At 39.3% G+C, this 125,232-nt stretch overlaps 1 long non-coding RNA gene and 2 pseudogenes across 3 annotated transcripts; 2 read left to right on the top strand and 1 right to left on the bottom strand.

Moving 5' to 3' along the window:
• The first annotated feature begins 5,828 nt into the window (after positions 1–5,828).
• Positions 5,829–97,714, top strand: LOC141582867 (uncharacterized). 3 transcript variants are annotated; one of them, XR_012515775.1, is made up of 4 exons: positions 5,829–6,023; positions 19,144–19,290; positions 21,112–66,273; positions 93,978–97,714. It is a non-coding gene; the product is annotated as an uncharacterized LOC141582867 (long non-coding RNA). The 3 variants fall into 3 exon arrangements; XR_012515776.1 differs by lacking the exon at positions 93,978–97,714 and adding an exon at positions 80,735–91,204; XR_012515774.1 differs by lacking the exon at positions 93,978–97,714 and adding an exon at positions 80,722–91,204.
• Positions 97,715–101,804: 4,090 nt separating this feature from the next.
• On the bottom strand, positions 101,805–103,061 carry LOC101039738 (putative BMP-2-inducible kinase-like protein; annotated as a pseudogene).
• A 2,629-nt stretch (positions 103,062–105,690) lies between these two features.
• LOC141582866 (E3 ubiquitin-protein ligase makorin-1 pseudogene) lies at positions 105,691–113,054 on the top strand (annotated as a pseudogene).
• Positions 113,055–125,232: the final 12,178 nt, after the last annotated feature.

The following is a 125,232-nucleotide window of genomic DNA, read 5'->3' as shown; positions in this document are numbered from 1 at the left end:
CACCCCTCACAGAAACATCTAGAATTGTTTGACAAAATATCTGGGTATTGTGGTCCAGCCAAGTTGACAGGTAAAATTAATCATCACATCCTCTAGAAGAAGCCCAGTCTCCTAAGAAATATATAGGATAAAGGAAAAGAGAAAAACAAAGTCTCAGATGTTAGTTTAAAATGGGTGGATACAATAGAGGTTCCCAAATTTCTCCCTTACCACTCCTTAGGAACCGCTTGTGAACTGGGAAGTTCAGACAAATAGGCAAGTCTAGGACTCTAAGTATTTTATAGGGTTCAAGATTTACAAGCTGTGCCTCTGTCTTTAATTTTTTTTGAGATGGAGTCTTGCTGTGTCACCCAGGCTGGAGTGCAGTGGTGTGATCTCAACTCACTGCAACCTCTACCTCCCGGGTTCAAGCAATTCTCTTGCCTCAGCCTCCCGAGTAGCTGGGATTACAGGCGCCTGCCACCATATCCAGCTAATTTTTGTATTTTTAGTAAAACTGGGGTTTCGACATGTTGGCCAGGCTGATCTTGAACTCCTGACTGCATGATCCACCTGCCTCAGCCTCCCAAAGTGCTGAGATGACAGGCGTGAGCTACTGCGGCCAGCCTGTGCCTCTTTCTTGAATTTCTCTTCTTAAGGGTCCATGGTGCATTACGGAAGTTTTTCAAAATAAAGATACGTGGAAAGAATAAGTAACCCAATCTGTAAGAATTATGTGCTGCATGACCCAAAGCTTTTCCAGAGAAGGAAAAACCAAATCATAATGACCAATAGGAGGAAATGTCCAGAGATTGTGAATTGTGGGGTAAATATCAGATGAACTTCCATCTCATTATCACTGAAAATACAAGTGCAATCTCTAAATCCTACTTAGAGGAGATGGGATTTTTCTATCCAGAACATGGACCTTAATGTTAATGACAGATTTATTTGTTTTATATTATTTATAAAACAATATTTTTATATTATTTATATTATTTATTTAATATAAATAAATATTTATTTATACAGAGATAGGGTCTCACTTTTTTGCCCTGACTAGTTTGGAACTCCTGATTTCAAGTGATCCGCTTACCTCGGCCTCCCAAAGTGCTGAGATTACAGGCGTGAGCCACCATGGTCGGCCTGTTGATTTATTTTTGAATGGCTCCCATGTACCAGGAACTTTGCCAGACACAAGGAATACAAAGGCAGATAACAGCCTTAAACAGAAGGCAGGGTAGGGTATGGCTTAGAAGGACACTGAAATAAAAGGTTACCTTTGTACCTTTGCACAAAAAAAAAAAGAAAAAAAGAATTATGTGCTGATTTCAATTTTATAATACTTTCAAAAATGCAATGCTGTCCATTTATTAAAAAGAGTGAAAATAATCATTAACTAGGAGTATGGAAAAGTAGTGAAAACAGCACAATATTATATCTATAAAATGTTGATGTTGGTCTGTGCCATTGGTAAATGGCATTGGTGGGGGGAAAGTTGAGTCTCTTACGCATTGCGCCTTTGGGGTGATGTGTAGTAATTTTCATAGGGCTGAGTCTAGGACCAAGCTCCTTGCCTGAATTGAAGGTAGAAGTTCCTTGAAAGAAACAGAACTGCCGGGCGCGGTGGCTCAAGCCTGTAATCCCAGCACTTTGGGAGGCCGAGGCGGGTGGATCACGAGGTCAAGAGATCGAGACCATCCCGGTCAACACAGTGAAACCCCGTCTCTACTAAAAATACAAAAAATTAGCTGGGCATGGTGGCACGTGCCTATAATCCCAGCTACTCAGGAGGCTGAGGCAGGAGAATTGCCTGAACCCAGGAGGCGGAGGTTGCGATGAGCCGAGATCGCGCCATTGCACTCCAGCCTGGGTAACAAGAGCAAAACTCTGTCTCAAAAAAAAAAAAAAAAAAAAAAAAAGAAACAGAACCAATCTGTTTGCTGATGAAGATTTGCCTGTGCATGGTAAAAACACAACCTCAAATACAAATATAGTGTAGTAAAAAATGTTAATGTTGGCCGGGGGCGGTGGCTCATGCCTGCGGTCCTAGCACTTTGGGAGGCTGAGGTGGGTGGATCACGAGGTCAGGGGTTCGAGACCAGCCTGGCCAGCATGGTGAAACCCTGTGTCTACTAAAAATGCAAAAAATTAGCTGGGCATGGTGGCACGCACCTGTAGTCCCTGCTACTTGGGAGACTGAGGCAGGAGAGTTGCTTGAACCTGGCAGGTGGAGGTTGCAGTGAACCAAGGTTGTGCCACTGCACTCCAGCCTGGGCGACAGAGGGAGACTCCATCCCCCCACAAAAAAGCTGTTAAAACATTATATATACATTTTTCGTCTTTCTTTCCTTCTTTCTTTGTTTTCTCTCTCTCTCTTTCTCTCTCTTTCTTCCCTTCCTTCCTTCCTTCCTTCCTTCCTTCCTTCCTTCCTTCCCTTTCCTTTTTCGTTCCTCCCCCCTTTCCCCTTTCCCCTTTTTCCCCTTTTCCCCCTTTCCCCTTTCCTTTTTGACGGAGTTTCACTCTGTCACCCAGGCCAGAGTGCAGGGGCGTGATCTCAGCTCACTATAACCTCTGCCTCGCAGGTTCAAGCGATTCTGCTGCTTCAGCTTCCTGAGTAGCTGGGATACAGGTGCCTGCCACCATGCTCAGATAATTTTTGTATTTTTTTAGTAGAGGCGGGGATTCACCATGTTCGTCAGGCTGGTCTCGAACTCCTGACCTTAAGTGATCCGTCAACCTTGGCTTCCCAAAGTACTCAGATTATGAGTGTGAGCCACTACACCTGGCCCCCACTTTATTTATTTATTTTTAAAATAGAGGCAAGATCTTGCTATGTTGCCGCCCCAGCTGGTTTTGAACTTGTGGGCTCAGGCAATCTTCCTGCACTGGCCTCGCATAGTGCTGGAATTACAGGCATGAGCCATCACGACCAGCCAAAACATTATATATTTGAACAAAAATCAGAAGAGAACACAAAGATGCTTGCTATGGTTTGAATATGTCTCTCAAATTTCTTATGTCGGAAATGCGATCCTCCATGTCGTGGTGTTGGGAGGTGAGGCTTAAAGGAATGTGTTTGGGTCAAGAGGGCACCACTTTATGAATAGGTTAATGCTATTATTGAGGGAGTGGGTTTGTTCTTTCGGTAGTGAGTTCCTTAAAAAAGGATGAGTTCTAGCCTCCTCTTTCTCTCTCTTGCTCTCTCTCTCTCTGCCCTTCCACCATGGGATGATGCAGCAGGAAGGCCGTTGTCAGATGCCAGTGCCTCGATCTTGGACTTAACCGTTCTCCAGAATTGTAAGGAAATAAATTTTGTTCTTTACAAATTACTGAGTCTGTGGTATTTTGTTATAGTGGCATAAAATGGACTAAGACAATACTATGGGTATGAAGTTTCTTTTGGGGGTGATGAAAATATTCTAAAATTGACTGTAGTGGTGGCTGCACAATTCTGTGAATATACTAAAAGCCATTGCATTGGGCCGGGCGCGGTGGCTCAAGCCTGTAATCCCAGCACTTTGGGAGGCCGAGGCGGGTGGATCACGAGGTCAAGAGATCGAGACCATCCTGGTCAACATGGTGAAACTCTGTCTCTACTAAAAATACAAAAAAATTAGCTGGGCATGGTGGCGCATGCCTGTAATCCCAGCTACTCAGGAGGCTGAGGCAGGAGAATTGCCTGAACCCAGGAGGCGGAGGTTGTGGTGAGCCGAGGATCGCGCCATTGCACTCCAGCCTGGGTAACAAGAGTGAAACTCTGTCTCAAAAAAAAAAAAAAAAAAAAGCCATTGCATTGTATACTTTAAGTTGGTTAATTGTATGATATGTAAATTATATCTCAATAAAACCATTATAACAGAAAAAGAGAACAGAAATGAAAGCATTTGTTAAAAGTGTTGTAAAATTTAAGGTAAAATTTATTATATTTTAACTTTTGTGTAATGATAAATGATTATTTTAATTTAGGAGAGGTTCTTTGTACCACCGAAATTTCAGCATTTCTTTTTTATTTAGTACATTCCTATTTCTCTTTTTTCTTCTTCATATGCACATTGTTGTATAATCTTTTTGTGTGCATTATATGAAAAATACAAACCCATTTTTTCTCTGAATAATATTGATATAACATTCTTCCCAAGTTAATTAGAGAGGATGATGATGTACAAGTTTATGGGTTTTAGGATTTATGAATTTGTGGGTCTCAGTTTTTGATATTTCCAAACTGGCCTTTTTAGAAAGCAAGAAGACTCAGGCACCAAAGTAAAATACAATAAAGTGAAACAAAATGTTATTTTGTATTCTTTCTAGTTCACACCCAAAGAGGGATCTATTTCAGAGCCTCTTGAATAAATAATGCCGTTTCTCTCAAAATCAATATTAGAGTTCTCACAAAAGACAGGAACAGGCCTTGTAGTAAGCAGTGAAGGACACTGAATCTCATTTTTAATGTCCAGACAATTACCAGGGTTGTGAACAGAAAGAAAAGGCCTTTCCATGTTGATGGCCTACTGCCTCTTACCCCCAAAATTGATTGAACACCCTTGCAGTTTTTGTTCTGGTTCCCCGTCTCTGGATCTTCTCTGTGGGTCATCATCAATAAGGCGTTCTGTCTGCCCGAGACGGGCTGGTTGGGAGAGGGCGACAGCTACTTTGGAGAGGGTGTGTGGAAATATGTTTTTTCTTTTTTTTTGAGACGAGGGTCTCACTCTATTGCCCAGGCTGGCGTGCAGTGGAACAATCATGGCTCACTGTCGCGTCGACTTCCTGGGCTGGAGTGATTCCCCCACCTCAGCCTTCTGTTTGTTTGTTTCGTTTTGTTTTGAGACGGAGTCTGGCTCTGTCGCCTAGGCTGGAGTGCAGTGGCATTACCTCGGCTCACTGCAACCTCTGCCTGCCAGGTTCAAGCGATTCTCCTGCCTCAGCCTCCCAACACCTCAGCCTTCTGAAAAGCTGGGAGTACAGGCACGCATCCCCATGCCTAGCTAATTTTTTTTTTTTTTTAGATGGAGTTTCGATCTTATTACCCAGGCTGGAGTGCAATGGCGCGATCTCGGCTCACCGCAACCTCCGCCTCCTGGGTTCAGGCAATTCTCCTGCCTCAGCCTCCTGAGTAGCTGGGATTACAGGCACGTGCCACCATGCCCAGCTAATTTTTTGTATTTTTTTAGTAGAGACGGGGTTTCACCATGTTGACCAGGATGGTCTCGATCTGTCGACCTTGTGATCCACCCGCCTCGGCCTCCCAAAGTGCTGGGATTACAAGCTTGAGCCACCGCGCCCGGCCTTAATTTTTGTATTTTTTTTTTGTATAGACGGGGTTTCTCCATGTGGCCCAAGCTGGTCTCGAACTCCTGGACTCAAGGGTTCTGCCCACCTTGGTCTCCCAAAGTGCTGGGATTACAGGTGTGAGCCACCGTGCCCGGCCTACAATTGTTTTTTAATTTTTGTTTTGTTTTGTTTTGAGGTAATTTTTACAATTTTCAACCTCAGACATAGGAGGACAGGAGTAAGAGGCCGAAGAGGGCTGCAGACTGGCAGGGAAGGTGAAGAATTGGAGGGTGGCGCACTAACAATAACGGAGGGAATAAAGGTAGATGGTGGGCTAAGAATAATGGGAGGGGTATTGACGAAGGAAGGATGGGCTGAGCGAGGGATGATGGTGGAGACCCCTGTGACCGACGGAAGGGGAAAGGTGGAAGAAGCAGAGTGGGATAGGGGGCCCTGGGAAAGGAGTGAAGGAGGTCCGTAGCTTGCTGAGGGTTAGACTCCGAGAGGCGGGAGGGGGAGGGGGAGGAGGGTTAAAGGGCGTGCGCAGCGCATGCGCTGGAAGCACACTGCGGCGAATCTGTAGAGGTCCTTTTCTGGCATCAGCGTTGCGGCTCGAGGCACAGCTGGTGCCGTGCCTGCTGTCCATTGCCGCTAAGGCCTGCTGCTGCCATTCAAGGATGTCTTTCTCCCTCTGTTTCATGCCGCTCTCTCCACCCCATCTTGGGACGGCCGGCTCTAAGAATTCCTGCTACAACACTGAATTCAACCAGGAGGTAAAGGAACGATGTAGGGGAAGAACAGAACATGGAGGGCGGCGGAGGGAACTTGGGCCCGGAAGAGCCTTAATTTGTGCATTTTTCCAGTTCACGGGAGGAAAAAATGGAATCCGTTACAGGCCCCAGTTCTCCAAGGATGTTGAGCATTTGCTTCCCATTGTGAAAGGAATGCAGACTCCTTTCCTCTAAAGTCAAGGCACCTGAGCATCGGTGTTTTCCATGTTCCCTGTTTAAAACATTTGGGGTTCGTCATTTGTAGCAGATGTATTTAAAGGGCAAGGCCTTAGGATTAGGTTCATCCGATTATTTAGGAGAGTTTTCCTTGGCTTTGTTCAGGTTGGCGGGTCTTATGTGAATCCTAGGGTATTCTAGCCCCCTCCCTTGGAGTTGGGACCGATTCCATCTAGATCTGGGTTTCACTCTGATCACCTGCAACGCCTTCTTTCCTGGATTCAACTTCCCTAGTTTACCGCATCTACCCGCATTAGAGAAGGCTGGTAGTGGCTCTCCTTGGGCAATGGGGCAGAACTGTGTCGAGAAATACGTCCAGATAGCATCAGGCATGCATACTGCATGTAAATGGGAGCAAGAAAGAAGAGGACTAGCGCTGTGCGCAGGGTATTTGAGAGGCTGGATGAGGAGGCGCGGCACCGAGGGGCGGCGCTCAAGCTTACGATATTTGAGAAGACCTGAGTTAAGGGGAGGTGCTTCAGTGGGTGGCGAGGAGAGGGAGGCACGCATGCGCAAGGCTTGAATGGAGTGGGGGTTGGAGGGTCGGGAAGAGAAGGACTCGCATACATATTTACGAACGCAGAGTTGCTAGAAGTTGGCACCAGAGGTTGGGAGGGAGAGATGGCGATCATGCGTATTTGAGACATCTTGATGGTTGGGGAGAATGGTAAGGAGGAAGCGGCGCGCATGCGTATTTCAAACGGAATGCCGGGGAGGGGAGGTTCTCAGTGTTCGCGTAATTAAGGTTGCAAAATGGCGAGGGGGGAGGTAAGCTGTCTTTGCTTGGCCATCTTGGGCTATCAGGCCCTGCAGAGAACTACCCCTTTAGCTGAGTGAAGGGATCAACCTGAGTTGGAGTTTTCCTATGCTGTGGCCAGATATACTAGAAATTAACCCAGAATCTTAGCCTATCACTGGCCTATCGGTAAGTGGGTTCAAAAATGAGGAGGGGATAATGACTCTGCAAAAGGTTGCGGCAGCTGGCGGTGCGTAGGAAATGCGTAAAAAGGGAGCACTTGGAGACAGGCCACATTTGAGCAGTATGCTTTCGGAGGCCTCTCTCTGGCTTTCCGATCCTGGGCCGCTGTACTTGCCTTTGAATACAGTCATTCCATCCGAGTAGCAAAGCACAGTGGTTGTAGTGTGAGAATCTAATGTTGATGCCCTTGATTGCCGAAAGCCCTTGATTTTCTCCCCTGAGAACATAGGCATGAGGATTTGGATATGTTTCCAAATGCTTGTTACTCTTTGCTGTAAACCTGGAATTTGGACCTATGGCTGCCTGGGACTCACTGTTGTGGAGAAAGATTGAAAAGTAGTTAATGGCCGTGGTGGTATGAAGGTAGCCTGGGCTTTCACCCTTTCCTTTATTTTTTCTTCTGTAGAACTTTCAGCACGGTTTTGTCGAGGGGGAACATTAGAATTTCTTTTCTTTTTTAAAGGCAGACGTATTGTCATGACTCCAAGGGCGAAAGATTAAAAAGTAAAGAAACAGACCTTTTTCCAATAATCCTAGCTATGATTTCATGGTCCTTTTCGTTCTCTGGGTCTATTTCTCTCTCTCTCTCTCTCTCTCTCTCTCTCTCTCTCTCTCTCTCTTATTTATTTACTTTCAGACAGAGTCTTGCTCCGTTGCCCAGGCTGGAGTGCAGTGGTGCAATCTCAGCTCACTACAACCTCTGCCTCCCGGGTTCAAGCGATTCCCGTGCCTCACTCAGCCTCCCGAGTAGTAGCTGGGGTTACAGGTGGGCGCCACCATGCCTGGCTAATTTTTTAATTTTTAGTAGAGGCAGGGATTTGCCATGTTGGCCAGGGTGGTCTCGAACTCCTGGCCTCAAGTGATTCACCGTCCTCGACCTCACAAAGTGCTGGGATTACAAGCGTGAGTTGCCGCGCCCAGCCACTGGACCTATTTCTGCATCTGTAATAATAATTAAATGTCTATAGCACTTACTACTTGTGACGTTCTGGTCTGCGTGCTTTTACATAGGCCGTAACTCATTTGGTACTCTCAACAATCTTATGAAACAGCAATAGTGTTATTAAGCTTTTACAAATGAGATATTTGAGGGACACAATTTTAATTTGTTCAAGGCTTTACAGCCAGTTGAATGGCTGATACTGGATTTTTATCCAGGTGGGATGGCTCCAGAAGCCTGTGCTCTTAAGCGTTATGCTTTATCTCCTAAAAAGAGGAGGCGAATTTAAGGAAACCTTCTTTTATGGTTTCAAAATTTGTTTGTAACTAACCAAAGCCGTTTGAGAAGGGAGACTTGTCTTCTGTTTTGACTGCGGAGTATAGGGTTACATACCTAGGAGACAAAAAGTAAAGAATTGTTGATTTGGTGCCTAGTGGGGTGACTATCCTTAACTACCCTTGTCTTCTGTGCTTTTTGTTCTGCAGAAGGTCTAAAATGGCCGACTGCGGCAGGCTGGACACACCCTTCTTGTTTTGCCTGATTTTCTGTCTGATTCTAATGCTTTGAGACATCTAACCAGTCATTTGCTGCAGTAGGTTTTTTTTTTAACCTATTATTAATATTTCGCCATGTTGATCCAAATATACAACAGTGATGGAAAAGTTATTGTCTTTTTTCTTGTTATAAAAGACTGAAAATATGTGTGTTTTATTTTTATTATTTGCTTAGATACATTCGTGGAAGTGGAGTTAGTACATCAAAGTACGGACATTTTAAACTCTCAGTATGTATTGCCAAATTTCTTCCCAAAAAGGTTGTATCAATTTTTACTCATACAGACGCTGAATGTTGTTTTTTAATTTTTAATGGATAAAAACCAGTATTAATTTTTCATTTGCTTATTAGTTTGGATTCTTTCTTCCTCCATATATTTGTCAGCAGTTTTCTTTTATGTAATGATAGTTCATATCTTATGTTGATTTAAGTGTTGAAGCTTTAGTTTAGTGTTTATTATTATCTGTTGGAGTGTGTTCTGTAAATAATTACTTTTGTAATGTTATAAATACCTACTCCATGTTATTGTTTGCCTCTTAATTTTTGTTTTTAAATTTTTGGTTAGTACAGATATGAAATTATTTGGCAAATATATCTTCTATTTTGTGATTTTTCTTCTATTGTTTAAATTTGAATAGCTTCCTCAGTCTAGAGATTTGGTAAATATTATAACTTTGCCTGAGGATAACTATCAAGCATGGGAGAAAAAAGATCCATAATTTGACCACCCAGAGATAACTATTGTTAATACATTTATTCACTTCATTCTCTGCATTTTTTATGCAGTTGATGATATATATGTGTACTATTTTATATTGTGTTTTGTTTTAAACATTATATCACATAAATGTCCATGTTAAACGTTCTTTGTAATTGTCATTAATTGTTTCATGACGTTCTGTTGTATGGAAGTATTTTACAGATTTTCATTATTTTAAATTATGAAATGAATGTCTTTTCCTTTGTTTTTTATTATTTATCTATTTTGGGTTGTTTATCTAAGAGGCTTCTAGAACTAGTTATTTGCCAAAAGGTTTGAACATTACAAAGAATTGGCATAGTTGCTTTTTTAAAAAAATTAATGTCAATTTTTGTACCCAGTCATTTAGGTACTTATAAAAAATACTTTTGCTTTTGTTTTAGGTACCTATAAAATATGTGTGTGTGTGTGTATTTTTTTTTTTTACGTTCCATATGTAAATGAATGAATGATATCTTTGTGGGTTCTTTGTTTTTTGTTTTGTTTTGTTTTGTTTTTGACAGGCTCTCCCTCTTTCACCCAGGCTGGAGTACAGTGGCATGATCATGGGTCACTGAAGCCTCAACCTCCAGGGCTCCAGAGATTCTCCCACCTCAGCCTCCTGAGTAGCGGGACTACAGGTGTGTGCCACCAGGTCCAGCTAATTTTTAAATTTTTTTGTAGAGATGGAGTTTTGCCATGTTGCTCAGGCTTGTCTTGAACTCCTGGGCTCAAGTGATTCTCCTGCCTCAGCTTCCCAAAATGATGGGGTGAGCCACCATACCTGGCCGATATCTTTGTTTTGTGATACAGTTCTCTGATTATTGGTAAGGCTGGACTTTCAGATCTCATTTACTAGCTCTTACTTCCTTTTGTGAATTATTCAATTTGTGCCTGAATGTTATTTGTAAATTGCAAATGTTATTTGTCGAAGATATGCTCCCAGTAATATTTGTTGCCATTGAGTCTGAAGAAATGTTTGCAATTCCAAATATAACTGTTGTGTGGATACATGTCTGGTTCTTGGTAGCCATTTTGAGATAACATTTGTCTGACCTCTATCTTATTTTTGTTTTTATTTTTAGTGTGGCGGTCTTGCCCAGGTTGGTCTGGAACTCCTGGGCTCAAGCGATCCTCCCACTTTGGACTCGCAAAGTGCTGGAATTACAGGCATGAGCCACTTTGCTTAGCCTTGTCTGATTTTTTTTTTTTTTTTTTTTTTTGAGATGGAGTTTTGCTCTTGCTACCCAGGCTGGAGTGCAATGGCGCGATCTCGGCTCACCGCAACCTCCGCCTCCTGGGTTCAGGCAATTCTGCCTCAGCCTCCTGAGTAGCTGGGATTACAGGCATGCACCACCATGCCCAGCTAATTTTTTGTATTTTTTAGTAGAGACGGGGTTTCACCATGTTGACCAGAATGGTCTTGACCTCTTGACTGACCTCATGATCCACCCGCCTCGGCCTCCCAAAGTGCTGGGATTACAGGCATGAGCCACAGCGCCCGGCCGCCTTGTCTGATTTTTAATTAGAAATCCATTTATTTAGGCCGGGCGCGGTGGCTCAAGCCTGTAATCCCAGCACTTTGGGAGGCCGAGGTGGGTGGATCACGAGGTCGAGAGATCGAGACCATCCTGGTCAACATGGTGAAACCCCGTCTCTACTAAAAATACAAAAAAATTAGCTGGGCATGGTGGCACGTGCCTGTAATCCCAGCTACTCAGGAGGCTGAGGCAGGAGAATTGCCTGAACCCGGGAGGCGGAGGTTGCAGTGAGCCGAGATCACGCCATTGCACTCCAGCCTGGGTAACAAGAGCGAAACTCCGTCTCAAAAAAAAAAAAAAAAAAGAAATCCATTTATTTATCTAAAAGGAAAGCACTTTTGAGTACTGCACAACGTTGGTGCTCCCTGGCTTTGGGTGTGGGGAGAAGACAGGGCAACGTTTTGTACCTAATGAGAAACTAATTTAGACAAGAAACAAAACAGTGGTCCCTTCTCCCCGATCCATTCAGGGACTGGTCTTATTTTAAATATATCTGAGTGGACTGAGGGAGAATATGGGCAATTGTGAAATGTCCATATTTATACATACTGTTAAGTGCTTTGAGGATGTGAAACGCTAATAGGAACACACTAGCATCTGAGAAGGCATCAGGAAAGAGCTAACTGGCAGAAAGGAACAGTATATAGGCAAGAGCAGTTTAGTAACTTTAGGGGAAAATAGTATGTTAAACTTACTAAATAACAGCCTCCTAAAGACGTTGGGTCTCAAAACAATGGTCTCAGTATAACTGTCAACAGCTTACTGATGTTATCTGCCCAATTTGCTGGTACAGAGCAAAAGAGCCATTAAAAACCTAGGCATTATTAAGAAAAGTATGAGGCACAGAAAAATACCATCCTATCTTTGTATAAAACCATCTGGACCAAATAACTATTACAGTGGTAATTTTGTCTCAAGGAGTCTGTTACTAACACACAATTTTGAAAAGGGAATGGGCAGAATGTGTTACCTCTTAGTTTCATTTTCTTTGTTTATAATACATAGGTAAATTAGATAGTCTCAAAGGTTTTGGAGGGGTCTAATTCTGGTTTACTGAAGCTGAGTGTTATTTCTAGTTCAGAAAATCTGTCCAATTATGTTTATTAAGTAAATGTTCTAACTTATTCCTACTCTATGATCTGTATATTATCTATTTCATATTTAATAACATTCTAACTTATTTTTTTCAGTGAAGGATGAGGATTATTGAATTTAGAAGTGCCAAATGAGCTGTAACTTACTGCTTTTTGCTATCCAGTTACACTGGGTTAATCCAGTTAGTTGTAAGCTCCCATTTTTCAGCATTTTGCTAGCTGTAGATATTAAACCAGGCTCATGTGTGTAGTAGAGTGGGGAGGTTAAGAGGAGTATAAGCAAAAAAAAAAAAAAAAAAAACAAAAGGTCATGTTTTAGAAAAGAGGGTTAGAAGGTCCTTTATTGGAAGTCTGTGCATGGAAGTCCCATTCTACATCGTGCCAGCTTCTAGTTCCCAAATCCATCTTTGGCCAGGGATTAGGGAAAGCCTGAATATTTGAAATAACTGAAAAGCATTTAACCTTTGATTTCTATAATTTATTCCTCCCCTCTCTTGATGTTATAGCCAGCAACAGCCTGGAGCAGCACCCCCTGGAAAGAAATTTTACATCGGCCATTATAATACAACCTGATAAGTGTTACAGCACTTATCAGATTGTATTGTAATTGTCTGTGTATATGCCTGTCTCTCTTCCTGTTATCAGTTAGACTGTGAGCTCCTTGAGGGCAAGGAAGGTGTCTTCATCTCCAGAGCCCAGCCTGGCACATTAGTAGGCCTCAGTAAATGTTTATTGGATGAATAAATGAATGAGTCATCAACAAACATTTATTGTGTGCCTGCTAAAGTGATCTCCACAGGCTCTGTCTGGATTGTCAACTGTTTCTTCAAAAAGCATGTGTTTAGAAACTTGATATTTCTTTCTAGTTATTTGTATATCTTCTTAAGAGTTTCTCATGAGACAATGCCATTTTGTGTTTGGATTTCAGTCCTTGGTATTTACAGATGTTGCAACTGTTGCTACTGCTGACACTTGCTTTCTTGGTGGGACTTGAGTGATACCTGTTAGATGAGGACCTTATCCTCAGGGCCCAGGTCATCATCCAAATAGTATTCCTAGGTAGGACTTTGCATTTTTCTTTCTTTCTTTCTTTCTTTTTTTTTTTAAAGAGACAAGTTCTCATTCTGTTGCCCAGGCTGGAGTGCAATGGTGTGATGATGGATCACTGTAGCCTCGAACTCCTAGGCTTAGGTGATCCTTCTACCTCAGCATTCTGAGTTAGGACAATAGGTGTGTGCCACCAGTCCTGGCTAATTTTTGTATTTTTTGTAGAGACAGGGTCTTGTTATGTTACCCAGGCTGTTCTCAAACTCCTAAACTCAAGTGATCTGCCTCCCTCGGCCTCCTAGAGTCCTGGGATTACAGGAGTGAGCCACTACACCCAACCAGACTCCGTATTCTAAATCAGGGGTGGGCAAACTTTATTGTCCATGGGCTACCTGTTTTTGCAAATACAGTTCTATACTGGAACACAGCCATGTTCATTCATCAATGTTTTATGTGGGGCCGTTTTGGCATCCCAGTGGCAGAGTTAAGTAGCTACTAGTTTGGTGCAAAAGTAGTTGCTGTTTTTGCCATTAAATATATTGGAGGCATTGTGGCCTGCAAAGCCCTTACAGGAAAAAATTGCTGTGCCTGCTCTGGATCATCACTCAAAAGTGATGGTTTCCTTCCTCATTCCGTTCACCAGACCAGAAATTCATATTTATTTATAATTCATATTCACTTTATTTGTAATTGCTTGTGACAAGTCTTTTTCCTTTTTTACAGATAAGCCAGCTAAGACATGTTTTAAAATAGGAGATTATAAGACCTCCCCCAGGGTCCTGCACTCAAGTCAGTTATACCCTATCCTTCAACATCAAGCTTTGAACCTGTATTCTAGAAATAACTTTTATTATATTCAGACTTGAAGCATGTGAACATAGCATGCTCTGGTGCCTTCACCTTTGCTCCCCTCAGTTCTTGCAATGAGAATATGGGAAATAAGGATTTAATGTGGGCTAAGGCAGAAAGGTAAGCTGAGGCAAATGTTTAAAGGATCCTAATGGTAATTTTTTTTTTTTTGAGACAGAGTTTCACTCGTTACCCAGGCTGGAGTGCAATGGTGCGATCTCGGCTCACCGCAACCTCCGCCTCCTGGGTTCAGGCAATTCTCCTGCCTCAGCCTCCTGAGTAGCTGGGATTACTGGCACGTGCCACCATGCCCAGCTAATTTTTTATATTTTTAGTAGAGACGGGGTTTTACCATGTTGACCAAGATGGTCTCGATCTCTTGACCTCGTGATCCACCCACCTCGGCCTCCCAAAGTGCTGGGATTACAGGCTTGAGCCACCGCACCCGGCCCCTAATGGTAATTTTTAAATGAAGAAGTGAGGTATCCAAAATATTATTTTATTTAGATGTATGCAGGTAGTGAGCCAGAGCCCCTCCCCTTATGCCTCTCCAACTTTACATGTACTATCTTGGTAATCTACCTATGAATACATTTTGATTCATTTCACTTCATTAAAAAGTCGGAGAGCTCAAAGTCATGTTTGAGAAAGCTAAATCTAAAAAGCAAAATGGAGGAAACATTGAATAGGTTCATCTTTTTGGATAGGATCATCCTAGGAATAAAATATAATAGAAGGAAAGGACTTATAGCCATATTTTTAAAGCTGCTTGCTGGATTTTCCCCAACATTTTGTTGTGAAAATTGTCAAACATGCATACAGAAAAGTTGAAAGAACTGTACAGTGAAAAACCATATACCCAACACTTAGATTTTATAATTAACATTTAATTATACAGTCGTGTGTTGCTTAAAGACAGGATGTGTTCTGAGTAATGTGTAATTCAGTGATTTTATTGTGTGAGCATCACAGAGGACTGTACTTACACTAACCTAGATGGTATAGCTTACTATACACCTAGGCTATATGATATAGCCTATTCCTCCTAGGTAACAAACCTGTACAGCATGTTGCTGTATTGAATATTGTAGGCATTTGAAACACAATGGTAAGTATTTGTATACGTAAACATAGAAAAGGTACAGTAAAAATGTGGTGTTATTTTCTTATGGGACCACCATTTTATATGCGCCTATGACTGAAATGTTACTAAAAGTTTCAGGACTGTTTGCCTTATCACATTAACTCGTCTTTGTTGAGTTGGTTTTAAAAATCCGTCTGTCATCCATGTTAATGTCATCTATATCTGACCTATATCATGGTGCTGAAAAAGTTTCTTTTTATTCTTATTTGTATCTTCTAAGTCGGCATGAATACCAGCACATCTCAACTATGTGTAAGCAGATCTGTGCAGGCATGAGAGTCCTGGGGAGAGAATCCATGTTGTTTCTGAAAGGAAATAGCCATTGCTCACTTTTTTTTTTTTTTTTTTTTGAGACAGAGTCTTGCTCTGTCATCCAGGCTGGAGTGCAGTGGCAGGATCTTGGCTCACTGCAACCTCTGTCTGCTGTCTTCAAGCAATTCTCTGTCTCAGTCTTCTAAGTAGCTGGGATTACAGGCCCCTGCCACCACGCCCAGCTAATTTTTGCATTTTTAGTAGAGATGGGGTTTTACCATCTTGACCAGGCTGGTTTTGAATTCCTGACCTCAACATCCACTTGACTTGGCCTCCCAAAGTGCCGGGATTACAGGCGTGAGCCACTGTGTCTGGCCAGCTCACTGTTGTTTACTGGAAATAGTAGAGGGAAGGAAAGATGGAAGTCCATGTCAAGGGTCATACTGCCCTGTACCTTACTCAGTTCTCTGCCTTTGTGGTAGGTGGTTTTCTGAGCAGCTTCTGCTTGTTTCTTTCCTTTAAGGCTTGCTAAAGGAGAAAAAGCAAAGTCATATTGAAATGCCAATGAGGCAATATTTAGCGTTAGCATAATTCTTTGGAATTCTAGCAAATGGATTTTTAATTTGGACTACTAATAGTATTCTTTCAGCCTTTTCTGTTAGCAACAGCTGCAGTTTCAATTAGGAATCACCATGAAATTTTGTTTATTTTTGTCCATGGACATGATAATGTTAAATGTTACCTGTTTGTGTCTGTCTCCTTTGATTTAAACTCAAGGGTACAGACCATGTTTTACTGATCTTGGTAATTCTCTTACACTGTAAGGTTTGTATTCATTTGTAGGGATATACCCCAAAATATGTGTTTAACATTATTACAGAAGATTCAGATATGAGCACATTTTCATGGTGTTCATAACAGTTAAATAATGGAAAAACTTACCTAGTCAAGAATAGGAATTTGGTTAAATACGTTTTGTTGTATTTATGTAATGGCACAGCATAGCCATTAAAAATAAAACTAGTCTTGTAGGTAAACATTTGACTTGGAAAGATGTATATAGTATGTTAATTGAAAACAGGCTAAAGAGCAATAGTATGATTTCATCTAATCATTGTAAAATAAGAATTCATGTTTGTGCATGTACATGAAAGTTGTTGGAAGAACATACCCCAAGTGTTAAACTTTCCTGGGATTCTGGCTGGTTTTTGCATTCCTTGCCTGATATAGTTCTGGAATTTTTTTTTTTTTTTTTTTTTTTTTTTTTTTTTTTTTTTCAGTGTTCATCTATTACTTTCAAAGTTAGAAACACATTGAAACTATTTCCATTTTAAAATTGTTGACTCAAACAAAAGTGGAATAAATGGGGATGGTGAGGGGGCCTGGAAACTGGAGGAATTTAGTTCAGAAAAGAGCTGGGTGGGGTGGGGGAAGGGAATGGTAGAAATAAGATCACTGTCTTCAGAGGAAGGCACTAATTACCACCTACCCCTCTATTCCTGGCTCCGTAGTGCAAGCATTTTCTGCATCAGTGTTTACACTTACCATTTATTTCCCAGTTAGGCCCTCTATGCGTTCTTTTTCTACCCTTGTCCCTCCGGGCTTTAAAGCTACAGTAATTGCTAGTGGCAGCAGCTGCTTATGAATATGCAAGTCTTGCTCTAGTAAATGGTGGCCTTAGTTGCACCAATAAAGAGATGGCTCAAGCCTATCAAGGCTCCTGCTTCCCCTCTCCTCTCAGCTAGGCAGCACTAATCTTCCATAACTACTGTGGGAGAACTTTCTACCTGGGTCTCATGGTCACTAGTAGATGAGAGGACAGATACTTTCTTGCTGGTGGGTAAGTCCTGGGTAACCGCTCCTTGGGTCTTCCAGGGGTTTCAGTTGAGGGTTGCCTGCATTTCACTGAAAAAGTAACAGAAAACTTAGCAGTATATGCTAGTGCTGCCAACATATAATGATAATAGTAACCTGGGCTTTGGGCTATTGCTAAATTGCCAGATTTCTGGGTTACTTTTCATGTTAAGCAGCTAGGGACTGAGAAACTTACAGGCAGTAGGCTGCTTCCTTAGAAAGAAATGATCCTGGCCAGGCGTGGTAGCTCAAGTCTGTAATCCAGAGTTTTGGGAGGCTGAGGCGGGTGGCTCATGGGGTCAAGGGATTAAGACCATCCTGGCCAACATGGTGAAACTCCGTCTCTCCCAAAAATACAAAAATTAGCTGGGCATGGTGGTGTGCGCCTGTAGTCCCAGCTACTTGGGAGGCTGAGGCAGGAGAATCATTTGAACCTGGGAGGCAGAGGTTGCAGTGAGTAGAGATTGTGCCACTGCACTCCAGCCTGGTGACAGAGCGAGACCCCATCTCAAAAAATAAAAAAGAAAGAAAGGACCCCTTGGCTGGGTACAGTGGCTCAGGCCTATAATCCCAGCATTTTGGGAGGCCAAGGCAAGTGGATCACGAGGTCAGGAGTTCGAGACCAGCCTAGCCAAGATGGTGAAACCCCATCTCTACTAAAAATACTAAAATTAGCCTGGCGCCCTTGGGGTAGCCTGTAATCCCAGCTACTTGGGAGGCTGAAGCAGGAGAATCGCTTGAAGCTGGGAGGTGGAGATCAAGCCACTGCACTCTGGCCTGGGCGGCAGAGCAAGACTCCATCTTAAAAAAAAAAAAAGGGGGCCGGGCGCGGTGGCTCAAGCCTGTAGTCCCAGCACTTTGGGAGGCCGAGGCGGGTGGATCACAAGGTCAAGAGATCGAGACCATCTTGGTCAACAAGGTGAAACCCTGTCTCTACTAAAAATACAAAAAAAAAAATTAGCTGGGCATGGTGGCACGTGCCTGTAATCCCAGCTACTCAGGAGGCTGAGGCAGGAGAATTGCCTGAACCCAGGAGGCGGAGGTTGCGGTGAGCCGTGATTGTGCCATTGCACTCCAGCCTGGGTAACAAGAGCAAAACTCCGTCTCAAAAAAAAAAAAAAAAAAAAAGGGAAAGGATCCCTTGATAGTCTTTGGTTTGTGTCTCATGACTCAGAGCCTGTTATTCCAGTGGTTGATTCTTGAAGGTAGGGGCCTAGCCACTGGTCTGCCTAGCTTTTTTTGGTCCTTTTAATAACCCAGGCATCTGGGTGAGGGAGCAGGTAATGTTCAGTTCCTTTTCACGTAAGGTAAGCTGAGTCCTGGTGGGTGTTGAGATTGTAAGTGATAGGGGCTTGGTCCAACAGGTCAGAGTTTTGTAACCTTTTCCTATCAGTGTGAAAACCAGATGCCATCTGATGACTAGATGAAGGTTTCGTTCACCTTTTTCAGGCTGTTTTGGTCAGGACTAAAGAATGTAGGTTCATTAACTGCCAGACACAGAAAGGCCACTAAGGGATCAAGTTTACCTCCATTCATAGATAGTGATATTGAAGTCTAAAGAGGCAAAGAATTTGAAGGAATCTATGCAGATAAGCATGAGAGTTCTCATCTGAGTACTAATGCTTTGGTATCATCATTGATACCTCTGTACCCAGGTTATCTCATTTAAAATAAGGGCAAGAATCCCTACTAAAAATTGTAGAACTTGCAACTGCCTTTGCCAGATAATATAATTGTGATGCTAGTGTGAATGCTTAGCAAGAGTAAAATCTGAGATCCATGGTGTGGCTGGCTGGATAATTTGACTAAGGTGTTAAAAATAAAATTAAGGCTGGATCTCAAACCTTGACTGTTCCATCTTACATTTGTTTTTTCTTCTCCCTGTGCTATAGGTGATGTCACACGCAATCAGAAACTACGCCACTGGTGAAGAGGTATATTGAGCCCTGCCTGGTTAACCTCCAGTGAGGTTATTAGAGAATTGAGAGAGGCTCAAATCAGCATCCTGCACATAGTCATCAAACCATTGTGAAGTCTTGGTAAGTGGTTAGTGGCTTTGGTGGGCTTGTCCAGTTAGTGGGATGGGGGAGGGTAAGGGTTCTTTTTTTTTTTTTTTTTTTCTGAGACAGAGTCCTGCTTTGTCGCCCAGGCTGGAGTGCAATGGTGCGATCTTGGCTCACTGCAACCTCTGTCTCGCGGGTTCCAGCAATTCTCCTGCCTCAGCCTCCCTAGTAGCTGGGATTACAGGCACCCGCCACCACACTTGGCTAATTTTTGTATATTTAGTAGAGACAGGGTTTCACCATGTTGGCCAGGCTAGTCTTGAACTCTGACCTCATGATATGCCTGCCTCGGCCTCACAAAGTGCTGGGACTACAGGTGTGAGCTACTGTGCCCAGCCTGGTAAGGGTTCTTAATAGGCACTAGGCAATTACTGGATATTTTCACATTATGATATGAAAAAAGTCTTAAAATATTCAGGCCTTACTATAGAATAAATAATCTAACCTCTTTTTTCCTTATTCTCCCATTTTTACAGATGGGGGAATTAGAAATTGCCCAAGATTATATGAGGTCACAAAGTAGATGGCACAAATTGCCCAAGATTATAGCTAGTTGGCATAGAAAATGGATTTGAATCCAAGCCAGTACTGTGTCTTCTACTCAGTGCTTCATCTAGGTTCTATCAAATCCAAAGAAGCCATGTGAGACAGAAATGTTTTTTTTTTATTTCACAGTAAAATATTTCTTTTCTTTTTTTTAAACAGAGATGGGGTTCTCATTGTGTTGCCCAGGGTGGTCTTGAACTCCCAGGCTCAAGTGACCCACCCACCTTGGTCTCATTTCACACTAAAAGATTTCCACAATAGCTCCTGAGATTTTACTCCTCTGATATTGGAAATTTCCATGGTATAAAGTTTTAGTATAGCCGGGCGCGGTGGCTCAAGCCTGTAATCCCAGCACTTTGGGAGGCCGAGGCGGGTGAATCACGAAGTCAAGAGATCGAGGCCATCCTGGTCAACATGGTGAAACCCCGTCTCTACTAAAAATACAAAAAATTAGCTGGGCATGGTGGCGCGTGCCTGTAATCCCAGCTACTCAGGAGGCTGAGGCAGGAGAATTGCCTGAACCCAGGAGGCGGAGGTTGCGGTGAGCCGAGATCGCGCCATTGCACTCCAGCCTGGGCAACAAGAGCGAAACTCTGTCTCAAAAAAAAAAAAAAAAAAAAGTTTTAGTATGCAAAAAATCATCTGGGGTGCTTGTTAAACATGCAGATTCCTGGATGGTCAGAAAACTTGTCCTTGGTCAAGAGCAACATTAAGATCTGCCTGTTACTCATACCGATGCTTTCTGCCCAGCAAGTTTCATCAGAGGGTGAGGATGAATTATGGTTGCCACGGATGTCCTTGTGAGGCAGTTGGGAAGCCTTGATAAGTTGTCAGTGGCTTTGGTGGGCTTCCTCAGTTGGTGATAGAAAAGAGAAGGGAAACTGGTCATGATCTGGCCCTTCTAGCCTTCTTTCAACAGTTATTAAGTACTTAACTACGTGCCAGAGAATGTTGCAGACATTAACAAAGTCTTGCCACAGAACTTTCGTTCTTGTGAAGTTAGACAAAGGGATAAGTAACCAGTAAATGTATAATGTATCATAAGTGTTATATCAATTCTTTTTTTCCCATTATGATGTGGAGAATGATTAGGTTAAACTAAGCAACATCTTGTGGTTTTCTCCCTTCTTCCCATTCTCCTTTTTAATACCTGCCACAGTTGTTCAATGCAATGGAGGCTGACCAAACTGAGTGTTGGGAAGGTCATAGATAACGCAAACGGTCTTTTCCCTTTTTGTAACTTCTCACTAGGCTGGATTGTGAAGGATATTTGAAAAGTATTTTAAAGTCTACCATATCCTCCATGTGAGTGACCATGCAGCAAAAGAGCGAGTGTCCTCTCAGTGATTAAGGTAACATGGTGATTAAGGTAAGTAGGGGAAGAGAGGCTGACTTTGCCCTGATTCTTGTCAGGGAGGCTGTTAGAAATGCCATTTCCAGAGTATAAGTGACAGGCCAGCACTTTCAAAGCCTGCAACTTACTCTATATTATATCCTTCTTAAAACGATTCATGTAGATTATATGCTTATCCAGTCTGTGATCACTCCTGCAGAAGATCAGAATAACTGAAATATGAGTAATATAAGCTCCTGCTTTTGTAAATGTTTTGTTGAAACACAGTTGTGTTCATTCATTATTATCGATAGCAGCTTTCATTCTACAGCAGAGTTGAGTAGTTGGAATAGAAACCATATGGACCATAGAGCTTGAAATATTACTGTCTGGCCCTTCACAGAAAGTTTGCCAATTCTTGGCATAGGTTAAATAAATGTACTGTGTCCACAAATCCTCCTCTTCCCATTTTCCTTTCAATGGGACTTGCATTTACAGTTGATCCTAGAATTTATGGAATCTCATAGTAATCACCTTGCTTCTGAATTTCTTCCCATTCAAATTAATCTCACCAAGAAAGCATATTCACAAATTGGGCTACATATACAGAAGGAACTATGTTTTATATGCCTCACTGTAGTTAACTCACTTATTCTATATGTATGATTCCCCCATTTTTTCCTTCTATTCAGGGATAACTTTTAAAATTGAGCCATTCATGAGTATCCAAAAAGTTACAACTTATGTTTTCTAATTAAGACTTTATCCTTATTTTAGTACACTTCCCCTCTCTGGCTTTTTTTGCATATTTCTGCAGATATCTAAGGGGGAATAAGCCCCCTTAGAAGATTAATTTTCTGCAGTTCTCTATTGAGGAAATACATGACATTTAGCTTTTTAATAATTTGATGCCATTCATTGAGCACCTACTGTGTGCTTTATGTACCCTGTCTCATTGAATCCTTATAGAAAACTGAAACAGTTAGTTTTGTGTTGAGTTATTACTACCACCATCTCAACAATGAGTGTTAGAACGCTTAAGTAACTTTACCTAGGTCACATTGTAATCAGTGGCAGAACTGGGACTTAAGAGCATTTTCTTTTTTTTCTTTCTTTCTCTCTCTCTCTCTTCTCTTTTTTTTTTTTTTTTTTTTTTGAGAGATAGGGTCTCACTATGTTGCCCAGGTTGGTCTTGAACTCCTGGACTCAAGCAATTCTCCTGCCTCCACCTCCCAAACTGTTAGGATTATAGGCATGAGCCCTCATGCCCACCCCTTGCATTTTCTATTTAAGTAAGCATAGAATAGCAAACTGTAATACATGAACTGGGGAAAAAGTCCTTGAATTCTTTAGGAAAGACTTAGTTGATGGGTACAAAATAAAATGCTCACTGGAATCAGGAATCAGGTACCAGTATTGATCACCTATCCATACATATCCTTATTCACTCTGCCCTGGCATATCATGGTTGATGTATATAGCAATGATCATCCCTTCTGTAATCCCACTTAACAACTTAGAAGTGAATTGGTAATACTCTCCTAGCTAAAACCCTTCTTCTTTAGGCGAGTGTGGTGGCTCCCACATGATACCAGCACTTTGGGAGGCTGAGGTGGGAGGATTGCTTGAGCCCATGGGTTTGAGAGCAGCCTGGGTAACATAGCAAGACCATGTCTCTACAAAAAAACAAAAAATTAGCCGGGCATGGTGGTACATCCCTGTAGTCCCACGTACTCAGGAGGTTGAGGAGGGAGGATTATTTGAGTCTGGGAGGTTGAGGCTGCAGTGAGTTGTGATCGAAGCATTGCACTCCAGCCTGGGAGAGCGAAATCCTCTCTCAAAAACAAGAAACAAAAACAAACACAAACTCAAGTCCTCCTTCTCAGCAATTTCTCTCCATTTTTTCTTTCTTTCTTTCTTTTTTTTGAGATGGCATTTCATTCTGTTGCCCAGGGTGAAATGCAGTGGCATGATCTCAGCTCACTGCAACCTCTGCCTCCCAGTTTCAAATGATTCTTCCGCTTCAGCCTCCTGAGTAGCTGGGACTACAGGCATGCGCCACCATGCCTGGTTAATTTTTGTATTTTTAGTAACGACGGGATTTCACCATATTGGCCAGGCTGGTCTCGAACTCCTGACCTTGTGATCCACCTGACTTGGCCTCCCAAAGTTCTGAGATTACAGGCATGAGCCACTGCACCTGGCCAGTTTCTCCTTCTTATCCGAGGCCAGCCACATACACACTTTCTAAGAACTTCCTTGCTGTCTTAATCTTTTCAAGGCAGGTGACAGCTTTATATAGTAAATATGTCTTCATACCCAAAGAGACTAGGTCAGGAGCCACCTTTTTTTTGTTTTTGCTTTTAATAGCTAGTGATTTTGAGACGATGGGGTTTCTGGGAGGGATTGGGAACCTTTAAGAATTCTGTTAAATTTTTAGAACTTTAATACCAGTTGGGATCAGGTAAATAAATAGTTGTAGGTAGAAGAATTCCCAGAGTAGGCATATTAAGTGTCAGGTGCAGGATAAACTATGGTTCCAGACACAATGGTCTCCCACAGAGAAATGAGCCGCAAAAAGGCCCTGTAAAAGCAAGCATGGCTCATTGCTTTAAGACAGCCAAATGTATGGCACTTGGAGAATTTCAAAGAGTGAAAGGCCTTCTTGATTGCACTCCCCTTTAACTGGTCATGTAGCATTTATTGGCCTTTTCACAGCCTTGCCTCTTATGGGACTAGTGGAGCATTGAAATGGTTCACAGGTAAAGTGAAAAATGGTTATGCATAGTGTATCAGCCCACCCTAAGTTCCCAGAGCCTCCATTCTGAGTACAAAGGTCAGTTTTCTTCTTGAGACAGGCTAAGGATGATGGGGTTTTAATTTCTCTCCTGATCCATGGCAAAGCATTCCTAAACTACGCACTGGATGTCTTTGTAACTGGAAAGAGATGTTCACCAAGATGAGGAAGGCCAAAGTCCAGTGACCTTATATAGTCCCTAGATAGAAAGCATTCCATTTTATGGAATAATTTTTGGTCTCTTTTTTATTTTACTTTTTTTGAGACAGTGACTCAGGCTGGAGTGCGATGATACAAACACTGCTCATTGCAGCCTCGACTTCCGTGCATAGGTGATCCTCTCACCTCAACTTCCCAAGTAGTTGGGATTACTGGTACATACCACGGTGCCCAACTAATTTTTTATATTTTTTGTAGAGATGGGGTTTTCCCATGTTGCCCAGGCTGGTCTCAAACTTCTGGACTCAAGCAATCCACCTGCCTTCACCTCCCAAAGCGCTGGGTTTACAGGTGTAAGACACCATGCCTGGCTCTGGTCTCCTTTCTTAATCCTGTTGAATAAGCAAGATTTTTTTTTTTTTTTTTTTTTGAGACGGAGTTTCGCTCTTGTTACCCAGGCTGGAGTGCAATGGCGCCATCTCGGCTAACCGCAACCTCCGCCTCCTGGGTTCAGGCAATTCTCCTGCCTCAGCCTCCTGAGTAGCTGGGATTACAGGCACGCGCCACCATGCCCAGCTAATTTTTTGCACTTTTAGTAGAGACGGTGTTTCACCATGTTGACCAGGATGGGCTCGATCTCTTGACCTCGTGATCCACCCACCTCGGCCTCCCAAAGTGCTGGGATTACAGACGTGAGCCACTGCGCCCGGCGATAAGCAAGATTTTTAAATCTGAACCCTCCTCTTACTTTTTTTTTCTGTTCTCCTTCCATGATCGCTTTGTCCATCTTCTTCTTTGTCATAGGTGTGTCCTATTTCTAATTCCCTTTCTCTTTTCTTTCTTAGGCTAGCCTTTGAGACTGCATTACACTTCCCAACTTAAAGTCTTTTGATAATCCAGGCAGCTGGGTTATCCCCAACTTCAAGTCTTTTTGGCATTTATCTGGGGCATGGGGTACACACAGTAGGTTTCTCTTCTCTCTTTTTTAACGTATTTATTATGTTTATGCATGTAAAGAATTTATCGTTGGCTAGGTATGGTGGCTCATGCCTGTAATCCCAGCACTTTGGGAGGCCAAGGTGGGTGGATCACTTGAGGTCAGGAGTTCAAGACCAGCCTGGCCAACATGGAGAAACCCCATCTCTACTAAAAATACAAAAATTAGTGGGGCATGGTGGCTCATGCCTGTAATTGCGTCTACTTGGGAGGCTGAAGCAGGAGAATTGCTTGAGCCCAAGAGGTGGAGGTTGCAGTGAGCTGAGATTGTGCCATTGCACTCCAGCCTGGGTGACAGAGGGAAACTCTATCTCCAAAAAAAAAAAAAAAAAAGTTTGGAAACCACCAAAAAGTAGTATTAAGAGGGAAATGAAAATTACTCATGATCCTAGAACACTGTCATGTGCTATTTTTAGTCTTATTCAGCCATTTTTCTCTTTACACAACATACTTTTAGGTTTTAAATTTTATTATTATCTAAATTTTTTTTTTTTGTTTGTTTTGTTTTTTTTTTTGTTTTTTTGTTTTTGTTTTTTTTTTGAGATGGAGTTTCGCTCTTGCTACCCAGGTTGGAGTGCAATGGCACGATCTCGGCTCACCGCAACCTCCACCTCCTGGGTTCAGGCAATTCTCCTGCCTCAGCCTCCTGAGTAGCTGGGATTACAGGCACGCGCCACCATGTCCAGCTAATTTTCTGTATTTTTAGTAGAGACGGGGGTTTCACCATGTTGACCAGGATGGTCTCGATCTCTCGACCTCGTGATCCACCCGCCTCAGCCTCCCAAAGTGCTGGGATTACAGGCTTGAGCCACCGCGCCCGGCCTTTTTTTTTTTTTTTTTGAGATGAAGTCTCACATTGTTGCCCGGGCTGGAGTGCAGTGGCGTGATCTCAGCTCACTGCAACCTCTGCCTCCTGGGTTCATGCAATTCTCCTGCCCCAGCCTCCCAAGTAGCTGGGATTACAGGTGCGCACCACCACACCTGGCTAATTTTGTATTTTTAGTAGAGATGGGGTTTTACTATGTTGGCCAGACGGGTCTTGAACTCCTGACCTCGTGATTTGCCTGCTTCTGCCTCCCAAAGTGCTGGGATTACAGACATGAGCCACGGCACATGGCTCTATTATCTAAATGTTAAATATTAATTTTAGTGTACTTCTTTGATTATTTTCTTTTTTTTTTTTTTTTTTGAGACGGAGTTTCGCCCTTGTTACCCAGGCTGGAGTGCAATGGCGCGATCTCGGCTCACCGCAACCTCCGCCTCCTGGGTTCAGGCAATTCTCCTGCCTCAGCCTCCTGAGTAGCTGGGATTACAGGCACGTGCCACCATGCCCAGCTAATTTTTTGCACTTTTTAGTAGAGACGGGGTTTCACCATGTTGACCAGGATGGTCTCGATCTCTCGACCTCGTGATCCACCTGCCTGATTATTTTCTTTAGAGAAATTTCTGGTTATAGAATCAAGCTTATTAGCATTCACTGTATATATTAGCATCATTAAAACTAGTTAGACCCAAGAAGCAGATATTGAATGGGTACCCCTTCTTTACTTTCCTCTGATTCACTCTATTCTGGTGCTCACAGCTAAGTGAGTATGTACACCAATAGCCTATCGTTTGGTCAGTTATCTTTTGTGCTCTGAAATGTCTTTGTTTTTCCATCTGCTTTCAATACTTCTATGCCCTTTGTATATAAGGGTAACCATATTGTTCTTTCCTGCAAAATAATACCTTTCCTTCCACTCAGAATAGCTGCCTAATACATACAATGGATAAGGGTCACATAGACTCAAGAGTAGAGATGGAGGTTGGATGTGGTAGCTTGTGCCTGTAATCCCAACACTTTGGGAGGCTGAGGTGGGAGGATTGCTTGAGCACAGGCGTTTGAGATCAATCTGGGCAACATAGTGAGATCTCATCTCTGCTGAAAAATAAAAGTTAACTGGGTATGGTGATGAATGGTTGTAGTCCCGTGCAGTCCCAGCTACTTGGGAGGCTGAAGCAGGGGGATCACTTGAGCCCAGGAGTTTGTGGTTGCAGTAGCTATGGTCATGATGCTGCACTCTAGGCTGAATAACAGAGCAAGACTTTCTCAAAAAAAAAAAAAAAAAAAAAACCAAAAAAACAAAGTATGTGTGACTTTACACATAATTTTTGTTGTTATTGCTTTATCATTGGTTCTCATCACTCAGTGTTCTTTCTCTTACACCAAATCATAAGACAGTATTCTGACTTGACAACTTAGGTCAGTTTATTAGAAATAGTCTTTAATTAATTTGGTAAATTACTATGAATGAACATTTCATTTATTCTGCTAGGTCTTAAGTTTTGCCAGCTGTTCCATTAAGGAACACTCTATGGTGCAGGTTGGCAAACTTTTTCTGTAGAGGGCTAGGTAGTCTCTCTATTCAACTCTGCTGATGTAGCATGAAAGCATCCATAGACAATATGGAAACAAATGAGCATGATTGTGTTCTGATAAAACTTGATTTACAAAAACAAGTAGCAGATTGGATTTGGCCCAGGGGCCATAGTATGCTGATTCCTGCTTTACAATATACATACACAAAGACTTTCAAACAGAAAGATGTATACAATAAAACAACCATTCAGAGTGATTTGATTTTCAGTGTGTACAATATAATAAAAATAATACAGCTGCATTTGAGTCAGCACTGAAAAGTCTCCTCTGAACTGTGTCTTACCTGCATGAATTGCAGAATATTCTTACGAATACCATGAATATTCTTCATGGGCCATGTTATTACCATCCCTTAGATGAATCTCTTCATTGTCATTGGTTTTTCTTTGCATGGTTTAAAAGTGATGTTGTCTTTATATTATGTTATTTGTTCTTAACCTTACATTATCAGCTCTGGTGTGATTACCTTTTTCACCAACATATCTTCTACCCTACTTAGGCTTATAAGTGAATTTAATACAGAGTTTACTTTGGATATAATCATTGTCTTAACAGGTAAGGTAGTGGGACTGTGCTATGTCAAACCCTAAATTTGGCTTTCAGGATGAGAAAGTATTAATTCTTCCACTGATCTCTCAAAAGGTGATCTGGACAAAAGAACAGGTTTCTCAGTCAGGTAAGTGATTGTTGAATATAAAAGTAAATATTATTCTTTGACCTTTTTGTTGTATTTGTTATGTTTAATAGCTTTCCTAATAATGAACCAACCTTGTATTTTTTTTTGAGACGATGTTTTTTTTTTTTGGAGATGGAGTCTCCCTCTGTCGCCTAGGCAGTGGCGTGATCTCGGCTCACTGCAACCTCCGCCTCCCGGGTTCAAGCATTTCTCCTGCCTCAGCCTCCCAAGTGGCTGGGATTACATGTGTGCATCACCATGCCCAACTAATTTTTCATATTTTTTTTTTTTTTAGTAGACATGAGGTTTCACCATGCTGGCCAGGCTGGTCTCTAAACTCCTGACCTCATGATCCACCCTCCTGGGCCTCCCAAAGTGCTGGGATTACAGGCACGAGCCACTGCACCTGGCCAGATTCATACTTTTCAAGAATTTTGTATTATGTTTGCGAAATTCGATATTTTAAATTTTATTTTACTTTTTATTTCTTCTTTTTTTTTTCATTATCCCCTTCTCCAAGTTAGAATAAATTTTATTTTCTATTTGATGTATTATTATTTTTTTTCCTTTTCTTTTCTTTTTTTTTTTTTTTTGATACAGTGAGGGTCTTACTCTGTTGTCCATGCTGGAGTGTGGTGGTGCTATCGTGGCTCACTGCAGCTTTGGCCTCCCAGGCTCAAGGGATCCTCCTACCTCTCAGCCTCCTGAGTAGCTGGAACTATAGCTGCACACCACCACACCCAGATAACTTTTGTGTTTTTTGTAGAGATGGGGTTTCTCCATGTCACCCAGGCTGATCTCAAACTCCTGGGCTCAAGCTATCCGCCTGCCTTACCCTTCCAAAGTGTTGGGATTACAGGCGTGAGCCACCAAGCCCGGCCTTTTTCTGTGTTCGAAAGTGAGTTGTTTTGCAGGGGATGGCAGTCTTTTTCAATCGTTGATGTTATGGTCACTAATGAAATCTTTTGTTGCCTATTGTTTTAAACTGAATTAATCTCAGATATATCCCATGCCATTAAACATACTTTAATAACATCTTGTAAAAACTGGCACGCAATAAACCACTGCATGAATGTAAAAATTTAACTTGTATCTGATATTTGGAACCTTGTTTTAATTACTGCTCTTTTACTTGTGTGTAAATAATGTTACAGTGACTATCTCTGTAGATAAATTTTTGTACATAAGTGTGTTTATTTTCTGAGGCTGGAAAAAAATATGTAGTCCTTCTAGTAGTGTATAAAAATGCCTATTTTTTTAACTTCTTCTCCAGTATACTATATTAAGGTTTTGAAAGATTTTGCCAATTGTAAAGGTAAATTTGATATTTTAATTTGTATATCTTTGATTCCTAACAAGATAGAACAGATAAAAATCTTGGGTCTTATTTTTGAGTTTATTTTTCACACTTATTTTTAGTTTATCATATGTTGCAGATATTTCACCCAGTTTGGCCTATAAATTATTAATTTGTATGTAGCTCAAATATCTTTTTCTTTACCCACTTGTGTTTTACAATAGGAAGATAAATATATTTTCTTATAGTTCATAATTCCTTTATACTTTTTATTTATTTAATATAAATATTTCCCACTGGGAACCTGTTTGGTGTGTAGTATGTAACTAATTTTTTTAAATATCCAGCACATTCAGGGCTTGGGGGGTTGTAGAAAGGGTACTTGTGGAGCTCTCAACAGCAGGACTTTCCAAATCTTTTCTCCAGTGCTCTGCTTTTAACATTACTTAAATATTCTCTGAGCCTGTTTCAGTTTTCCTGCCATTGGATTATGCTCTCTTCTATGATGAGGGTTGGCAAACTTTTTCTCTAAAAGGCCTGATTGGTAAATATTTTAGGTTTTGTGGGCTATATGGTTTCTGCTCTTGTAGCATGAAAGCAGTCATAGACAATACATAAATGAATGAGCATGGCTGTGTTCCAAGAAAACTATTTAAGAAAAAGGTAGTGGGTCTGAGCCTTACTTGCTCTTGGTCCGACTAACTTTGGATTTGGAGGAGGGATAGTTGGTCATAAGAACACTTTCTTAGCAGGCATGTTTGCCTGACAAAGAAAGTTTTTCTTTAGAAAGATTTTGGGCGTGGATAACACTATGACACATTCGTTCTGTCTGATTTAGCTCTCCGAAGCTGCTTAATCACAGCATCTATGAAGTGTCTTAAAAACTCACTTTCTCCTGGGTAAAAGTTCTAAAAGTTCCATGATCTCACAAGCTGGTTTGCACAACATCTTCAAAACAAATAGGATTCTCTTCAGGTTCGTAGCCAGTTTCCTAAACTGCATTCCTCCTAGTGGGGCTGTTCTGCTTCCTGCTATTGTGTAGGCACTTGTGATTGCTAGAAACAAATTCTCTTTTGAGCTCACATAATGACAGGTTATTTGCAGGCTACCTGTGGGGGAATAATGGTGACTTGGATCACATGTAGTTTCACATACAGGTGATCTGGATGTGTATAGGTTGTATGCATTTACTAGAGCATTTTATTTAAAAGACTTGAATATCTGTGGGGGATTCTGGAACCAGTCCTGCTGTGGATACCAAGGGGGACCTTAATATGATTATGCCTGTTAGGGATGGGAACTGGATTCAGAGAAGCTCCAGGAAACTCAGCAGCCAGAGTTTGTACATCTTTCTCTTAGTGTTGTGCCATCTATGTAACTTGCTGCTTTGTCTCTGCTTATCTTTTGTGTCTTATAATTTCTGCTTTTAAGTATTGGCTCACCCATCCACTTTGTTTTTTTTCATCTTTTTTTTTTTTTTTTTTTTTTTTTTGAGATGGAGTCTTGCTCTGTCACCCAGGCTGGAGTGCAGTACAGTGGTGAGATCTCAGCTCACTGTGACCTCCGCCTCCTGGGTTCAAGTGATTCTCCTGCTCAACCTCCTGAGTAGCTGGGATTACAGGCATCTGCCACCATGCCTAGCTAATTTTTGTATTTTTAGTAGAGACGGGATTTCACCAAGTTGTCCAGGCTGATCTCCATCTCCTGACATCAGTCGACCCGCTCGGCCTCCCAAAGTGCTGGGATTACAGGCATGAGCCACGGTGCTCAGTCCTTCATCTCAGATTTTTAGCCTATTTATACGTTCTGCTTACTTATGGCTTCATCTTCCTCATAAGTTTTGCTTGCTTATGACCTTCTTGATTTCACCTCTGCATTATGTTAGCTTGCTGTGTATCCTTTCAGCTTCAGTTTTCTTTGCTAACTGTGATGACTTTTGATAGCTCAATTCAAATTCCTGAAAAGACAAATTTACTAGGCCTGTTGTATCCCAGTTTAGTTAGATATTTATATACTAGCAGCAGTAGTTTGTGGATCTTCAGTTTTGTGTCCTGTCATTAATATGATGATTACCCTGTTTTGCTGCTTTTACTTTGCTTGTTTCTTATAGCTTAAATGTATCCATTAACAACTGACTCCAATTCTCTCTCCTTTGTTTCAAGGACTGCAATTGCAAATGCCTGTAGGATCCAGATGCCATAAATGTATAAGATGGTTCTGATGTTTTCCTCTTTTCTTGAAACATTGGCTTTTGTGTGTGAGAGGTGATCTTTTGTTCAATCATCTTTGATAGAGACATTAGAAGAGCGACTTCTTTAAAATATAAACAAGGGTGCAAATGGGATGGTAAAGGGCAACTGACGCTTCTAGGAGGATAGTAGGGAGTATTTGATATGTTTAATTGGGACATATTTCCTTCAAAGGGGAAGACTTTAGTACTTGACTCCTGCTGATTGTTGCCCAGTGGAAATGTCTGCTTAAGATTACCAGCTGTCTACAAAAAGCCTGATTGGCTTCAGGCTTTTTTATTAAATCTAGAGATGATTTAAAGTATATGAGAGGATGTGTATAGGTTGTATGCAATTACTAGAGCATTTTATTTAAAGGTCTTGAATATCTGTGGGGGATCCTGGAACCGATCGGGTTGAGGCGGGCAGCTTCAAATGTTTTAAAATGTTTCAGGCCGACAGAATATGTTTATAAATGCTTTTATAATCTCATAGCTTCTATTTCTTCATAGTTTTGGCTTATCCTGGTATGAAACATGGATATGTACCATTACCTCTTCAACTCAGCCAGGGGCTTGGCAGTTTCCCTTGGGCAGTGTTTAAAACTGGGCCACAGTTTTGAATGCAATTGTGTATATTAAAATGAAATAGATTAGGAAAGAATAGGTTTAGATAGAATACAAATAAGGAAATAAGAAAATAACAGCCTTCATCTGGCAAAGAAAATACTAGCCTTCATCTGGCAAAGGGCATCATCAGGTATCACCAGGTGTTCTGTATCCACAGGTTCCATATCTTTGGGTTCCACCACCACAGATAAAAAATATTTGGGAAAAAAATGCAACAATACAAAATAATACAAATTTATAAAAATACAGTATAACTATATGGTGTTTACATTGTATTAGTTATTATAAATAACCTAGAGATTTAAAGGGATGGGAAGATATATGTAGGTTACATGTAAATATACCATTTTATATAAGGGATATGCATATCCATGGATTTTAGAATCTGTAGGGATTCCTGGAACCAATCTTCCATGGATACTGAGGGATGACTGTATTGTTTTGTGAAATTTTTGTCCCAGCTATATATTTGTATATATGTATGTATGTCTTTGGTCCAGTATAATTGTATAGTATTTATTACTATGGCTAAACCACTTTATAAGACATTTTGAGCAACCTGGTATCCTCTGGACTAGATCATTCCTGTAGACAGTTCTTTTTTGCAGAAACAGTATTTCTCTAAAATCAAGTGAATGTTTAAAAATTGAAAAGATTTTATATAAAAATCTGGATTTTTATTTTCTCCTGAAATATCAGAAGATGGGGTCTAAATTCACATTGAGGCCAATCAGTGGTAGACTCATTTTAAAGAAGGGCCGCCTTCTCTCTGGTTTACCATATTGTATACTAACTAGCTTGGTCTTACTTTTGTATATTACCTGAGTAGCCACTTAAGGCATTTTGAACACGTGACTTACATTCCTTTGTCTTTTTGAAATCAGCTGTTGCAGGCCCAAACTTTGCCTTTGGTGGGCTTAAGTGAGATCTGGTTTCCAGTACAAAGGCAAAGGCAGATGAGGATTATTAGTATTCCATTTTGCCCTATGGATGATATTCTCAGTGCTTTCTACTGGAAACTCACAACCAGTTCTGAATGTGCCACATATGTCATTTGCCCTAGCTGTCCAACCCTGTTCTTAGTGCCATTTAAAAACAATCAGGCCAGGTATGGTGGCTCATGCCTATAATCTTAGCACTTCAGGAGATCAAGGTGGGTGGATCACTTGAGCCGAGGAGTTTGAGACCAGCCTGGGCGACATAGCAAGACCTCGTCTGTACTAAAAATTTTAAAAAGCATTAGCTGGGCATGGTGGCTGGTGCCTGTAGTCCCAGGCTGAAGTAGGAGTATAGCTTGAGCCCGGGAGGTGGAGGTTGCAGTGAGCCATGATAGCACCACTGCACTGAAGCCTAAGCAACAGAGTGAGAGCCTGTCTCCAGAAAAATAAAAAATCATGTTTGGAGTTTGTTTACAAGCAATAGAAACTTACTTAGGTTAAGTCAAGTAAGAGGAAGAGATTGTGAAGCTATACATATGACAGTTTGGCAATCTGGTATTTCATAGGAATCTAATTGGAGAATTTGGGTGGCCAATCCCCTCAGCATAGTAACGGATTCAAGGAAGCTTTTAAGAACCTCATCAGCTTTCTACCTTCCCTGACCAAGTGTGTCTTATTTGTAACTAAATTTGTCAGTTTAACAGTATGTAATAACTGGTATTAGACTCAATTTTTCAACTAGATTTGTAATTTGGCACAGTAATGAAACCTTAAGCCAACACACCTATTCTGGGTTTTTTGTTTGTTTTGAGACAGAGTCTAGCTCCGTTGCCCAGCCTGGAGTGCAGTGGCATAATCTTGGCTCATTGCAACCTCTACCTCCTGGGTTCAAGCGATTTTTTTTTTTTTTTTTTTTTTTTTGCCTCAGCTTCCTGAGTAGCTGGGATTTCAGGTGTTCACTTCCACTCCTGGCTAATTTTTATATTTTTAGTAAAGATGGGATTTCACCATGTTGGCCAGGCTGGTATTGAACTCTTGACCTCAGGTGATCCGTCTGCCTCACCCTCCCAAAGTGCTGGGATTACAGGCAGGAGCCACTGCTCATTTTCCTAACAACATCCTGAATTACTGAGTTGTTTGTTTCACTTCATGTTAAAGTTTTCATTCTTATGTACCCAAGTACTATTTGAATTTATAATGAGTCTAGTGGTATATTTCAGTTTTTTGCTTTGAGGGACTGGTTGCTACATTGTAGAATATCTTATATCCCTGACTGCTTTCCACTAAGTGTCAGTGGTGACCTCGATCTAATCATTATGACAACTGAACATATCCCTACTAATGTTCACAACACTTCCTATGAAATGCACCATCTGGTAAGAGTCATTATTCCAAAGCTCTACTGTTGACAGTGATTCCATTTTTAAAAGACCTCATCTGTTCTAAAAATTTTAAACATTATTTTCTATGGCTATGTGTTGAATAAGCATTTTGTGCAATTCTGTTTTTCTTAGAAGAGGCTGAGGGTGTGTTGGCAGACACCATGACTGCTGTAACAGGTGTATTTTATTATGTGGCAGCCAGATATTTCTTAATATTTATATATTAAATATTATTTACTTTTTTTTTTTTTGAGACGGAGTTTTGCTCTTGTTACCCAGGCTGGAGTGCAATGGCACAATCTCGGCTCACCGCAACCTCCACCTCCTGGGTTCAGGCAATTCTCCTGCCTCAGCCTCCTGAGTAGCTGGGATTATAGGCACGCGCCACCATGCTCAGTTAATTTTTTGTATTTTTTTTAGTAGAGACGGGGTTTCACCATGTTGACCAGGATGGTCTCGATCTCTTGACCTCGTGATTCACCCACCTCAGCCTCCCAAAGTGCTGGGATTACAGGCTTGAGCCACCGCGCCTGGCCTACATTTTTTTTTTTTTTTTTTTTACGTACTCTTGCTCTGTTGCCCAGGCTGGAGTGCAGTGGCGTGATCTTGGCTCACTACAACCTCTGCTTCCTGGGTTCAAGTGATTCTCTCGCCTCAGCCTCCCAAGTAGCTAGGATAACAGGCACCTGCCATTATGCCTGGCTAATTTTTGTATTTTTATAGAGATGGGGTTTCCCCATATTGGCTAGGCTGGTCTTGAACTTCTGACCTCAGGTAATCCGCTGCCTTGGCCTCCCAAAGTGCTGGGATTACAGGTGTGAGCCACCATGCCTGGCCATTTACATAATATTTTTAACCTAGAGCCCCTTAACATATTATAATTTTCATGTGTAGAATCCCTAATGTACTCACCTCTGCCACTCTAGATAGTAACACAAATTGCTGTTTAGTTCTTGTGTCCCAGAAGGATGGTATCTGGTAGCTTGACGCATGAGCCAAATTAATAGAAACAGAAAGTAGTTGCCAGGGGGTGCCAGGGTGGTTGCCAGGGGCCGGGGGGAGGGGGAAAAGGGGCATTGTTAAATGGGTATAGAGTTTCAGTTCTGAAAGATGAAAAAGTTCTGGAGATTGGTTGCACAGAAATGTGAATATACTTAATACTACTGAACTGTATGTACTTAAAGTAGTTAAGATGGTAAGAAAAATAGAGCAACAGTATTTCACTAAACAGGCAGTTTACATGAAGTATCGCCAGGGACATCAGTATCCTTAAGCATATTAAAATACAGCGTCTTCAAAGAAAAATAAGGTAAAGGACCATCTTTGATGCAGCCTCCCAGTTCTGTATATCAGAGTTCATCCAGCATACTGGCCCAAGAGCCAGATCTGGCCAACCACTTATTTTTATACAGTCTGTGAGCAAAAATAATTGTTTATATTTTTTAATTGTCGAAAAAATCAGAATCATACCTAATAACATGAAAATTACAAGAAATTCAAGTATCAATGTCCATAAATAAAAATTTATTGGAACAGTCGCACTCATTCTTTTTGTTTGTTTATTTTTTGAGATGGAGTTTCGCTCTTGTTGTCTAGAATGGAGTGCAGTGGTGTGATCTCAGCTCACCACAACCTCCACCTCCCAGGTTCAAGTGATTCTCCTGCCTCAGCCTCCCAAGTAGCTGGGATTACAGGCATGTGCCACCACGCCTGGCTAATTTTATATTTTTAGTAGAGACGAGGGTTTCTTCATGTTGGTCAGGCTGGTCTTGAACTCCTGATCTCAGGTGATCCACCTGCCTCAGCCTCCCAAAGTGCTGGGATTACAGGCGTGAGCCACTGCACTGGTCTCACACTCACTCTTATGGGTGTTTGTGTATGGCTGCTTAATTATGCTTCAGTAGCAGAGCGGAGTAATTGGGACAGAGACCTTATGGCCTACAAATCCTAAAATATTTGCTGCCTGGCCCTTTACAAAACATTTAAAATTGGTCTATTATAAAAGTTTCGAGGTCCCTCACAGCATCATTTTTGATAGCTTTAAATGCCTAATTTGCAGCCTCATCATGGTCTAATAGGGACTATTATCATTCTAGTCTCTTATGTTTGGTGGGGATTCTTATTTCCTTACTCCCTACTGTGACACTTCCAGAAAACTCATTCTTGGTGAACTTCAGTTGTGGCTGAAATCCCTTTAGCAATTTCTGTAGGCTCTTGTGTTGTTAAGAAATGTACATCTCTTGGGCCAGCCAAGCAATTGGGACTACCCAAGCAATTTGGGCCACCCAAGGCTGGCCTTGTTCAGCCTCTAAGATCGACCGGGATCTCACAAGAATTCAAGTAAGGAAAATTCTGTATTTGAGTAGACACAATTAAAATTTAAAGAAAAATATTAATTCCATTTCCTGAGTTTGGAAATTTCATTTCAAGACAGATCTGGGAATGTCAGCAGCAAGGATTTGTGTCATCCATCCTAGCATAACCACCTTTAACATTTAATTTCTCTGTGTGTCTGTTCAGTGCCTTCCTTATTGTTGACTCAACCTTTACTAAGTTTGCATTCTGCTTCCCCATAAATTTTCAACTATTCATAATTAAATGTTGCTTGTTGCTCCAGTGTATGATATAGTGCCCAAGGGTATTTATTTAATGTTTTCCATTTTTTTTGCATTTCACAAATTCTATTTATTTTGCATTTCACAGACTTTATTCCTTAGTGTAAGAATTTCAGTGGCTTAACTCTGCCTTGCTTGGGTAGTTACTTTTTGAGTTTTGTGATGATACATAATGGCACCTGGGAAGTGTCCCTCACATCTAGTACTTTCTGCTTTGGACTACAAGGCCGATCATATTCTAAAAATCATTGCTGTCTAGGACTGCTTCCCAGAATTATGTTCTCCAGAACTGTGGGTGGGACAGTTTACCTTTGATGGGAATGTGAATGTGGCCACCACTTGGTTCTGATGTGTTCATATTGCATTTCTACATCTTGGCCACTAAGCACATATGCCCCTCATCTTATATATAGGTTTCTTTTTTTTTTTTTTTTTTGAGGCGGAGTTTCACTCTTGTTACCCAGGCTGGAGTGCAATGGCGCGATCTCGGCTCACCGCAACCTCCGCCTCCTGGGTTCAGGCAATTCTCCTGCCTCAGCCTCCTGAGTAGCTGGGATTACAGGCACACGCCACCATGCTCAGCTAATTTTTTGTATTTTTAGTAGAGACGGGGTTTCACCATGTTGACCAGGATGGTCTCAATCTTGTGATCCACCCACCTCGGCCTCCCAAAGTGCTGGGATTACAGGCTTGAGCCACCGCGCCCGGCCTATATATAGGTTTCTAAAGATGCTTCTGTTTATACTGTTCCAACTCTTACTGAAGCAGCAACATTAGGAACTAAGTTTCAGCCAGATGCTATAGTCTGAAGTAATGTCATGAGACCATTTTAGAAATTTACCTGCCAATTTCATTCACAAGCCCAGGAGGTGGAGGCAGGATTATTGCTGAGCCCAGGAGTTGAAGACTGCAATGAGCTATGATCGCATCGCTGCACTCTAACTTGGGTGACAGAGCAAGATCCTGTCTCCAAACAAAAAAAGGAGATACTTATAAACAATTTAGATAACACATAAAGAAATAAATATAATCAAGATAAGCTATAATCTTGTCACTCAACTGAAACAACTATGAAACTTTTGGTGTATAGACTTTTATTATTGATTTTTATTTTTTTGAGGCAGAGTCTTGATATGTCACCCAGGCTGGAGTGTAGGGGCACAATCTTGGCTCACTGCAACCCGTGCCTCTCAGGTTCAAGCTATTCTCATGCCTTAGCCTCCTGAGTAGCTGGGATTACAGGCATGTGCCACCATACCCAGCTAATTTTTGTATTTTTTAGTAGAGATGGGGTTTCGTCATGTTGGCCAGGCTGGTCTCAAACTCCTAGCCTTAAGTAATCTGCCTGTCTTGACCTCCCAAAGTGCTGGGATTACAGGCATGAGCCACCATGCCTGGCCTTTGTATAGACTTTTAAATACCAGATTTCTTTGATATTATTGAGCATGTATTTTTTCTAATGATGCCACCTATTTTGATTTTGTGTGTAATCAAGCAATTTTATGATTCTAATTTGGCTGTAGGAAAAGAATGTACTCTTTATGTGGAAACAAGTATTCTGGTTACATTGATGGGTATGTTTCTTGTAGTAAATTAATAAACAGACACATTGAAGATTATTTACCTTCTTATATGTCAGATATAATGAATGTCCTTATCATTTATCTTTTTACAGTTGACTGTTTCCTTATCAAATGTAATTTTAGTCATAGAAGATGCAGCGAATACTCTCAGGACTCTGAAACATGGCTCGTACCTGTGGAAAAGAGCCTAACAAAAATATTGATAGCATGGATATGTTCCAAGTGAAAACTCTGTCCAATATTTCAGTTAGAAGGCGCTAACATGTATAACCCTATTGCAAATAGAGTGAGGACAGCAATTCCCACAAGTGTGGTGTGGTAGGTAATTTCCATCTAAAATACTTGCCAAGATACAGACAGAATTCCCCTTTGGGCATCTAGTTCCTTGGTTTTATTTTCCCAAAGAAACCTCTGGGTTATGAGCACCTTATTCACGTTCATTACCTGGCAGAATTTGCAAGATAATTGACCGGAGATAGCATGTTGATTCACATTTTTACATTACCCATCCTTTTTTTTATTTTTCTAAGCTGCAGAAGATCACTTGATTCACAAGAATAAGCAGGATTAGTCTAAAATGTAGGCAAAAAGCATGAAAACAGTTAATGAGACTAGGATTTAATGACAAATGTATGATAAGCTTTGGAGCAAAATTTTTCTCTCTAGTCCTCATTTTTGGTAAAAACTATTTATGAATGAACTTATACTTGGCCTGATTATTTGCATAAAGTGTAGCATAGGCCTTTTGGATTGGCTTTGATGAAACTCTATTCCACAAGGAATTTCAGATAAGGCTTTTAAGCTGAGCCAGCCATGGGTTTGTATCCTCTAATACATGTGAATTGGGTGATCCTCTCCTTTTGAGGTCCCAAGGTAAACTTGGAGCTTACAGGCCTGTTAGAAAGTGACATTTTTTTTTTTTTTTTTTTTTTTACCAACCACAGGTTAGGAACCCTGTGTGGGGACTATGGAGACAAGGTATGAGGCCAGTTCTCCCCAAGGGGCTTTTATTGGCTTTGCATGTGAAGCTTGATTCCTTAAAGGGAAACACACCTTTTCAGTCAAAGCCTTGATAAAATAACCAGTTTTCCCAATTGTGTTCTGTTGACAAAGAAAAATGGAGTCTTACTGCACTGATGCAAACAACTATACTGCCATAAGTTAAGAGTATTCACAGAGAGTTTCCAAATTCTAGAGGAACCAGGCAGAGAAAAATAAACATGCTCCAAATTTTGTTCACAGGGGAATATCTTCTCAATTATTAAAAGCCATAAATAGTTTAAAATAACTTTCCTTGACTCTAAAAATTAAAACAAGGATCAGTAATATTCAAAGCAAAAATTTAAAATGTTGCTTTACTTTTCTGAGTGTGGTTCACTTAGTTAACTTTTATTTTGTCTGATCTTTGTCAACATGTCAGTTCTTTCTGAGTTCCATATGTTCTTTATTTCAATGTCATAATCTTTAAAGCTATTAAAAACCTACATTTGAGAATACTTGTTAAAGTCCTTAATGTAGCTTGATTATAAACTGTCTTTTGAGAAGGAACAATGCAAGACAACAATTATCTTTGAATAAGTTTCCAGGATAGTTAATGGTTAAAAATATGTCTGACAAAGAAGTTTATCTTCGTGGTTTATAATAACTTTACCCTTAATTATGATTGATAGCATATACTTAGACATTAGAATTTTAGAAATCCCATACAATTTTGGAACATATATTAGTATTATTTGCCAAAATATAACTTAAGATTGGACATCATTTTGGCAATTTCATGTGATTAAAAATGTCAAATGATCCTGTTTACCTGTTTTCTGAATGTTTTAGGTTCCCTCTGAACCATCCAAAAAGCCAGGCATCAGGAAGGACAATGTCTAGATGGCCATAAATTTTTTTTTTTTTTTTTTTTTTTTTTGAGACGGAGTTTCACTCTTGTTGCCCAGGCTGGAGTGCAATGGCGTGATCTCGGCTCACCGCAACCTCCGCCTCCTGGGCTCAGGCAATTCTCCTGCCTCAGCCTCCTAAGTAGCTGGGATTACAGGCACGCGCCACCATGCCCAGCTAGTTTTTTGTATTTTTAGTAGAGATGGGGTTTCACCATGTTGACCAGAATGGTCTCGATCTCTCGACCTCGTGATCCACCCGCCTCGGCCTCCCAAAGTGCTGGGATTACAGGCTTGAGCCACCGCTCCCGGCCTAGATGGCCATAAATTATTTTGCCAAAATGATGACTCAAAAGGCAAAAACCTTTTCATTAGCCTTTACTATGCCATGAAAATTTTGTTCCAAGCAAAATTTTACCCTTGTATTAGTTTATTAATGTTAACCCCAATTCATCTGCATGAAACCTTATAGATTATTCCATCTAATCCTAACCAATTTGACCGTGAGGTGAAATCTTTACAAATCTTTTATAACCCTTTTACTAAAGGGCAGATTAGTGCCTTAAGACCTCCTTGCTATGCTTTTATTTTAATGCTTAATTTATGAAAAGACCATATAGATGCTACAGGAGAAGATGGTGTAGTTCTTCTACCATGCATTTCATTGCAAGGCAACCCAAAGCCAATTGGCTTATTTTATCATCAGCCCATCCCTGATGGGAGTCTCATCTCCCAGTGGTGGGTGTGGATGTTTTCTTATCTTCCAGGTAACCAACAGCATGCTTCTCTGATTTATAACTACTATTAGCCATCCCTTACAGTATATTTTCTACCTAGTTATTACACACTAAAGCTCTCTCATAATACGAAGTAATTTCCGATACCCCAAAAACTCAAAACTGTCAGAAAACACAATGCAAAACAGAACAGAGCCTTTGATTTTGATAGGGATCTATCTCCTTTTAATTGCCAGGGTTTCATAAGGAAAACAGAGGTTTTTTTCCCAAAACAGTATTTGTTTCACCTCCTCTGTTTTTCCCCAGGAGTCCCATACTACCAGAAGTTATTTCAGGGCCTTTTATGCATGCAATAAGAATGGTAAGACAAAAAAATGGAGAAAAATAGTTCAGTCAACTGAGAAGAAAAGAGGCTTTTTCCAGAAAAAACAAGATTCAAGAAGAGAAAAACATAAAGGCATTTTAAATATACCTATAACTTGAATATCTACTTTTAATTTAGCACTCTGTAAGAAAATCCTTTTAAATCCCTTGTTGTTTGACTTTAGCCACACCAAGAAATTAAGATTTTCAGCTTTTAAACTTTACAGAAATTTCCCTTACAGGTGAAGCCAGAGCCTTAATTAGGTTATGACTTAACCAGAAGTGTACAAGGTATTTTTAAAAGGAGTGATAGGCAGCTTTTGAAACTGTCATTGCAAAACTGTCACTGAGACAGTGAAAGAGATCCAACCCAAGCAGCTCCATTTTGTTTATAGCCCCAAGCTGTCCTTGCCCATTGCTGGGCATAGGCAGAACCAACTTTGGGAGGAGCCTGATTTATAGTCTATAGTCTCAAACAAAGATGATATACTTCCCAAGATATACTTCCCTCTTGCCTGGGAACCAGACCAAGAAACTAGCCACAGGATTGGAAACAATGGTCCAGGAGCCATGTAGCTGGAGGCTACAAGATTTTAACCCTCCCTATGCTCTCAGGATCAGTGCTTAAGATATTTTGTAACCCTGCCCTTGATGGATCAGCTGGCACCACCCAGATTGACAAACTGGCTTATATGATTTAGTACAAGAAGACAGCCACCATTGTAAAATGGCAGAGACAAAGTATTGCCGTGGGGTTACAGATTATGTTCCCAAAGACATGAAACAAGATGGAGGCCTGTAGCCAAGTTTGCCATCAAACACTTTGCTGGGCTGGCTCGAACAGCAGGCTTATGGGGTCCTGGGCCTGCATCCTAACCTACAATACCCTTTCTTTGACAGAGCCATACAGAAAGACATGCAAAGCATACAAGATTGTCTACAGCAGGCTTCCCCAAACTATGGCCCGCAGGCCGCATGTGGCCCCCTGAGGCCATTTATCCGCCCCCCCCCCCCCCCACCACACTTCAGGAAGGGGCACCTCTTTCATTGGTGGTCAGTGAGAGGAGCACAGTATGTGGCGGACCTCCAACTGTCTGAGGGACAGTGAACTGGCCCCCTGTGTAAAAAGTTTGGGGACGCCTGGTCTACAGCTTAAGACTAACCTTAAATCCTTTTTCATTAATTATACATTTACAGAGTACGTAAACAGTGATCCTTATTTTCCCTTTTACGGGTTTGCAGAGAGAGAGAGAAGCCAAAAGCCAAACTGGTAAGAAATGTTTACCGTTTTGCTGGCCTATCAGGCTTCTGGGTTTCCTTTCCTCTAGCTCAACTCTACGCCAAGCATTTTAAGGTTTGGAAAATTAACTTTTCCCAGGTTGAAAGAACATTAGAAAAGAGATAGAAGCCATTTTGAACCACAAAAGAAGGAAAAACGCCATAGAAAGGAGTTTCAATAGGGTTGTTAAGAGATATTGGCTCTGCAATGAGGGTTTGACTTAGCAGCAACGTAACATCCCTCCATATGAGGTCAAATACCTGAGTTAAATTTTGGAAAGCTTCTATATACCTATCAGGGTTGTCAGAAAATCAGCCTCAGTTTCCCTTTACTTGCCTAAGGTCCTTGAAGGAGCCCCAAATAAGGGGAACCCTCAGATGATTTCCTTGAAAGTTAATAATTTTGGGGAACTATTTTCCCTGGGCCTGCCCGATATAGTTGCTAAAAGAGCTGGGTTGATCTTGCAATACTTTAAGGGTCAGTAAAAAGGCCATACCCTTGTGCAAAAGAAAATAAGCTACTTTTTCTTCAAAGTTTCAAGGTCAGAGGAGTCCCAATGCTTCAACATATACTCCAGGGGAAGCCCATTAGAGACTTGGCTCCCAGAGTTTTTATTGTAGGTTGGTCCTGTAGGCAACTTTCTGCTTGGCATGTACCAAAATTCCAGATTCCTGGAAGGAAAGCAGGTATTCAACATGACTTACTTTTATTTGCACAATCTAGTAAAAGGTCAACCTTGGCAACAGGTCTTCCTAAGGATACTAGTCTCAGGCGTGTGCACATAAGTTGAATGTATAAAATAGATAAATATTGGACCCTTTTGTAACTGATCACATGCAAACTGCTTAATGGCAAGAGTGGGCCGGTTTAATAAGAATGAGTTTAAATACATGATTCTTGTTATATTTGGGGAATACTAAAAAATATTGGGAGTCCTTTAAGTATGTTAAAGAGCATAACAGGATTTAAACAAAATCTTTACTATATTGGCTGTTTTTGCTTGCTCCCTCTTGCTCTCATACTATGCATATAGTTAAATGAAAGAACTGTTAATTTTCAATTTTGGGTGTCATTCCTTCCCCACAGTTTATTTGGAAATTGGCATCCAAGAAGTGCATGGGGCCGGGCGCGGTGGCTCAGCCTGTAATCCCAGCACTTTGGGAGGCCGAGGTGGGTGGATCACAAGGTCGAGAGATCGAGACCATCCTGGTCAACATAGTGAAACCCCGTCTCTACTAAAAATACAAAAAACTAGCTGGGCGTGGTGGCGCGTGCCTGTAATCCCAGCTACTTAGGAGGCTGAGGCAGGAGAATTGCCTGAGCCCAGGAGGCGGAGGTTGCGGTGAGCCAAGATCGCGCCATTGCACTCCAGCCTGGGTAACGAGAGCGAAACTCCGTCTCAAAAAAAAAAAAAAAAAAAAAAAAAAAAAAAAAAAAAAAGAAGTGCATGGGAATATTAAATTTTATTGTGTGGTTTCACATCAGTGTAATTAGAATATAGGAAGTTTGTTTAAAATAATAGGCATCTTCATTTGACAAGATTTAAAAACACAGATTGGCTGTGGTATCTGGGCATAATTTGATACAGGTAATAGTATTTTCCTCCATATTGAAAATTGAGGTAAGTTTTGTAACCTCTTTGATATGTTCTCCTAGTAGAGTTAAAAATGTTGAAGTGTAGCCACCAAAGTGTTCATGTTGGTTATCCTTTTTTCTTAATGAAAATGTACTACTTTGGTGGAAAAAAGCTAATAATTTCATTAGTTGGTAGGTAAATAATGAGTGATAGATACTGTTATGACACCAATTGACACCTACTGGGTATCCTGCAATTCATTGCAATTCTGATGCTAACTACCAGGTACACAAAATGTTCACCCACCAGGAAGCTCCTTGAGCTTTGAGTGTCCAGAGTTTTAGTGGCCACGTGATTAACTTCCTTCTCCAGCTCCTCTTTGCTCTCTGAACATCTGGGGATGTGGCTAAAAGTTCCAACCCTCTAATCATATGCTTGGTCTTTCTGGCATGGCCAGGCCATCCTTTGAAACTATGTGAAGCCCTACCTTGAGTCACACATAAGTATAAACTCAGGTATAGTCCAAAGGCGCTCCTTATGAATAACAAAGACACTGCAATCAATCAGGAAATTCCAAGCCTCTCTGAAGCTCTGTACCAGGAACAGGTGACAAAGACTAGATTTATTCTTCATTATATGACAGTTACATTTTTATATTTTGCCTCTGGTTTTAGTAATGTTTTTGTTGTGAAGAACACAAATGCCAGATCAAATGAAGGGTCTATAAATTGCAAGGCTATTTATAGGCTTGTGAGCAGTAAGGGAGATAGAGGTTTTACTGGAAACCCACCGAAGGAACTGGTATGTAGCTATGCCTCTCAGTAAAAGGAACTAGAAAGCTATTAGGAAATCTAGGCATCTGGAGAAACTATGTTTTTGTATGTGCATCCATGTTTGCTCTGCATTTTTGCTTTGTCGTCATCTTGCCTCAGGTTGTTTTGCTCTCTTGACTTTCTATGCCCTTCTCTACCCTAGATTGTCCACTTACTCAGAGTTTCTGCTTCTACATGAATGTTGAGAACTTAAATTCTAGTTTATATGTGGCTATGCATATTGAAAACTTGGGTTCCATTTTTAGAGACAGAGTTGTACAGGCTGTTGCACAGGCTGTATTGCGGTGGTGTGATCATAGCTCACTGCAACCTTGAACTCCTGGGTTCAAGTGATCTTCCTGCCTCAGCCTCCTACCACCCCCTGCTAATTTTTTTGTTGTTAGAAAATGGGGTCTGACTATGTTGCCCAGATTGGTCTTGACCTATGGGCCTCAAGTGATCCTCCCACCTCAGCCTCCCAAAGCAGTGTGATTACAGCCATGAACTTCAGTTCTTATTAACTTTCTTTTTTTTTTTGAGACGGAGTTTCGCTCTTGTTACCCAGGCTGGAGTGCAATGGCGCGATCTCGGCTCACCGCAACCTCAGCCTCCTGGGTTCAGGCAATTCTCCTGCCTCAGCCTCCTGAGTAGCTGGGATTACAGGCATGCGCCACCATGCCCAGCTAATTTTTTGTATTTCTAGTAGAGACGGGGTTTCACCATGTTGACTAGGATGGTCTCGATCTCTTGACCTCGTGATCCACCTGCCTCGGCCTCCCAAAGTGCTGGGATTACAGGCTTGAGCCACCGCGCCCGGCTGAGTTCTTATTAACTTTCAGCCTGATGGGCTCTTTCCTAGCTATGCTAGTCAGCTGGGCTGAGGAGTCAAGGGAGGACAGGCTTATTACTATGGAAAGCACTTCCAAAACATTAAAATGTTTCTCTTTAAAGAGTGCTTATCGGCCGGGCGCGGTGGCTCAAGCCTGTAATCCCAGCACTTTGGGAGACTGAGGCGGGTGGATCACGAGGTCAAGAGATTGAGACCATCCTGGTCAACACGGTGAAACCCCGTCTCTACTAAAGATACTAAAAATTAGCTGGGCATGGTGGCGTGTGCCTGTAATCCCAGCTACTCAGGAGGCTGAGGCAGGAGAATTGCCTGAACCCAGGAGGCGGAGGTTGCGGTGAGCCGAGATCGCGCCATTGCACTCCAGCCTGGGTAACAAGAGTGAAACTCCGTCTCAAAAAAAAAAAAAAAAGAGTGCTTATCAATGCTCAAAGCTGAGCTGAAAAAAGAAAAAAAAAATTGGAAAGAGTACTTAAAATATTAAGGATACTAAGTATGTCAAACCTTTTCTTTTTTTTTTGAGATGGAGTTTCGCTCTTGTTACCCAGGCTGGAGTGCAATGGCGCGATCTCGGCTCACCGCAACCTCCGCCTCCTGGGTTCAGGCAATTCTCCTGCCTCAGCCTCCTGAGTAGCTGGGATTACAGGCATGCGCCACCATGCCCAGCTAATTTTTTGTATTTTTAGTAGAGACGGGGTTTCACCGTGTTGACCAGGTTGGTCTCGATCTCTCGACCTCGTGATCCACCCACCTCGGCCTCCCAAAGTGCTGGGATTACAGGCTTGAGCCACTGCGCCCGGCCCAAACCTTTTCTTAAAAAGAGTGCTTATCAATGCTCAAAGCTGAGCTGAAAAAAGAGAAAAAAAATTGGAAAGAGTACTTAAAATATTAAGGATACTAAGTATGTCAAACCTTTTCTTATTTCTAATATCAAAAGAAAGAGTGCTTATCAATGCTCAAAGCTGAGCTGAAAATAAGAAAAAAAAAATTGGAAAGAGTACTTAAAATATTAAGGATACTAAGTATGTCAAACCTTTTCTTATTTCTAATATCAAAAGAATTCCTAAAACAAAAGATTGATAAATGTCATGACATACAATTTAATTGGGTTTAACATATTTAGTAAATATTTGACTTTTGATTTATTTTCATAAAGGAATTATGAACTATGAGACCAAATCAGTATATTTGTGTATATTTTTGCATATTCTTCCAAAGTCTTTTAATTCTTAATCTTATATTTAAGCGGAAAGGGTTTATTCTTCTCTGTCTTGATTAGTTAAGTATACATTCCATTTGTTAATGAAACCATCCTTTGCTCACTGAATTGTAAACACATCTTTATCTTTCTGTCTTCAAACATCAGAGCCATAAAATAAGATTCATAAATGCATCTACATAAAAATAAAATATTTTTAATATATTAATATTTTTAAACAAAATATTTTGTGTCAAAATGCTCTAATTGAAGTCAAAAGAGAAACGAGAAACTGGAAACAATATTTGCCTCAAAAGACCGTAGTTAAAAATGAACAATGGTCATGAACAGATAATTCCCAGTAAAAACAAGGGCACTTTAACATATGAAAGAATGCTTAATTCATTTATAGGAGAAATGTGAAAAACTACAGAAAGTTAATATTTGAGAACTTTATTGGCAGGACTGTGGGAAAACTGGCACTTATAGAATGCTGGAATGCAAAATAATATAATACTTATGAAGGACACTTTGGAGATACTTGTCAAAGTTATAGTTGCCCTGGGGAATCTCCCCGGGGTTCTGGTAGGTGGTGGCTGTGGGGCTGCAGTTAGCTAGTCCTGACCCTGTGGCTTGTTGGGTTTTAGGCAGCATTCGCATATGTTCCAGGGTGGCTTTTCCCCATGTCCTCACTCAGTTTCTGGAAAGGAGGAGAAAACTGCAGCTGTCACAGTACTTTTGCTTAAGATGAAGCCAGGGATCTGGAGTTTCAAAAGAGCTGGGGACAGAAGGTTTGAGCCAACCCACCCACTCCTCCATTTGAGCCCCAAGGCAGGTGGTTTCCTGCTGCTAGCTGAGTAGAGGCGGCCTTCCTAGGGGTAAGGGAGAAAAAAAATTACAGTCACCTTTATTTCATCTAGTGATTCCTCTTCTAAGAATTATCCTACATATCTGAAAAAGTGAAACAAGTTGCATATGTAACATTGAAGAATATTTTGTAATAGAAAAAGGTTGGAAATGATCTGGGGGTCATCAATAAAGGTCTGGATTAACTGGTAGATTCTCATAATGGAATACTAGAATGCTGTAGAAATGAATGAGGCGGCAGTCTATGCAGTAATATAAAATTTCAAGGCAATATTAAGTGGAAAAAGGTGTATAAAGATAATACATATAATAAGTTTTCTTCTATGGAAGAAAATGGGCAAAACATCCATGTTTACTTATATTTTTTAAACACATAGCACTGAGATATAATAGCAGTTACCTGTAGGTGCTAGGAGAATGGGGCAAATATATCCAGAGTGAGAACAAAAATTTTCTATATGTAATGTTTGGAAGATCCAGGTGATTTTTCCTTTTTTGGTATATGTAGTAAAATATATATAGCATAAAATATACCATTTTAATAATTTGTAAGTTGCAGTCCAGTGGCATTTCTTTCTTTCTTTTTTCTTTTTTCTTTCTCTCACTTTTTTGTTGTTGTTGTTGTTAAGACAGTCTTACTCTGTTGCCCAGGCTGGAGTGCAGTGGCAAGATCTGGACTCACTGCAACACTGACCTCCCGGGCTCAAGCAATCCTTTCACCTCAGCTTCCTGAGTAGCGTGTGCCACCATACCCCCGGCTTTTTTTTTTTTTTTTTTGGAAGCAGAGTTTCCTTTTGTCACCCAGGTTGGAGTGCAGTGGCACGATCTTGGCTGACTGCAACCTCCACCTCCTGGACTCAAGTGATCTTCCTACCTCAGCCTCCTGAGTAGCTGGGTCTATAAGCACAGGCCACCATACTCCACTAATTTTTAATTTTTTTGTAGAGATGAGATTATAAGTTGTTTAAAAAAAACAGCAATATGTGCAAATGGTAAGTAGTACAAAATTCAATTTGTACTAAAGTTGTTCTAGTTAAAAGTTTTCTTTCTGCTTTTAGATTTCCAGGCTTAATCTTCCTTCCTCCTTACCAGATACAAGCAACCTTCCAGAGATGGTCTCTGCATATGAAAGACAATGGTCTTATTATGAAGTTGTCATATTGAAGAAACAATAGCTTGATAAAAGCCGAAAAATAAATCTGTAGACGAATTTTTAGTAGTGATATGTAAGCAAGTAACCTAAATAAACATTTGGCAACAAGAATCCAGGAGCAAATTCATGATCTGTACACAATTGGGAAAATGGTATTCATACCAACCATGCAAAAATGTTTCAATTTTAGGAAATCTTTGAATATAGCTTTTAGTAAGTCAGAGGAAATGAATATCACATGAGTAGCTTCTTTTTAGTGCTTTTATGATTTAGTTATTTTTAAGTTATTGATCAATTTGGATTTCACTTTGACGCTGGTAGCCATATAATGATCTCACAGTTTATTTTGAATGACTAGCTGTTTTCTCAATACTATTTATTGAAAAATCTACATTTTGCTCACTCTTTTTTTTTTTTTTTTTTTTTTTTGAAGAGGCAGGGTCTTGCCATTTTGCCCAGGCTAGATTTGTACTCCCGGGCTCAAGCGATCCTTCTGACTCGGCCTCCTAAGTATCTGAGATTGCAGGCATGTATACCCCTGTGCCTGGCTTGCTCATTCATTTGAAGTTCTGTATATCAAATACTAAATTCTCACCTATTTGAGTCCATTTCTAGACTCACTGGTTGGTGTCATTAACTGTCTTCCTGTGATAGCATAGAATTATTTTGATTGTGGAAGTACTATAAATGTTGATATTTATTGTGCCTACTTGCTGCCTGTCTGCATTTAGACTCATTTATGTGATGCTGTTCCATATACTCTAAATTTCTTGGTTCTGTTTTAACAATGTTTGAGTCAATGACTTTTCATGACTCTTGTCTTCCCTACTTCAGCAATTTACTAGTCTCCATCTTTAATGTTTTTATTAATCTAGTTTGTGTTAATTCTACCCAGGTTTTTGTTTTTCCTTGCTACTATTATACATACATATATATTTCTGCCAGATGTCACATGGTATAAATGCCTATATGGACTTTGTAACAGAAAATTTACTTACTAAAGTTAATGTAGGATGCTTTTTAATAAAAGAGTGCATGTAACAGTAGCAGAGCTATTAGAAACAGTTCTGATAATTCATGATCTATATTTTGTTGCATGCCCATTGCTGCATACTGCTTGTGTTTTTGGTTGAGTCATAAGTAATTTTTATGAGGTGTGTCATGACTGTCATATTCATAGAGAGTTGTCTGCCTTGCCATGGTCTTTGCATGGCTTTAACGGGACCTCTTTTCATACACAATTCATTTAATTTTATGTTTTTAATAGCATCAATTTTAGTGTTTAACATGTGACTCTGGACTATGCATCAGAATACTTGGCTGTTAGTGTGAAATGCAAGTTCATGGCTATCATATTTTATGTAACATAATTTAACATTTCTTTATCAATAAGACTTTAGATTGTCCCTTTCACAAAAAATGGTGCAGTGAAAACTTACCCTTGTATCTTTTTACAAGTAGTTTTATGATTTCTATATGATGGCATCCTTGAAAAAGTTGGTAAAAGTATGAACAGTTCTTATTTATTAAAGTTCTTCTCAAATTGCTCTTCCAAAAATATTTTGATTTATGCTGCAGTGTTAACCATTTTACAGTTGCTTAAGTAATTTTCTTCACGTACACAAGGCTATGTAACCTGTATTTTACCACTATAGCACAAAACAGGTTTTCCAAAATTGTCCTTGTGCACCAGAGATTTTACAAGGATGTTATAAACTTAGTTCAGTTTGATTTACTGAATTTGTAGTAAGTATAATTTTTAGCACTTAGAAAATTCAAAATGTGTGTTAATCTGTTTATAGGGTAAATTTTTATGAGGGTAGTTGTCATCCTGTTTTTTTTTTTTTTTAAATAAATGTTTTGTTTCAGAACATTTTTTATTTATAAAAAAGTTACATAGTACAGAGTTCCCATATGTTCTACACCCAGTTTCTCCTATTGTTAACATCTTGTATTAGTCTAGTACATTTGTCTCATATGCTACATTTGTTTCCTTCCTTCTCCTTTATAGCCCTTGGTAACCTCTAATCTACTTTCAGTCTCTAAATTTGCCTGCTTCAAATATTTTGTATGAGTGGAATCATACAATATTTGTCCTTTTTCGTCTGGCATATTTCACTTAGCCATAATGTCTTCAAGGTTCATACATGTTATAGCATATGTCAGAACTTTATTCTTTTTTATAGCCGAATAATATTTCATTGTATGTATATGCCACATTTTATTTATCCATTCATTTTGTTTGTGTACCATGTTTTGTTTATATACCACATCTATTAGTATGTATTTGTTTAGATACACAATTTACTTATAATACCACATTTTGTGTTTCTGGTATCTAATGGATTATTCTGCTCTGGAATATTCATGTGATGCTTTTGTTAATTGCTTACACATTTTATTAAGCTAACGAGCTTGGTCATGGTAACATAAAATCAAGAATTGTCTAACTTTTGCAATAAAAATCTTCAAGTTGACTCTGAAGTATTAAGATACAACTTCAGTTTACTGGGATTATGAGGCAGTGATAGTGATATTATCATAGGCTATCCAAAAATTAACACATATTTTCTATTCTAGATGTGATATATTGGCATCACTGTTCATTCTTTTCCTCCTTGATTAAAGTAAAACAGTTACATTAAAATAGTTTTATGTGGCCGAGCGCAGTGGCTCACGCTTATAATCCCAGCACTTTGGGAGGCCAAGGTGGGTGGATCACGAGGTCATGAGGTCGAGACCATCCTGGTCAACATGGTGAAACCCCTTCTCTACTAAAAATACAAAAATTAGCTGGGCATGGTGGTGCACACCTGTAGTCCCAGCTACTCGGGAAGCTGAGGCCAGAGAATTGCTTGAACCCAGAAGGCGGAGGTTGCAGTGAGCCGAGATTGCGCCATTGCACTCCAGCCTGGGTAACAAAAGCGAAACTCCGTCTCAAAAAATAAAAATAAAAATAAATAGTTTTATGTGTTTTAAAAAACATTTTTTAAAGCTCTTTTTTTTAAGAGGGGGTCTCACACTGTCTAGCGGTCTGGAGTGCAGTGGCACGATTCGGCTCATTGCAACCTCCGCCTCCCAGGTTTAAGCAATTCTGCTTGCCTCAGCCTCCCAAGTAGTTGAGGTTACAGGCTTCCGCCACCACACCTGGCTAATATTTTTATATTTTTAGTAGAGATGGGGTATCACTATGTTGGCTAGGCTGGTCTCGAACCCCTGACCTCATGATCCACCCGCGTCAGACTCCCAAAGTGCTGGGATTACAGGCATGAGCCACCGTACCCAACCTAAGCTATTCTATTTAATGTAGGTCAGTGTGTTGTGTAAAGTTAATGTCCACTACCTAAACATCTGTTGCTTGCTTTCTTTTATTCCTTGGTATTCCCCCCATATTCTCTGAGAGCCTTCAGTCAATTATTTAAAGGAAGGAATAAGTTCAAATACATATCTCTGACTTACGGTTACAAAAAATCATTTTATTTACCTCCAGTATACTTTATATTAAAAAATTATAAAAGGCCATAGGTATTCATTTTCAAAAATTTGAAAAAAAAAGCATAGAACAATTAAAAATATGCAGAACCACTGGATTATTGCTATATTTCTTTCTAGTGTGTACATATATTTATGACATATTTAGGTGGCTCTTAACAAGAACATTTTCTTGTCTTTAGATGTGAATTCATAGAAACCTTTCATTTGGACCATGATTGTTTTAAAACATTTCCTTTTATTTTTTAATTAATTTTTTTTCTTTTTAAACATTACGACTTAGTTTTTTATTAAATTTGAACATAATACATTTAAAATACTTATGGATACATTTTTGTGTTCATATTTCTCTGACAACTTCTTACTACAAACTAAACTTGTTAGAAACCTGATTGTGTGTGTGTGTGTGTGTGTGTGTGTGCACATGCGCGTGTGTCTTTTTTGCATTTCTATTCTTTGTTTTCTAGTTTCATCCGTATGCTAGGACATGTCTCTGTTCATTTCTGTTTCACTAGATGATTTTAATGACTGTAGGGTCATTTTATGCTTTTAATCTACTTTTCTAGTACTTTTCTTTCAAAAACAACTGTGATACTTCTCATTTAAATATTTATTTGTTTGTTTGTTTATTTATTTATTTTTGAGACAAGGTTTCATGCTGTCACCCAGGCTGGAGTGCAGTGTCGTGATCTTGGCTCACTGCAGCCTCTTTCTCCTGGGTTTGAGCGATTCTCCTGCCTCAGCTTCCTGAGTAGCTGTGGCTACAGGCAGGCACCATCATTCCTGGCTAATTTTTGTATTTTTAGTAGAGACAGGGTTTCACTATGTTGGCCAGACTGGTCTCCAACTCTTGAAGTCAAGTGATCTGCCTGCCTCAGCCTCCCAAAGTGCTGGGGGATTACAGGCATAAGCCACCATGCCGGGCCTCATTTAAATATATCTTGATTACCGGGTGCAGTGGCTCACACCTGTAATCCCAGCACTTTGGAAGGCTGAGGCAGGTGGGTCACGAGGTCAGGAGTTCAAGACCAGCCTGGCCAACATGGTGAAACCCTGTCTCTACTGTGTTAACAATACAAAAATTAGCTGGGCGTGGTGGCAGGTGCCTGTAATCCCAATGGCTTAGGAGGCTGAGGCAGGAGAATCGCTTCAACCCCGGAGGTGGAGGTTGCAGTGAGCCAAAGTCGCACTACTGCACTCCAGCCTCGGCGACAGAGCAAGGCTCTGTCTCAGAAACAAAACAACAAAACAAAACAAAACAAACCTCTTAATTATCTCTTACCTGTTTGTTCCATTCTAGGCAGTGCATTCTTTTTTTATAGTAGTCTTTTGATAAAAATAGTTAACAGGCCAGGCACGGTGGCTTATGCCTGTAATCCCCGCACTTTGGGAGGCTGAGGCAGGCAGATCACCTGAGGTTGAGAGTTCAAGACCAGCCTGACCAACATGGTGAAACCCTGTCTCTACTGAAAAAAAAAAAAAAAAAAAAAAAAAAACCCACAAAAAATTAGCCAAGTGTAGTGGTGCTTGCATGTAATCCCAGCTACTCTCGAGGCTGAGGCATGAGAATCGCTTGAACCCGGGAGGTGGAGGTTGCAGTGAGCTGAGATTGCGCCACTGCACTCCAGACTGGGTGAGAGAGTGAGAGTCCATTTCAAAGCAAAAAACAAAAACCCAGTAGTTAACATTAACTGAACACACATTAACTGTTAAGTGTCATACATTGTTCTATGTATGCATAGCTCAGTTTTTAACTTAGGAAGTAATTTCTAATAACAATCCTTATTTTTTTCAGATGGGGTAATTGAGGGCAGCTACTGTCAGTAACATAGACCCCAATATCACATAGTAAAGACTCATTATCTTTATCAATGATGCTTCAGTTGGAGGTAAAAAATAGGTCCTTTTCAATATCCAGTGGTGACTGTGTTCCTAGGAAGATCAGTCAAGAATACACAATCTGAAAATTTTATAGCACAGGTAGGTAGGATTAACTGCAGTGCCTCTTTAGTACACACCTGGATGTGACCATTGTGTCCACATGTTTTTCAAACCTGACAGGAAGAATAACCTTATTTGGAAATGACTTCTTAAAAGGCTATTTTTGCTGGGCTTGGAGGCATGTGCTTGTAGCCCTAGCTACTTGAAAGGCTGAGGAGGGAGGATTGCTTGAGCCCAGGAGTTCTGAGCTGTAGTGAGCTATGCCAATTGGCATCAATATGGTGACCTCCCTGGCACAGGGGACCACCAGGTTGCATGAGGAGCAGTGAACCAGCTCAGGTTGGAAATGGAGCAGGTCAAAATTCCCATGATGATCAGTACTGAGATCATGCCTGTGAATACCCATTACACTTCAGCCTGGACAACATAGCAAGAACCTCTCTCTCTCTCTCTCTCTCTGTGTGTGTGTGTGTGTGTGTGTGTGTGTGTGTGTGTGTGTGCTCTGTGTGTGTTTTTTGTTTGTTTTTTGTTTTTGTTTTTGTTTGTTTTTGTTTTTTAGAGCCACCTTAGGAAGAAATGTCCTTTTTTTTTTCTTTTTTTCTTTTTTTTTTTCTTGAGATGGAGTTTCGCTCTTGTTACCCAGGCTGGAGTGCAGTGGCACAATCTTGGCTCATGGCAACCGCCGCCTCCTGGGTTCAGGCAATTCTCCTGCCTCAGCCTTCTTTTTTTTTTCTTTTTAAAATACATTTCTTCCTAAGGTTGGCTTGTTTTAGGGATAGCCAAACCTGCAGGTTCTTCTAATTGATGTACTCATCTCACCAACACTAATGTTACTCTTGTTTTTAATACATTTCAAAGAGGTCATCAAACCAATAGAAGTTCACAACTGGACAAGAATGGCTAGCCAGTAAATTCTAGACTTTCTCTTTGAAACCTCATTTCTTTTTTTTTTTTTTTTTTTTGAGACTGAGTTTCGCTCTTGTTACCCAGGCTGGAGTGCAATGGCGCGATCTCGGCTCACCGCAACCTCCGCCTCCTGGGTTCAAGCAATTCTGCCTCAGCCTCCCGAGTAGCTGGGACTACAGGCATGCGCCACCATGCCCAGCTAATTTTTGTATTTTTAGTAGAGACGGGGTTTCACCATGTTGACCGGGATGGTCTCGACCCTTGACCTCGTGATCTACCCGCCTTGGCCTCCCAAAGTGCTGGGATTACAGGCATGAGCCACCGCGCCCAGCCTAAACCTCATTTCTTGTAATGCAAGAATGTAACCTCTTAATTGCTCTATTTGTATTACATCATCATCTTTAGACTTTCCTAGATACCCTTGACCTCTCTGGTATTTCCTGTTATGGTGAGTCTGTTCTAACAACCTTATTATAGTCATGTTTTTTGCACATTAACCACACTCCATGGAAGAAGCCCTTTAACATGAGACTTGTTCCTAACTACTACACTGGCTCTGGCTTCCAAGTAGAGGATTACCCTTTGATTACTTTATCTGGCTACCAGGACAGAAAGATTCTTGGGAGCTAACCTCCAATCAAGTCAACTGTTTTGCCACAGATAGTACTTTGCAGGTTTAGTCCCCTATACTTTGAGGTCTTCAGCCTCACTTTGACTTCCCGTTTTGTTCAATGATGATTTTGGAGTTATGTCAGGTGAGGAATCAATCTATCCTGTCTGGAATGTTGCTGGGAGGAGGGCTGTCTTTCTGTAATGGGGGAAAGTGTTTTTTATTTGAACTAGAGTAAGTTGTAGACTATAATGTATTGTGCAATTGTTTGATTTTAAAGAAAGCATAGCTTTACTGTTCTAAAACTGAACATCTTACGTCTGCATGCCTATTTATTATGATCTGCTCTGGGCCTTGCAGATATTGTTTCCTGGATCCTCTAACAAGTTAATTATTGGTATTAATCCTCTAATAAATTAATTATTAATGTACATTGTACAGATAAATGTAATTGGAGAGAAAATAATTTTAACAGGATCAGAATCCCTTCCAGTTCCAATTTAAATTTGAAGGCTTAATTCATGGCATCTTATAGTTCAAAGAAAACTTTGAATTGTTTAGGATATACTAACACATATTAAAGGAAGAGAAGTATGGATAAATATCCCAATAGTTGCCTAGCCGAAGCATATACTTAGTAAGTATATGAATTACTAAGCAGGTGATCACAAGTGATTTAGGGAGCCCTTTGTAGTTTTCCCCTATTTACCTTTAGCCTTTTTCCATATCACCAATGACCTCTTAATTTTCATATTGCCTATAGAATTAAGTTAGTCTGTCCAAGAAGTCACTTTGTTTTACCCTGGCCCCAGTGCATTCTTAAATATCAGGGGTTATATTCCCTTTTACTCGGGCATTGGATGCCTCATGTTGCCTTATATCAAACTTTAAATGGTACCCTCATGTCCTGAGGGCAGGACAGTAGAAGAACTCATTTAGCATTAGACTTTTTCATGATGGACAACCTGCTGCTTATTTGGAAGAATTTCATCTTCAGAATATTGATCTAAGTCCTTTGGGGCTGCTGCTACTGCCAGAGTTGTTTTGTTTGACAGTACCTCTCCAGAGCCTCAAGGTAAGGGACATGTGGTTTGAAAAGTGGAAAACAAGTCCATAATCTATAAAATACTAGAGCTTAATAGATGACTACTTCATTAATCTGATTATACCCATCAATTTTTAGGTTTGAACATTGAGATATGGGGTTGGATGTGGGGTGGCTTGTCTGTACTTCCCCAGGCTAGATTGAAAACTCAAGCCAACTGCACGTGCCCTTCGAGTACTTTGTTTTTGGAGTTTAAGATGTTTTAGAGTCTTGGCTTCTCATTTGTTATATAACAAAAGGGAAATAAAAAGAGTGGGATAGTGTATAACTGGTAAACATCTCCTGTAATGTAAGTGTTGATGTTATTAGGAATTTTATTCCTGAGGGTTTGGGAGAGGAGGGAAAGAGGGGAAGGGTTGGAGGGTCCATTTAGAATCTGTTTAAAAGAAGGAAAAGCCTGCATAGTGCTTTGAAGAAATTGATCATCAGTTCGAGAAGAAATGTGATCACATCACCCCCAAGTCGGTCCCCGTCTCGTTACAAGTCATAGCCCTACTTTTACCCCCTTTTGCTGGTTTCATGTATTTTGAGGTTTAGCAATTGTCCATGCTCTGGGTGAATTCAAACACTGTGTGAGGGACCAGTTGGTTTAGGCCATAAGAACTATATGGAAGGGATGATTTCTTGTGATATGGGGCTGTGGTGTCTGTGTGATGGGGAGCATTAGCGAAGGTGTTTGGGGCAGCATGGAGGGAAGGGTGCATATCCTGTAAGAATCAGGGGATAGGGTTTTGTAACTGATCATGTGCCCTAAAAGTCAGGAGTGGCTGCAGTTCTATTACCAAGCCCTGACAAGCAACCATTGTGATTATTAGCAGTGACTTTGAAAAATATTACTACTTTGCAGCTTTACTATTTCACTTTCAACATGCTCAGTATGTTGAAAATGAAGTTTATGGACTATCTTTTTTTTTTTTTTTTTTTTTTGAGACGGAGTTTCGCTCTTGTTACCCAGGCTGGAGTGCAATGGCGCGATCTCAGCTCACCGCAACCTCCGCCTCCTGGGTTCAAGCAATTCTCCTGCCTCAGCCTCCTGAGTAGCTGGGATTACAGGCACACGCCACCATGCCCAGCTAATTTTTTGTATTTTTAGTAGAGACGGGGTTTCACCATGTTGACCAGGATGGTCTCGATCTCTCGACCTCGTGATCCACCCGCCTCGGCCTCCCAAAGTGCTGGGATTACAGGCTTGAGCCACCGCGCCCGGCCATATGGACTATCTTTATATAGAAGTCCCAACTTATAATGCCACCATTACATCCAGCTTCCTCTTTGCCCTTCCCTGGCTTCTGGTGCCATGTTGGGGTTGATGGGCCATCCTGTGTCCTGTCAGTGTTTTCTGAGTACTTATTATTCTATTCAATTTTTGGATTGATGGGAGAGAGACAGAGGGACTAAAATGGGGATTAAGCTATGTATATTTCTAAAGATTTCTTGTGGATTTCACATGTTCCAATCTTAGTGTTTGGTAAGTACAGGACATTTAAGCAACAGACACAACTACAGACATTAGAAGTCATCTGGTTCAGCAAGTTGGCTTTAAGCATTTCCTATATTCTATGTTTTACGCTTGAGGGTACAGTTAAGAAAAGTTAACTTACTGAGAAGTTTCATTGATCCTGGAACTTTATTCACCTGATACAGGAAACCAGTGTTCTTCAAAAGTGATGAGAATGCCTTAACAAGATGATAGGAACCAGCACTGTATATTTGTTCCCCAGGGAATACTGCAACATGTAGGAAAGGCCCTTGGTGACCTAATAATACGTATTTATGAAATTCCATGAGTCCCTTGGGATGGGAGCTAAAAGGGTTAGCTTTGGGTTAGCTGTGCTTTTCACCAATTTCTGCTTGACAGGATCAGAAGACTGCTGACACAGATATGGCTATGCTGAGCTCTTCATGTTCATCTTAGGGACTCACTGCATACTATTTTTTAACTACATGTGTTACTCAGAGTTAGGAGATCTTGGATGGGACTCCAAAACGATTTAAAAGACTCCATACCTTATGTTAGGGCCAGAGCAGGTAGTAAAGCATGTAGTGATATGATTTTGACCCAGAAGGATGGTTTTAGGTATCAACATTAAGAATGTCTGCAAAAGGCTTTCAATGAAGACAACAAAGAATACCAATGCTTTCATCGGGAGGAGGAATGAGCCTGATGGTTGTAGTGCCTTTTGCTTGTGGTACACGTAGCCAAAGGAGCTCTGTGATGCCAACAGACATTGAGAAAGGTAATTTTGGATCACTGCCAGCTGAATTGGCCAGTGTACCTTGCATTGAGTACTCTATATTGCATTATCTGTCCTTTGTATGAGGTGCTTATTATACTTAGTTTTTGGGGCCCTGAAAGCTTTTTTTGCACTTACTGGTTCAAATCCCAGCATCAACTACATGTTAAAAGTAGTCAAGAAAAGAATGATTTGGCTTATTTTAAGCTTTAAGAGTAACATACTGACAGAGCTTATGAATATATGTGCACAATATAATTTATATCATAATATGAATATATAACCAGCTTAACACATCTTCAGATTTAGATCCAGCACACAAAATAGCATTTTAAAGCAAAATACTTTAGATTTTATGCATGAGAGAACTACAATTTGTACAGTTTCCACAAGGGGGGGAATAAATACTTTTTTCTGTGTCCTTGGAGTATGGGTGGGATTCATGGATACATTTCTCTGGTTCAACATTTCAGTGATGTTAAGGAGCCTCATGTTGCAGCACAGAAGATTTTTCATCGTTGGAAGTTAAGGTTAGTTCACTTTCATTGATTTCTCCCTACACTGGACTAAAGCATTTAATCTGGAAATGCATAGGTCTCTATATAGCTTGTCATAACTTCTATCCATAGAAAGGGGCTTTCTAGAACCTGTCAGCATATTGTGAAATATCTCCTATATTAACTGGTAATAAGAAATCAGAATTACAGCATTAATGAAATATCACCTAGATTGACCTAAGCAGGAAAATTTTAGATAGGAGTTTACCATCGCAACCAATACACAACAGTTCCCGAATCCTAAAAAGGTGGAGTTCTTGATGGTATTAGTGCCTATCTTCAAATTACTTGCTTTCTGGAAAGATGGCTGATAAAGTTTTGTCTGGCACCATAGTATTCCTGCTCTGTGGGAACTATATCTTTACAATAGAATCTCCACCCACTGGCAAGATGATGGCTCCAAGGAGAGTCATCTTCCAAGTGGTCATGAAGCTGTTAGCTTTTTTTTCTTTGCCTCTTAGTCAACTGGGGTTTTTCTGCTATGGTTCCGAACCATTTTACCTGGTAGACGGGGTTATATATTCCGAGTTCACCACCACTGAGTTAAGGGACCTAATGTTATTTGTATTGACTTAACTAATTTCAAACATTCTTCCTAGGACATAGTTTCATAAAACTAAGGTTTAACAGACTGAAACCCAAAATTAGTAGTATAGCTTCTCTTAGTCATTTTTAATGAATGTCTTAGTAATACTTTGGCTTCTTGAAGAACCCTTTTGCAATCCATCTGTAGCCAGGTGTGGTGGCTCACACCTGTAATCCCCTCACTTTGAAACGGTAAGAAGCGCAGATCATGAGGTCAGGAGTTCAAGACCAGCCTGCCCAACATAGTGAAACCCCGTCTCTACTAAAAATACAAAAAAAAAAAAAAAAAAAAAAAAGCTGGTCATGGTGGCAGTTGCCTGTAGTCCTAGCTACTTGGGAGGCTGAGGGAGGAGAATTGCTTGAACCTGGGAGGCGATGGTTGCAGTGAGTCGAGATCGTGCCAGTGCACTCCAACCTGGGCAACACAGTGAGACTGTCTTTAAAAAAAAAAAAGTCCTTCTGCCTCTTTTATACATGTTGATATATGCTTCTTTGCAGTTGCATTGTCAACATCCACTCCCAGATTATTGCTGTTCTGAAGTAGTATAAAAAAGTGGTGCTACCCTATTCTCTGGCTTCCCTGATTACTGTTTATATTTTATGTGGAGACAAGGTTTTCTTGCTACGTTGCCCCGGATAGTCTGACTCCTGCGCACAAGCTATCTTACCACCTGGGTTCTTCAAAGTGCTGAGACTACAGGGGGGAGCCATGGCACCTGCCCTGGTTTTTCAAATTGGATGTAACATCCAATTAGCAGCGAAACTCAGCAAATGGAATATTTTGATATGTGTGTAAATTCCAATTTTGGTTTCTCAGGACAAAATGAAGAACAAGATTAATTCTTAGAGATATTGTTCATGCTTGCTCACATATACATAGTGATAGGTGAATCGTGTTTAGGGTTTTTTTTTGTTTGTTTGTTTTGGTGCAATGTCTAATTACATTTGCCAACTGAAGTTACCTAGTGGGGATGTTTCCATTCTGTGCCAATTGATATTTGGTACAATTTGCTCAATAAAATTAAAGATTTGGTCCTTGTTTTTGAAATGGTGAACCACTGATGTACAAATCTGTAGTCCCTAATGTAGCCTTTGTTATCTGACATGTTTTACATCCATTTTGTCAAATTGATTCACCTCAAACTTCCTTAGGTTTTGCCAAATTTGTGTGATCACATTGTGTTACTAATGTGTAATATCAGCCTATAACTTCAGCCAGCTACTTTTTATTTGTAGATGCTGCTTAGCGGCTTGCAGATAGCACTGAATATGTGGAGTTCCTTGACTGTCCACTCCGTTACCCCTTTAGAGAGTGCATTATGTGCACATTTCTTGTGTGTTTTTCAGCTTAATTAGGATTCCTCAGTTCTTTCCAGCTGATATTAAAGTTTTTAAAGAAACTATTCAATGAAATGTATTTCTATAAGTTTAGTACCTGTGTACTTTTTCTCGGGGGAAGGGGTTGGCGAGGGGAGTCATGAATTTTTGGCAATGTTAAGTAGTATCTTATTGCCCATATTTTTCACATGTCTAAATGCCAAATTCTGTGATGTATTTTTCACAAATTATTCTGAATCTTCAGTAGTGCTTTATTTGCCCTCACAATGTTGCCCTTTATAAATTGAACTTATGAATGAAGAAATTCCTCTTAGTATAGCACTTCAGTAACATCGGAAATCAATTATTCAATAAAAAAGACATTTTAAAAGACGCTTTCACAAGTAGCGGAGGAAAAAAGACATTTGATGAAGGAACCAACGTTTTTGCTTTAAGTGTAGAGGTATATATCCTTTGGTCCTTTAGCTTGAATGTTTCATAACCAAATTTGATTTCTTACCATTGTCATTTGCAAGTAATTTTAGAGCTCCTTCCCCTGTATTGTTAGCATGTATTTTTCTATCACATTTGTAATCTTAACATTTTTAATTTGGTGGTTCTTCAGGAACTTGGTAATGAATCAATTGGAAATTATGTACTAAATTTGTCTACACAGCATCCTCTTTAGCTGGTGGCATAGAGTCCAAAGTTCAGAATCTGTATCTGCTCCTAAGTAATAGGAATATTATTCTTGTCCTACAGACAAAAATAGTTTTTACAAGGACTTTTGACAAGTCAAAGTATATACAGTATGGGTGAATTTAGTTAGAAATATTTGCTAGATTCTCTTGGTTCTCATCTGGCCATTCATTCAATCCCAGTAACTCTAGGTTAATAGTGTTCAGTTTTCATAGATTGTAATGTATTGGGCCTTTCGGGATTCGTTGTGGAATTCTGGACAGTTGATGTCTAATCACAAGTTCTGGGTACATAATTTGTACCATGCAGTGTAGCATTTTGCTGATATAGATGGTTGGAAATGAGTTACAGGAAATCGGTTCCATTAGTGCTACAATTCAATGGCTCAGTGCTATTTGCCCAAAAATACATTGAAATTGGTAGAGACCTTCAAATTTTTAAAATGTAATTTTTATTGTACACTGGTACTGTAATTCTTTGGTTCACTATTGCCTCATTACAGTTAGGCCCTTTTTAAGGCCCTCTAAAATTAAGGGCCCTGTAGAAGTGATGGTCAACTCTACTTTTTGAACGAATTATTAGACTTGGTGCTGTCTTGTGAAGTAACTTGATATGAGAGACGTGTATTATGAATTTTGGCCACATGGTTATGCCCTTGGCAGAATTGCACATATCTGAAATTGTTCCCTATTTTTTTTCTAGTATTACTATCCAATGCTTCCATTCATAGTCACTAGTGTATTTTATAATTGTTAAGTGTCCTTTATTCATATACTTAAATATTTTAAAAGAATATTCTGGTAGGATTTCGAGGCCTAATAGTGTATTTCCATTGTTTGATGTATTAGAAGGGCTACTTCCTGATACCTGCATTGCCTTCCCAATCTGTTTATCATGAACTTCTAAATTTTGGGAATTCCTGTCTCACTAAGCAGTGATAATGGAAATTTGCTAGTAATCGTTTATAGTTTGTGATAGTGGCATTAGTAACATTTTAATTGTTTATAGTTTGTGATAGTGGCATTAGTAACATTTCCCTTCAGAGATTATTACTCCAGTAGCAATCTAGTTTGCTGTTCTATTAGTGAGCCAACATTAATAGTGTAGCTTTTTTGAGGGGATTGTAATTTTTAGCTATTGTAGTAGGTTCAGATATGTAGTTTTGCTTGTATGATTTCTTTGTTTATAGCTCAGTTTTTGTTACATGATATGTGAATGAGTAGGCTTGCCATTAGCTGTATACAACATAAAAACTAGATTTTTCACCCTTGAACCTTAAAACTCCATGGAGCCATCCAGATTTGTGTAGTCTGTTGGAATAAAAGGACTAGAAAGAAGCATTGTTACAGAAACCTTGCAGTACTCAGTTCACCCAAAAGACCTTTTAGAAATGTTAGTTCACCACTCCCATCGGAAATTTGGTTATAGGAAGATCATAACATCATCTGATCTCCTTACCATAGAGGCAAAATATATATTCAGTTAAAAGCTGTTTACTTATAATATCATTTTATTTCCACACCAAGATGAGTGACATCTTTAAATTGGTAAGTGTTATTATATTAAAATGGCTAGTTTCCGGTACAGTAATTTCCTCCATCTCTTATCTGTGGGGGATAGGTTGTAAGTCTCCCGGTGGATCTCTCAAACTAGATAGTACCGAACCCCATGTGATTTTACCTACACATGCATACTTGTGGCAAAGTTTGAGGTCTGACAGCAAAATTAGCATGAATTTCTTTTTCCCTCATAATTTCTCAAACTCCTGGGTTCGAATGGTCCTCCTATCTTGGCGTCCCAAAGTGCACTTAGATTCATTCCTAAAGCTCTAGGCAGCCTTGGTATACAACTTTTTTTATTCCATTGTAAACACTCACCTTTTTGCTAAAGAAAGCACTTCATGTCTTCTCTTTGGCATATCTGAATTGTTGGCATCACTACTCTTATATTGGGGCCATTGTTAAACACTGTGTTACTGCAACAGTCAATCTGAACCGAGAAGAGCACTGACTAATGGGTGGTAGCATATAACGTGGGGTATACACTGGAAAAAGGAGTGATTCTTTTTGCTGGACACCAATTTAAAATTTATGAATTGTTATTTCTGAAATTTTCCATTTAGTATTTTTGAACCATGTTTGACCCCAGGTAATAGAAACTGTGTAAAAGAAAACCATAGATAAGGGGAGAATACTGTAACTTTAGGGCTCTTTACCCCCATTTCTGTTTTGTTTCCCTTATTATTGGGAAGTATGTTCATTGTGGCCTCCTTGTGTACACAAAGTAATTTTTGGTGGAAAAGAGAGTACTACCGTTAGTCCATAAAATATGTTTCTGAAATGATGTTGGATGCTTGTTATCATGGATTTGTTTCTGATAGGGTTATTAATACGGTACCCTGGTCACTGTGCTAGTGAGCCAAAAATTAATTTGAAGACTTTCATGTATATCTGCATCTTTTTTCTCTTTTTTTGGCTTGTTACAAGTACTGGTTTATATGCTTTGACATAGTTTTATTTCCTTTGTATTGTCAGAAGTGTGCCCAGTGTTGCTACCTTGTGGACTCAAGGAATTTGTGGATATTCTGTAGTACCACCTTAGTCCATAATGCGTTGTCCTGCAATGATGTTAGTTGTATAGCTTGCATCACTAATTTGGTTTCTCTAGAGTGACTACTAATATGGTAACCTAATCACTGTGCTATGTTTAAGGATTTCCAAAGGTGCATGACGTAGTTTTTGCATTTTTCTGGTTACAGTTCCTGGCTTATAGAGTGCATAGGTATTTAATATTGTCTAGTAAGTGTGTTGATGTACAATTTCCTGTTTAATTCAGTACTAGTATTAGCGGCATGGTTCTGCTTTATTGTTACCATAAAACTAAATATATACTGTTTATCTTCATCAGGCACCAGTGTTAGTTTGTTTCTCCTAAGTAAGTTGACCTCATGGCAGTTCATCATGTCTGTGGATTATATTTTACTGCTAAAGCCTTAATGTATTACCATTTCAAAACTTTTAAGTATTGGTATTTCACATGTTTTTAAAAGTGCCGTTGTACTTTTTTATTTTTTTAAGACAAGGTCTCTCTGTCACCCAAACTGGAATGCGATGGAGCATTTACAGCTGATTGCAGCCTCAAACTCCTGGGCTGAAGCCATCCTCCTACCTCAACCTCCTGAGTGGCTGAGACTACAGGTGTGCACCACTAGCCCAGCTATTTTATTTTATTATTTTATCTGAGACAGCGTCTCGCTATGTGACCCAAGCTGGTCTCAAAGTCCTGCGCTCAACTGGTCTTCCCACCTTAGCCTCCCAAAGTGCTGGAATTACTGCACCTGACCTACGTGTTGTACTTTTATTTCAGTAAGTTCAGTTGACTTTTGTTAAATGTACCTCAGTAAGCACATGGCCTGTGGTAAGTCCTGTTGTGTACTGAAAAACATATGTATCAATGTACTTGTCATATAGTTGTCCTCTGTCTTCCAAGGTTTTTAATTTTGTTTTTTTTTAAATGGTCATCTAGGGTCCGTAAATATGATGTAGTAATGAGTGATGGTTAGTTTTGCTGGTGTTCTCTAGCAACTCCTATAGTATACTTCACAGTATTTTCATTCCCATCTCATTTTTGATTTCAAAAATAGGTTTTTTTATGGCAAAATTTATTTAGGTAGTGTGCTTTAGTGTTGTCACCTGGTGGTTCAGCACATGTTAGTGTTTTACATATGTAACTTCATTGTTTATCTTTAATTCAATGTTGCTATTTAGAGGGGGTGCATTCTAATAGTATTAACCACTTAACCCTTTGCCATTCCAGTTGGCTGTTTGGAATTTTGTCTGTTAGTAAAATCTTAGCTTTTAATGAAATGTTAGCTACTAAGAGCTGCTAACCATAGGTTAAATGGTTCTTGAGATACTGTTACTTACCATATTATGCAAGCACAGGCCCATGATTTGTCATACTGCAATGTTTGACTTAGCTACTTTAACAAGAAACATATTCCAAAATTTTATCATGGTGTGCAGTCATTGCTTCTATCTTGCTGTCCTTTATTTATTTATTTATATAATTTTTTTTTTTTTACTTTTTTTTTTTTTTTTTTTTTTAAAGAGACAGGGTTTTATCATGTTGGCCAGGATAGATTTGATCTCTTGACCTCATGATCCACCTGCCTGGGCCTCCCAAAGTGCTGGGATTACAAGTGTGGACCACAGTGCCCGGCAGCTGTCCTTTATTAAGTAGTATTAATTTAAACCATAGTCACCAAAAAGACAGTATTTTGGTAGATTTTGGGGTTTATCCGCCAGTAAGAAAATATATTTTCTACTGCTTTGTACTGGTAGATATTGTTATATTTTCAAATCTTTTAATGAAAAATATATTATCTAGTTGAGTCAGTAAGCCCTATGTATTATAGATGTGGTTCTGCTAAGATTTTTCACTACCGATGGTTGAATGTAAGGTAACTTTATCTAGTTTTTAGTTTCTTTAGTGGCTCGTTTTTGCAGTCTTACCTCTGCCACTCTTCTATTAGATTATTATTTAACCCAACAGTATTATGGGGTCTTTTGACTTCATGGCGTCACTGGTAAACTTACATGTTCTGTTGGATGAAAATGTTTCACTTATAGTACTAATTGCCATGTGGTATTCCTTTACTTTCCCCAACATTTGCTTATTTGTTTTTATTTTGTATCTACATGTATTGAGCATTTAGGTGCTTGTACAAATCCTCAACCTTCATTCATGGTCAACATAGTGTAAACATTACTTGGGGCCAACTTGCCAATGGTTTTACAGTTAACAAATGGTATTTCAGATTTGTAATAAGAGTAAATGCTTTGGAGTAGGAACGCCTATCTCAGCAATCCTGCTAAGCAATATACTCTGGATAAGGTAATAACCTTCTTTTGTAAAAAAAGAACTTGTGTTATAATTCATATAACATAAAGTTCACCATTTTAAAGTTTAGTGACTTTTAGTATATTCATAGAGTTGTGCGACCATTGCCACTATTATAGTTTACAACATTTTCATCATCACCTCATTAGCACTTATTCCCCATTTCCCTTTTGCCAACCCTGCGAACTACTAATCTAGCCTTTTGTCCCTATGGATTTGTCTATTCTGGACAGTCAAATAAATCATGGAAATTTTGACCCTTGTTATTATTGGCTTCTTTTAATTACCATGTTTTTTTGAGATTCATCCAGATTGTGGTATATATTACCGTTTTTTATTGATAATTTTTCACTGTATGGGTATATCTCATTTTGTTTATCCATCATTTGATAGATGTTTGCATTTACAGATGTTGTCTTTTAAGAATGGTGCTAAAAACATGTACAACTTTGTATGCGGGCATGTTTTCATTTTTCTTGAGTATACATTAAGGAGTATAATTGCTTTGTCATGGCATGTCTAGGTTTAACGTTGTGGGTAATTAACAGATTTTATTAAAGTGCCTGCACCATTTTACATTTTCATCTGCAATATGAGGAATTACATTTATTCATATTCTCACTTGTTGTTTTCTGCCTTTTAAAATTATGGCCATCTAGTGGATATGAAATATCTCATTGTGCTGTTGACTTGTATTTCTGCATTGAGCAACTTTTCATTTGCTTAGTGGTCATTTGTGTATCTTTGGAGAATTGTCTATTCAGATCCTTTGCTCATTAGAATTGGGTTATGTGTCATGTTGTTATCAGAATTCTTTATATAATCTGGATAACAGACCATTATTAGGTATATGATTTGCAATTATTTTCTTCCATTCTTTGTATTGCCTTTCTACTTTTTTGATGACATTGTTTACAGCACTGAAGTTTTTGATATTGATGAAATCCAATTTATCTATTTTGTTGTTGTTGTTACTTGTGATTTTAGTGTCATAACAAAGAAACCATTACCTGACCTAAGTTGTAGCTCTTACATTTAGGTGTGTGATTCATTTGGAATTTATTTTTGTATATTGTTTACGGAAGAAGTCTAACTTACTCCTTTTGCATAGGATATCCAGTTTTCTTAGCACCATTTGTTGAAAAGGCTACTTCACCATTGAATTGTCTTGGTACACTCATTGAACATCAGTTAATTCTAAATAGAAGAGTTTATTTTGGACTCTAAATTTTATTTCATTTATATCTATGTCTATCCTTATGCCTATACCACACAGAATTGATTATTGTAGCTTTGGAGTAAATTTCAAAATCTGGAAGTATGAGTTCTCCAGCTTTGTTATTTGCTTTGGCCTTTTCATGATTATTCTGAAGGCTTTGAGTTTCCATATAAATTTTAGGATCAGCTTGTAAATTTCTACAAATTGCCAGGATTTTGCTAAGGAGAGCATTTAATCTGTAGATCAATTTGTAGAGTATTGCCATGTTAGCAATATTAATCCTCCTAATCTATTAACAGTAGATACCTTTCCATTCATTTTATTTTTCATAATATTGAAAATGGAATTATTTTCTTAACTTTAATTTTGGATTGTTCACTGCTAATATATTAAAATAAAATTAGTTTTCTGTTGATCTTGTATCTTTCAGTCTTTCGGAATTCATTGGAAAAGCTTTTCTAATAATTTCACTATTAGCATTTTTTGTGGATTTTTGGGGGTTTTTATGTTTATGTCACCTGTGAATATAGATAGTTGTACTTTCTTTCCAATTGCATTGATTTTTAAAATTTCTTTCTCCTGCCTAATCACAATGGTGAAAGCCTGTACAGAAGTAGCAAGTACAGTCATCCTTTACTTGTTTCTGACTAAGGGTAATGCAATAGATTTTGACCATTAAATGATGTTAGCTGTATGTTTTTTTTTTCCTTTTACTTGTGCAAGTTCACAGATATCTACAAATATCTATATTTGTAGATAGCCTTTGTCAAATATAGGTATCTCCCTTTGTTCCTAGTTTGTTGAGGATTTTAAAATTATAAATAAATTTTGTCAAATGCCTTTTTTTATGTCTGTTGACACAATCATGAGGTTTTATCTTTGTTCTATAAATAACATGTATAAGTAACTATCATGTATTAAATTAATTGGGGAAGTGTTTCCTCTTATAAAATTTTTTTGAAAAATTATGTAAATAACTGATGTTTATTCCTTAAATGTTTGACAGAATCATCAATGAAGTTATCTGTTCATGAATGTTTCTTTATGGGAATTTCGCATATTAACTATTCAATCTGTTTTTATAAGTATTCAGGTTTTTTGTCTTTGTCAGATTTGGTCATTTGTGTCATACTAGGAACATAAACATTTTGTACAAGATATCTAATTGGTATACTATTTTTGGTTATTCCTTTCTAATTTTTTTTATTTTCTTATAACATTGGTAATAATGTCTTTTTAATTCTGATTCTATTTGTGTCTTCTGTCTTTTTCATCTTTGGTCTAGCTACAGATTTGTTCATTTTAAAAATTATTTCAAGGAACCACATTTGCTTTCCTTGATTTTTCGGTGTTTATTTATGAGATGGAGTCTCTCTCTGTTGCCCAGGCTGGAGTGCAGTGGTGCGGTCTTGGCTCACTCTAACCTTCACCTCCCAGGTTCAAGTGATTCTTCTGCCTCAGCCTCCTGAGTATCTGGGATTACAGGTACCTGCCACTATCCCTAATTTTTTGTATTTTTAGTAGAGATGGGGTTTCACCATGTTGGCCAGGCTGGTCTTGAACTCCTGACCTTGTTATCCGCCCACCTTGGCCTCCCAAAGTGCTGGGATTACAGGCATAAGCCACCATGCCCAGCTTATTTATTTTTTATTTTTTGATACAGAGTTTCACTCTCATTGCCCAAGCTGGAGTGCAATTGTGCAATCTTGGCTCACTGTGACCTCCACCTCCCAGGTTCAAGTGATTCTCCTGCCTCAGCCTCCTGAGTAGCTGAGATTACAGGTGTGTGCCACTACGCCCGGCTAATTTTTTGTATTTATAGTAGAGACGGTGTTTCACCATGTTAGCCAGGCTGGTCTTGAACTCCTGACCTCAGGTGATCCTCCCACCTCAGCCTCTGAAAGTACTGGGATTACAGACATGAGCCACCACACCTGGCCTTTTTATTTACTTTTACTCTAATTTTTTATTATTTTCTTTGTCCTAATCTTTTTTTTTGGAGACAGAGTCTCGGTCTGTCACCCAGGTTGCAGCACAGTGATATGATCTTGGCTGTCTGCAGCCTTTGTCTCCTGGATTCAAGCAGTTCTCCTACCTCAGCCTCCTAAGTATCTGGGACTTCAGGCACACGCAGCCATGCCTGGCTAATATTTTGTATTTTAGTAGAGACGGTGTTTCACTGTGTTGCCCAGGCTGGTCTTGAACTCCTGAGCTCAGTCAATCCGACTGCCTCAGCTTCCCGAAGTGCTAGAATTACAGGTGTGAGCCACTGTGCCTGGTCTCTCATCAATTTTTAGTTTGAGCTTTTCCTAATTTCTCAAATTGGAAGTTTAGATTATTTATCTGAGATCTTCTTTTTTTTTTTTTTTTTTTTTGAGACAGAGTTTCACTCTTGTTACCCAGGCTGGAGTGCAATGGCGCAATCTCGGCTCACCGCAACCTCCACCTCCTGGGTTCAGGCAATTCTCCTGCCTCAGCCTCCTGAGTAGCTGGGATTACAGGCATGCGCCACCATGCCCAGCTAATGTTTTGTATTTTCAGTAGAGACGGGGTTTCACCATGTTGACCAGGATGGTCTCGATCTCTTGACCTCGTGATCCACCCGCTCGGCCTCCCAAAGTACTGGGATTACAGGCTTGAGCCACCGCGCGCGGCCGAGATCTTCATTTTTAATGTAGGTGATCACAGTTTTACTTTTCCCTATAAGCACTGTTTTTTTGCTGCACTCCATAAATTTTATGTTTTGTTACATTTTCACTCATCTCAAAGTATTTTCTAATCATTTTCATGATTTCGTCTTTAACCCATTGGTTGTTTAGAAGTTTTTTGTTTAATTTACACATATTTGTCTGTTTATTTTGAGACAGAGTCTCACTCTATTGCTCAGGCTGGAGTACAGTGGTGCAGTCATGGCTCATTGCAGCCTTGACCTCCTGGGCTCAAGTGATCCTCCTGCCTCAGCCTCCTGATTAGCTGGGACTACAGGCATGTGCCACCACACTTAGATCTATCTTTTTTTTTTTTTTTTTTTTTTGGTAGAGACAGGGTCTCACCATGTTTCCCACAGTGATCTTGAACATCTGGGCTCCAGGAATTCTCCCACTTTGGCCTCCCAAGTGTTGAGATTATAGGCGTGAGCCACAGCACCTGTCTTGCATATTTGTGAATTCCCCAAATAGCTTTTTTAAAATTTGATTTCTAATTTCATTGTGAGGAAAATACTTTATATGAATTCAATTTTTTAAACTGTGACTTGTTTTATGACTTAGCATATTGTCTGTGTTGCGGAAGCTTCCATGTACACTTGAGAATAATGTGTATACTGTGGTTGTTGGATGGATTTTCTATGTGTGTGTATTAGGTGATATGGTTCTGTTGTTTAAGTCTTCTATTTTCTTATTGTTTTTCTGCCTAGTTCTATTTTTGAAAATGTATTGATGTCTCCAACTCAGTGCCTTAGCCTCCTGAGTAGTTGGGATTACAGGCATATGCCACTACACCCAGCAATTTTTTTGTATTTTTCTGTAGAGACAGTTTTACCATGTTGTCCAAGCTGGTCTCGAATTCCCAGACTCAAGTGCTGAATCCGCCTCAGCCTCCCAAAGTGCTGGGATTCAGGAATGAGCCACCGTGCCTGGCAAATTTTATTTTTTGTTTTATTTTGTCACATTATTAAAGCTACTCCAGGTATCCCTTGATTTCTGCTTGCCTGGTATGTCTTTTTTCAGTCTTTTAACTGTCAGCCTTTTTTGTGCCTTGTTAATCTGAATAACTATTTTATTGGGTACCATTTTAATTCCCTCCCCCCACTCATTTTTTAATGTATTTTTTGTGTTTACTTTCGTTTTTAGTGTTTGCCCTGATGTTACAATTAACGTTTGACCTTGAAACATTTGGCTTCAGATTAATATCAACTTAGTTTCAGTAGCATAGGAAATTTGCTTCACTGTATTTCCATTTTCTCCCTCTCCTTTGTGCTATTATTACTATACCAATTACATCTGTATACAATATAGGCATATCAACACATTTTATCATTATTTCTTTATCCAGTTGTCTTTTAAGATAGATCTATGAAGAAAAGTGTTACGTAAATAGATCTATTCTATTTTTTATAATTATGTAATCACCTTTAGTGATGCTGTTTATTTTTCATGCATTTGAGTTACTGTCTAGTGTTTATTCATTTCTCTCAGAATCACTTCCTTTAGTATTGCTTGTAGGGTCTCCTAGCATTGAATTCTTTTAATTTTTGTGAGTCTGTGAATGTCATAATTTCTCTTTTGTTTATGAAGGATGGTTTTGCTAGATACAGAATTTGCAGTTGACATTCTTTTTACTTCAGCAGTTTGAATATATTATCCCATTGTTTTCTGGTCTCGATTTATGATAAGAAGTCAGCTGATTATCTTATTGAAGATCAGTTAAGTGTGATGAGTTTTTCTCTTGCTGTTTTCAAGATTCTCTTTCTGAAGTCTGGCTTTGAATATTTGTAAATTTGAATGTCTTTGAGTTTATTCATTTATTTTTAAGACAGGGTTTGGCTCTGTTGCCCAGGCTGGAGTGCATTGGCACAATTTCAGCTCACTGCAACCCCCACCTCTCAGGCTCAAGGGATCCTTCCACATCAGCCTCCCGAGTAGTTGGGACTATAGGTGTATGCCACCACGCCCAGCTACTTTTTGTTTTGTTTTTTTTTTTTTTGGGTATAGACAGGGTTTTGCCATGTTGCCCAGGCTGGTCTTGAACTCTCGGGCTCAAGCAATCTGCCCACTTTAGCTGATCAGAGTTTATTCTTTTTGGCATTTGTTGATCTTCTTGCACATATATATATATGTACTTTTTTTTTTTTTTTTTTTTTGAGTTGGAGTCTTGCTCTGTCGCTCAGGCTGGAGTGCGGTGGTGCAGTCTCAGCTTACTGCTGCAACCTCCACCTCCTGGGTTCAAGCGATTTTCCTGCCTCAGCCTCCCGAGTAGCTGAGATTACAGACACCTGCAGCCATGCCGGCTAATTTTTGTATTTTTAGTAGAGACGGAATTTCACTCTGTTGGCCAGGCTGGTCTCAAACTCTTGCCTCGTGATCTACCCACCTCAGCCTCCCAAAGTGTTGGGATTACAGGTATGAGGTACTGTGCCCAGCCTTCCTTGCACATGTTAATATTTTTGATCAAATTTGGGATTTGGGAGCCATTATTAATTCACATATTTGTTTCTGCCCCTTTCCACTCCTCTCATTATGTTTGTTATGTTTACTAAGAATAATTCTTTTTTTTTTTTTTTTTGAGACAGAGTTTCGCTCTTGTTACCCAGGCTGGAGTGCAATGGCGCGATCTCGGCTCACCGCAACCTCCGCCTCCTGGGTTCAGGCAATTCTCCTGCCTCAGCCTCCTGAGCAGCTGAGATTACAAGCACGCGCCACCATGCCCAGCTAGTTTTTTGTATTTTTAGTAGAGACGGGGTTTCACCATGTTGACCAGGATGGTCTCGATCTCTTGACCTTGTGATCCACCCACCTCGGCCTCCCAAAGTGCTGGGATTACAGGCTTGAGCCACCGTGCCCGGCCAAGAATAATTCTTTTTCATTATTTTATAATAAGAGAATTTATTGATAGTATTGGCTGAATTTCCTATGTAGTATTCTTGTTTTGTTGTTTGCTAAAGATGCTTGATTATAACTTATATTTCTTCTTTGACTCAGTAGTTATTTAGTGTGATGCTTCATGTTAAGGATTTCTAGCTTTCTTTTTTCTCAAAAAGAATTATGTTTTTATTTCATTGTAATGAGGCAATGTGGGTGCTGTCATTTCCTACATGCCTAGTTTTTAGTAACAACCTCATGTTGCAGGGCACATCCCTCATTCTTCTTTTTTCCAAAATTTTATCTCATTATCATGTAGTTGTTATTTTATGTGAACTATAGAAACAGTTTGTTAAGTGTTCATAAATACCATTGGAATTTAAATTGGAATGGCACTGAATTTGTAGATTAATTTTGGGAGAGCTGCCATTTTTACAGTCTTCCCATACATTAATTTAATATTTTTCTCCTTTTATTTAGGTCTTCACTATTTGTGTATGTATATTCTACTTATTACTTTCAATCTCACAGTTTCTGAAAAAAAAAAAAAAAAAAAAAAAGATGTCTTTGGAACTGCAATTCTGGTGGGAAAAGTATAGATGTCATCTGCATAGACTAGGGCCCATCAGTAGGGAATGTCATTCAAAATGTGTTTTGTGTTTAGTCTTACCATTTCTTCCAAATGTTCCTAGAAAAGCAGCCTGCATTATTTATAATGTTCTGTATTCCTGGTTTAGGTAAGTCCAGAGGTGAGAGCTGATTTGAGAAAAATGACATTGGAAGGCATTTGTTTTCAGTAATGTCAGCATCCCTTTGACCTCCTTTCCCATTTGGAAGGACTTTTTCCATCCTGAAAGCTCCTTTAGACTTGGTGCTCATTCTTTTTAGGATTTTTCTTGGTTGAAGACTTTCAAAGCCTTCAGTATAACTGGTTATGTTCTTACTAGAAAAGTATTTGAGGCTGGGCGCAGTGGCTCATGTCTGTAATCCCTGCACTCTGGGAGGCCGAGGCAAGTAGATTACTTGAGGTCAGAATTTCAAGACCAGCCTGGCCAACATGGTGAAACACCATCTCTACGAAAAATTAGCTGATCAGGGTGGTTCATGCCTGTATCCCAGCTACTCAGGAGGATGAAGCAGGAGAATCACTTGAACCCGGGAGGTGGAGGTTGCAGTAAGCCAAGATCACACCACTGTACTCCTGCCGAGCAGACACAGCAAGACGCTGTCTCAAAAGAGAGAAACAAAGAAAAGTTTTTGGGGCCAGCTGGCCTGTAATCCCAGCACTTTGGGAGACTGCAGAGGGTGAATCACTTGAGGTCAAGGGTTTGAGACCAGCCTGGCCAACATGGCAAAACTCCATCTCTACTAAAAATACAAAAGTTAGCTGGGCGTGGTAGCACCACCTGTAATCCCAGCTACTTGGGAGGCTGGGGCAGGAGAATCACTGGAACCTGGGAGGCAGAGGTTGCAGGGAGCCGAGATCGAACCACTCCAGCCTGGGCGACAGAGTGAGACTCCATCTCAAAAAGAAAAGGAAAAAGTATTTGGAACCAAAGAAGATAGAATTCTGTCCTTTTTGTTAGTTTTGTTTTCATTCTAAGAGCAACTCTTTGAGAGGAAGTTGGAGGAGAACATCCAAGATATGGAGAGGGGGATCTGAATGTAGATCTTATTACGGGCATCATAGGAAGTAGAGCTATTTAGATTTTAGGAGAACTCCAAAAAAAGGAATTTGTCTTTGCTTTGTTGTCTTCTGTCTGTTTTCAAATCTCTTATTGGGTCAGGGACCGTTGTCTTTTGCTGTTTTTGAAGGCAGTCCTAATTAATAGAGAATCAGTTTTAAGGACTCTCCAAAGATGACTCTTGGAAGTGACACCTAGAGGCTTGTATGAACACTTGGAATTGAACTTGAGAATCTCCTTGGGTGGAATGAGAATTTGGATTACTTGCACTTGAAGGTCACTTTTATTACAGAGATTCTGTGAAGGTCTCAATTGGCAAATGAGTGTGCCACTTTACACCCCAACTCTCTGAGGCATGTTAGAGAGGTAGAGTAAGTTTTCTTAGGTAATGTCTAATTAATGGCAGAGCACCCACCAAGACCCATATAGCTTAATTCTCTTAAATTTGCATAGCACTTTATTGTTTCTTTGTTTTTTCTTTTTTCTTTCTTTCTTTCTTTTTTTTTTTTTTTTTTTTTTTTTTTTGTAGAGTTGGTGTCTGGCTGTGTTGGCCAGGTTGGTCTTGAACTCCTGGGCTTAAGCAGTCATTCCACCTAAGCCTCCCAAAGTGCTGGGATTACAGGCATGAGCCACCAAGCCTGACCTTTAATCTTTTTTTTTAGTTAATTAATTTATTTTTGTGCTTTATTGTTTCTAGAAGCTTTTTACAAACATGATTTTATTTGACCCTTATAATAATTTGGTTAGGAAAAAGAACAGATTCACCAATGTGTCTAATTTATAGGTGGAAAACAGGCTCAGAAGCTCTTTAGAATATCATGAGAAAAGGGGATCTGGGGAATTACTCAGTACAACTTCTGTATTTTGCACTTCAAGAAACTAAGTACCAAAGTTAAAAATCTGGATATTTGGTTGACGATCTTAGATTTGTGTTAAGGGAAGAGGGTTGGATTAGATGATCTCATGTGGTGTGGGAGTGGATGGTGTGTTCCTTATATGAATTACGTAACATAAAGTTAATTGATACAAGCTCAACATATTAGATTAAGTGGCATTTTAGCAAACATTAATGAAAGGCACCAAAGGTTTAAGGGGGAACTTAAAACATTAGGTAGCAGCTTGTAGAAGATATTTAAGGTCATGAGGTCCTTCTTGGCCTTAAAAATACTTCCTGCTCCAGGCTCAAGGGTCAACTGAGAACAGGGCCATCATACCTGGCTAATTTTTGTATTTTTTGTAGAGATGGGGTTTTGCCATGTTGTCCAGGCTGGTCTCAAACTCCTGGGCTCAAGTGATCTGCTCACCTCAGTGACCCAAAGTGCTGGGATTATAGGTGTCAACCACCACACCCAACTGAATGAGTTACAAGTTTGTGATCTGTTTTTAGCCTTTGTCCACAGCTGTGAGAGTCACTGTTCACTCTGTGACATACGTTCTCAGAATGATGGCTCTCTTGACTATGACACAGATCATAGATTTAGAAGCTCCAGGATGGGAGGACCTTAAAAGTCCTTATCCCAAATAGATTGTTTTAAAGTGATCCCAGTTCAAGTCCCTGGATAACATACTCAACAAATGGTCTTTTAACTTCTGAGCAAGTTTACTTGGTAATTGAGAACTCCTTTTTGAGTTAGCTTGCCCCTTCTTTTGAGACCTCTTTACAATATTGAGCCAAAATATGTTTTTCTACAGCTTCAATTCATTCAGCATATTTGTATTATACCATTACTCAAGAACATTGCTTTATTCTCACTCCTGCATCTTCAGCATCTCTCCTCTCTACTGTCATTTGAGCTGCCAGGCGCTGTGCTGGATAATGGGGATACGGAGATTAATTAGACACAGTACCTGTCCTCAAGGAGTTCTCAGTCTAGTGAGAGAGATCGACCTCTATGTACACATATAAATACAACAGTATGGTATTCTCTACAATTGAGGTATGTACAAGGTACTCTGAAGTTCAAAGAGAAATCATTTTACGGAGCCTAGAAATGCCAGAGCTCAGAATCCCTGATATGTGAGTTGAGTCTTTAAAGAAATAAAGTCACCTTTTGACTAGGTGAGAAACAAGGAAAGACTTTCTAAGCAAAAGTGTGGGCATTGGAAGTAGTATGATGAGTTAGGGGAACTACAAATAGTTCTCAAAATTAGGCTGGAAATGTAGGCCAGTAATAGGACTTTGTATGGTATGCTATGGGATTTGGATTTCATTATTAGTGTTTCCAAAAAGGGGTGTTTTTAGATGATCACTGTCAGTAATGTGGAGTGTGTTCAGAAATGTTTTCAAATCTGGACAGGGAGATGAGTTAGAAGCATACTATGGTGACTAAGATGAGAAATGATGTAGGGCTGAAAGGAGTGTGAGTGGTGAAGAGGGGATCATCTCTTAGGAAGTTATAAAAATTTAGTATAAAAATTTAGTCATGCATTGCTTAGCAATGGGGACATGTTTTGAGAAATGTGTTGTTAGGTGATTTTGTCATGTGAATGTCATAGAGTATATTAACACAAATCTCTCTAAATGTATAGCCAGTAAACACCTAGGCTATATAATATAGCCTACTGCTCCTAGGCTACAAACCTATACAGCATATGACTGTACTGAATACTATATGTAATTATAACACAGTGGTAAGTATTTGTGTACCTAAACATATCTAAACATAGAAAAGGTACAGTAAAAATGTGATATTATGATTTTGTGGGACAACTGTCATATATGAGGTTCATCACTGACCTAAACATTGTGAGGGAGCACATGACTGTATAGACATAATAGAACTTATAGAAAAATTAGGGTAGCAAGGGAGGGAAAAATCAAGGCATTCTGACTTTGACAAATATGCATCCCCCTACTCCTACCCCGACCTTGATGAAAAGTACTGTCATGTTCTTTAAATGAATGTTTCAATTAACTCCTTTTGGACCATGACTTGACTATATAGATTGTGCAAGATTCTTTTCTGGGAATAGCTGTATACGAAGTGTCGAGTCTCAGAGAGACACCTGAATTGCAGCAGACATTTTATGGTATTGCTAAGTTGCTGGTCCTTCTCATTAGTAGCTCTCACTGTCATATATCTCCCAAGGGTGTTTTTTTCTTTTTTCTTTTTCTTTTTTAATTAACGGAAAGTGAAAACTTTTATATCAAAGACTCAATTGAGAAAGTAGTGGCCTTAGTCATTATTGGCCACTATTGGCTTAATTGCTTTAGTTGATTTACGGATCTGAAAATGTTTATGGCTATACCTCAAGTAAAAAAAAAAATTCCACAATTAAAAACCTAAACATATCCAGTGTTTATTTTCTCTTTTCTCAAAGCTATATAAAATCAGTGTTATTTGGAAAATTTTCCAACTAAGGCTCTGAGTACTGATATTTAGGATTTAGAGAATGTCTTTCTATGACCAGAATGGATAGTGAGGAAATTTTATGTGAGCAGTACTGGGTTTTTCAGGGGGTTTTGTGTAAACTTGCCATCCTGGAAGGTAGTCAAGTGAGGAAGAGTTAGGAAAGGAGGCCCTGACCAGTGCAGCAGAGCTATGTAAAGTGAAAAGTTTCGGCCTTGGAACTAGGTAGCCTGGGCTCAGGTCTGCTATTACACTTACCAATGTGGTCTTGAGCATGATTCTTCGTTTCCCTAGGACTTTGTTTTCTTTTATGTAAAATAGGAATGATGGGGGTATAAAATATAAGGACTTAAAGGGACTAATTATGTAAATTGCTTAGAACAGGCCTGGCATATGCTAAATGCTGTTATCAACTATTGTTGCTGACAATGATATTGACTATGACAAGTATTAAAATAAGAGATTTGACTAGAGGTACTTAAATTTGGAATGATCAGTGATGATGTTAGGGTTGAGAGAGAAAAACAGTAACCGACTCAAAGTTTTCAATGGTATGCAAGTGTGAGGTCACTTCACATTTTATTTCTCTGCCAGGTAGAGTGGGACACCAAATGAAATCAGTCCATGCTCTAATCACTAATCTATCGCCTTTGCTCTTAGTTCTAAATAGAAAGCTGTTGAAAAGTTTTTGTATTACACCTGAATAAAGGTTATCCTGAAAACAAAAAAAAAATGCATTAGACTTTGTCAAAACTGGATTGGAAACCTAATTCAACTGCTTACTGGCTGTGTGATTTAAACTTATTGAACCTCAGTTTCTTCCTTTAATATAACCATTAATTTTCAGAGTTTCCACTGAAGATATTTTTATAAAGTGTTTGTTCATAGGCACTCTATACATTAATTACAGCTCTTATTGTTAGATCTTGGGACACCCAACACGTGACAAAAACAACAGCAAATCCTGGTGCCTAGGAGGACTTCATGGATCCAGCAGCAACCTGGAGTGGTGCTCCTCTGAAGAAATCCTACTCGGATGGATATAATACAACCTGCTAAGTGTCCTAGCACTTAGCAGGTTGTATTATCATTGTCCGTGTCTATGGCTCTCGTCTACCAGACTTTAAATTCCTTAAGGGAAAGGACAGTGCCTTATTCATCTTTGTATTCACAGTGCCTAATCCGGTGCACATTGTAGGCCTCATTAAATGTTTGTTGAATGAAAAAATGAATCATCAACAGACATTAATTGGGCGCCTGCTCTGTGATCTCCATGGGCTCAGCTTGTCCCCGCCAGTTGCCAACAACGTCCAAGCTCTCTTCAGAATGCTTACTCCTGATGCTTATTTCTGTCTAATTCTTTTGTTGAGAACTTTTCTGTGTAGTGTAATGATAGCAAATACACTTCGTCTCAAGTGCCGTCTCCAATTGATTGATAATGCCTGCCCTGATTATGTTTTATAAAAAAAATCTGAAGCCAGGTCTTATCTCAGTGTAAGAGAGATATAACTATTTAGTGATACCTGCTGAGGGTAAAAGAATGGGGATTAGCAGCACAAGTGCCTCATGTCTTATTTGCTATTGTGTTTTCTATGAAATACTTCATTTCTATGCCTGCAGTTTAGTCTTGGCTACTTCCTGATGTTGCATGGCTGCTGCTGCTACTGTAATTGCTGCTAGTTGCTCCTTGGGTTGGACCAGAGTGCTCATTGTCTGAACAGAAACCTCATCCTCACAGTCTGAGGTTTGCTCCTGTGGCCGATATTTAAAGTTTTCCCCTTTCAACTTTACCCCAGCTATCCCCTTACCTGCACTGACAGGTAGGCCTCCACTTTCCTGTTAACCTTTCACCAGGTTCATATTTTCTTTATATTATTTAGTGTACTTAATCATTATTTAGTGAGAAGCTTTTCTGGTTGTAGATATGACAACCAGAACACAAGTTAAAAACACTTCTTCAGGGCCTTGCAGTGAATCATTTAACATGAGAAAAAAATTGAGTGTGTTTGCAGACCATGGGCAGAAGGAAGAGAAGGGAGTAATTGTAGATGTGAGAAAGAGATAGATAATAATAAATGGAATAAGATCTTGAAAGATGAGGCAGGTGAAGCTGGAAGGGTAAAATTTATGGCTCTAGAACACATACAGTTGGAGGGTTAGCCTTAGGTAACTGGAACTACCTCTTTGCTGGAGCACAGAGATAGGGATAGGGATAAGGAAGAGGATTTGACAAGGGTAGTGAAGATTTGTAATTGTAGAGGTGGGTGATGGGGAGGATGCTGACCAGGAACAGGAATATGGAGACAAAAGCTTCTAGAACAGAAAGACTAGAGGGCTGAATATGAACTAGAGTCTCTAAGGAATGTTCAAGACAAAACACTGGAGTGAGACCATTAACAGGAGGGTTTATGATATATCAAAGTAAGAAATGAGTTTGAAACTGGGTGAGAAACTCAGGAAAATATGAAATGGTTTTGGGGCATTGTCACAAGCAGTGTTTTGTTGCCTTGATTGATTGAGGAGTGGACAGCTAGCAAGAGAGGAGTTATACAAAAATGGATTTAAGAATCTAAACTAAGGCCAGGCGCGGTGGCTCACGCCTGTAATCCCAGGACTTTGGGAGGCTGAGGTGGGTGGATCACTTGAGGTCACGATTCAAGACCAACCCAACCAATATGGTGAAACCCTGTCTCTACTAAAAATGCAAAAATTAGCTGGGTGTAGTGGCACACACCTGTAATCCCAGCTACTCGGGAGGCTGAGGCAGGACAATTGCTTGAACCCAGGAGGTGGAGGTTGCAGTGAGCTGAGATCCTGCCTATTGCATTCCAGCCTGGGTGAATGGGTGACAGAGCGAGTCTGTTTCAAAAAAAAAAATCAAAATTGGACATGGAAGGAAGTAAGGTCAGGAGTGGCCTCAGTCTGGGCCAAAAAGAGGCTTTAATGTTAACAAGGTGAGGACTGCATAATTGGAAAACTGGAGTGATAGGACCTGTAATCACAGTAGACTTTGGAATGTTAGACTTCAAGACTAGAGTGATTAACATACCTGTGAAGCTAAGATGTCAGATGATCATTTACATGACTAATATAGTAACTCAGGATTGTAGTAGAAGCTGGGCTTAGACTGAACCCTGGGCCAGGTACAAAAGTCTTCAGTGACTTTGAGGAATGACTTGGAGGTTGGCAAATGACAACCGTGCAAATACTAGAGAAGAAAGACTGTAGTGGGATAGTAGATGAGCCTTAGAAGAGTAGTGATTTTCCTTCTTTTATTGAGTATTTGCTCTATGCCTGACATCTTGCTATATTCTATCTGTTCACCTCTTTTGGATCTGTCACTCTTCAGGAGTGGGAGAATGAGCAACAATTCCTGGTGAGGACAGCTAGGGGAGCCGTAGGCCCTTAGCACTGCTGGAATCTTGTGGCCATCTCAATTTTTCAAAAGAGCTCAGGCTGGTCAGCTTGAAGTAGCATAAGGAGATTTATTTAGGATCTAAATTTTTCCTTGATCTTGACCTAAGTTTGTTATATGTTACAAGTGTTTGTTGGCCATGTTCCATAGTGTACTTTGGCTTCAGAGCCTCTGAGTTGAGGGAGCTAGTGCTGCTCTTAAAAAAACAAACAAACAAAAAGCCTTGTCATAGTACACACATGTTGATTAATCAGAACAAGACACAATGCTATTAATTAATTCAGCTTTTTAGGATAAAGGGTAGACAAAAGAAAGCTCACATCAATAGGTGAGTAACAACCACTTTGTAAAAGTCATTCTAGGGTCAGAATACATCTAGTTTAGTGGTCCATATTGTAGAATTTCCCTGGGCTGTTAGGGAAGAGGGCTGGAAATTGAGGCAGAGAGTTGGCCTTAAGGACTTGGAAGGTAAAGCTTAGGAGAAGAGAGTCTATAAAACCTTTGACATGGCATGCAGACATTTTTCTTCTGAGTACATTTTACTGGGGAGACAATCCATGTCTTTTATATTTTTCAAATGACTCAATATTCCAAAAGAAGTTTTAGAACCACTGTGTTAAAGTGATCAGGCCCTCAGACAACCCAACCCCTTTGTAGGGGCTGCTTTACATTTATTCCTCAGGAGAAGCTGGTAGAAGACTTCATGTGAGGGAGAAGAACAGGAAAGAAGTAGCAGGGGATGACTATAGCCTCTCTTCATCTCAGCTTCACAAAGCATCATTCAACAAAGGGATCACTCTATTGAGATCCTCTCCAGTCCACAGGTTGCTATTTTCAAATGCATGCTTAGATTTCTCTTTTCTCCTGTCTCTTTTCAGAAGTTATTATACTCACAGATATGTGTATGTGAACAGTTATTTCCCATATAGCTCTCCATGTTTACGAAAAGAAATCCTTAAAAGATGGAGAGTACTTTGTTAGGTCTTCAGTAATGTTGTGGACCCCCACTGCTGGAATATAGGCCACCAGAGATAGGTTTGGATTTCAGCAATAAATGACCCAGCTTCATAGAAGGAAAGTAGTCAGCTGATTTGAAAGTAACCCAATCCTTGTGCTCATATTTGCTTATGACTAAGACATATCACTGATGAGATCAGTGAAAGCTATAATTTTCTCCTTCCACCAGCACTTTCCCATGTATATGCCATTGGGAGTCACCCTCTTCTTTCATTTGCACTTTCTTCCCATCACTTAAGACTCAGAGAGGCATGAATGCTTAGGTTGAGGTTGAATTTGTCATAGTTACTGCTGGAGTTGAAAAATACTCAAATTGATTACTCTGATGCCCGCTTCTTACCTGATTTCATTCATGTCAGCCATTGGAGGTGTAGCCAAGACCAGCAACTTTGCAAACTCCAGCCCCAGGATTTATGCTTGATGTCTCAACTTGTTATGAAATACCAAGAGGAGGGCTTTCCCCATCCCAGGTCCCCCTTCTGATTTGGTCATTAGATATGTCCTTGTTTTAGGACCTATAGTAGATATGAACAAAAACAATATCAGAAGTCCTGGTTAGTTTTTGTCTCTCTTGAGGATGGGCAAGATAGGGTATAAGGGGAGTGGAAATTCTTGTGCATTTCAAATACATTCCTTTTTTTTTTTGGAGGTGGAGCCTTGCTCTGTCGCCCAGGCTGGAGTGCAGTAGCGTGATCTCGGCATCTCGGCTTACTGCAACCTCTGCCTCCTGAGTTCAAACAATTCTCCTGCCTCAGCCTCCTGAGTTGCTGGGACTACAGACATGTGTCACCACACCTGGCTAATTTTTGTATTTTTAGTAGAAATGGGGTTTCACCATGTTGGCCAGGCTGGTCTCCAACTCCTGACCTCAAGTGATCTGCCCACCTTGGCCTCCCAAAGTGCTGGGATTACAAGCATGAGCCACTGTGCCTGACTCAAATACATTCCTAATGAATCCCCAGGAAGGACACCTTTGGTCACATCTGTTACCTTATCCTGACTCTTGCCTCATTTTTTTTTTCTAGAGTCATTCTAGTGAATTTCTTGCTCTCACTGGCCTTCCATTTCTTTCCCCACCTTGACGAGTTTCAGTAGGTCTCTTTTGCTTTCTCTCATCCTCAGCCATTTGTCTCTAATAAGCCCGCATCTGGAAGGAGTTTTATTGTGAATGAGTAAATGAAACCTTAGAGAGTGTTGCAAATTACATTCATGTTGCCCTTGGATATAAAAAGAGAGGCAGATGCATTTGCTTTTGGGGTCTTAGTCATGAATTATTTGCCTAAGCCAATGTCCAGAAAAGTTTTTTCTGGTTATACTTTAGAAATTTCATGGTTTCGGGTCTTAGATTTAAGCCATTGTTCTATCTTGAGTTGATTTTTGTATAAGGTAAGAGAGATGGATTCAGTTTCATTCTTCTACATGTGGGATATCTAGTTTTCCTAGCACCATTAATTAGGGTGTCCTTTCCCCAGTTTACTTTTTTGTGTGCTTTGTCAATGATCAGTTGGTTGTAGGTATTTGGCTGTATTTCTGGGTTCTCTATTCTGTTCCATTGGTCTATGTGTCTACTTTTATACCAGTACCATGGGTACAGTAAAATCTCAGACTTCACCACTGTACAATTCATCCATGTAACCAAAAGCCACTTGTCCCCTAAAACTTACTGAAATAAATATTTTGCAAAATAGGAAAGAGGAGGTGGCTATGAAATTCCAAAATGGAGTTACAAATGCTTGATCTAATTTAGTGGATATTGGACTGAGAAGCTTACATGAATGAGGCAAACCTAAGATCTCTGATACTTGTAAGTGAAGTCAAGAGTGAACTTACTGCCCTTATGAATGGAGGGAGGGAAGGAAAAGAGAAAAGTGAGAGATGCCATAAAATCTGTTACTTCAATATATTTGGAGTAATCCTTTGAAGCAAGCAGTGAGACTTACTTCATAAATCCATAACTTTTTAATGTGGATTGGAGAGAAGTTGTTGCACTGTAATACCTCTGCTGCTACCTGTGAGAGTCATTGCCAGCCACTATTCTCATGTCAAGCTGCCCTTGAGGAAGTTTCTCTTTATCCAATTTAGAAACACCCCAAAACAAGATTTGCAACTTAGAGGAATTCTCTGATTCTGTAACAAGGGGTCTGTGACCTCCCTTAAAGGGACCAAGTACACAGGAGATAGTACAAGTAGTATTAAATAACTAGTTTTAAAAAGTGGATAGGTGAGATGAGACAGGGACAGTGGACAGAATGGCTTCAGGCATACCTAAACACCACATCTGGCATAAGGAAATAGTACAATGAAAAGTCTATTCTTGGACCTACTACTTGTCATTCCCCAGGGCATGATAGAATATCTAAAATTAAAAGAGCTACTTTGGAGAAGGATTGCAAGAGGGGAAACTCCCAATTACATAAGGTGGGCATTATAGCTTTTAAAAACATTGGTTCCCTATATGGGTCATGGAGATTGATCCCAGTATCAGCCTGTGGCTTACTAAGCCAGTTTAACTGAAAGATTTAATGCACTTGGAGGGATGCGGCCACCTGCACTCTCACTTTGGCAAGTGTTTATCACCAGTGAGTGCAGTACCTAAAGGAGCAAGAGGACAATAAGCACCCAGTGGACAACAGTGTGACATTTTGAGAGAAGATAGCAACTGAAAAGATCATGGGCTTAGCTAGATTGGGCTGGGCTTGTTTTTTTTTTTTTAAATTAGAAAAATGCTTTCCTTCATGATAAACGTAACAGGTGATTGTTGTTAAAAAATAAGGTGGAAAGTATGAATTAGAAAGTAAATAATATGTACAATTTCATAAGCCAGAAAACAATAGTTTGTAACATTTGGGTGTATGTCCTTTCAGTCTTTTTAAAAATTATGTGTATATAACACAGTTTTATAACAAAATGGACATCATATTGTATATATTGTTTTATTATCTAATTTTTTCATTTGAAAATTCACAAGCATAGTTCCATGTTATCATTCTTTGAAAAATACAGTATTAAGTGCTACATAGTATCATATGTATTTAACAGTTTATTTAGATGATATGTTATTGGACATTTTGATTATCAAGTTTACTTATAAAATGTAATGAAGAACATCATTGTACATTAACCTTTATGCACATCTATAATTTTTTTTTAGAGTAAAGTTCCAGGATTAAAATTATTTGGTTTTGATGATGAGAGCATTTATTAGAGCATCTGACAGTGGTGTTGAATTTTCCTCAATACAGTTGTGCAAATTACATTCCCACCAGTGGTGTGTAAATGTGAATATTCCTCCATACGTTCATCAAAACATGACCTTTCTATTTTTGTAAATCTTTGCTAATTTAATAGGTAAAAAATACCTTTATTGCTTTAAAATTTTTATTTCTAATTTACACACAGTAAAATTCAGTCTTTAGTGAATGGTTCTATGGGTTTTGTCAAATGCACAGTCATGTATCTACCTTAGTAGCATACAGAGAAGTTCTGTCACTTTAATAATTTCTCTTGGTGGCTCTTTTTGTATTCAACCCCTTGCCCCATCAATTTGTTCTTCATCCCTATGGTTTTGCCTTTTTCAAAAGGTCATATAAATGGAATCATGCAATTTGTAACCCTTTTTGTCCTCCTTCTTTCACTTAGTAAAATGCAGTCAAAATTCTCCCATGTTTTGTGGATAATTATTTCATTCCTTTTTATCACTTTTAGTACTTCATTGTGTAGATGTACCACAGTTTTATTATCCATTCACTAACTGATGAACTTGTAAGATGTTTCTAGTTTTGGTGAATATGAACAAATTTGCTATGAACTTTCAGGTACAAGTTTTGTATGACGTAAATGCTCATTTTTATAGAGTAAATGCTTTGGAATGGGAATGAGTGCCAGACTGTTATCTAAAGTTTCCCTATCATTTTGCATTCCAATCACAAATATGTGAGAGTTTCAGTAGCTTCATATCTTTACTAGTATTTGGTAATTCGGTATTATACCAAATTATATATGTATATATATATGTATAAAATACCAAATTTTATATATATATACGTTCATTGAACTTTTAATCATTGTTAGAATTTGTAATTCCCTAATGATACATGGTATTATCTTTTTCTGTTTATAATTGACACACAATTGTACATGTTTATGGGATACAATGTGATGTTTTAGTACATGTATACATTGTATAATGATCAAATCAGTATATCATTTCAAACCTTATGAGGATCTTACAGTTAAAGATAATATATTTTTGCAAAGTGTCTGTTCAGATCTTTTGCTTCACTTTTTATTGGATTGTTCCTTTTCTTACTGTTTTTAGTTTTTAAAAAAAATATATTGATACAAGTCCTTTGTCAGATATATTATTTATAAATAGGTTTCCCTAGTCTGTGGTTTGTCTTTTCATTCTTTGAACACTGCCTTTTTTAGAGCAAAAGTTTTAATTTTGATATGATTCACTTTATCAATTTTTTTACTTTTGATGTGCTTTTGATGTACAATGTAAGAACTCTTGTCTAACCCAATGTCGTGGAGATTATCTCATATTTTCATCCAGGAATTTTATAATTTTAAGTTTTACATTTATATGTATGATCCTTTTTAAATAAAGGTTTGTATAAAGTTTAGCTGTGGGTCAGGGTTTAATTATTAAAATATGGCTATCTAATTGTTCTAGTATCAGTTAAAAGATTGTTTCTTTTTTATTACATTGCTTTTGGACTTTTGTGAAAAATCAACTAATTATATTTGTTTGACTCTAATTCTGGGTTGCCTATTCTGTTTCATTGCTATCAATTCACAAGTACCACACTTTGCTAATTACTTTACGGGAAATCTTAAAATTAGATAGTATGTACAACTTCATCCATCTCAAAAATCATGTTGAGTACTACTTTGCTTTACCATATAAATTATAGAATTGTTACTGTCTATAAAAAAACTCTGCTGCTAGGGTATCTATTGAGATTGAGTTAGATCTATTGATGAATTTGAAGAAAATTTCCATCCTCACAATATTTTGTCTTTAGGCCACAAATATGGTATAGCTATATATTTATTTTGGTCTTTTTTTTTTTTCACTTTCAGTATACAGATCCTGGGCATATGTTATATTTATACCTAATGTTTTATACATTTTCTGCTGTTGTAAATGGCAGTGGTTTTTTAATTTTCAAACATTTGTTACTAGTATACAGAAATAAAATTACTTTTTAAAAATGTAATGGCATTTCTTTTTTTTTCAATTTAATAAAACACATCTAGACAACACAATAAAAATGTTGACAGTTGGGACAATGTAAATATAAAGGTAAAGATCACAATTTTTACCTTGATAATATAAAGGTAAAAATGTAGTAGACAGTATACGGGGACAGAAAAGGAAGTGAGTAGGAAGGGCAGAGTGGGAATATTAATAGGTTCATCTTTTATAGAGAGAACACACTGATGTGATTGAACAACAAATAGGTATATATGCATCTGAAAGTCACTTTTGGTATGTTGATCTTGTATCCTGCAATTTTGCTGAACTCGTTAATTATAGGAACTTTTATGTATATTTCTTGGCATTTTCTACACACAAATGGTATCTGTATAGTTTACTATTTACATGTGAATGCTGATAGTTTAATTTCTTCCTTTCCAATCTGCTTGCTTTTTATGTCTTCTTGAAATACTGCATTGACTAAGACTGGCAGTAAGAAGCTAAGGGGAGTGTTTGGAGCACACATGTTTGCCGTCTCTGATCTTAGTGGGGCCTGGGGGGAGTGTTCTGTATTTCATTAAGTATGATATTAGCTATAGGTTTTTTGGTAGATATTCTTTAACAGTTTAAGAAAATTTCCTACAGTTACTAGATTTCTAAGAATTGTTTTAAGATCATGAGTTGATAATTCAATTTTATTAAATAGTTTTTCTGTATCCATTAAGATAATCATGTGTTTTTCTTTGTCATTTTAGCCTATTGCATTGATTGGTTTTCTTTATTAAGGTGTATTCATTCCCATAGAAAATTCAGGGGGGTTTTTGGGGGGGAGGTGGGGCGGTGGTACCACTTTATTCAGTGTTGTAGGAAATTTCAGGTTACTTCTTAAAAACAAAACCTGGGGAACCTGGCCAACATAGTGAAACCCCATCTTCACAAAAAATTATGAAAATTAGCCAGGTGTGGTGGCGCATGCCAGTAATCCCAGCTGTTTGGGAGGCTGAGGCAGGAGAATCACTTGAACTCGGGTGGTGGAGGTTGCAGTGAGCCAAGATCGCACCACTGCACTCTCATCTGGGCAATAGAGTGATACTCTATCTCAACAACAACAACAACAAAAACAAAATCAAACAAAACCTGTCAGGTCATAGGTTCCTTCCCTTTCTTCCTTTCCTTTTCCTTTGTCACCCAAGCTGGATGGGAGTGGAGTCCAGTGGTGTGATCATGGCTCACTGCAGCCATGACCTCCTTGGCTCAAGTGATCCTCCTGCCTCAGCCTCCTGAGTAGTTGGGACTACAGGCATGCACTACCATGCCTGACTAATTTTTTATTTTTTGTAGAGACAGGGTTTTGCCATGTTCCCCAAACTGGTCTCTTAACTCCTGGGCTCAAGAGATCCACCCACTTAGGCCTCCCAAAGTGCTGGGTCTACAGGCATAAGCCACTGCACTGTGCCCAGGTTACTTCTTAAAACCTGGCCAGATGTGGTGACTCACACCCATAATCCCAGCACTTTGGGAGGCTGAGACAAAAGGATTGCTTGAGCTCAGGAGTTCAAGACCAGCCAGGCTAAAATAGCAAGACGCCAGCGACTGGGGAGGCTGAGGTGGTTAAATTGCTTGAGGCTGAGAGGTTGATGCTGTAGTGAGCCATGATTGCACCACTGCTCTCCAGCCTGGGTGACAGAGGGAGATCCTATCTCTAAAAAGAAAACACACACACACACACACACACACACACACACACACACACACACACACTGAAAAATTCCCAAAGTAGCAAAGCAGGAAGTAATAATTCTATGATCCAAAAAACAAAGAGTGGTCCTTCAGTTGGAGGGAGGAAGAGTCAGTTAAGTAGCTCACACAGATATAGAGAAACCAGAGTTGAGGTTTGTGTGGCTTCTAGGAGTTAAGTTCTCCACCTAAGGCAATTAAGGGATAACTAATTGTTCTTAAGGGATAATTACTAGTTCTAGAAAAAAGAAAAAGGTTGATTGGGAGAAGGGACCTAAGGAGGGAGGATGGTGCATCACTTAATATTAAATTGCCTCCCTACACTATGTGGCTGAGTATGATGGACCTTCCTTCCTCTCTGCCCCTTTGAGTTCTCACTCTTAACAAAGCTGGAAAGCACACACTTGTATTTCATTCATATAGGCATGTGCACTGCCCCTCAGGGTCCATAGCTGTTCAGTATGGCAAAGGGCAGACTTGCTTTCTTTTCTTTTTTTTTTTTTTTTATTGCATTTTAGGTTTTGGGGTACATGTGATGAACATGCAAGATTGTTGCATAGGTACACACATGGCAGTGTGCTTTGCTGCCTTCCGTCCCCTCACCTGTATCTGTCATTTCTCCCCATGCTATCTCTTCCCACCTCCCCACCCCCCGCTCCTCCCCCATTTCCCCCCAACGGATCCCAGTGTGTAGTGCTCCCCTCCCTGTGTCCATGTGTTCTCATTGTTCAACACCCGCCTATGAGCGAGAATATACGGTGTTTGATTTTCTGCTCTTGTGTCAGTTTGCTGAGAATGATGGTTTCCAGGTTCATCCATGTCCCTACAAAGGACGTGAACTCATCGTTTTCGATGGCTGCATAATATTCCATGGTGTATATGTACCACATTTTCCCTATCCAGTCTATCATCGTTGGGCATTTGGGTTGGTTCCAGGTCTTTGCTATTGTAAACAGTGCTGCAATGAACATTCGTGTGCACGTGTCCTTGTAGTAGAATGATTTGTAATCCTTTGGATATATACCCAGTAATGAGATTGCTGGGTCAAATGGGATTTCTATTTTTAGGTCCTTGAGGAATCGCCACACTGTCTTCCACAATGGTTGAATTAATTTACATTCCCACCAACAGTGTAAAAGTGTTCCTATTTCTCCACATCCTCTCCAGCATCTGTTGTTTCCCGATTTTTTAATGATCGCCATTCTAACTGGTGTGAGATGGTATCTCAATGTGGTTTTGATTTGCATTTCTCTGATGACCAGTGATGATGAGCATTTTTTCATATGTTTGTTGGCCTCCTGTATGTCTTCTTTTGTAAAGTATCTGTTCATATCCTTCGCCCATTTTTGAATGGGCTTGTTTGTTTTTTTCTTGTAGATCTGCTTTAGTTCTTTGTAAATTCTGGATATCAGTCCCTTGTCAGATGGGTAGACTGCAAAAATTTTTTCCCATTCTGTTGGTTGCCGATTCACTTGCTTTCTTTTCTGCTTTGCTGCTTTGATGAGGTTAACACACTGGAATGAATGAAAGAGGAGGGCAGGACATCTGCCAAAGTCCAAGGAATGAGAGTATGTGAAACAGTTGGGAAAAGGATTGACATTTCAGAAAGTTGACCTCCAACTGTTCACAGGTATTTAATCTGATGCTTCCCTCAAGTCCTGACTGTTGATTTCATTTAGCTGCTTAAGATATGTACTTGCTATTGTCTTGTGAGACATGACATCCAAAGCTGAAGAGGAGTCCCTTTCATTGTTGTCACTGTCCCACTGGGACTGAAAGTCTCCCAATTGAAGCAGCACTTTGGCTTCGAAGTTGGCAGGGCAGACATGGACCAGGAAAACTGTTTTCTGCAAATTAGACTTGGAAAACAAGGTCTTGATCATTCTTATCTCTGGATGAAGACTAATCATCACTGTCGACTGAAGGTGCAGTGCTGGAGACTATGGCAGAGGCAGCATCTGGTGTGCTATCCATATTCTTTCCCTTGATCTTGTCTTTAAGATTTCCAAATGGATTTCGAGGCTTGTCTTTGATGAAAAGGTCAAACATGCTGGCAGTCATGTTGTTTCTCAAAAACTGAATGTCAACCTCAATTTCTCCTCTTTATCCTTCTTTCCTGGTTTGGATTTCAAGGTATACCACTGCATCTTCCTGCTGCCCTAGTCTGGGTGCAGCTCCTGCAGGTCCACCTTGGCAAGGCCCAGGAACAGTAGCAGCAGCAGTTCAAAGGTGGCCTCCTCCAGCCACACAGGTGTGCCCAGGCTGCGCTCTGACACTGAGGTGCATACTTCTTGCCTGCCTGAATCACTGGTTACATGTTGCTTGTACCCTCAGGCTTTTGGCCCTCGGCCCCTGGCCCTATGCCTGCAACACTGTCACCTGCACGTGGATTGGGAACCACATAGCCCCTGGACCTGCTGAGGGCATTAAGAACAGGATGATGGTGCCTTGGCTGACTGATGTGAAAAGATTGCCATGATCCATGGCCTCTATGGCTGTCCTACCACTGAAAATTCATAATGTTGTGCAGGCGTTACCACTACCTAGTTCCAGAACATTGCCATCACCCCCAAAAATCCTGCATCCATTAAGCAGTAACCCCTATTTTCCCCCATCCCTGTCGGCCACTGATTTATGTTCTCTCTATGAATTCCCCTGTTCTGGGTAATTCATGTAAATAGAATAATACAATAGATGCCTTTTTATCATGGGTTTCTTTAACTTAGGATGTTTTGTAGGGTAATCCATATAGCATGTATCAATACTTCATTCTTTTTTTTTTTTTTTTTTTGAGATGGAGTTTCATTCTTGTTGCCCAGGCTGGAGTGCAATGGTGCGGTCTCAGCTCACTACAACCACTGCCTCCCGGATTCAAGCGATTCTCCAGCCTTGGCCTCCCAAGTAGCCAGAATTATGAGTGTCTGCCACCAGACCCAGCTAATTTTTTTGTATTTTTAGTAGAGACAGAGTTTTACCATGTTGGCCAGGCTGGTCTCGAACTCCTGACCTCAGGTGATCCACGTGCCTCAGCCTCCCAAAGTACTGGAATTACAGGCGTGAGCCACCATGCCCAGCCTTCATTCATTTTCGTGGAGAAAAATATTTTGTTATATGAGTATACCACATTTTGTTTATCCATTTATCCATTGATTGGTTGTTTCTACTTTTTTGTGTCTATTATGAAGAATATTGGTGTGAACATTTGTATACAAGGTTTCAGTGGACACAGTTTTTATTTTTCTATGTAAAAATATATACCTAGGAGTAGAATTGCTGAGTCATATTGTAATCCTGTTCAACTTTTTGAGGAACTTCTCAACTGTTCTCCATTGTGGCTGTGCCATTGTATATTCCTATCAGCAATGTATGAAGTTATACATTTCTCCACATCCTCACAACACTTATTTTCTGTTTTTCTTTTTGATTATAGCCATTTGTAAAGTGGTATCTCATTGTGATTTTAATTTGCATTTCACTAAATGCTTAATGATATTAGCATCTTTTCATGTGCTTATTGGCCATTAGTATATTTTCTCTGAAGAAATGTCTATTCAAGTCTTTTGCAGTTTCTAAATGAGTTATTGTCTTTTTGTTGTTAGGTTATAAGAATTATATTCTGGATAACAGATCCTTTAGATATGTAATTTGCACATGTCTTTTCCCAGTTTGTGGGTTGTCTTTTGTCATTTTACTTTATTTTTTATTATATTGCTTTTGTTTTGGTATCATTACTGAGAATTCATTGTCAAATTAAAGGTCATGAAGAGTTACTCTTATTTTTTCTTCTATAATTTTTAGTTTTAGCTCCTGTATTTAGGTCTGTAATCAATTGGACTTAATTTTCAATATAGTGTGAGAAGTCCAGCTTCATTATTTTACATGTATCTATGCAATTGTCCCAAAGTGATTTTTTGAAAAATATTATTTTCTGATTGTATGATCCTGACACCATTGTAGAAATTCAATTGAATATATGTATGAGTTTATTTCTGCAGTCTCAATTCTATTCTATTGTTCTAAATGTTTATCTTTGTGCCAGTACCACACTATTTTGATTATTGTAGTTTTGTAATAAAATAGTCAAACATTTAGCAGATTCATCAAGACAAAAAGAAAAGTATATAGAAATAATTTTATGAAATAAAAGGGGGAACATATTGAGAAACACCATAAAGATTAAAAAGATTAAGGGACAGTGTTAACAATTTATGCCAATAAGATTGAAAGTTTAGAGGAAAGAGACAAATTCCTAGCAAAATATAAATTATCAAAACCTACTCAAGAAAAAAATAGAAATCTTATATAGTCACAAGGCATTAAATAGTTATTCAATTCTTCCTAGAGACCCAAATATATGCTTTCTGCCAGTAACTCACTGTAAATAAAAAGAAAAGATAATATGTTGTGCAAACACTAGTCAAAAGAAAGTTGGAATGACAATATAAACAAAAGTGGACTTCAGAAGAAGAAATATTATCTGGGAGAAAGATGGTACTTCTTGGCAAATCGCCCACTGATAAAGACATAACAATACCAGAAGTAAAAATTGACAGAATTGCAAGGGGAAATTGACAAATCCACAATTATATTTGGTATTTCAATACTTTGCTCTTAATAATTAATAAAAAAATTAGCTAAAAAATTAATTTGAGCTAAATAAATTTGCTAAAAAGTTAATAAGGATAGATCTGAACAACACTAGAATCAACTTGTCCTAATGTCCTATAACCAAAAGTAGTAGAATTCACAATTTTTGCAAGTACACATGGAATGTTCACCAAAATAAACCATATCTTGATTTATAAAATAAACTAAGAGACTGAATAGCCAAAGTAATCTTGAGCAAAAAGAATATAGCTGGAGGCATCACATTTCCTGATTTCAAAATCTACTGTAAACTTACAGTAATCAAAACAAGTTGATACTAGTATAAAAACAGACAAATAGACTAATGGAACAAAACAGAGCCCAGAAATAAATCCACACATTTACAGTCAATTGGTGTTTGACAAAGGTGCAAAGAAAACACAATGTGGAGAGAACTATCTCTTTGATAAATGGTGTTAGAACAACTAGATATACAGACATGGAAGAATAAAATTAGATCCTTATTTCACACTATATACAAAAATCAACTCAAAATGGATAAAAGACTTACATGTAAAGCCTGAAACTATAAAACTGCCAGAAGAAAACATAGGGGGAAAATTCCATGTCACTGGTGTGGGCAATGATTTCTTGGCTTTAACCCCAAAAGCACAGGTAACAAAGCCAAAAATGGACAAATGCTATTACAACAAATTAAAAAGCTTATGCACAGCAAAGGAAACTACAGAGTGAAGAGACAACCTATAAAATGGGAGAAAATATTTGTTATCCACACATCTGATAAAAAGTTAATATACAAAATATATAAGGAACTCAACTCAATAACAAGAAAACAAATAACCCAATTAAACAATGGACAAAAAGACCTAAATTGTTATTTTCAAAAAAGACATACAAATGGCCATTAGATATATTTTTAAAAATTCTCAACATCACTAATCGTCAGGGAAATGCAAATTAAAGACCACAATATCACATCACACCTGTAGAGTGAGCTAGTATCAAAAAAAGGAAAGATGGGCAGCATTGGGCAGAGTGTAAAGAAAAGGGAATCATTGTACACTGTTGGTGGGAATGCAAATCAGTACCACTGTTATAAAAAACAATACAGAGGTTCCTCAAAATATTACTGTATGATCCAACAATTTGACTTCTAGGTAAATATCCAAAGAAAATGTAATCAATATGTCAAGAGATATCTCCCATATTATTTACATTATTCACAACAAACCCCTAAGGTATGGACTCAGTCTAAATGTCCATTGACAAATGAATGGATAAAGAAACTGGTGTATGTACAGAATGGAATACTGTTTAGCCTTAAAAAAGGATATCCTGTCATTTGGGACAATATGGATGAACCTAGAGGATAATGTGTTACGTGAAGTAAGCCAAGAACAGAAAGACAAAAACTCCATGATCTTATAAGTGGAATCTATATGTGAAATAAGCCAAGCACAGAAGGATAAAAACTCCATGATCTATATGTGGAATCTAAAACTGATAGATTCACACAAGCAGAGTGTAGATAGGAGCCCTGTTGGGAAAATGGGAGATAAAGATGATATTGGTAAAAGGATAAAAAATTTTAGTTAGACAAGAGGAATAAGTTCAAGATTATTGTCTGACATGGTGACTTTACTTATAACAACGCATTAATTAGATATTTTTTACTTGAAGTTTGCTTAGAGTAGATTTTAAGTGTTTTCGCTGCAAAAATAAATATCCAAGGTAATGCACATGTGAATTAGCTTGATTTAGCCACTTCACAATGTATACATAATTTAAGATATGTTGTACACCATAAATACTTATAATTTTTATTTGTCACTTAATAATAAGCATAAATTAGGCAGAAGAATGGAATCATGACAATTAGGTCAGAAATTAATATGATGGAAAAGAGAAAAACAATAGAGAAAATCAGATAGCCCAAAACTTGGTTCTTTTAAAAGACATATAAAATTGATGAAACTTGAGCTACACGTATCAAAAAGGAAAAAGACTCAATTTACTAAAATAAAAATGAAAGAGTTGCCATTACTACCAACATTGCAAAAACAAGAGAAGCATAAGGAAATACTGTCTACAACTATGTGACAACAAAATAGATAACATGTGAAATGGGTAAGTTCATAGAAAAACACAAACTATTGAAACTAACTCAAGAAAAAAATGTAAAATCTGAATGGACCGATAGAGAGTAAGGAGATGTAAGTAAACCATTGTTCAATTTCATACAAAGAAAAGGCCAGAAACAGTAGAATTCAGTGGTTAGTTTTTCCCAACACTTAGTAATTTATAACAAATTTCTAAAACTCTTCCAAAAATTAGAAGAGGAGGGAACACTTCCCTACACATCCTGTGAGTATATTGCTATCGAGATACCAAAACCAGGCAATCACAAGGAAAGAAAACTACATACCGATATTGCTTATGAGTATAGACACAAAAATCCTCAACAAAATATTAGCAAACTGAATTCAACAACGTATAAGAAGAATTGTACATCATGACCTATTAAGATGTAGGCTAGGAATGCAAGATTGTTTTACATTTGAAAATCAGTTAATGTAACATGCCATGTCAAAAGAATGAAAACAAAAATCAAATGATCATCTCAATAGAAGCAAAATGTGTTTGACAAAATCTAGCACTCTTTCATTATAAAAACACTCAACAAACTGGGAACAGAAGGAAACTTCCTCAAAGCTGACAAAGAGCATCTATGGAAAACTCACAGCTAACATAATAGTTAATGATAAAAGCTCTCTCTAAGATCCAGAACATGACATGGATGTTTGCCCTCACCACTTTTATCCCACATTGTACTGAAGATTTCAGTTAGGGCAATTAGGCAAGAAAAAGAAGTAAAAATCAGCCCAATTTGAAAGGAAGTAAGACAATCTGTATTTGTAGGTGACATAAACGTATGCAAGAATATCCTAAGGAATCTACTACAAACTATTAGAATGGTAAACAATTTCAACACGGTGACAGGAAGCTAGATCAATATACAAAGTCAATTGTATTTCTCTACAGCAGCAATGAGCAAAACAAAAATGAAATGAAAAGAAAATTTAATTTGCAATATCATGAAAAAGAACAAAATCCTTAGGAATAAATGTAACAAAACAAATGCAAACTGTATACTCTGAAAACAACAAACATTGTTAAAAAATTAAAGAAGTCTTCAATAGAGTGACATTCCATAAAGACTATATTGTTAAAATAGCAATACCCCTTAAACTGAACTGCAGATTCAATCCTTATCAAATTCAGCAGACTTGTTTGTTTTTTGTCATCTTTTTTAAAATTATACTTTAAGTTCTTGGATACATGTGCAGAACGTCCAGGTTTGCTACATAGGTATACATGCGCTACGGTGGTTTGCTGCAGCTATCAACCCAACATCTACATTAGGTATTTTTCCTAATGCTATCTGTCCCCTTGCCCCCCACCCCCTGACACGTCCCGGTGTGTGATGTTCCCCCACTGTGTCCATGTGTTCTCACTGAGAGTTACAACTACATCCTAAAGAAGCACAGGGGACGTCGAAATAATTTTAGGAAAAAAACCCTATATATATATATATGTTTGCTAAGTGGTATATATATATATATGTATGTGTATATATATATATATGTAATATGTTTGCATCTTTTTTTTTCTGATTCTCAGGTTATTTAATACTGCTAATGCAAACTCCCACATAGATGTTTAAAAACTTTACAAAATAAATTCAAGTGATACTTTCTTTTAAAAGTTAAGACTTGATGATTACACATAGTAAATTCATGAACTACGGTAGGTTTATATCAAACAGAATAATTTTTTTTAATGAAAATCTGTTGAGTTGTATGCAACATGCTTCTTGATTATTTTAGTCCTTGGTCTCTGCTAGACCTCATGAGTTTCATAATTTAGAAAATGGGTAGGGGATGAACTAATGTGGACTCCTTCAGATGTAATCATGAAATAACTAGAGTTTACTTGCTTTTCAATACACGGAATAATTTTAAATGATTCAGAACCTGATGTAGACCCTTTGGCTTATAATGCTGGATAAATTCTGAGGATACAACTCTGATAGCTTAAAATATTTACATTCTAATGTTATAACACAGCACCATGACTTTCTTCTTTCACGATTGTAACTCAGAGGAAAGATACAGGATTCTATTGGGTGTTCAATTGGGGTAGAAATGGAGAGATTCCCTTGTGTTGAATAGAAGCATTTTCCTAAGGAGTATATATTTATACTTTCCATTTTCATTTCATTTCATTTCTTTAAAACTACTCCACCCCCCAAACCTAATAAAAATAATTGTAGCTTATGACTTGGGAAATATTTTAAGTTGCTAATCAAGTACATTATTAAATGCAACATGATCTCATATTGTAAATGTCTTGAAAATTCAGCTTCTGCTGCATATTTTCTTCCTAAAATAAAATTTTTATATAACCCTTGTCCTCACTCCCAATTTTTCCAATAATTTGCTTTATTAGGGCCATGAAAAGAAAGTTTGGGGCAAGAAGCCATTAATAAACAATATAAAGTGTTTCTAAAGTAATGAATGTATTTTCTTCTATATCATTTTTTCTTATCATTTCTTTTCAAATGTCAGATATTTTTCTTTATATTTTTGTTCTAGGCTTCTATGCGATAGTCCATTTTTTAAATTTATGTTTTAATTGACAAAACTATATATATTTATCATGTATAACATAGTTTTGAAATACATAAACTGTGGAATAGCTAAATTGAGCTAATTAACATACACATTATTTCATATATTTATTAGATACTCCATATTAATGGCACTTGTTTTTAATAATGAAACAGTTTTAGGCACAATAGTCAATTACTTCTGGCTCTGCTTTGTGGAGAAAGGTATATGGACTGAAATCTCTGCACTCTCCAGATAACTTTGTAATGCTTTAAGAGAACTAGATTTTTTTTTCTCGAGACGGAGTCTCACTCTGTTGCCCAGGCTGGAGTGTAGTGGTACGATCTCAGCTCACTGCAACTTCTGCCTCCCGTGTTGAAGCGATTCTCCTGCCTCCTGTGTAGCTGGGATTACAGGTGCGCGCCACCACTCCCAGCTGATTTTTGTATTTTTAGTAGAGATGGCATTTCACCCTGTTGGTCAGACTGGTCTCGAACTCCTGACCTTGTGATCCACCCGCCTCAGCCTCCAAAGTGCTGGGATTATAGGCGTAAGCCACTGCGCCCAGCCCAATAGCTAGATTGTTTTTGTTTGTTTGTTTGTTTGTTTGTTTTTGAGACAGAGTTTCACTCTTGTTACCCAGGCTGGAGTGCAATGGCGCGATCTCGGCTCACTGCAACCTTCGCCTCCTGGGTTGAAGCAATTCTCCTGCCTCAGCCTCCTGAGTAGCTGGGATTACAGGCACGCGCCACCATGCCCAGCTAATTTTTAGTGTTTTAGTGGAGACGGGGTTTCACCATGTTGACCAGTATGGTTTCGATCTCTTGACCTCGTGATCCACCCACCTCGGCCTCCCAAAGTGCTGGGATTACAGGCTTGAGCCACCGCGCCCGGCCAGCTAGATTGTTTTTAACCCTGTGGAAATTAGAAGAGACTTTAAAAATTCACAAATGTAACTAGTGTATGCACAAATAACCTAATTTCAGGGATATGCACACAAAAATGACATTCTGATATCAAATATGTCAGTTTTACTGTCCCTTCTCAATGGCTCTACACCTGGAAAGGTGCCATATGCTTTCACTGGAAGTACACACTTGGATTTCTGTGTTGTGACGTCAGTAGCAGAAACTCTTAGAGCTTGCAATTTAGCTCCCTTTTCTTCTGCTTGGAAGAGGCATCAAGTTACTACCTTGCAGAGATACTTCATATTTCTATTTTATTTATTTAAAAATCACCTATTCTGATTGATCTTTAAGAATGAATGATATAAACGGCTATCAAATTTTCTTTCATATTCATAAAACTATTCATACTTTTTTGAAACAGGAGTTAATGCCGAGAATCCATCAGAAGTATCTACTGTTTAGAAGGAAATGGAACAGCACCAAATGGGTCTAATTCGACTGGTTGGAACTGTTGGGACTGATGTGGAATGATGCTTTGTACCACAAGTTTTGTAAAGGGCACGCCACCAAAATCATCCATTTTCAATACATCTGCACTATGGAATGACGCATGTATGATTTTTGTCTTGGTCGCCCAGGCAGGATGGTACTGTGATCAGCACAGATGTCGCTCAAGCCCTGACGTGGAGGGTGCCATGACAAATCTGGAGGTTGGAAGGGCTTGGCACCGAAGGGGTCCAACAGGCTCTCCTTGAGTTGTAAGACATTTCCCTATCTTTCCCATCAGTCAATGCAATATTAATGTTCTCCTTGGAGTCCGAGATGGTTAAAAATTCATTGCTGCTTTGAGAATCTCGGCGACCCACTTTTTTGTGCCTGAGAACCCTCTCTGGAGTCTGGTAGGTAGGCTTTAAAGTCTTCGTTGTGCTAGTTGGTGTGCCATGATGCCGCTTCCCATTACTTGTGGACATATCCTGCTTTGTGCGCCTTTGGCGAGAGGACAGTTTCTGTAAGCTGTGTGGTTTGACCTTTTGCTGCCGGCTCCCCATTATTTCCTCAAAGGGCACAAGTCCAAAAAGTCCTCGTTGTTTTTACTTTTACTTGTTGATGTGAGGAAGGGCTGAAATAGAGTGGAGCCAAATACATCTACGCTTTTGGGATAACCAGGGAGAGCATGTGCTCGGCCCCCACAGCATGGCATTCTTGTACATTCACCTTCTTGCTAAAACGCGCCTTTGTGAATACATCAATTTCCTCCTGCTCGAGTCCTGCAGCAGGAAAACTGTGTTGAGGGAGGTTCTTTTCATTCTTTTCTTGCTGGGGCTGTTGAGCACGCACTACAAAGAAGGGGATGGTGCCAAATACATCGAACTCTTGTTTGGGAGTCTGCACCCCAACATCAGAGGATAATTGGGCTGAGGTGAGGAGTATTGTATTAAGATCTTAGGTTGGTCCACTCCCAGATCTGTCTCTGTAGACAGGGCTTATGACACTGTACTTTGCTTTAGCCTGCTCATAATCAGAATCAGAGCTATGTTTCTCTTCTTCCTCATCTTCAGAATTCATGAGGAGAGGCCTATGACACAAATTTTCTGGTTCAGTATCATCATCATTAAAATCTCCTTGTTCTCCCCAAAGAACTTTATCCTCTTCCTCTTTCTCTTCACTGCTCTTAGGAGAAGGGGCAATCATACCAGATGTCCAACTTTAACAGGAAAGCCAGGTACCACTTTGGGTATCTGAGTATCAATATTAACACAGACCCTGTGACTAACACAGACCCTTGACTTGTTTGTGTATTCTTCTTACCTCAGTGCACAATTACTCAAGTAAATGGATGTAGGACCCTTTGGAGAAGGACTGAAAAAATCATTACCATATATACTTGCCATGATGTTACATATCTTTCCTCCTGGGGACCCAGTCCCATTTCAATCAGTTCACCCTCGCTCTGAACTTTGGTTCAGGTGCAGAAACTAGACCAGGAGCCCTATGTCTTTTTATTGAGGCCAATGCCTTCAGCCTCCTGATCATCCATCCAGGTTTTCTTTTTCTTTTTTTTTTTGAGACAGAGTCTGTTGGCCAGGACTGGTCTCAAACTCCTGACCTCAGGTGATCCACCTTCCTTGGCCTCCTACCATCCAGGTTTTATTTTTAAACCATTTATTACTAAAATAATGTTATAGACCAGAGAAATTTTAAAAAGGGGATGAAAATTTTCATTCCCCCCACCCTATTTTCACTAATGTTAATAACTTACATAACCATAGTGTAATTATAAAAAATTGGAAATTAATTTGATACAATATTTTAAATTAAATTACTCACTTTATTTACATTTTACCAGTTATGCAACAAATGTATTTTTCTGTTCCAAGATGCACCTCAGAATCTCACATTTCCTTTAGTTGTCATTTTTCTTTGGTCTCTCTTTTTTTTTTTTTGAGACGGAGTTTTGCTCTTGTTACCCAGGCTGGAGTGCAATGGCGCGATCTCGGCTCACTGCAACCTCCGCCTCCTGGGTTCAGGCAATTCTCCTGCCTCAGCCTCCTGAGTAGCTGGGATTACAGGCACGTGCCACCATGCCCAGCTAATTTTTTGTATTTTTAGTAGAGACGGGGTTTCACTATGTTGACCGGGATGGTCTCGATCCCTTGACCTCATGATCCACCCGCCTCAGCCTCCCAAAGTGCTGGGATTACAGGCTTGAGCCACCGCGCCCGGCTCCTTTGGTCTCTTTTAATCTGTGACAGGCCTTCAATCTTTCCTTGTCTTTCATGACCTTGGAAGTTCTGGAGAGTGTGTGCCAGTTATTGTATTGTTTGCTATTGTTGCATAAAGCAACCACAAATTTAGAGGCTGAAAACAACGCAAATTTATTATCTCACAGCTTCCATGGCTCAAAAGTCCAGGGGTGCATTAGCTGAGTTCTCAAGGCATCAGTGGGCTGAAATCAAACTGTCACCTGAGACTGTGATCTTATCTGAGGCTTAAGATCCTCTTCCAAATTCACTGGTTGGTGGCAGAATTTAGTTATAACAGTTTGAGGACTGCAGTCTTTCAATTTCTTTTTTTTACTATTGTCAAGGGTTTGCTCTGTTTTTAAATGCTTCCCTCAGGTCCTAGTCATGTGTACCTCTCACAATAGAGCAGCTTACTTCTTGGAAGCCAGCAGATAAATCTCTAGTCTGCTTTGAGAGATTCTTATATAATGTAACATTATTATAATAGTTACTATTTCATCACCTTTGCCATAAAATGTAACCTAATCAAGGCAGTGATTATTCCATCATATTTAAAGGTTACAACCACACTAAAAAAAGAGGGTGTTGGCTGGACACAGTGCCTTACCCCTGTAATCCCAGCACTTTGGAAGGCCAAGATGGGCAGATAACCTCAGGTCGAGTGTTCGGATCCAGCCTGACCAACATGGAGAAACCCCGTCTCTACTAAAATTACAAAACTAGCCAGGCGTGGTGGCACATGTCTGTAATCCCAGCTACTTGGGAGGCTGAGGCAGGAGAATCACTTGAACCCGAGAGGTGAAGGTTGCAGTGAGCCAAGATTGCGCCATTGCACTACAGCCTGGGTATCAAGACCAAAACTCTGTCTCAAAAAAAAAAGAGGGGGTTAATACTGGGGAAAGTGAAATTTGGGAGCTATATTTGAATTCCACTTACTATTTTTATTGTTGAGTGTTCCTCAAGTTGGATTAGTTGCATCTTATGATTAGATTAAGGTTATGCTTTTTAAATTGCATTTTAGGTTTTGGGGTACATGTGAAAGACATACAAGATTGTTGCATAGTTACACACATGGCAGCGTGATTTGCTGCCTTCCTCCCCTTCACCTATATCTGGCATTTCTCCCCATGCTATCTCTCCCCAACTCTCCACCCCCCACTGCCCCACCCCTATTTTCCCCCAACAGACCCCAGTGTGTGATGTTCCCCTCCCTGTATCCATTTGTTCTCTTTGTTCAATACCCGCCTATGAGTGAGAACATGCCATGTTTGATTTTCTGTTCTTGTGTCAGTTTTCTGAGAATGATGGTTTCCAGGTTCATCCATGTCCCTACAAAGGACACGAACTCATTGTTTTTGATGGCTGCATAATATTCCATAGTGTATATGTGCCACATTTGCCCTGTCCAGTCTGTCATCGATGGACATTTGTGTTGGTTCCAGGTCTTTGCTGTTGTAAATAGTGCTGCAATGAACATTCGTGTACATGTGTCCTTATAGTAGAATGATTTATAATCCTTTGGATATATACCCAGTAATGGGATTGCTGGGTCAAATGGAATTTCTATTTCTAGGTCCTTGAGGAATCGCCACACTGTCTTCCACAATGGTTGAACTAATTTACACTCCCACCAACAGTGTAAAAGTGTTCCTATTTCTCCACATCCTCTCCAGCATCTATTGTCTCCAGATTTTTTAATGATCGCCATTCTAACTGGCATGAGATGGTATCTCAATGTAGTTTTGATTTGCATTTCTCTAATGACCAGTGATGATGAGCATTTTTTCATGTTTGTTGGCCTCATGTATGTCTTCTTTTGTAAAGTGTCTGTTCATATCCTTTGCCCACTTTTGAATGGGCTTGGTTTTTTTTTTTTTTTTTTTTTTTTTTTTTTTTTTTTTTTTTTCTTGTAAATCTGTTTTAGTTCTTTGTAGATTCTGGATATCAGTCTTTTGTCAGATGGGTAGACTGCAAAAATTTTTCCCCATTCTGTTGGTTGCCGATTCACTCTAATGACTGTTTCTTTTGTCGTGCAGAAGCTGTGGAGTTTGATTAGGTCCCATTTGTCTATTTTGGCTTTTGTTGCCAATGCTTTTGGTGTTTTGGTCATGAAGTCCTTACCTATGCCCATGTCCTGAATGGTTTTGCCTAGATTTTCTTCTAGGGTTTTTATGGTGTTAGGACTTAAGTCTTTAATCCATCTGGAGTTAATTTTAGTGTAAGGTGTCAGGAAGGGGTCCAGTTTCTGCTTTCTGCACATGCTATTCAGCCATCTTCTAAAGGCTCCCTTTGTGGCTGTTTTAAGTGGGATTGCATTTTTATTTGGTTTTCAGCTTGAATGTCATTGTTGTATAGAATGCTACTAATTTTTGTACATTGATTTTGTACCCTTAAACTTTGCTGAAGTCATTTGTCAGGTATATGAGTCTTTTGGAGAAACCTTTAAGGTTTTCTAGGTATAGAATCATGTCATCAGTGAAGAAAGATAATTTGACTCCCTCTTTTGATGTCTTTTATTTCTTTCTCTTGCCTGATTTCTCTGGTTAGGACTTCCAGCACTATGTTGAAAAGGAGTGGTGAGACATTCTTGTATTGTTCCACTTCTTGAGGGGAACGATTCCAGCTTTTGCCCATCCAGTATAATGTAGGCTTTGGGTTTTTCATAGCTGGCTCTTACTGTTTTGAGATATTTTTCTTTGATGCCTAGATTGTTGAGAGTTTTTTTTAAAAAGGATATTGGATTTTATTGAATGTTTTTTCTATATCTATCGAGATGACAATTTAGTTTTTGTTTTGAATTCTCTTTGTGGTGAATTGTATTTACTGATCGGCATATGTTGAACCAGATTTTCATCTCAGGAATAAATTCTACTTGATTATGGTATGTTATCTCTTTGACGTGCTGCTGAATTCAGTTTGCAAGTATTTTCTTGAGGAGTTTTGCATTTTTGATTTGGTTTTCAGCTTGAGTTATTGGTGTATAAAAACGCTATTAATATTTGTATGTTTATTTTGTATCCTGAAACTTTACTGAAGTTGTTTGTCAAGTCTAGGAGACTTGGAGGAATCTTAAAGGTTTTCTAGGTATAGATACATATCATCAATAAAGAGAGATTATTTGTCTTCATCTCTTCCTATTTGGATGTATTTTCTTTCTTTCTGCTTCCTTTTCTTGATTTTTCATCAGGGATATTATTCTATCATTTTATTTTTTGTGTGTGTCTTTGTCATATTTGGTATCAGAATGATATTGGTTTCATAGAATGAGCTAGGAAGGAATCTCTCCTCAAGTTTTTAAAAACAGTTTCAGTCGGATTAGTATCAGCTCTTTGTATGTGGTAGAATTCAGCTGTGAAAGCCTCTTGTACAGAGTTTTTTTGGTTTGTTTGTTTGTTTTTTGGTTGCTTGGTAGGTTTTTTTAAATTACTGATTCAATTTTGTAAGTAACTCTTTGTCTTTTCAGGAATTCTGTTTCTTCCTGCTTCAATCTTGGGAGGTATTACCTTTCTAGGAGTTTAGGCATTTCCCTTAGATTTTCTAGTTTGTGTGTATAGAGATGTTTATAGTAGTCCCCGAGGCTCTTCTGTATTTCTGCAGGATTAGTTGTAATCTCACCTTTGTCATTTCTGATTATGCTTACTTGCATCTTCTGTCTCTTTTTATTTATTTTATTATTATTATTTTTGAGATGGAGTCTCACTCTGTTGCCCAGGCTGGAGTGCAGTGGCACAGTCTTGGCTCACTACAACCTCCACCTCCTGGGTTCAAGTGTGATTGTCCTGCGTCAGCCTCCAGAGAGGCTGGGATTACAGGCGCACACCACAACGCCTGGCTAACTTTTGTATTTTTAGTAGAGAAGAGGTTTCACCATGTTGGCCAGGCTGGGCTGGAACTCCTGACCTCAAGTGACCTGCCCACCTCGGCCCCCCAAAGTGCTGGGATTATAGGTATGAGCCACCACGCCAGGCTTTCTCTCTGTTTTTTAAACATCTAGCTAGGGCGGGCGAGGCGTAGTGGCTCACACCTTGATCCCAACACTGAGAGGTGGAGGCAGGCAGATCACCTGAAGTCAGGAGTTCAAGACCAGCTTGGCCAACATAATGAAACCCCGTCTCTACTAAAAAATACAAGAATTAGCTGCGTGTGGTGGTAGGCGTCTGTAATCCCAGCTGCTCGGGAGGCTAAGGCAGGGAGAATTGCTTGAACCCAGCAAGTGGAGGTTGCAGTGAGCTGAGATCATGCCACTGCACTCCAGACTGGGCGACAGTGCCAGATTCTGTACCAGAATAAATAAATAAATAAATAAATAAATAAATAAATAAATAAATAAAATCTAGCAAGTGGAGCCAGTGGGGACCGGGTGGGTGCCTCAGTCTCCTTCCCCTCCTCTTGCCTGGCCTCGTGGTCTTCTCTCAGCAGCCGGACCGGAACTGTATGATCCTGGAAGTTCCGAGCCCTAGCTGTGTGGAATAAACAGTAACAGCGGAGGCTGCAGCTCCCGGAACAACGGCCACAACATTAGGAGCAGTAGTGGTAGCGGCGGTGGCAGCAGCAGCCTCCCGCACCCTGATCCCCACAGTCACTGCCCCATTCCTGGGGTGATGGCAGCAACAGCAGCCACAGCTGGGTAGCCATGGCCACCACGGCAGCAGTGGTAGCCGCTGGCTGGACTGAACAGGTCACCTTGCCGTTATATTATGCATGGGGTTTGTAAGATGGAGATAACTGTGGATACTTACATGACCTCTCTGACAGTTCGTGTGGTGTAGTATGCAAGTATTTTCAGCAAGGGTACTGTGTTTATGGAGACCGCTGCAGTTATGAACATAGCAAGCCATTGAAACAGGAAGAAGCAACTGCTACAGAGCTAACTACCAAGTCATCCCTTGCTGCTTCCTCAAGTCTCTCATTGATAGTTGAAACAAATACAGGAGAAGCTGAGTCAAGAAATTCAAACTTTGCAATTGCAGGAGTAGGTTCAGGGGATGGGGTGAATGCTATTGAGTTTGTCCCTGGGCAACCCTACTGTGACTGTACTGCACCTTCCTGCACTGAAGTGCCCCTGCAGCGCTCAGTGACCAAGGATGAATCAGAGAAAGAGCAAACTGCCATGGAAACAAAGAAGCAGCTGTGCCCCTATGCTGCAGTGGGAGAGTGCCAATATGGGGAGAACGTGTCTCCACGAAGATTCATGTGACATGTGTGACATGTGTGGGCTGCAGGTCCTGCATCCGATAGATGCTACCCAGAGATCACAGCACATAAAATGGTGCATTAAGGCTCAAGAGGAAATGGAACTCTCATTTGCTGTGCAGTGCAGCAAGGACATGTTGTGTGGGATCTGCATGGGGGTGGTCTATGAGAAAGCCAACCCCAGTGAGCACTGCTTTGGGGTCCTCTCCAACTGCAACCACACCTACTGTCTCAAGTGCATTTGCAAGTGGAGGAGTGCTAAGCAATTTGAGAGCAAGATCATAAAGTCCTGCCCAGAATGCCGGATCATGTCTAACTTTGTCATTGCAAGTGAGTACTGGGTGGAGAAGAAAGAAGAGAAGAAACTCATTTAGAAATACAAAGAGGCAATGAACAACAAGGCACGCAGGTATTTTGAAGAACGTGGGAGCTGCCCATTTTGAGGGAACCGTTTTTAGAAGCATGCATACCCTGATCGCTGTAGAGAGGATCCACAGAGACAGAAAGTGGGAACATTAAGCAGACACTGGGCCCAACAAAGGGACCACTTCTGGGAACTCACCGAGGAAAGAGAGGACAGCAACCCCTTCAACATCGAAGAAGATGTTGTCACCTTTGAGCTGGGTGAGATGTTGCTTATGCTTTTGACTGCAGGTGGGGATGAGGAACTGACAGACTCTGAAGATCGGTGGGAGTTGTTTCATGATGATGGGAAGATTTTTAATGACTTGGATCTATAGCAACTTTGTGTAGTGTGTAAACTGGTCTGCTGACCCCAGGCAGCAGCTGTTCCCTGTGGTGGTATGGCAGTGCACGTGTTCTCTCTGAGACAGGCCTATCAACTCCAGGTGCTGTCATTAAGAATTTTTTACCCAGGGCCTGTCTTCTCAACCCCTCACCTTTCCCTGAGGAGTTGTTGTTTTCCCTGTTGAAAAAAGTTACAAAAATAAGTCTTAAAGTTAGTTTTTGTAACAAAAATTTAACATCAGACAGTTAGTGTAGGTGTGTTGCATCATCTGTTTTCAACCAGATTGTGTTTATGAACTTTTCATACACTCATTTTGAGAACCCCAGGTTTGAAAGTAAAAGCAGTGGCCCTGCTTTCGGGTCCAAAAGTAGGAGGGATGGGTGAAGGTACCTAAACTGGCCAATAGCCTTCTGCTCCAGACATGGGACATAGATCCCTGAGATTTCTGCTGAAATCTGCACATCTGTGTTTTTATAACTGCTCCCTACCGTGTAATCCCTACCACATGCACTTGTTCTGTGGTTTTGGTCTCTTGTTTAATTGCACACAATTAGTGCTACTGGGTAATGAGAACTAGATGCGATTGTGTTGAGATTTCTACTGTTTTGCATGATAGAAAAATGGAGAAAGAATACTCATAAAAGATATAGAAGCATAAGATCAATGCTCAGTTGGAAGTTGACTCCGGAGGGCTGACATTGGTGTATGTGAGTGTAGGTGTGTGATAAGCTTCTCATCCCTGCATAGATGCAGTATTTTTAGCCTTAGTAGAAAAACCCGGTTTTGTGGTTTAAGACTTGTGTGGCAGATAGATCTTAAAGAACAAAGCAGTATGTTGGTAGTTGTCCATATGGCAGCACTAGCTCTGTCTATATATGTAGAGAAATGGGGTTAGCCATAGAGGTTAAAACTACCCATTTATTCCATGTATTAACACAAACTGGGACTTGGCTACATAGTTGTATTTAATGTTTTACAATCTATCCTTTCCAGTACAGGCACTTTCTGAAAAACCTTTGTCATCATTGAGGGCATTTTGTTGTCAGGTTTTTGTGTTTGTTTTGTGGGTATTTGCCTCATTTCACCCCTGAGCTTTCCGGTAGAGAGATGTGATTCAAAACTCTGTTCTAAGGTGTTTGCTGTAGTGGAGCAATGGGTTTGTAGTAATAAGTCACACTTTTCCACTGAAGAGGAGGGCTTGGGAATCCTTAAGACTAGCTAAAGTTAAGTTGTTGGAAGAATTCCTTGATTGCAAATTTTACCTTTGTGTTTTGTCACTCTAATTCCTGAATGTAATTCTGGGATTCTCCTATTTGGCCATCTACTGCTTTGATTCCTTGGATCCGACCCTTTCTTTCTCTTTAAGAAAAACAAGTAATTGTTGCAGAGGTCTCTATTTTGCAGCTGCCCTTTTGAAAGAAGCACTTTTCCCAAATGAAACAATTTTTTTTTTTTTTTTTTTTTTTTGAGACGGAGTTTCGCTCTTGTTACCCAGGCTGGAGTGCAATGGCGCGATCTTGGCTCACCGCAACCTCCGCCTCCCGGGTTCAGGCAATTCTCCTGCCTCAGCCTCCTGAGTAGCTGGGATTACAGGCACGTGCCACCATGCCCAGCTAATTTTTTGTATTTTTAGTAGAGACGGGGTTTCACTATGTTGACCAGGATGGTCTCGATCTCTCGACCTCGTGATCCACCCGCCTCGGCCTCCCAAAGTGCTGGGATTACAAGCTTGAGCCACCGCGCCTGGCCCAAATGAAACAATTTTTTAAAAATCTAGCTAGTAGCCTATTAATCCTTTCCAAGAACAAAATTTTCATTTTGTTGATTCTATTTATTATTTATTTGTTTATTTATTTATTTTGCTGTCCGTTTTATTTAGTTCTGCTCTGATTTTAGTTATTTATTTTCTTCTTCTAGCTTTCAGTTTAGTGCTTTTCTGAGTTTCTAGTCCGTTTAGGTGTTACATTAGCTTGTTAATTTGAAATCTATTTGTCTTCTTGATGTAGACTTTAAGCACTATACTTTTGCCACATCCTTGGGGTTTTAGTATGTTGTGTCTCTATTTTCATTTGTTTCAAATAAATTTTTTAATTTATGTCTTAATTTTGTTATTTCTCCTATAGTCATTCAGGAGCAACTTATTTAGTTTTCATGTATCTGTGTAGTTTTAAGAGTTTTTGTCAGTTTTGATTTCTATTTTTATTCCACTGTGATCTGAGATGATTGATATGATTTTTATTTTTATTTATTTATTTATTTATTTTGAGACGGAGTCCTACTTCTCATTCTGTTGCCCAGGCTGGAGTATAGTGGTGCGATCTTGGCTCACTGCAACCTCTGCCTCCCGGGCTCAAGCGATTCTTGTGCCTCAGCCTCCTGAGTAGCTGGGACTACAGGCCCTTGCCACCATGCCTGGCTAATTTTTTGTATTTTTATTAGAGATGGGGTTTCACCATGTTAGCCAAGATGGTCTTGATTTCCCGACCTCGTGATCCACCTGCCTCGGCCTCCCAAAGTACTGGGCTTACAGGCATGAGCCACTGCACCTGGCCATTATTTTGATTTTTCTTTTTAATTTGCTGAGACTTGCTTTTTGACTGCCTATGTAGTCAGTCTTAGAGTATGTGGAAATGAGAAGAATGTATATTCTCTGGTTGTTGAGTGGAATATTCTGTCAATGTATATTAGACCTAACTGGTCAAGTGTCAAATTTAAGTCCAGAATTTCTTTGTTAGTTTTCTGCCTTGATGATCTGTCTAATGCTTTCAGTGGGGTATGGAAGTCCTGAATTATTACTGTGTGGCTAAGTCATTTCCTAAGATTGTTTTTTTTTTTTTTTTTTTTTTTTTTTTTTTTTTTTTGAGACGGAGTTTCGCGATTGTTACCCAGGCTGGAGTGCAATGGCGCGATCTCGGCTCACCGCAACCTCCGCCTCCTGGGCTCAGGCAATTCTCCTGCCTCAGCCTCCTGAGTAGCTGGGATTACAGGCACACGCCACCATGCCCAGCTAATTTTTTGTATTTTTAGTAGAGACGGGGTTTCACCATGTTGACCAGGATGGTCTCGATCTCTCGACCTCGTGATCCACCCGCCTCGGCCTCCCAAAGTGCTGGGATTACAGGCTTGAGCCACCGCGCCCGGCTCATTTCCTAAGATTAGTAGTGATTGTTTTTATAAATATGAGTCCTCCAATTTTGGGTGCATATATACTTAGGATAGTTAAATCTTGAATCACACACTTTATCATTATGTAGTGCTGTTCTTTGTCCTTTTTTACTGTTGTTGGTTTAAAGTCTGTTTTATTCGATACAAAAATAATGACCTAAGCTGTGTTTTAATTTCTATTTGCATGATAGATCTTTCTCCATCCCTTTAAATTGTGCCTATAGATGTCATTACATGTGACATATATCTCTTGAACACAGCAGAAAGTTGAGTCTTGTTTTCTTATCTAATTTGCCACTCCAAAGATTTAGGTCATTTACACTCAAGCTTTATATTGATTGTGTAGTTGCTTTATAGGATCTGTGGGCTATGTACTTATGTGTGCTTTTGTGGTAGCAAGTATTATACTTTCATTACCATGTTTGGAACTCCCTTAAGCATCTCTTGTAGGGCCAGTCTGGTGGTGATGAATTCTCTTAGTGGTTGCTCATTTGGCAAAGACTTAATTTCTTTTTTGTTTATGAAGCTTAGTTTAGCAGGATATGAAATTCTTGGATGGATTTTCTTCAAGAATGTTGAAAATAGGCCCCTAATCTCTTCTGGCTTATACAGTTTCTGCTGAGAAGTCCACTGTTAGTCTGATGGGATTATCTTTATAGGTAATATGACTCTTTAGCTGCCGTTAAGATTTTTTATTTTGTGCTGACCTTGTAAACTGATGACTGTGTGCCTTTGGGATAGTCATCTTGTATAATATCTTGTAGGAGTTCTCTGTATTTCTTTTATATGCATGTGGACCTCTCTAGTAAGATTGGGGAAATTTTCCTGGGTTATATTCTCAAATATGTTTTCCAATTTGTTTACTTTCTCTTCTCTCTCAGGAATGCTAATGAATTGAAGGTTAGATCACCTTACATAATCCCATATTCTTCAAAGGCTTTTCTAAAAAAATGTATTTTAGATATAGGGGTACATGTGTAGGATTGTTATATAGGTAAATTGCACATCATGGAGATTGGGTGTACACATTGTTTCATTACCCAAGTAATAAGCATAGTACCTGATAGGCAGTTTTTGATCCACACCCTCCTCCCACCCTCCACTCTCAAGTAGGTGCTGGTGTCTGTTGTTCCCTTCTTTGTATTCATATATACTCAATGTTTAGCTCCCACTTACAATTGAGAATATGTACTATTTGGTTTTCTGTTCCTAAATTAGTTTACTTAGGATAATGAGATCCAGTTCCATTCATGCTGCTGTGAAGGGCATGATCTTATTCTTTTTTATGGCTGTGTGGTATGCCATGGTGTATACGTACCACATTTTTAAAAACCTGTCAATATTGCTAGGCATTTAGGTTGAATTCATGTCTTTGTGGTTATGAATAGTGCTATGATGAACATATACATGCATGTGTCTTTATGGTATAACAGTTTATATTCCTTTGTGTATTTACTCAATAATGGGATTGCTGGGCCAAATGGTAGTTCCATTTTAAGGTATTTGAGAAATCTCCAGACTGACTGCTTTCTACAGTAACTGAATTATTTTACATTCCCACCAGCATTCCCATTTCTCTGCAACTCCACAAGCATCTTTTTTTTTTTTTTTTTTTTACTTTTTAGTGATAGCCCTTCTGATGGGTGTCAAACATGGAATATTATAACATTTCTTTGTGTCTTCTCTGATTTGCTTCAGCAGTATTTTGTAGTTTTTCTTGTAGAGATCTTTAACCTCCCTGGTTAGCTGTATTCCTAGATATTTTATTCTTTTGTAGCTATTGTGAATGGGATTGTTTTCTTGATTTGGCTCTGAGCTTGGAGATCTTTGGTGTATAGCATATGAAGAATAACTGTTGTAAATTTCTGATCTTACAATTCCAACATCACTACCATATCTGAGTGTGGTTTTAATGCTTGCTCTGTCTCTTTAAATTATGTATTTTGACCTTCATTATACCTTGTAACATCTTTTAACAGCTAGACATAAGGTACTGGATAAAAAGAACTCTGGTAAGTGTTTTTTCAGTGGTTTGGTGGGAAAATGTGGGGGGAAGGGAAGTGGTCCATGGTTCTATAAATTAGGTCTTAGCCTGTGCTTCTAAAAATGTGAACCTCACCAATGCTTCTCAATCCTTTCTGCCCTAGGATAGGATGGCTAGAGTAATACTGAGTTTGATTTTTTTTTTTTTTTTTTTTTTTTTGAGATGGAGTTTCACTCTTGTTTCCCAGGCTGGAGTGCAGTGGCACCATCTCGGGTCACTGCAACCTCTGCCTCCCAGGTTCAAGCGATTCTCCTGCCTCAGCCTCACAAGTAGCTGGGATTACAGGTGCGTGCTACCACACCTGGCTAATTTTGTATTTTTAATAGAAACGGGGTTTCTTCGTGTTGGTTAGGCTGGTCTTGAACTTCTAACCTTAGGTGATCCACCTACCTCAGCCTCCCAAAGTGCTGGGATTACAGGTGTGAGCCACAGCGCCTGCCAAGTTTGATTTTCCTTTTTATTTCCTTATGTGGAAGGCTCCACGGGGCTAGATTTGGGTATTTTTCTCTCCCGGGTCAGTTAGACTCTGATAAAATGCTAATAGTTTAGGCTCTAGTAAAATAGTTTCTCTTGAGGCAGGCCTTATTAAGAAAAACAAAATGCTCTGGCATATTAAAAAATGGTTTCTTTTTGCCTCTCCTTTTCAGAAGCATGGGAGGATTTTTTTTTTTTTCCAATGTTCACTGTGAGAATCTGTGAGGTAAAACTCATAACCATGTTTCCCCATTATTAGACATATCCCCAGAGTTTTTACTCCTAGACTTGTCCGCTGGAAGCCTCCAATAATTTGTCAATTACAGTTCAGGTTTTTCTACCCTGGTACTGGTTCATGCTGAGGTTCTGCTTCGAGGTTTTCACTCTAGTAAATTATGATTTTCTGTATTCATATGTCTGCCTCTCTGATTTTCAGGGCAATAATTTTCCCCTTGATTTCACTTTTCTGACAGTTAAAAAGAATTGTTTGTTTTTCAGTTTGGTCAGCCTATTACTTGTTATTAAGGTGAAGTGACAACCTCCAAGCTCCTAACATGCCAAACAGAAACTGGAAATTACTCATTCTCTTTTATGACTGCATAATACTCCACTGTATATATGTATAGTCTATGTCTAATCACTTTTCTATGTATGTGCATTTAGGTTATTCCACAATGAATAACCTTGACCATTTGCATTTTTATTGTTGGATTTAATTTCTAGATAGATTTCTAAAGTGAAATTATTAGCAAAATGTAAGATCATACGTAGCTTCATTAGGTATTGCTAAATTTACCTCAGGAAAAATTTTGACAATTTGCATTTCTGCTAGCAGTGGATAAGAGTGGCTTTTTCCTTCTGGCCTCACCAGCAAAATGTATTTTTGTACTTTAAAATTTTTCCAGCTTGATAGGTGAGGAATGAAGTAAGCTTGAATATTTTTTGTATGTTGTAGTTCACTTTTTACATGTTCATGTGAATTATCTATATGCTTTCTCCTATTTTTCTCTCAGGTGTTTGGTACATTTCTCCTCAATTGTGTGTGTGTTTGTGCATGTGTATGGATGTAAGTGTGTGTGTGTATATATGTATATTAACACACACACATACACATATATATATACTTATATATAATGTATATTAGCCCTTTGTGTTTGAGATATGTTGCAAATATGTTTTCCCCATTATCAGTTTTCCTTTGACTTATCTTCATTTTCATGCAAATAATTTCTGTTTTATTTACTCAATGTTATCACTATTTTCTTTTTCTTTCTTTTTCTTTTTTATTTTTTTTATTGTACTTTAGGTTATGAGGTACATGTGCAGATCATGCAGGATTGTTGCAGAGGTATACACATGACAATGTGGTTTGCTGCTTCCATCCCCCCATCACCTACATTTGACATTTCTCCCCATGTTATCCCTCCCTGACCTCTCCACCACCCCCCTGCTCTCCCTCCCTTGGCCCCCCCAAACAGACCCCAGTGTGTGGTGCTCCCCTCCCTGTGTCCATGTGTTCTCATTGTTCAACACCTGCCTATGAGTGAGAACATGCGGTGTTTGATTTTCTGTTCTTGTGTCAGTTTGCTGAGAATGATGGTTTCCAGGTTCATCCATGTCCCCACAAAGGACACAAACTCATCATTCTTCATGGCTGCATAGTATTCCATGGCATATATGTGCCACATTTTCCTTGGTCAGTCTGTCGTCAATGGGCATTTGGGTATTTTTTCTTATAAATCTGTTTTAGTTCTTTGTAGATTCTGGATATCAACCCTTTGTCAGATGGGTAGACTGCAAACATTTTTTCCCATTCTGTTGGTTGCTGATTCACTCTAATAACTGTTTCTTTTGCTGTGCAGAAGCTATGGAGTTTAATTAGGTCCCATTTGTCTATTTTGGCTTTTGTCGCCAATGCTTTTGGTGTTGTGGTCATGAAGTCCTTGCCTACGCCCATGTCCTGAATGGTTTTGCCTAGATTTTCTTCTAGGGTTTTTATGGTGTTAAGTCTTATGTTTAAGTCTTTAATCCATCTGGAGTTAATTTTAGTGTAAGGTGTCGGGAAGGGGTCTGGTTTCTGCTTTCTTCACATTGCTAGCAGTTTCCCCAACACCAATTATTAAATAGAGAATCCTTTCCCCATTGCTTGTTTTTGTCAGGTTTGTCAAAGATCAGATGGTTGTAGATGTGTGGTGTTGCCTCCAGGGCCTCTGTTCTGTTCCATTGGTCTATATCTCTGTTTTGGTACCAGTACCATGCTGTTTTGATTACTGTAGCCTTGTAGCATAGTTTGAAGTCAGGTAGTGTGATGCCTCCGGCTTTGTTCTTTTTGCTTAGGATTGTCTTGGCTATGCAGGCTCTCTTTTGGTTCCATATGAAGTTTTAGGTAGTTTTCTCTAGTTCTGTGAAGGAGATCAATGGTAGCTTGATGGGGATAGCATTGAATCTATAAATTACTTTGGGTAGTATGACCATTTTCATGATATTGATTCTTTCTAAACATGAGCATGGAATGTTTCTCCATCTGTTTGTGTCCTCTCTTATTTCCTTGAACAGTGGTTTGTAGTTCTTGAAGAGGTCCTTTACATCCTTTGTTAGTTGTATTCCTAGGTATTTTATTCTCTTTGTAGCAATTGTGAATGGGAGTTCGCTCATGATTGGGCTCTCTGTTAGTCTGTTATTGGTGTATAGAAATGCTTGTGATTTCTGCACTTTGATTTTGTATCCTGAGACTTTTGCTGAAGTTGCTTATCAGTTTAAGGAGTCTTCTAAATGTATAATCACGTCGTCTGCAAATAGAGACAATTTGACTTCCTCTTTTCCTAATTGAATATCCTTTTTTTTTCTTGCCTAATTGCTCTGGCTAGAACTTCCAATACTATATTGAATAGAAGTAGTAAGAGAGGGCATCCTTGTCTAGTGCCGGATTTCAGAGGGAATGCTTCCAGTGTTTGCCCATTCAGTATGATATATTAGCTTTAGATTTGTCATAAATAGCTTTTATTGTTTTTAGATCTGTTCCTTCAATACCTAGTTTATTGAGAGTTTTTAGCATATAGGGCTGTTGAATTTTGTCAAAGGCCTTCTCTACATCTATTGAGATAATCATGTGGTTTTTGTCTTTGGTTCTGTTTGTGTGGTGGATTACATTCATAGACTTGTGTATGTTGAACCAGCCTTGCATCCCTGGAATGGAGGCCACTTGATCGTGATGGATAAGCTTTTTGATGTGCTGTGCCAATCGGTTTGCCAGTATTATATTGAAGATTTTTGCCTCTATGTTCATCACAGATATTGGCCTGAAGTTTTCTTTTTTATATTGAGTCTCTGCCAGGTTTTGGTATCAGGATGATGTTGGTCTCATACAATGATTGGGAAAGGATTCCCTCTTTTGGTATTGTTTGGAATAGTTTCAGAAGGAATGGTACCAGCTCCTCTTTATACATCTGGTAGAATTCAGCTGTGAACCCATCTGGACCTGGACTTTTTTTGTTTGGTAGCCTATTAATTGCTGCCTCAACTTCAGATCTTGTTGTTCATCTATTCAAGGTTTCAACTTCTTCCTGGTTTAGGCTTAGGAGGGTGCAGGCGTCCAGGAATTTATTCATTTCTTCCAGGTATACTGGTTTATGTGCATAGAGTTTTTTGTAGTAATCTCTGATTGTAGTTTGTATTTCTGTGGACTCAGTAGTGATATCCCCTTTATCGTTTTTAATTGCATCTATTTGATTCTTCTCCATTTTCTTTTTTATTAATCTGGCTAGTGGCCTATTTTGTTGATTTTTTCAAAAAAAATACGGCTTCTGGATTTATTGATTTTTTGAAGGTTTTTTTTTTTAATGTCTCTATCTCCTTCAGTTCTGCTTTGATCTTAGTCATTTCTTGTCTTCTGCTAGCATATGAATTTTTTTGATCTTGCTCCTCTAGCTCTTTCAATTTTGACAATAGGCATCAATTTTAGATCTTTCCTCGCTTCTCATGTTGGCTTTTATTGCTATAAATTTCCCTCTAGACACTGTTTTAAATGTGTTCCAGAGATTCTGGTATGTTATGTCTTCATTCTCATTGGTTTTAAAGAACATCTTTATTTCTGCCTTCATTTCATTGTTTTTCCAGTTGACATTCAGGAGCCAGTTGTTCAGTTTCCATGAAGCTGTGCAGTTCTGAGTTAGTTTCTTAATCCTGAGTTCTAATTTGATTGCCCTGTGATCTGAGAGACTGTTTGTTATGATTTCCATTCTTTTGCATTTGTTAAGGAGTGATTTACTTCCAATTATGTGGTCAATTTTTTTTTTTTTTTTTTTTTTTTTTTTTGAGATGGAGTTTCGCTCTTGTTACCCAGGCTGGAGTGCAATGGCGCGATCTCGGCTCACCGCAACCTCCGCCCCTGGGTTCAGGCAATTCTCTTGCCTCAGCCTCCTGAGTAGCTGGGATTACAGGCACATGCCACCATGCCCAGCTAATTTCTTGTATTTTTAGTAGAGACGGGGTTTCACCATGTTGACCAGGATGGTCTCGATCTCTTGACCTCGTGATCCGCCCGCCTCAGCCTCCCAAAGTGCTGGGATTACAGGCTTAAGCCACCGCGCCCGGCTGGTCAATTTTAGAGTAGGTGCAATGCAGTGCTGAGAAGAATGTATATTCTGTGGATTTAGGGTGGAAAGTTCTGTTAGGTCCTCTTGGTCCAGATCTGAATTCAAGTCCTGGATATCCTTGTTAATTTTCTGTCTCATTGATCTGTTTAATATTGACAGTGGAGTGTTAAAGTCTCCCACTATTATTGTGTGGGAGTCTGTCTCTTCGTAGGTCGTTAAGAACTTGCTTTATGTACCTGGGTGCTCCTGTATTGGGTGCATATATATTTAGGATAGTTAGTACTTCTTGATGCATTGATCCTTTTACCATTATGTAATGCTCTTCTTTTTCTCTTTTGATCTTTGTTGGTTTAATGTCCATTTTATCAGAGACTAGGGTTGCAAGCCCTGCTTTTTTTTCGTTCATCATTTGCTTGATAAATCTTCCTCCATCCCTTTATTTTGAGCCTATGTGTGTCCTTGCACATGAGATGGGTTTCCTGAATACAGCACACCAATGAGTCTTGACTTTTTATCCAATTTGTCAGTCTGTATCTTTTGATTGGGGCATTTAGTCCATTTACATTTAAGGTTAATATTGCTATGTGTGAATTTGATCCTGCCATTTTGATGCTAGCTTGATGTTTTGCCCATTATTTGATGCATTTTTTTAATTGTGTCAATTGTCTTTACCATTTGGTATGTTTTTGCAGTGGCTGGTACTGGTTGTTCCTTTCCTTGTTTAGTGCTTCTTTCAGGAGCTCTTGTAAGGCAGGCCTGGTGGTGACAATATCTCTCAGCAATTGCTTGTCCATAAAGGATTTTCTTTCTCCTTCACTTATGAAGCTTAGTTTGGCTGGGTATGAAATTCTAGGTTGAAAGTTCTTTTCTTTAAGGATGTTGAATATTGGCCCCCACTCTCTTCTGGCTTGTAGAGTTTCTGCTGAGAGATACACTTTGAGTCTGATGGGCTTCCCTTTGTGGGTGACCTGACCTTTCTCTCTGGCTGCCCTTAGCATTTTTCCCCTTCATTTTAACCCTGGTGAATCTGATGATTATGTGCCTTGGGGTTGCTCTTCTTGAGGAATATCTTTGTGGTGTTCTCTGTATTTCCTGGACTTGAATGGTGTCCTGGCTTGCTAGGTTGGGGAAGTTCTCCTGGATAATATCCTGAAGAGTATTTTCCAGTTTGGATTCATTCTCTCTGTCACATTCAGGTACACCTATCAAACATGGATTAGGTCTTTTCACATAATCCCATATTTCCTGGAGGCTTTGTTAATTTCTTTTCACTCTTTTTTCTCTAATTTTGCCTTTTCATTTTATTTCATTGAGTTGATCTTCATTCTCTGATATCCTTTCTTCTGCTTGGTCAAGTCGGCTATTGAAACTTGTGTATGCTTCACAAAGTTCTTGTGCTGTGTTTTTCAGTTCTATCAAGTCCTTCTATTCTTCTCTAAGCTGTTTATTCTAGTTAGCATCTCTTCTAACCTTTTTTCTAGGTTCTTAGTTTCTTTGCATTGGGTTAGCACATGTTCTTTTAGCTCTGAGAAGTTTGTTATTAACCATCTTCTGAAGCCTCTTTTTGTCAATTCATCAGATTAATTCTCCATCCATCTTTGATCCCTAGCTGGTGAGGAGTTGTGATCCTTTGGAGGAGGAGTGGCATTCTGGTTTTTGGTGTTTTCAGCCTTTTTGTGCTGGTTTCTTCCCATCTTAGTGGCTTTATCTACCTGTGGTCTTTGTAGTTGGTGACTTTTGGATGGGTTCTCTGAGTGGATGTCCTTTCTGTTGATGTTGAAGCTATTTCCTTCTGTTTTTTAGTTTTCCTTCAGTCAGGGCACAGTCAGGCCCCTCTGCTGTAGGACTGCTGGAGGTCCACTCTAGACCCTGATTGTCTAGGAATCACCTGCGGGGGCTGCAGAACAGTAAGGGTTGCTGCCAGTTTCTTCTTCGGTTATCTTCATCCCAGAAGGGTACCTGCCAGATGTCAGACTGAGCTCTCCTTTATGAGTTGTCTCTTTGGCTATAATGGGGGTCAAGGAGTTGCTTGAGGAGAAAGTCTGTCCCTTATAGGAGCTCAAGTGCCATGCTGGGAGCTCCATTGTTCCATGCAGAGCTGCTGGGCAGGTACTTTTCCATCTGCTGCAGCGGAACTCATAACCACCTCTTTTCCCAGGTGCTCTGTCCTAGGAAGGTCAGCTTTATTTATAAGTTCCTGTCATGCTGTTGCCTTTTTTCATAGATGCCCTGCCCTGCATGGAGTAGTCTAGTCACAGTCTGCCACCGGAGGTGTTATTGAGCTGCTGCAGGCTCTGCTGAGCTGCTATGTGAAATGCCTTGGTAGTGGCAGACTGCCTTGGTAGTGGTGGTCACCCTTCCCCTGACTGAGCTGGACCATCCTGGGTCCAGCTGCATTTGCTGTGAAATTCTCAATCCAGAGTGTTTCAGATTGCTTGTTTTGTGGAGGTGGTACCCACCAAACCAGATCTCCTGGCTCCCTGTCTCTGCCCCCTCCCTTTCAATTGAATGGGCAGCTCTGTCTCCCAGGAATTCTAGGTGCCAGTTGAAGCAGCTGCCCAGATTTGTGTGAGTTTCTGTGTGCCCACCTGCCACCGGCTGAAACCACCATGCTGAAAACTAGTGGCAATTTTTGGCCCAGGAATCTTGTGGTCTGTGGGCAGTGAAAATTTGTTTGGAAATGCAGTGGGCACTCACCCTCTGTGTTGTTCTTGCTGGGAACTGCACTCCAGAGCTGTTCCTATTCGGCCATCTTGTATCCTCCTCTTTATCAATATTTTCTACTATGACCTCCAAATTTTCAGTCATGTTTAGAATGTCTTTGTGTACATCAAACTTAAAGAGGATATGACCTATGTTTTATTTTAGTATGTTGTCATTGTTTTTCGGTTAGATCTCTAAATCATTTGGCATCAAGTGTTACTTATATTGTAAGATATAGAATTATTTTTTCTTTTTCCAAATTTCTGTGCAGTTGTCTCAGTGAACCAATAATAATTCATTTTTTTCTAGTGATTTGATATGCCACTGTTACCATCTACTAAATGTTGACATCTATTTAGACCCATTTTTGGACTTTCTAATCTGTTAAACTTATCTATTTGCTCTTCCGTCTACCAATATGTCACTCTTTTAATTACAGAGTTTTCCATGTATGTTTTATTGTTGATAATGATATTCCCTAGTTATATTGTCTGTTTATTATTTTATTTTTCTTCAATTCACCTCAGTATAAATTATTTTATTTTCTTGTCTCAGTTTTTCAGTTTTTCTTGCTTGTTTGTTTTTATATATGAACCTAAATATCAATTTTAATGATACTGCAAATTCTTGGTATTTTTATTAGGATTTTTGGCATTAAGTTTATCAATTAACTTAGAACTAATATTTTTATAATGTCCAGTCATCCTATCTGATGTGAAAAAGTGGCTTTCAATTTGTCCATTTTTCTGCCTTTCAGTTGTTTTAATTTTTTTCTCATGCTTTTTGCATATTTGCCATTAAAAAACTTATAGTTAATTAATCTTAAAGTTATTTTATATGAGATATTCTCTATTTTTCAATCAATAACAGTTTATTTTAAATTTCTGTCAGAAAGTTTTAACAACAAAAATGTTAACATGTGGTATTAGAAAGTAAGTTTTTATAAGATCAAATTTATTGTAAATATGTGTTTACACATTGTGTTGAAATCCATTTAAACTTGCATTTTACTTTATTTTTGATTTTTGAAACACCAATATCTAAATTTACTTATTTAAATTATTTTATAAATTTCAACTTCTGTTTTAGATTCAGGGGTACATATGTAGGTTTGTTACACTGGTATATTGTGTGATACTGAGGTTTGGGGTATGATTGATCTTAGCACCCGTATAGTGAACATAGTACCAAATAGATAGTTTTTCAATTCTTCCACTACTTCCTGCTCCCACCTTGTGGAATCCCCAGTGTTTATTGTTCCCATCTGTGTCCATGTGTCCCAGATCTTTAGCTCCCTCCCACTGATAAGTGTAAAGATGCAGTATTTGGTTTTCTGTTCCTTTGTTAGTTCACTTTGGATAATGACCTCCAGCTGCATCTGTGTTGCCACAGAGGACATGAATCATTCTTTTTTATGGTACATATTTTCCATGGTATATATATACCATATATACCAAATTTTCTTTACCTAATACACCATTACTAGGCACTTAGGCTAATTCCATGTCTTTGGTATTGTGAATACTTCTGCTATAAACACACAAGTGCATGTGTCTCTTGGTAGAATTATTTATTTTTTTTGGGGGGAGGGGGTGTATACCCAACGATGGGATTGCTGTGTTGAATGGGAATTCTGTTTTAAGTCCTTTGAGAAATCTCCAAATTGCTTTCCACAGTGGTTGAACTAATTTACATTCTTACCAACAGTGTATAGAGTTCACTTTGCTCCACAGCCTCACCACCATCTGTTATTTTTTGACTTTTTAATAATAGCCATTGCAATGGGTGTGAGATGTTATCTCATTGATTTGTATATCTTTTAAAAAAACTTTTATTTTAGGTTCAGTGGTACATGTGCAGGTTTCTTATATAGGTAAACTCGTATCATGGGAGTTTGTTGTACAGATTATTTTGTCACCCAGGTACTAAGCCTAGTACACAATAGTTATATTTTTCTGATTATCTCCCTCCTCCCAACCTCCACCCTCAAGGAGATACCTGTGTCTGTTTTTCCCCTTTGTGTCCATGTGTGTTCACCATTTAGCTCCCACTTATATGTGAGAACATGTGGTATTCAGTTGCCTGTTCCTGCTTTAGTTTGCTAAGGATGATGGCATTCAGCTCCAATTACTTAATTGCCAAGGACATGATCTCATTCTTTTTTATGGCAGTATAGTACTCTATGTTTTATATGTAC

This window comes from Saimiri boliviensis, chromosome X, assembly GCF_048565385.1.
Source record: "Saimiri boliviensis isolate mSaiBol1 chromosome X, mSaiBol1.pri, whole genome shotgun sequence".
NCBI classification, from domain to species: domain Eukaryota; kingdom Metazoa; phylum Chordata; class Mammalia; order Primates; family Cebidae; genus Saimiri; species Saimiri boliviensis.
Note: the sequence above shows the minus strand (reverse complement) of the source record. Positions and strands in the feature narration are given on the sequence as shown.